The sequence below is a fragment of the Megalops cyprinoides genome, chromosome 2 (assembly GCF_013368585.1).
Source record: "Megalops cyprinoides isolate fMegCyp1 chromosome 2, fMegCyp1.pri, whole genome shotgun sequence".
NCBI lineage: Eukaryota > Metazoa > Chordata > Actinopteri > Elopiformes > Megalopidae > Megalops > Megalops cyprinoides.
Window position 1 is genome coordinate 14316743 of NC_050584.1, and position 144179 is coordinate 14460921.

The window sequence follows — 144179 nt, forward strand, 5'->3', positions numbered from 1 at the left end:
ACTTAAGTGAGCACCAAAATTGTCACAGGGACTCTTTTTATAATTCAGTTCCATATTATTCTATGTCATCAGTGATAAATTACTGTTTGTCACTTTATTGTAGTGCTTCCATTGTCATTTCTCCTGTGTGTTGTCAACCCTAATGGCAAATCGGTTGACTTTGAGGCAATGTGTTAGTTTTTCCCTCTCAACAGTAGGAAATTGCCTTGGAGCACCAAATGCATCCTGAAGTGCTGTGTGCAAGAGGAACGTTTTGTGTTAAATACATTTCTGAACCAATATATGTATTGAGTGTGTATGTGTGTGTGTGTGTGTGTGTGTGTGTGTGTGGGTGTGTGTGGTTTTTGGAAGGCAGTTATCAAATCCTTTTCTGAGCAGAGTGACCTGGATGGATGTTTGATCTTTATCTCTTTATTTCAGGTTCTTAAGTTAACTCATGACTATTCATAAAGCATTGTCCCCTCTTCTGATATGTCATTGTGTCTAGTCATGCAATATGCCAGAAAGAATATACCAATGAAAATGTCAATTTGTATGTATCAGAAAAAAGTCACATATCAGACAAAGTATCTATTAAAGTAACATGGTCAAGTTCCTTTATAACATTAGCAGTTAATCAGTTAACCTGCATAGAGGGGTGGACGCACACAGACAGCAGCACTGAATGGCAAGGACATGGTTTTGTTGTAAGCCTGCGATGCTAACTGCAAAAATGCCAAAGGCATTGAATAACGTAATTAACTTAATCACAAGGGAGTGACATCTTTTGACCTGTCTTACATAATGCGATTGACAGCCATAGATCCAATTTCACTCAGAGACAGGAGGACCCACTGCATCCAGCCCCAGCTATAGCTGATTCATTAACTTCAGTAACAATGACTAAACAGTAATGCTACCTAGACATTATTCTGAAAAAAGCCATCGTCAATGTATTCAAATGTTACCTTGAAAATGGTGAAAACAATTAAGAGACAGCATCAAAAATTAATTGAAATACTTTCTTGATGGAGATGTAATAGAAACAATAGCCATTGCAAAGCTGTTGAGGCCCACATATCCAAACGCCTAACACTCACAATAAAATGCAGTACAACCCATTTTGATGTTGATTTATATTTAATCCAGTATATACAGTTTGAGATTGTTATATATCCCTATGTAAACAATATATGCAGTTTAATATTTTTTTCTCTGATATATGATAAATATAATCTAACATTAATATATCTATCTTTTTATATACTGTATGCCATTTGTTATGGGTATGTTTTCTGGATATGTGAACTATCTAGTTTCATGTATTCAGTTTGTCTTCTTTTGAACAAAACAGCCTCTAATATTAATATGTGTGTTAATTAATATTAATGAATATTTCTGAAATAGCATCATTTTTTCTTTATGTATACCCACTTTTTTATGTTCCACTTTTTCAACCGGTTTTAGAAAATCTGTCAGCCAGTGTCAAATCGTATGCGGTAATAAATATGACCACTGGAGGGCACTGTTAACAAAGATTCAGCCATAACTTGCACAAACCGAATCATGTTGCAAGAATACAGCACAAAAAACATATTGCAAAAATTGTACATCCTATTTCAGAAGAATGATGGCAATTTGTTGTGTTTATCATGAAAAAAATATATAGATTAAATGAAGTATCCAGCATGGGGGTATTCTGGGCAACTCTTGGAGTGCTCAAAGTGGTGCGATTTACTTCCCTCTGCTTTATTATTAAATCACAGTCTCACAGCTAAACAAGATTTGCTACACACTCAACAACGACACTTGCATAAAGAAAACCGTCAGACCCTCAGATTTTAATAGTTTCTACATTTCCCTTATTTGGACGTCTGTGGTAATTACTGTGTAAAAAGTCATTTTTTTCTAATTTCTAATCTAAAAAAAACTTCTGCAAAATTATGGTTAACTTATATCAACCAAGATGTGGAAGTGATGAAATTAGAAACCAATGTGAAATCAGACATTTATTCTGAATGGATGGGAGGGTGCCAACTCATGCCACTGTCGTGGAGCTCTATCAAAAGCCTGCTGCTTGTTCACTGGCATCACTTTCAGGCAAGCACTGCACCGATTTAGACACCTCTGTATTGCATGAATATATTAGCCCATTCATCTGTCTCCACTAGCAGTCCATTCAGATAAAGAGAACATCAGCGGATCGGCACAGTGTCTGTTCTGAACTGGTGCCCATGAACAAGCAGATAGATCGCACAAGAATGCAATCTCACTGGACATTCAGTGGGCATGAGTGTGCCCACTTCTGCCATGCTCCATGTAACAATAGGGTCTAACATCCCTACATCCTTTGTTTAAAATGGATTACAGATCCAACACCTCCTGAAAGGCATTCATAGCAGCAACAGAATGGTTAACAGCAGGAGCTACATTCTAAATGAATGCCTTAGGACTGCAGGACTGATCCCAACATGCATTTTTCAGCTTTCAGACTTTTTAATCATACACAGTTAATTTAGCTGGGTTAAATGAGAACTGGGCACAGGGGGCCTTGTTTGTCCACTACACCAAGAATAACTGCAGCATTAATATTAAGCACAGATGTGAAAGGCGTCATATTCCCGGCTGAAATGGAATTTGTTTTGCATGGCTGTCTTGATTGGGATCAGAGAAGCAAGAGCAAAGCTGTTGCATGGCAGAAAGTTACGTCAGGTTCACCAGATTGCCAGACAGAGGTTGTTCAGTCTATGGCTGGTTCATTTGCAATATGTTCTGATACTTGCATACAGTTATTTTTTAAGCACTGCACATGAAGAATCAGTATGTTGAGTCTATTAATTTCCTCATCACCAAATGAAAGTGGTACAGTCTACCCCAGTAGCAGACCTAAAAAATGACTGCTTTAAATATTGATATTACCACCACCACTTCTTCTGACACAGTAAATGGGAAAAGTGAAATACCAGCTTTTTCATATCGAAGGAATGAATTGCACCAGTCCAGGCAAATAATTTTATGCATACCTTGCTTTATGTTTTGTGAAATGATGGACACCCCTTTAATTGTTGGGAAGCACCAAAGAAATGTGTGGGATATGAGTTCTAGAAGAAAAACAACAGCACCACTTTACTCAAAAGCAACCAGTTATGACATCACACCGCTGGCTTGCTGTCTACTAGAAGGAGCTTTGATCTTCCAGGATAGCGCAATCAATATGCACTGCATGACTAATATGGGGGGAGAATCTAAAGTCTCTAATTTCAGCCCAGTTTAAGCAGCAGAAACACAGCATGTGCAAATGCAGATAGCAGACCACAGTGCATACCAGGAATGCCCAACGTGTTGAGCAAAATGCACATCCCACATTTGGATCCTTGCACAACCATAAGATGAGTGCATTAGGTGACAGTGGGTGTTTTGCTGATCATCTCGCCAATTCACAAAGGTGTTTCAACCCAGGAGAGTTAGCCGGCTTGTGAGGGTGTCTTAAAAGTTATCCAGAATGACTGCAGGGTGTCCAGTCAGGGGAGTTATTTTGCAATTGCAGCCAAGTCATGTGTGCAACTTATGAGTACAAAAAGTATAAATTAGCCACTTCACTATGCAAGGGGTATGTGAGGGCTCAACACACACAGAATAATCTTTTGCCTTGATTTTTACAACTGAGCTCTAATGCAAAGTGCAGTTACTACATGTTGCATTGGGTGGCAGTAGTTAAAAATGTAGTGATTTGTCCATAGAGAAATGTCCATCTTCAAACCAAGAAAACATTTTCAGCATCAGTAACATGTTCCTAGAGTAGAGCGCTTGATCTGGTAACTACTGTATCAAGTGGCCAAACATCTCTTGAACTGTATCTAATCTGTGACATGAATCCATAGTGCAGCTGTGATTTGGTATTTACTTTAGGGTGGCACTTCCATTTCATATTATAGTATATGATGGTATTATTTTGTACTGTGCGTTAATCCACACCATATATATATACTGTGGTTATCTATTGTGCTGAATGTCATACCGCTGCCACTTAGTGGATTTGAACAGTATTGTCTGCATAGACTACGGATGGATGCTTTGAAGTACTGAGCAGTGATGGATGCTTTGAAGTGAGCAAACCATACAGTGCAAAACAGAGCCATCTGCACATTGCAACAGATGACATCAGTAAGCGTGTGGTGTCCATGTACACATACAGAGTGCAAATCAAAGCAGAATCTCACAATTTGCAATTTAACAGTAATATCATGCAGCACTCCCTGTTCCAGGCTTCACTCAGCCTACATTATTACATTTATATAATATGTTACATATGGATGAAAGGTATACCTCTATTAACAAGGTAGATGATTTCCATAAGGTCATGCTGTTTGCTGGAAATTTGTTAATAACGGGTCAAATACATGGATGCATTCCAGGATTTGTGCTAACCCTGTGCCAACAAAAACTTTACTTTTCATTTGTCCCGATTCCATTCCCCTTATTACCTGCAATTTAACATGTCCTGAATTTGATTTAAGTTTTATCTCTAGCCCAGACTGGCTGCATGCATTTGCATTAGATGGTTGTTTGGATGTCACACTGCCATTTGTGAGAAATGCACAAATTCAGTTCAGTTAAAACGTTTATTCAAGGAAAACTAAAACTCTTTACTGTGGCTTTTGATCATGTAAAAAGCATTTGTAAGTGTATTTGTAATATTTTCAATTGCTTCTAATGATTTCAGAATTTTTCAACCAAATTTTCCATTCTTTGTGAAAATTTTCTCTACATGAGGCTTTCTTAGACATTATTAACCTGAATTACATGATTACATAACATTACATTACTCACTTGTTTACTGCATTTTTAAATTACATTAAATGAGTTTTGTGTATGTGTGTGTAGAACAAATCTCCCTTGCACATATTAAGAGACAGTAGAATATCTCACAGAAGCATCCCTTGTGAACAACAAGCATCAGACATCACAGTGCTGTTCATGTGTAGAACATCACATACTACTGACCTATACACACACTCTACCTTGTCTCTTTGCATTGTTCAAAGAAAAGCATATCTCCACAGCCAGCAGGGGCATAAATTTGACAATACCGTCTTACTTCTTTCATAAGGTCCTCTTCATGAAACATATTTCCCAACAGAATCCATGGTAGCTGTCTGCACACTCTGGCCACTGTGCATACTGTTTCCAAAACAACTCTGCTCTTTACTGGGACTGGATCTGGACAGGGCTTTATGTAAAATAAATCAGCTCTTTGATTACTGCCACCCAATGGTGCATAGGCCACATAGTGAAAGACTTCAAGAGACAATATTTAACATGAGCATGTCCTTCATGGACCGCACAGCCCCTCCTCATGGCATTATGTAATGATGAGATTTTATGAGGTGAGCCTTACTCTACACAGTGGCAGTGGTGGGCTCCATATAGCAAATCTCTGATTCAAATAGGAAAGTTCTCCCATATTGTGACAAAGCCTCACCAACATTCTCAGTATGTAGGTGATGTACAGGCAGTGCAGTTTTCAGTCTGTACAATGACAGTGATGAGGCAACATCAAAAGCACTACAATTACTGTGTATGCATGGCGTAGTATAACTCAATGTTTTCATGTTTGATTTTGTCAAGGAAATTTTAATGTCAATGGAGCTCTTCTTTGTTTAAATAAAGATAAAATGAAATTTAAAAAGACAGTGGATGTGTGGGACAGCATAAATTAGAGTTTCGATGTTTGATTTTGAAAAAGAACTGTTATTGTAAGTGGGCCCCTGTTTAAATATAGATAAAATAAAATATAAAAAGACAACCAAACAACCCTAAAAAAAATGAGCCCCGACAGTAGCTTACATGACGTGACTACCAACATCTTCACTGTTTAAACACATGAAAGGTATTACTGTGAGCAAGTCGGAGGAAATAAAATGGAAGATCCAGTGTTGAAGCTCTACACATCACTGCTTGCTGTGTCACACTACACATTTCTTTTGACAGCAGCTGCTGTGCTTTATCAGTTTAAACAACATGTAGAATGTTCCATTGGACAGGGTTTGTTGCACACCTCACAACCGCATAATGTTCATTTGATTGAACATTGACTGTATATATTGATCAAGTGTGAGTGTGACCTTGACATATCTACTTTGATATATACAGTATCTAGCATGACAACAAAACACCTACTCTGATCCACTATATGAACCTGCTTGCTGCTTGCTGTTTTTAAACAATAAAATAAATCCACATAGATGTTTACTATGTGACACTAGTATGCAATAATGGCATAGTTACTTATCTAACCTACATTTTGGAGACTTGTTTCAATTAATCCAGAGGTTTGAATACTCACTGAAGTAAAAGAAAATAAGAGACAGTGTGTCTCAGAGCTCCCCAATGCAGCTCACAGCCAGTGTACTTTCACTTCATCCACTACAATAAAGGCAGGTTTAAAGGAAACTGTGGGATGGTGTGCTCACATTTATCTTTTTATTCACTCTTACTGTTTACCACATGGTCATGCAGCTTCGTTTGACCAACCAAAATAAAGGGAGGATATTAGTGATGTTACGTTTGCGACCGATCCAAGTCTTTTGAACGGCTCTTTGGTACGAACGAAGGGATCCAAGTCGTACTTGAGAGCCATTCTTTTTATCGTTGCGGCCAAATTTCACTGCATGCCCTAAGTTCACTTAGTGTGGCATAGTGGTTAAGGAGCAGGAGTTGTAACCAAAAGGTTGCTGGCTCAATCCTGAGAGAGAGAGAGAGAGAGAGAGAGAGAGGAGAAAGAACCCCCCCCCCCCCCCCCCCCCAGTGTTTCATAGCAGTTATGTTCCAAAGCACAAATGCAGAATGACATTAGGTCTGGCAATAAGAGTAATTTCTGATCCATATCATATCATTATATGATTATTTCGCAGATAAACCTACTAACCTCCGCCCCCTAAAAAAAGAAAAAAGAACGATGAGCCGTTCTTTTGAACGGCTCTCGGAAAGGAACGGAGCCATAAGATCCGGCTCCCTTTAAAGAACCATTATTCCCATCACTGGAGGATATCCTCTTTGGAACCCTTCCCATGCTGTTGCCAAACCTGGTGCAAGTCAGAGCTTGACATCTTGACTTCTGACCACAGGATTCAGATGTAGCCAACAAAGCAGGATTGATCACTGCGGAAATTATAACATGTACTATTATGTAGCACTTGAAATGAAATCCACTAGCTAGCAATGTGTTCCTCGACAATACAAGAGATGTACATCAACCTCAGGTTTCTGTAAATTCAGGATTGTGCTGTAATTTTCAATAAGAAGGACTGCCCATGCACCTCTTTGGTGCTTTCATTGTACAATACCTGCAGCAGTTTGGGGGGGGGGGGGGGGGGGGGGGGGGGGGGTAGTCAGATGATTATACAACAGAGACTGCTGAAGCTGCCAAAAATCAGTGTTTTGAAAGAATTTATTGGTCCGGTAGTTTCCAACTTAAGATATGCTCAGTAGTCAAGTATAATGACAACTATTGTGCTGAATAGTAATTCACATGTGAGAATTGAGGGGGGTACACTTTCTCTGGCAGCCTCATAAATGGGTGGGGGTGTGTGGGGGGTGTTTTAGGTCTTCGGTGAACAGCCAGATAGAAAGTCGGAACTAGCTCCACAGAGGCCCTATTGTGGCACCCCCCAGGGTCTTCAGGGGCCATAGCTGAGAGGGCCTCGCTAATTGGACTGAATATGCAAAGCTACATTCCTCACCCTCGTGATTTCCCCTGTGGAAGCTCAGAGTGATCAGTGACTGTCTTCACACTGAATTCACGCATCACAGAATACTACACACAAGGGACAGTGAGCCCTTAAGCCTATCTTAAATTACTTAAATGACTGTGCGTAATTTGTGATTAGATTTAAGGCCATGAGCGATTCATTTGATTGCTCGGATTGAAAAACTTCCCCTCAATTATGATGAAACACAGTTGCAATGATTTGCCTTATGGTCTTGGGTAACCAATAGGTTACCTAATACTGTGGTAAGTGGGAAATGGCTATGTGCTGTATGTAATACTAGGCAGTTTCTGAGCACTTCAATCTCTGTTAAGAGTAAAACTATATTGTCAAGCACATGAGTTACCCCTGAATAAATGACTTAGGTATTCAGCATGTGCAACATACGCTACATTACATGCATGATGAATCAATCAAACCATGCACCTAGTCTTTTACAGAATCCATTTAAAAAACTCTGATTTATCTTTTTAATTCTCCACCTATACACGTTTTTTTTTTTTTTCTTTCTTTCAGCTAAAGATAAATCAAATGCTTCAGTTTTGCAAAGATGGATGAAACCCACAACCACAAAGTGGAGAGGGAACCTGTGACAGTGTTGTGAAGCATTGTGATCAGCATTATCATAATGATTTGCCGGAAAGAAGACACTACAGACCCTCCTGAACATTCCATGAGGTGATTCTGTAGAAACAGGTGACTGAAGGCAAAGGCAGTGTTTTTTTTTCTTTTATTAACACAGCCAAATAACTGTACAACATTGTAAAAATCATGACATAAGCCTCAGCCCACCCACCTGCCCACCCACCCGCCCTAAGAATCCATTCTGCGTTTCAGATCTTCTGTGAAGCTCCTCAGATATTCAACCACCCCTGGAAGAAAGACATTTAATTGAGATTTAATATTTTGCAAATACTGGTAATTGACAACAGAATTTCCAATGGCTTTGGTTGAATTCTTATGTCCCTTTGCCAATGGTTACAGATGTATCTACACATTGCACTGAACATTTCAGTACATTTTGGTTCAACATTCTGAAACAAAACTAAAAAGCATAAAACAGAAACAGGCAATTAGTGATATAAATTATTTCAATCCAGTCGGTTTTCTATAGTAAACAGTTCTGATTGGAAGACATGACATTGGGTCATTGTAGCCAAGTACTTACACAATGATGTTATTGATAGGGATGTGGATGAGTTTGACAAAAAATCCAATGAAGCCCATAATTGCAAAACCAATTGCTGTTGCCATGGCAATCTTCTGAAATTCTAGAAGGATGAAAACAATTTCAGCTTTAGGTTCATTAAACTAGAATTATATAAGGGTTTATCGCAAGTCCAAGTTAAACGACAGTGGATGGCACTATTGAGAAAATTTCAAGAAAAGGCCCAAGTTCAATTATTAACCACGGGTTGTGAGTGTGATATGGAATGTTAAAAGTAAGTACCCTAGGTCACATCAGCTAATGACAAAATCAGTCAGATTTGCTTGACCGCAAATGGCAAACGAAACATCGTTAAGGAATACCTGTGCCATTCAATCAAGTCAGTAAAGAGGCGTACAGAACTTCTCTCATGAGATGGAAAACTTGTGCCCATACAACTTGAAGGCTCACCTTTTCTATCTGGTTTGGTACACCTCTTTACTAGCCTTATGGAGTCCTTCACGAACTGCCGGCTGGGTTCCACAAACTGCATTACTTGATCCATGGTGACTCGTAGTTATTCGGCTGAGAGAAAAAAAATGTTCTCAGGTTTAAACTGGATTCAGTGGAGTATCTTGCAGCTGATTCATGACAAAAGCGCTTTCCAAGCCTACGACGCTAACCGACGCTTGAGGTTGCTAGTTCCAAAGCACAAATAGTCCAGTTACCTAACTACCTACCAATTATATAATCCAATCCATTCATATCTAGTTAATTAAACCGGGTGTAAGTAACCCCAACGCGCGTACAGACCAGGACTCTGTTCACGTAGCTGACGCTGGGGCCAGCTGCTGACATTACATAGATCAAGGCCTCCAGATCCTTACGATCGGTAAACTGCTTGCTAAGACAAGAAACATTCCATTTTTGTTTCCCTACTAATCAGCACACTAATGTGTAGGTCCTACACCACTGTTTCTTTAGCTAGCTAACTCAAAACTAATGTTAATAATTCTATGCAACCCTCATCACCGCTAGCAAGGCTGTAAACTAGCCAGCTAGCGGTAATGTAAATAGTCCCCCAAACTCAACCCCGTTAGTTAGGTGCACTGAGAAACGTTACTTAAACTGGATGATTTGCCCCCAATTTAAATTTTAGCTAATACTGTAATTATCCTACATATATGTCCAAAGGGAATTACATACCTGTGTTCCTAAGTTTCTTCAGAGCTTTTACGACTTCGAAAGAAGCCACGTAGTGAACTGTATATAAGGCTCTTCTATGCTAAAGCTGACGTTGCTTTAAGATACGCATGTGTAAGCAGTAACAACCCGGAAGTTATCATCCCTACTTCCCATTGACGTATCTTCTGGTACTAGGCAGAAGTTGTCCGTAAATGCTGATCTGTGACTAGTTTTTATGTTTACCTTGTGTTGGTAACGCTTGAATTGCAGCCGAGGAATCTGTTCCTAGATCAGCACTTACTGTATAGGCAACTCTGCCTCTAGCATAACGTCATTGTAATTTCCAAGTTGTACAAAAGTCGGTTTACGCTTGTGAAACGTAAGTAATAGGCTGCATTTGTATGTTTAACTCTTAACGATCTGGCCTGGAATACGACAAAGTGTCATGTCGAGTTTATCGAGTAATCAGAAGCACATATGGCAAATGCAGTTTTCACAATTCCACAGGTAAAAACAGGAAACATGCCATTTTCTTCTTAGTCAGAATAAATAATGGTATGCAGCCATTCCGTGCCTTAAAGTGCAAACACCATTTAGGTAATAGTCTGCAATGTCTTGTGGCCATTTGACACAATCATCGAATGTTTCAGTGGGATGTTGGTGTTTTGTGCATTTTCCCATGAGTCTCAATTATTGCACTGATGTCTGATTCGTAGGGGTTCTTTCTGGAGTGATAACTGTCATCAGACAACTGTAAGCAGGCTTGTTAGTGAGAAACCAGATATCCATGTTTAATATGTCAGGTGGAGGAGGGTGAGAGAAGGAAAGACACTATCATTGTGAGACAATGTTGAGTGGAAGCACATAGCCATGTGAACCAGAGGACTTAAAAATAGTGCCATATTCCTACAGAACCGTTCCAGCTCCTTGCTGACTTCATACTATGTCATTCCCATGCGGTCCTACCTGCATAAAGAGGCCCAACACGCTGCTGACTCGATTACCATTTCAGTTTCTTCAGTCCACGACTTTAAGTTTTGACATAAAAGCATCTAAGGCATTGGTTTTTACTTTATCTGCTTGTCAGCACAGGTCATCATCATCATCATCATCATATGTTGCTGGTGCTGGCTTTCAGTTGTTTTAATAACTTGCTTAACAACCCAAGAAAACTCTACAGTATACAATATAACTTACAAAATAGTTTATTTCAATCTGTCATTAACTATCTAGCAAGCAGATACCCATCCAATGAATTTAATATGAAATAGGACATTGTATGTTGTTTACAAATGCAGGAGTGTGAAGGAGTGATAAAAAGCAGTTGTGTGATTGTATTTTTTTTTTAAATGATCAATTTACAAAATATTTTAGTAACAGGCAATCAAAAACAGCTTTGTAAATGTCAGTCACAGTAGTAAAAGTAGTAAAATGGAACTAGTAATGTCATTATGTGTGCAATAAGCATCTGAGTAACAAAAAACATTCAATCTCTTTCCCTAATGTGTTGGCTTCACAGTGTTAGCAAAATGAAAGTAGTGATAAAACAGATTATGTGCTTTGGTATCCACATCACAGAAGTTGTAAATATCAACTTGGAAATAATTTCTGCAATGCTTTAGTTTTACACAAGGGGAAAGTCCACAGATTTTTTCCATTTGTGTCTTCCCAATACACGCGTCTTACAATCATTAGAATGAATTTGTATTCATATCAGTAAACCCATGGGCATTGTAACATTGCTGCTATTGCAATACTTTCTTTTGTAAGTCAATACATTTTATAATAAATACATGTTTTGTGCTGTAAGGGTAAATGGCGGCTACAAAAGAAAATTGTTTTGACAATTAGTCTATATGTTAGAATACACTTCAGTTGTGAAGCTTATGAAATGAGTTAGTAAATTTTAATGCATCAGTCTACATTATTAATGAAACATTAGGCTAAAACAAAACAAGGATTCCTTCATTCAGTCCCATGTAATTCCAAGCATCTGGCAACTGAGTTCCCATAGTTTCTGTGCCATTTCATCATCAGAGGCAGCTCTTGTGCATCTTGCTGGCTTACAGTCACTGTAAAAAACAAACAAATGGAGTTTCAGAGCATACAGCTGAACATATGAACCATAGATTTCTTGATTTCTTGTATATATTGTATTGCTTAGTAATGGTCATTTTTCTAATCCATACAAACATGCAAAAGCTTCTTGGTATACCATGCTTTCTCTCATTTTTAAAGGGTAACCATACACACATACACAAAGATTTTCCTACAAGAAAAGAAATCCCAGGGAAAGTCCTTAGTTGGTTATACCAAGCATAAATCAGCCATCAAAGGGTAATTGACTGTATAGTACAACAAACTACACATAGGCTCTCCAGTACAATGTCATGTTTTTTTCAATACTCATTCCTTTTTTCAGGAAAACATCATTATACCAAGTTCAGATGAGCTATCCATACTATACAGAAGGTGTTTTTAGACCCCAGTTTGTACAAATACCTGTAATATCCACCACTTTCCTTTTCCAGCTCTGGGGCCACAGCGCAATAGATGGAAGTTTGAGCCCCCTGCACAGATGTCTTGGTGAAAGGCCGGAACACCTTTACAGCCACTTGTATAGGTGTGCTGAGGTGCCTCCATAGGTCTGACCGCACCACCCCCGGGTGGAGAGAGTACACAGTCACACCAGTGCCTAGGGAGTGGGAGAGAGCACAGCCAATCAGTTTCTGTAGGGTTTTAAATGAATGTGACTGCAGTCAGATATAATGTCAAGGCAACTGGATCTGTAAAATGGTAGCATGCTGAGATCCTTGGTCAGACACTGCAATTGCGCTGTACACTTGAACAAGACATTTAACAATGTACCGCTCCAAACAAAAAAAAAAGATGGAAAGCTTTTTTCTTGCGTAAATGAATCTGAATATCACTTCCTTTTCAAAAAGTCAAGGTATTCTTGTAGCTCATGAATTGTGATGGCTTAAACATAATACAACAATGTTTAAAAAGCTTAAACAACAAAGAAGACTTTGCATAGGGAGTCTGAGAGCCTTCATCAGGGTGTAGCCAAACAACCTGAAGAGGCATCTTTACAAGCAACAGACTACACAAGCGTCTTGGGTTTAGATCAGCAAGTGCTTTTGAAATGTGCTATTCAAATAGCCTCTTGTCCTTTTTTTTAACCTTGGAGTCTGTGAGCACCATACTGCTGTGTTAAGAGCTTTGCCTCTTTTCCTCTCTTTATTACAAAGAGAACTCTGGATGCCTTGTCTCCACTAAAATCTAGCTGTGTCAATGTTTGATACATAAAATGTGAGTTTTGCAAGTGAGAAAATAAAATACTACTGGATACAGTTATTCAACAGCCTTGCAACTATGACTCGTTGTCTATATTATATATATATTATGTGTGTGTATATATATATATATATATATATATATATATATATATAATACAACACTAATAATACAATAATAAAGTAACAAGCAAAAGTTGTATTAACAAAGCAGACTAACCTCAAATCAGTCAACATCTGACCTTAACCTGACTTACAAATAAATTCAAGTGCTACTTTGCTTCCAGTAAATGCAACATATTTTAATTCATTTTGTTGATCCCTGAATTTGCCAAACTGGGTTCAAGCAGAAAAAAAGTACCACTTGCTTTGGATGGACTCCAGGATATTGATAGAAGTGTAGGTTGGTAACTGCCTGTGGTCAAAACAGGAAATTTCCATCTCTAAACAATTTTAAGTATAACCTTCAAGCAGTGTCCTGTTATGAATGAACTATCAAGACCTGACCACAGCTACAGGGTGAGAAGATCCATGAGAACATGGCTAACATTGATTATGTCCATCTACACCTTTGTGAACATTTTACAAATTCCTGTATTTCCTATCTGGACAGAGACACTTTTTTACAATGGAAGTTCATGTTCTCAAGATCTTTATACTCTCATGCAGCTTTTACGTTACATAATGGGCTACAAGTGTACTCTGCATCTGTTTATCCTGATTGTTCCCTGAAGTATCAATATTTAACAACTTATTCAAAGAGAAGGACACTAAAAGAGGCCAGCAGTGCAGCTGTTGAGAGTATGCCTAAACTAGCTGCTGCATATACAAAAAGACCGATACATATGGAGGGAGGCATTTACCTTGAAGCCTTTTGGCTAGGGAGCGCGTACAGAGGATGTTGGCCAGCTTGCTCTGACCATACGCTTTGACTGGGTCGTATCTCTTCTCGCTGTTGATGTCATCCAGCCTAATGCTGCCCCATCTGTGTGCTGTGGAGGCCACGTTGACAATTCGGGCCGGGGTCGACCTTTTTATCAGGTCAATCAACAAGTAGGTGAGCAGGAAGTGACCTGCGGAAGTGGACAGGAAACAAACAGGTATGCACCACTTTTTGGTTCGTTTTGCTTAGGTCTCTCTCTCTATTTTATCCATCAGTATCCTTTTCCTGCTGTTTGTCTTCTCTGCTTATGGCACAGGTCACATAGGATGCGGGATGTACTGTATGTAAATGTTTCCCTTCAAGCACAATGAGCAGGATGTGCCTTACTGGGACAGATACACACCTCCCTGACATTTCTCAGGCTTTCAGTCTCTTTTTTGAGACAGCAGATGTGTGGTTCTTGTGATTGGGCTCTGAAAGCAATGAAAGCCAATGCATAAAATTTGTACGGAGGCTAACATTTCATACATTTCTGCAAGTGAATCAAACAAATGCTACAAATACAGAATCAAACGCAAAGATGTGGTGTCTAGCAACTTGCACTGTGAGGAGAGAAAATGTGGAAAAAAGTAAACGCATAAGACATTCATTCAGGAAATCAATGGTAACAACGCGTTTAAGGGTTGAAATGAAGTTAAAATGGCTGAGGCCTTGGCAATTCATGGACTAATCTATGGAGTAAATCTAACTTGAAGCAGCACAGTGTCCTGCTGAGCCAATTTTCCTTGAATTACTGATTGCCTAATAGCGTTACTTGAGAATTTGAACCTGATTATGGCAATTGCACTACATATAACACAGAGAGCTCCATTGGGGAGCCCTTCTTATGCTAACCTCAATTTGCCCTACATTGGAGAAGGAAGCATAGGTTAATATGCACATTAACTGACTTATGAAGGTCAAGACCTCCTTCCACTGATTTGATATTTGTGTACTAATGTGTATTGATGTAGACAGTCCGCACTCTACATTCAAAAGCTTCCTCCCTGGTTGAGACTGAGCTTAGGTAGGCAGTCTGCAGCCAAATCAAGATTTTTTCTTTCTCTTACTTATGCATGTAAGTATAGCACTCTTACCCAGGTGGTTAACACCAAACTGCATTTCAAAACCATCCGCTGTCTTAGAATATGGGCACATCATAACTCCAGCATTGTTGATGAGAATGTTGACTTGCCTCTCCTCTGAATAAAAAAGGTACAAAATATATACATGATTAAAAATGAGTATAACTCCTCTCTGCAGTTATTTTATGGCACTGTAATTCTATGCATAACATTTCACAAACTTGCACTTAATCACATCATTAAGATAATTTACCACCCTGCATTTAATGGAAACATATTGCTTCTTTAAAAAAACAGAACATGGACTTGCAATGTATGGCCTGTAAGTTACTTCAATCTGTTTGATTTAATCAAATTGCACATGACATGAAAAATAAATATAAAACCATTCATAGATAGTTTTATATAATATCTAACCAACTTGAAATATTTGTCTTTTACTAAAACAATCACTTAAAATTATTTATTGTACAGGTCTTATTGTAATTTGTGCATTGACTGAAGTGCTGTCCAAGAACATGAGGATGCAGGCAGTGTAGAAAAGCATAGTCATGTGACTTACCATTGTTAATTAACTCGGCAAATTCCTTAATTGACCTGGTGTCCGACAAATCAAGTTTATGGACAATAATGTTTTGGTTCCCTGAATCTTCTATAATTTCTTTCTTGGCTGTCTCTGCCTTTGCCATATCTCTGCAGGCCATAACGACCCGTGCCCCTGGTAACACCACAAAGAAAGCCGGTGGTTTATATACAACTATGTACAACACTCACAACATTCATTCATGAGATTACAGCAAAATGTACCCTTTATATTTGCTGCATGTCTGTTACTGTGTATACTGATGACACCAACAAGCAAATGTCTGACATCACAGGTTAAACACAAGAGTGAATTATTTAAAAGGAGGGAGAAGCTGCAGACTTTTGTTTTCATAAATTTTTATGTGGCTGAATATCACACGATGGACTCATTAGTTCTGTGCTGTTCCAAGATGAAAGACCAATGAGGCTACACAATAGTTATTTGCCCGCTAATTGCTTCAGGAAAAAAACAGCAGTGATTCCATTAGAGCAATTTGCCTGGGGTACATCAAAGTGTCTTTGTTACATTCTGTCAGTTTTATGTGGGAATATAAACTGTTATATAACTCTCTGGAAGAAATCGTTATTGGAAACACAAACAATAAACAATGGATTAAAATTAAGCGAAAGTAAACTAGATCAAACTTTAACCATTTTATGGCGGTAAAGCTTGCTATATTTCTCTAAATTTAATTATCAGAACTGTAGCTGGCAATGTTGTCCTACAGACCACACATCTCAGGCGTTTTGCTCTTAGTGTGTGTACTGTCAATAGCAAGGTTTTGGACTAAGAGTCTGGCATTCTTCAACCTGTTCCAGATCAGTATTTCTTGGCAATATTTCTTGGACAATAAATGGATCTGCAGATTCACTTCCTCCAATTCAATCATCATCTTTCACCCCATTAGTAAATCATGAGATTACACTTGGCCCTGCTAAACTTGTCTTTAATTAATATAATACAAAGAGCAGAGTGTAATGATTTCCTCATTAAACTTTTTGTTAAATGTTTCATATTCAAAATCAGAGCTGAGCAGTTGCTCATTCATTCACTCATCGAGCCCCACGTTGGGACTGCAATAAAAGGGATCATGGGAAAATGGGATGAGCTTGAAAAAACAGTCTGTGTGTTCATTGAATGGATGTTATTTACTTCATAAAACAGGTGGTTGAGCAGCATGTGTATTATAACTACAAAATAGTGTGCACTAATGCTGAATAGTGTGCCAAATGCAACATGTGTTGACATTTATATTTTTGTTGATAAGTCCAGTTCGCTTGTCTAATTCCTCTTTTCATGTTTTTTTTGGAAAGACATAACAAACTACAAGTGGTTCTGTGAAACCACAGCAAGAAATGTGTTTGTTTTCTTAGGTTCTAATCTCTTCAGCCAATGATACAGAAATATATAAATATTTCCACAGTGTGCACATGTGTTCATTTAGAGTGCTGCGTAGATGAATTAAATTTACAGAGAAATGCCTCAGTTTACCCAATGGTTGCATTTCGTGTTCATATGAATAAGTGCATGTGCATGTATGCACACCTGTGTGTGCGGGTACTGAATGCTTGTGTGGGAAACGTGTGCTGGTGTGGAATTCTTGTGTATATTTGTGCATAATTGAATGCCCTCTTTAAGGTGATGTTTTCCTAACTTCCAGTCTGTCCCAATTAGGTGGTGGTGATTGTCCAGATACGCTGCTGTCACATTTCTCAGCAAATACAAAGGGTAACCAATGGAAAACTATACCACAGAGAAACTCGCAATTTCTATTTTTTTTTTTTTTCATAAGTTTTTTTTTTCAGATTTTTATAGATTTCATCATTTGGACAGTCCAAAACTGAACTGTCACCAATTAAATATATAGTTTAAACTTTTTTCAACAAGTTTAAAATCTAAGAATTTTTAGCATTCACCAAGAGTGTAAAGAGAATGTAACATCACTATGACACTGCTCCTTTGCAGAGAACAGTTGCCCAGCGACTGGCACAACGGTGAAGTCTATGATGCGCTTGGTTATGTTTCATAACAGGATGTGGCGACTGAGATACAGCACTAATGATGTGCAGCCAGTGGAGCAAATGCAATGGGGGCTGTCATGTATTCTGTGGCGCTTTCATCACCCACCACATTTTCTCATATCGTGCGCGACATAAAATATATGGCAGTGATGGAATTTGGCTCTCTACATTTCCTTTGATCATTATACTGTAATTTGGGTTATATTATCCAATTATCTTTCATGTAATATATGAAAATGTCTTCATGAGTTTAGAACTCACTGAGCTGCATGGCGTAAGCTCAAAACTGTTCTTGAAAGCATACCTCTCTTCGCTAGATCCCGGGCTGTCTCTTTCCCAATGCCAGTATTAGCCCCTGTTATAATCACTGTTTTGCCATCAAGCCTAGCAGTGGAGGACCAGTGACCACAGAAAAAGTTTCTAAAAGAGAAGGATACAGAAAAATGAGTTATTATGTGTATGTGTTTGTGTGGGGGTGTGTGTGTGCAAGCACACACATGCACCCACAAAAGCACACACGCATACACACACTACTCATTAATGTCTTTCCATGAAAGTGAATACAGTTAAGAATACTGTATTCAATACAAAGAAGTGAACATATATCCTACATACGTTCTCTGTGAAAAATCCCCAGTTCAAAAGAAATGCAGGAGGAAATGCTAGTAAATATTCATCGGGTATGACATGATAAGGAATGTCTGCCAAAAGAATTCCATTTACACGGAAGTATACTATGAGAATATTCTTTCGGTTATTTTCCACGCAATTTCCTAGATATTCACTTGGTAAAATTCACTATAAGAGCATAAAATGGTTCACATTTGTATTTGTGAAACTCGAGGGCTGAACAATATTGTTTCACCAGATATTTATTCTCATATCCCACAGGTTCACAGCCCAGTACTTTAAACAACACGTTGCTTACTTATACTGGCTGTCTTGTCCTAGAATTGTTTGCCTGCATTGAACAAATTTCCCTCTATGATACACGTGTTATCAGGAGACATACTACTGTATTACTGTTACCTGAACATAAAATGTCATACATGGGAGTGAAACTCTTTAAACGCTGGTACGTACCGTTTGCGGAAAATTAATTTGTCAGTGTCACTGACCGTAAAAGAGTAAAAGTTACATGTTGTACACGCTACGACTTACCTTACTGAATGCATGGTTTTCAAGATCAAATGCAGAATTTCCTCCTTGAAAGCTGTCGATACTATCTGTTCGTTTTGGGTTCTCTCTCCCCCGAGTTCGTGAACATGAATAAACCATGAGTGTCCTCACAGCTTGATCACACAGGCTGATTCACTCTACACAATAAACGGCGTGTAACTTCCCGGCCAATCAAAGGATTAGGGGGGAGCTGCTTTTATTTTTACGTAACCTTTAGGCCAGTAGGAAAAAGCAAAGGCGTTTGACGTTTCGCTGTGACTTTTCAAGAGTGCCACCGCTCGTTTCATCGGCGCAAATGGCTACCCGTAAACATAGACGTAAAAGGAGCAGCCTCGGTCTACTTTGTATTCAAACCAATCACTTCCTGTATATATACACTATTTTGTAGATTCAAGTCTTATTCTCCTCTGCGTTTAAATTTCTTGGGTGACCTCAATGAAATTTTACAAATTTGAATTATCTGTGTCAAAGTACCTTACACACTCTCTGCGCAGTTTACGTTAATTCCCTCGTATATTCACAGATTAAGTACGTTCTCTAGGAGGTGGAAGCGTGTATTTTGAGGATATTATGAAAATACATTGAGTCGTCGTGTCCACTAGATGTCCCCACTGGATAAATTTATGCCCAGATTTCTCATGATTTAGGATTTAGGAGTACCATTATCTTCGAAATTTTTCTGCAACTAAATCACAGTCTTAACTATTCGGAGTCTTCATTTTTTATGTGTGTGGATAGCGTCTTGTTTTCTACTTTTCTAATTACCTGTCTCTGTTTACCTGTAGAAACGTAATTTGAATTCCTGTGACTAAGCGAATTCCTTTCCTCTCAATTTCTGAACTTGAATAAAAAGAAATAAAAATCTTGACACAGATGACCCTGGTTGTCTTCTCTATATACGCCTGAATCTGTCTTCTTTCCCATTCCTTCTAGTGTCACATAGCACTTGTCCTTCACAATTGGTTTGAATTTGTAAAGTGACTGTTGACATCACAAGGAAACTTGCTTATTAGATCATCCAGAGTAACCAATTAAAGACATATAGTTGTACACCATGACTTTAAAATAATTAGTTTAACCAATAATTACATACTTTGCTGTAAAGACATTGTGAACAGCCAGTCACAGTAAGCAGAATGGTGCTGCAAAGTAAAACTCCAGGGTTATCAGCCACAGCAGGGTTTCTCAACTTCAGCCTATTTCACTGCATGCTCCACCAGCTGTCAACAAGCTGGGAGTCTTCACCACACGACCCATTTGCACGCACACACACAAAGAAAAAAAACGGTAATTACTTAACTACAGCAATATAGGACAAACTACACCATGGACTAGTACCAACAATGTTGTTTTATTTATGTTTTTGTGAATTAAGTTATATCCTTCAGTAAGTAAGAATGTTCAAGCAAACACCAAATCATCAAATGATGAATAGGAAATGTCTTTGTTTGGTTCATAGGAATAACTACTGCTGAAAGTTTCTGAAAGTGAAATTGACAGTAGTCACTAACCACATCTGATGAAAATTCCCACTGGCTACTTTTTACTGCATGCCTTAGCCTTTCATTTTATGCTTAACATTCAACCTGATTCATTTACAATATGCATTCTAACACATATACTTAATGCCTATGCCTTTTGCATCTTGTCACAATGTTGTTACCATGTTTATTCTAATATAAATTCACATCATACACTCACAGGACTTCACTCTGCTCAATATTTCCATATCATAGACATATGAGTCTATGGTACAATCAATTCAAGTCAATTGAAAGAAGCTGGATGCCACACTATTGATTTGATAGAGCATAAAGAAAGCTTATAGCTCATTTAATTATTACAGAAAGTAACAGAAAGTTGACATGTTATGGTCAATGACAGTGCCGACTGCAGAAGAGGATGAAGCATATCTGTGAATAGCATATGTGAGGGGATCTATGTATGAGGGTGTGAATGAGTTATCCTGTTTCGAAGGAGGTCTCTCCCTTCATCTCCAGCGGATCCCCAGCAGGTGACAGCTGACAACCCACAGATTGCGGGCCGTGCGGTCATCGCAGGCAGCCCGAGAACACTCTGCCTGGGCGCAGTTTCTGAATCAGAAAGATGGACGTGTTGTATATATATATATATATATATATATATATATATATATATATATATATATATATATATATATTTTTATCAGGGTCCCTGATACTTAACAAAGGCAGACTCTGAGAACATTGTGTGTAATGTGTGTTTCATTAAAACCACTGGGAGTTCATGTAGGAATATTCATACATCACTTATGAGCACTCTGGTTATAAGAATCATGTCCACACAGGACAATCAATGGATAAAATTTGGCTTATTGTTTTAAATAATTTTTCTTCCTCATTTGATTAAGAAATCTTCTTCACTAAATTCCTCAAGCCTGGAATTAAAGATTTTCAATGTACAGTATTTTTACACGAATCATTTACATAATAAAATAAAAACCTTAATGATCTTAATGATCCTGGAGTTAGACTGCAATTGAACTTGTCCAGGGCTAAATTCCTTCTCACAAACATTTCAACAAATAAATTTAATCATGTTGTGCAGGCTACATTGCCATAGCACAGCCACTGTTTGATCACAGACTTGTCCAGTGTATCAAGTGCTGCCTGAATTATGGATGCCCTGATGGTTTGAATGTGTTATCTGTCTCCTTTCCTCTTCTTGATGTTCTCCCTGTCTTAAGACCCCAGAGGGAAATATTTTTTTCTGCGGTCCAAGCTGATATTCAAGCAGATAAATGAACAACTTTTTTTCTTAAAACATTTTACAGTAGATTTTATATTAATTAATACAATGAAGGAGATTTAGTTTCAGATTCAAATTTCAATATCTTAACTTTTTTTTCTCTTATACACAATTACACTTATTTGTATAGCATTACATGTTGGAAGCTCAAACTGATTCTTTTAAGCAGATTTCATGAGTCTTACAAGTGGAGTAAAATTGTTACATAGGAGTGAATCTAAACCAGTGTTTTTGATCAGTATACTGCATGCATCTGATAATTATATCAGCAGTTCTTATAAACAGAGTACATTGTGTGAGTATAAATGAGACGGAGAGAAATGGCATTGCTAATTTATGAGGAACTTTCAAAAGTAAACAGGTTTAGTATAGTGATCAAATTACTTCACTCGTTCCTGGTGCTTTGCAGATGAATGGGATGATAGCTGAGTGGCATTGTGGTAAAACTGTGTAATTTGCATGTTCACATTGGTGGACTGCTTACAGATGTTGATCTTTCTTACCTGTAGTAACCTCCAGATACCAAGTCTGGAGTCAAGGCACAATACAAGGTGGTGTAGGCCCCCTCGGCTGGTGTTCTAATCAGGAAGCTGAAAGCCTTCACAAACATCTGGAGAGAACTCTTCATGTGCCTGGTCACATCAGTGTTGACTATGCCTGGATCTACAGCATACACAGTCACCCCTGTTCCTGTTAAGCAACAGGGCAAATCAGCTTGTCCAGAAATAATTGACATTATATATGTGTCTCACATAGTATAGGTTATGGTCAGCTCTCAAATCAAAACTTGCCCACAAGTATTCTTTTTCATATCTGGGCCTCCAGATATCTACACACCTGATAGCCTGATATCTACACACCTGATAGCCTTGCTGAACTGACGCCAGGGCTAATTTGTGGGTTTGTCAGTGAGTAGGCTATTTTATGGATTTCTTCCATCATAGGGTAGAAATTGCAAAGTGGTACAGTGGTACAGTGGTACAATGTGCAAAGTGCATAGAGGGGCAGATAACTACACTCTACAACCATGTCCCATCCCGGGGTCGTTCCTCTCAGGCACAATCCCTGTCTGTACTGGTCCCTCAGTGGTGGAATGAACTTCCCATGGGGGTCAAGACAGTGGAATCAATGGCCATGTACCAATGTAGACTGAAGACCCACCTCTTACATTACATTACATTATTGTCATTTAGCAGATGCTGTTATCCAGAGCAATTTACATAGGTAACAATTTTACGTTTTCCTTTTATACAGCTGGACCTCTTCAGACTGAATTTCAGTTCCACCTCAATCCCCACCTCCTATCACCTGCTACTTGTAACACTGGATGTTTATTTTATGTGTAGTATCACAATGTGTTTTGTATTTTGTGATCTAGTGACTGGGATGTATGGTAGTATACTTGGCTTTCATTGTCTAGTCAGGTTGCACAAGTTAACTTAGCGTAGGGCTTGCATAGTGTTATGCTCACACTCGCTGGTCTGGGAGTTAGCGTGGTCTGACACTGTTGCTCATTCAACTTGAATTGATGCACATCTGTTCTTTTGTGCTGGAAGTCACTGTGGATAAGAGCATCTGCTAAATGTAATGTAATGTAATGTAATAGTACCACAGAAGTCATATCAAGTTGGGTGATCAAACAGCAGGGAGATTTCCACATGGAGACAGAGGGGTTAGTGTGAAAGAGACTGCTGACCATAATGAAGCTCAAATTAAGCCTAGCTAATATCATCATTTGCCATGTTAGTTGTGTACCTACTGTATTAAAGTCCTGTCTTTGGACCCTGACTTGAAGTAATGTTGCCCGTGGTCATACAGTATTTATATTAAATGATTTTAATGAAGATGGCAGTTTGAGATTGAAAAGTGGTTAAATTTTCTAAATGATGTTCAAGTATCTTTTTCTACATTGATGTTTCTTGTGAGCTGATAAATAAAAATGTGATTAATTTTCAATAGAAAGTTCTGGTATTAGATTACATTTTCAATCTTGATTAGTAACCTCAAAACACTATCAAAATCGGTTGCAATCAATGGCTGAGTAGAGAATGAATCAAATTTGACAGTGTATTTCCTGATTAGTTGGTCTCTCAGGTTAAGATGTTGCACTGTAACTATTTTCTCCTACGCACTCCTGTCAATTTAGTCAAAAGCCAAAGGGGTAGGTCAAAAGCAAGTATTCCATATTGATTTCGTACAAAGTGATCCAAGTGCCGCTGTTCTGTTTTGATGGCCAGACCCAGTCATGGTGAGGACACGAGGCACTCACATTGCTCTATGGCCTGATTCATTATCACTGGTGTTCAAGTGAAAAACCCAGCCTCGTGGCCGGCACCACCATGCTGCATCAAAGTGCTACTAACTCCTTACATCTGCGTTCTCCTCAGAACTGTCATCTCTCCTACAGTCATGGTATGTGGCACTTCATCTCTAAGCATTCAAATACAGCACACAAACAACAGGATGTTGCTTCCGTTTGCAGTCACGACATTTTACACCCAAGAGGTTGATACAACTGGATATTTCCGGAATAAACTCAGCTGAAAGACCCTGCTCAAGAGTAAAATATCCCTCAGGTAATGCTTACATTCAACCCTCAACAAGTTAAGTTCCCTAACTGCAATAATTCTTATATATAATATACTATGCTCAATATGCTGTGTTTAAAAGCTCAGGAGTGTTCAGACTGGGCATGGTGGGAGCTGAATGTCATTTGAACACTGGAAGGCACTCCGTAACTGTATGGCACACCAGTGGTTCAAACAGGGCCTCACCCTCCATCTTTCGGGCCAGCTCTCGGGTGAAGAGGATGTTGGCCAGCTTGCTCTGCACGTAGGCTCTGACCGGGTGGTAGCTCTTCTCACTGTTCAGGTCCTCGAAGTGGATCTTGCCCATGGAGTGCGCAATCGAGGAGAGGTTGATCACCCGGGAGGGTGCCGAGTGCTTCAGGAGGTCCAGAAGCAGGAAGGTGAGGAAGAAATGACCTGGAAAACAGCAGGTCTGCGTGGTCACCGGACAGAGGAGACCACATTCACTAGCCAATATTACTGAAACAATCTCAACAAATTTGGGTTCTCAGCTTGATAACACCAGGGGCGTAACCTAATTAAACAGAAATGGCCACGTTATGGAATTGCCTGAAAAGTCACTCATATTGACATGCACTGATGACAAAAACACAGGTGACCTGCATCCTGTGGGCCTTGACATTTTTACATGTCATGATATTCGGTAAATATTCTCATTTACATTTAGTTTCTTATCAGATGCTCTAGAGCAACTTACATAGGTTAATTGTTATCTATTTATACGGCTTGATATTTCCTGAGGCAGTTCTGAGTTATGTACCTTGCAAAAGGGTACCATAGCAGTGTCCTGAAGGCGAAGCAAACTGACAACGTTTGAGATATGAGCATTGCTCCCTACCACTACACCACACTGCTTCCTCCCGTAAATGGTATATTGCATCCAGGGACACTTTGGTGGGATGTGCACAATTTAAAAATTTTAATATCTATTAAAATTAATTGACATATGAAAATGTGTCTCTGCGCTGTTCATGTCTAGAGATGAGTAAACCCCACTCACTCTGTTGCTTCTGTTTATGTTTACTAATGACTAAGCAAACAGACAACATCCCGGCAACCTTTCAAGGTTTGAAAGCTGATGTGAAGAAAATCCTTTGGACCAAAGCGTGCTTGCGTATTCTTTGATGAAGCACACAATAAGGTTAAAATATGCTCACGTTCACATTTTAAAAGTGACTGTCACTTTGCAGTACATACCTAAGTGATTGACTCCAAACTGCATTTCATACCCATCTGCTGTGGTTGAATATGGACAAATTGCCACCCCAGCATTATTGATGAGAAAGTGCACTGCCGCCTCAGCTGCAAATCAAACACACAGACACATCAGCCTTCCCTGCGAGCTCCGTATAAAGATAATTGTTTCCTTCAATAATTTTATGTGAAAAAAATTACAACTAGAATACAAATAGAACAGAATAGAAAAGTCATAGCATATTTCAATGAAATTAATTTTGATCAAACATATTAGCTCTGCTCTGAACTAGTTACATACATAATTATTTCCTTCTGACTGCATAACAGGGTACTGGCACTGTAAAATTTTCATCTTGGGGATAATTTACATCAGAGCTGAGGCAATCAAAGTCATATTCTATGGAGAAAAGGGCCAAATGTTCTGAAAAAAGTGTAAATGTATGACTCACAGCTGTAGATGTGCTCAGCAAATTCACAAATTGACTTTGTGTCCGCAAGGTCCAGTTTGTAGGGGACGACATTGGCAATCCCAATATCTTTGACAATCTCACTGGCCGCCAGCTCAGCCTTCGCCATGTCTCGACATGCCAGAATCACTCGAGCTCCTGTGAAGAGAGGCACAAGAGCCGATCTCGAGGACCAGGAGTGCTGCCTGTCACAGAGATAGAAAGAGCTGCCCAGTAAATGTTTCAGATTTTTCCACATAGTACCCACCTCGTTTGGCCAGGTCTCTGGCTGTCTCTTTCCCAATGCCAGTGTTGGCCCCTGTCACGATTGCCGTCTTCCCGTCCAATCTGACGTCAGATGTCCACTTTTTGGCAATAAGATTCCTGAAAATATTAAAATTCATTTAGGCAAAACATTTATAAAATTCTTTCATATGCTCATTTGTCACATATATGTTTGAAGTGCAATCTGTTGAATATTTCGGCAAGGGTCATTACTGTTTTCTTTTATTTAAAAATACATCCAAATATATTCAGAAAATATAAGAACAACAAAATGAAATTGCACATTCACTGATGCCAGTGACATTAAACGCTTTAGGCACAAAAGTGACAATTTGATCCCCTGTAATAAAATGCAGGGAATAAACATGATGTAAGTGTAGTAATTTTGTAAGATACGTTCTAATTTCAGTATGCTCTGATTAATACATACCACTCTTGCAATAGCCTATGGAAAAAAAAAGACAATTCATTTCTCAAGGTGAATTAGTAATTTATAAACTCACCTACTACGGAGTGACTCAAATTGCAAAATAAATGGCTCTTACCTAAATGCATGCATCTTAGCAGCACTGGCAGACAAGTTTTCACAGTGACAGTTTTCACTTGACAAGTCAAGTATTCAAGTAGTCAAGACCCGCTATTGGCAAACACAGCGGCAGTAGTAACTCCCTGTGTGCAATGTTAGGAAAAAGTTCACATTGAAAAAGATCCAGAGACAGACGACTGCATGGAAAATGGGTGTGTTTATTTACTGGGTTCCAAACACAAAGGTCAGCCTCAAAGAAGCACCCTGCTGTGGTCATGAACATTATACTGGTTTCTTATAAACTGTAGCATGTGATCATGGCAGAATTGGGTTATCTGCTATATTAATCTCTGATGAAGGAGCACTGTGTGTCCGAACCTTTTTTCTGCCAAGTAAATATGAAAGTAAATAACGATCACAACCTTCGCTGTCATTTTTTTAAAGGCAAGATTTTTAGAACAGGTAGAGTATATAATTTTGCAATAGTGTGAATTTATTATCTCTTATCCAAATGATTTTTCATTGCTCTAAATAATTCTATTGTGTCATAAATATGTGTCAAAATGACTTTCTTTAGTTTCTTCTAAAAAATCATGTCTTACAGTGTCTAAAAGAAACATTTAAAACATATATACAAATGTATTTAATCAAATGTCACACAGAAAGGTGGGTTGAGAAGAGAGAAAAAATGAACATAGAATTGCCTCTTTTATAAATATATCTGCATAAAATGGCAACAATCATTCATTATCATTATCCCAATCTGAAAGGATCTTTGGTCACATTGTTGCAGATGAAGCAAAACTGGATGCTTTGTAATAATACTCAGCACTTAATTTTAAGGGTTGACAGCCATTAGTGGCAGGTGAGAGAGTTTCCCCTTAAATGCTGTTCAGATTTATCAGGGAGTTTCCAGAAAAGCTGTTCCAGACACCTGAAAGCTCACTGAACATCTTCTGCGATCTGATATCACGGTATAGTGTTTTGAAATGGAAGTCAGGCGTATGGCTTGTTTAAGAGACAGCGGTGGTCCTGTCCTGTCGAAAGGACATGTGACACTTCACCTGGGTGTCCCTGCCTCTGTCCCAGTGTCCAAAGAGGGCCAACAGAAAGTATATGTACCTCTCCCCTGAATCAAGCAGGATGAGGTTCTGCTGAGGGGGACAACGCCGAGCCAGGCCACAGTACGTGCTGATTGAGCCCTGGCTAACTTCTCCCGTGTAGCCTTGCCCTCAAGCGCTTTAATCAAACACATTCAGATAAACACACAGGGCCATTTGTGCTGCTGGTGCTCAAGCGTAAACAGAGAGCAATTCTCCATAATCTTCACACACAACAAGCCTTCTGTCACGGCTTCATATTTCCATCCACGGTCTTAGTGTTATGCTACTCGTATTTATCCAACACATTCAAATTTAACACTTCAGAGGCAGCTAGGCGTTACAGAAACAAATATGAGACGTCATTGATTTAGTCATAGGAACCTTGTTAATTAGAGGAAGTCACCATCTTAGTAAATCAAATTTATAATCACAAAACTTCTAAGATTCTCATTTTTAACCTACCTTCACTCAGACTTCTTGCTTTTATGCTGCTTCTTAAAGATAAACCATTTTTTGTGCAATGCCCCAAAATATGAAACGTCTCTGAATTGTATCTGACACCTGATGGTGAGTTATGACCAATGTGTGGCAATGTATTGATATTCATGATGCGCATGTATAGATCTGGTCCACTGTTTCTGCTTTATGTTTCATACAGTGAGGGCTAACATAACCTGCCAAGTCACTATGGCTGAAAATGAGATCTTTGCCAGATTTGGTGAAATGCATCAACATTTCTGTTAAATATTTCACATTCTGCATGCCAAATAAAGGAATAAATATGCAATTTCTGAAGCATTTAATTCACCCCTAAAACCACTAGGTGGCACAAAAGCACAGGTCACATTTATTGTCATGAACTCTTCTTCATAGGAAACTATTAAAAATAGCAGATAGTGAGTCACATGTGAACTATGTGCAGTTCAACCATGATTTCCTGTTTTGACAAACAAAAATGCACTTTATTTACACTCATGTCCCAACTGGCATGTCTGTGATGCCACCATTTACTTGTGAGCGAAATTGCTTTGCATGATCTAAACCATAATGTGCCTGTGCTTTTTGTGTGGTGAAAGGAAATAGCTCGCATTTGCATCACTATACCTTTCCCAGCAGTAGGTAAGCTATCTTTGGTTTTGATGAAGCTTGTCTTTTACATTGCTTTTTTTTTGTTTTGTTTTGTTTTTACAACTTTGTGCTGAGTTATAAAAACAATTCACTCTCATAATATCAAACTGCTTAAATGATATTTTCATGAAGCCACTGACATCAAACAAATTGCAAAGGAAGCATCAATATGATCACTAAGAAAATTCTGTAATTAGAAAACAAAATGGAATTTAAATCAGGGTTTCACATACTGTGTTTTAATGTATATCAAAACAAGGATTAAGAATACACAGTTCATTTCATTTTATTGAAGTTTATACATTATTAATTTACACATTTATAACCATCTCATTTTTGCGAGAAAGCATACATATACCAGTAAATTTCAGAATTTCTATGTCATGATTAAAAATGTGACCATAGTGTTACGGTGACTGTTATGTAAAATCATTTTTGTAAAACAAGACAAAGCACTTGACTTAAGTGCACTGTCAATTTTCATAGTTACGGACATAGACAAAACTCAAAGAGCACCAAGTAAAAGAACTTAAAGGATCATCCATACCATGGAAATGAAATTCTGAAAACAGAATCAATGATTGAAGCTTCAATATTCACTGGTGTCTTCAGCTACACTGTTGCTCACATTCATTCATGCTGTTACTGTACGATTCCCTAAATGAATCCCTTTCTTTGGGAGGGGTTGAGGCTTCATTTCTTCTTCTGTGTCTAAATACTTTCTTCTTCCTTTTCAACAATGTTTGTTCTTGAAAGACAGAGACCTCCTTCACTAAACCCACATGTTTCTGACATACTGCTGTTCTGCAGGTCTTTGTCCACATTCAGCACTTACTACCACTTTTTGTACAAACCCCAGTCTGAGACTGCTTGCATACATTTAAATCAGGGCTGTAAACAAACGAAAACCACAAGTTATCGCAAATTAAAAACCTGAGGCCCACAGCATCTTCTGTAAAATTTAAAACATCACATGACAGTTCCTTCAATCTAAAACTGAAACCAATTTTTGAACATGGCATTTTTTGATCTATAAGAGGTGACTCAAGTTTGATCTACTGTGTACACAGTTCTATCAAACTCTGCCTAAATACAGAATCAAAAATGGCTCTAGTTGCATTAACTAGGATGGTAAGACAAATTGGACAATTTCAAGACATTATCAGCTTTGCGCATGCTAGTGTACCTTTTAATCATTTTGTTATCAATGATGCTTGAAAAACAACTAGCAATGGGCACCCTGGGCAAGTTAAAAATAACTTAAAAATCACAAAGAAAAAAAATATACATAGACACTGAGTTCAACAAATGCATAGCATTTATCTTAATATATAAAAAAGCACTCTGGATGCATTGAGAACAATCTGAATACAAATGATACAAAAAGACAAAAGCTGAAGGGCAGACTCCAACAGTTCTAGCCGAATGCCTACATTTCCCATGAGGCAACACCTGCTTTTCTCACACACACTTCCCAGGGGACCAATCGTTGCTCTTCTCCTGCCCAGGCAGGCTCCTGTGATTGGCTGCCAGTCCCAGGTGCGCCTGCTCCTGCAGCGGGAGCGGCGCGTCTTCCTGCGGCACGGTGTTCGCTTTAGGCTTGGCGACCCCTTGGAAGTCGTCTTCGCTGGACTCCTCCTGGACAGGGCTGCCGAAGTCCTCCTCAGGAGCTCCCCCGCTGCCCTGAGAGTTCTGACTGACGTACACCACGATGACGTCGCCACTGAAGTTCATGACTTGTCCATTTGAGATGAATGTGGTATTGTTGTTTCCTGTCACGTGACCTGCGAGCAGAAATCAACAGGGTGCTGTGAGTGAAACAGCAGGACAGGTTATACATACTGGTGCATAAGAAGTGACATGAATCAAATTCGGTTATTAATGGATTAATATTAATCAATTCAAAAAGTGCATAGCTATTTCCTTCCCATGGCATTTCAACATCGCTACCCACAGCGCACTTCCTGATTGATGCCACACATATTCTCTGGTCTAGAGTGGGCCGCACTGACATGAGTCACTGATCACACAGAATTTACTCATCTGTCTGTGACCACTTACATTCTCTAAGTGTTTATATCTTGTCTAAATAACATTATTAACCAGAATTATCGTTATCTTAAAGACATACACAATAATAGCAATTTTCCTGTAATACTCCCTGTAACAGGGTGTGTGTTATTATATCTATTACTGTTGCTTACATGGATGCAGAATTTCTTGTTCCTGACTAGAGAGATGCAGATGGCTACTTTCAAGCTAATTAAAAACTAAACAGAAAATGCATGCAAAACATACACAGATGCAAATCATGAACAGTACATTTATGTACATTTATAAATATTTTGACATGTTCTACATGTTGCAAAAATAGCTTCATTGCTGGAAAATAATTACAATTAACTTAAGATTTCACATTTCAGAAAAAATACCATAAAAATAGCAAAAATGTCCAGACTGCATTTGCTCTGTTCATCTGATTGGTTCAGTGAATATATGATTAGCATAAAACATTACCACGTGAACACTGGATCAATTTATAAAGGACGAGACTGTATGCACACAATTGCTACATATTTCATTCATCACAACACACTGCTTTTGTACTGCTAATGCAAATACAGACATTTCAAAACAGACTGTGAATCTGCAGTCTTACTGCAATTACTGGTGTACTGGCTAACAGCTGCCAAGGACAGTGGCAACAGACTGCTGATCAATTTCCTCAAAGTTGCAGACAAAGTTCATTGCATTGTGGTTACAGTGAACAGAGGCCCCAGTCCTCTGAATGGAAGAAGCAGAATGACACACTAGATATTGCATGTCTACATTCCAGCAAATTAATCAATTCAACTTGTTTGTCACAATAGTCTTTCAATATGGTTTCCTGGATCGACTGGCCAAAGGCCAACATCTATTATAAAACAGCTGTCCTGACAGAGTGACGGGAAAACATAATTAACATAATTAACAAAGTCTCTGGTTAAGTCAGTATAAGTCAGACTGTTTCAGCATTCCACATGATCTAAAGCTTTAGATCTGAATCTAAAGTTTTGTGGACATGGAAGATTACTTTCCTGTGTATGGGGGCAAGGAATCATTAATCAGCCTGAAGGGTTGCACATATTGCTTCAATAAGAATGAGGAAATTTAAAAGCAATTTGGAATCTGAGAAACTAAATAGTCTGACGCCACTGTCTTGCCTAAAAGTGTCTGAAGTTTAAATATTGTTCAGTACTGTTGGCTACTCTGGCTCCCTGGGACAAAATGGATTAGACAGTCACATATTGAACTCCTTGTAAGTGTTGAATACTTTGTCATAAATTAAATGAAGTTATGGCTTACTGGTGTTAATTAAAAATGCATGTGTGTATCAAAGTTTAAGATGAAAAGTCTAACTAAATGTTGGACAAAAGTATTATTTTTAAGTATGCTTTTAGAACACAGAATGATTAAAAATTACAAGTGTGAAAAAATCACTTCTAGCTTTTCATACTGAGGTAATCAGCTAACGTCACTTACAGATCTTACATGAATGAATATACTAATGTAATTAGAAAGGATAGTTACCTGGTTCCATAGTCACATTAGTTTTACACAGTCCAGTGTAGCCGCTCCCCAATTTCCCATGATTCTAGCCAACAAGGTACATGTAACAAAATGGAAGCTCAGCATTTGGAATGTCTTTGTTTTCAAACGCTATTCATTACCGTGACTTTTCTGTTTGCACTTTTGAAAGGATTAAAGGTGTAAATACAGGGTGTGAATATGTTCACTCAGTTTCGATGTTAAGTTTGTAAATTGTGTCAGAAAGTACTGGTTTGGGAGAGTGGGACAGAGGCCGCTGCCACCGGGCAGTCATACACTAAGCGGCCTGAATCGCCCTCTTCAGTAGCTGGGCACTGGTCCTATTCAACCACAGGGTGCGGAGCACAGGAATAGTCAGAATCGGAGGGTTTGAACTTAGGGATTAGTGGCTGGAGCTTAGCCTCTTCATGTGGTGAATAAACTCAGTCTTTGGTTAATTACCAATAGATTTTAACAAGAGACAGACTTTCACAACCGTTCACAACCAAGAGAAAGTATACCCAAAAACCAATGAAGTAAAATGAGCTCAAACACATGGACTTACCTAAAAACAAAACAATACACGACCACCAAAAATTGTAATGGTTGGTGTTCTGTCCTTTGCTCAAAGTAAAATCTTTCACTTATGTATGAGAAATTTGAATACTGTATTACTTATAACAATGACAAATATTATACAATGCTTGTGCTGTTTTCTGGATTTGCTCTTTAATCACAGTTTGTACTGTAGAAAGGAAAATGCATCTGCAGTATTTATCATGAACTATGGTATCAGCTTTTGCAACAGCTGATGCATCACAATGCCCTGTTAACTGCATACATTACAGTCACAATCAGCTAAATTTCTTTTTACCATGACTGATTCATCAAAAGTTTTGCTCGTCTATATCTGAGCAGTCACTTGTGACTGACTGAACCTGATGTTGCTGCTGGCTGTTGGTAGACAGTGGGGCACTTACCAGATGTCAGAGGTGGGTCTACAGCGTGACTAGAGCACTCTGACTGGGGGTCCAGTGATGGGTCCCCCACAGAGAGCTTCTGTGTGCTGGTGTCCTGGAGGGGCAGGCCCTGGTCATTGTCACTGTCTGAGGACAGCACCGGGATGGTAGTGGAATCTATGCTGCAGCAGCACGGCTCGTTCTGTCTGTAGTCTCCGTCTGCCCGGGTCCAGACCGACGGGCACCCCTTGCTCTCTGAAGCGGCGTCCTTCGCCGCCTGACCGCAGGATTCCAGGCACACCTCACAGGAGCCGTGCCGGCTGGCGCAGCTGGAGCAGAAGGTGTTCGAGGAGCAGCTGCGGCAGAGGGGCGTCTCCTGGAGGGGGCTCCCTCCGCCCGCCCCGTTCTCGCTCCCGCAGGAGCAGGCCCGGGTGAGGCCCGTGGCCACCGCCTGGCTGCAGTCCTCGTTTTCCCCCACCTCCAGGGGCTCGTTCACAGACAGAACGCAGCTGCAGGAGCCGGAGGAGACGGGTGGGGCAGGCTCTCCGCTTGGCAGCTCTCGGCCGGCCCCTGTAGGCCCCTCCCCCTGATCCTGTTCATCTGACGGCGGGTCACCGTGTATCAATCTGTCATTGGAGCAGGTGTTGTCAAAATTCTCCTGTGGGCCGTCCTCCTGGCGTATCAGGTAGGTGATTTCATAAAGTGTGCAGCTCTGTGGACCATGGCAGCTACTGTAGGGTGCTGGTGATGTTTCCTTTTTTAAAACAAGAAACAAATACTAATTCCTAAGGGAATTATTTCACTTCTCCCATATAATCCTGACTGCATTTGTATTCATATTACAACTTGATACACAATTCTGCTGTAGGGCAAGAAGGTTTGATGTGGTTAATGGCTTCCTTTCTGCCTTTCCTTACCCATTATCCTGTACTTGGGACTTGTCATCTCTAATACAGAATCAACAAATATGCCTGAAGGAACTGAAGCGTTCTCTTTGCTCTTTTTCCTTGATTTGAGTGAAATAACGTATGACAGAAACGAAGAAACTCCCTGAAAAGGGACGTCTTCTTTACCTGCTGAATCCGACTTCGTTTTAGATTCTGCACACATGCCCGTAGGTTTTCTGAAAAGAATTTAACACACACAGCTATTAGGGTTTACACTTCCTAAACTCAAAGCAGAGGAATCAAGAAGGGAGGGTGGTCTTTCTACTGAATGCACTGATATTTATAATAACAACAATAACAAATTTTGGTAAAATAATGCATGATTAATATATAAACAGTGAAGATTTCTTTTACTTGAGAAAGGCTCCAGTTTGTCTTTGTAGCAAAACAGGAACATGATGACCAGTGATATGACAATTATCACTGACAAGACTGCCACTACAACCCATGATGTGGAGATACCTGCAATAAAACCAATAAGACAGATTTTAATCAAAATGTATTTTTCATTACCTGAATTAGAGCATCTCCATTGTTTTCCATTATGGAGTACCCACATGTCCTAACTACAGACAATAAACATAATTTTGGATTTTGGATTACTCTATTGGGATATCTTTATTATTAAATCATTATGTAATATAAACATATGAATATGTATTTATCCTATCCTACCGTGGATATAATATTATGTAGTGACACACAAATGGTACTAATTCATGGCAAAATACAATACAGACAGAGTGGTGGTCCACAGTCTTGGTTGTTTCCACCGTGTGGAAACTTACCCCAGGTTGACCCTTTTCCCTAGACATGAAGTACAAACAGATATCGGCCCACATACCAGCAATAAGTGGTCCACACTCTGCGTCTGCTTTTGTGCTCCCAGGCAGTCTCTCAGTCTTTCCGAGTGCTTTGCAGCTGGCGGAAAAAAATATACGTACATATTTATTATTTTTAAGCAGGCTGGCTTTTTCTATTTTCATCGTGTTCAGTTTTCTCAAGCCAAACACTCACCGCAGAAACAACTGGCGCTAGAAAATAAACTCTTTCCAAGGGAAGTGGTGCAAAAATTAGTCATAATACCACAGTGCGGGAAGTCTGTGGGGGCACATAAAACTCTGTGTTCCTCTGACCTGAACATAACATAGGGTAAACACCCCCGCTGGATTAAGCCCTAATCGAATTGTGTGTGCACAAAATGAGAATTGTACAGGTCAGTCAGGTAAACATGGTAAACATTGGTGGCCCCATGGTTATTAAGTCATACACAGCTCATATGAGGGTCAGCCATGTATAGTTTTGAAACAATGTATTTTAGGACGCCAGGGTGGCCCTGTATGATAGGAAGACCGCACCACCACTATATCACTTTCATGGCTTTCATGTTTTGAACATTCGTGGACACTAAGATATATTCCCATTACACTGCATTCTCCTACGAAGTTAAAATGTAGTTGAAAGAAGCACTCACTTAGTCCAAGGCTTACAGGGCTCTATTGAGGAGACGTTGGAGAAGTAACCATGTTCACATGGCAGGCAGGAGCCCCGGCCCGATTCTTCATTAAATACGAAATGGAGAAAAAAGAAAAGCCCTTAGAGTTTACAGCTACTGCCTGGAAATAAAGTCATTTCATCTATAATTGCTCCCATCAGCGCCTGACTTGGGATGGGCTTCTTTCTGGTGTCACACGGTGACTATTAATTTGCATCTTCACTTTTTTCTGGTCTTCAATAATTTACATCTTGTGACGTACAATGAGATAGATGTTCCTATTTACATCTTTGGAAGGCACTGCAAGCCATGCCTTTAACTATTTGTATGCCAAGATGCTAGGATAAACACAGAGCAACTTGGCCCAGGCATCATCATCATAAGCTTTGCACTCTCTAGGGCAAAGATAAAGACCTATTCATCAGTCAGTTAGATCATACTGCAGCGTACATGTCTGCATAAAAACAAAAAAAACAGAGCTTGGCCCTTACTGTCTGTGATGAGGCCTTGTCCGGGGCTGCAGGCCTTTATTTTCTCGCAGTACTCACAGTTGCTGAGGGAGCACTGGTACCCTGGCATGCACTGACAGGGTACAGCGGCCAAGGGGTTCTGCTGACGTTTGCTGAAGCGTTTCTCTGTACCAAAGACATGGTGTGACAGCCGTGATGAAGGACACTGGATACTCATTACTCTCTCCTGTATGTATCGCTTATTTGCTCCGGAGTTATGCTTATCCAATGTACTTTTAAACATATTATCCATTTACATAGCTCAATATTTGCTGGGGAAACTCAGGTTCAGTATCTTGCTCAAGGGAACAGTGGCAATGCCCCACCTGTAGTTCCAGCCAAACAGATTTTATTGCATAACATAATGATAAACAGCATTTTCATCCTTTTATCAGATTAGTAGCTTTAAAACTTTCTGAGACAATATTTCATTCAGAATTGTGCGTTTTGAAATCTATCTGAAATCAGATACACTTTTATTATTTTCTCTTCAGTTCCACAACAATTCACACCCACTGGTTGTCACAAGAAACAGGTTTGTCCATCAAAGCTGAAAATAGGACAAACCAGTGCTTTGGACAGTGCCTCCACTACCTGACATCTCTAATTCCATTTTACTGCAGTCCATAACCTGCTCAGATTGAAGGCTCACTTTGATTGCCACATTTGGTTTCAAGCAAAAGACAAGCTGTCACTTGCCCCTCATATCACCTACACCAATCTACAGTTGGACTCCGAAGACTTCACACGCAGTGTGTGTGGTACACCACACTGCTACTTGCAAAGGAAGAGCCTTCTTTCTTGCTGGCACCTTGACAAAAATCTACAGTATGACATACAGATATTCAAAGTCATCACTAACCTGAGTCACAATATTTCTGCGGGAGGCATTTAGTTTCATTGTTCCAGTCTGGCTGGTATTCGTCGCTTCCACAGTCCCGGCATATGGTGTCTGACTCGCTTGTGCATTGCGCAAATACATACTTTCCTACGTTAGATTGGAAGAACTATGATTAGAGCTGACAGAGGCGAACTACTGGTACAACCCATCCAAAAGGGAAAAAAGCACAGGCAGGTCTTGAGTTGGGTATCAATACAAAGTACTTCAAAAAAAAATATAAATATCTGTCATTTTGATTTCACAATCATGACCATATGATGTCCTAACAAAGCTGAAAAAGAGGGTCTTTTTGAAATCACAGTGTGTGGGCGTGTGAGTGTGTGGGTGCGTATGAGCTGCTTCCTCTTTCAAACACTGTTCCTCAGTCAGTTTTAAAAAGGCCAAAGAGGAAACGTAACATTTTCATTCATGCAGGCTGTGGCTTGTACCACACCATTACATTTCACAAGGGCAGCAGTGCCGGGCAGTATGTTTCACATCAAAAACAGCAAATTTTGTTGCCAACAGAAATGAGAACAGGCTGAACCCCAACCTCAGACACCTTAAGGCAGCTCTAACTGTAAACGGCACACACGTGGTTTTCAGTAGTCTACCTGACTCAATATCCAAATTTTGTTTATGTGCCAGCTTGCAGGATCACCGGTTGAAATGCAAATAAAAAATAAACAAAGACACATTGTGAGGCTGAGATCGCTTAGAGCCTACCTGGTTCACATTTGCTGCAGCACCTCTTATCCTTCACATACTGGTGTGGGGTGCAGGCTGGTCTTGAGAGGGCTGTCTGAAGACAAATAAAAAACATACAAGAGAATACATAATAAATGAATTACAATTATAAGATGAATTTCCTGAACCTGACTGAGGTTCACAGACGTTCTTTCCTCCATCATTATTCTTTAAGCTGAACTTAAAATAAAAATGTCTTTAACAAAAAAAGAAGGTTTTTTTGTTTTTTTGTTTTTTTCCTGGATGGATTTTCCACATTGCTTTGATTGAATCATCTCTTCGCTGCATTCTTGCATTTACCTACATTTCCATATTATCTGCACGGGAAGTTTGGATAAGGTGTGCACACCCAGCCACATGTTTTCTGTATTCACCCACATGCCTTGTCCGCATCCACCCACATGCTTGCACTGTCAGTTATGATGCATTGGGAAAAGGACTATGAGTCCCACATGCTTGTCTATAACCTTGTGTCTACATCAGGGCAAGGCAAACCCTTTCCTGAACTGAAAAGCCTACAGGACATGACAGATTTTTAGACTCTTTTTGAACAGTGAAGTGGTTCTGCATATGGTCACCTGCATCTGTGAGGCCCAGTAAGTGAACCAACAATATAACAAAGGTTTTGGATGGAACATAAGCCAAGGGCATCTCTGACCCTCCACAAACTGGAAGGATACCCTTGCCATAGACAGTCAGTGTGTGATAGTGAGTGCTTGGGCGGGGTGTACATGGTGTACATTGGAATACATATCTTTGTGAGCAGTACATGCAGGGTGCTACAAGATAGCCTGGTTTGGCCAGTGACCAGAGTACCATCAGTATGACCAGAGTTGTAGTATCATGGTCACCACATTACTAATTGCATGCATACACACACACACACACACACACACACACGCACACGCACACACACACACACACACACACATACACAGCCAAGGGGAAAAAATATTGCCCAATTCAAAGAGGTGGCTGTTTTACTGAACATACCCATTTTCAACAAACTAAGACATTCCACATTTTTATTAGAATTCATCGCAAGCTTTCTTATTTACTTGGCAAAAGTGTATTCCTTTGACTTTGCATTCTTCTACTCTATTTCCACTGTAAGCAAAAGATTAAAGACCCTGTCATTAAACTTCAGTGATGTGGAGGCGTCCACTGCAAGCCGCTGGCTGAGGTGGTGGAGTGTTCCACTTTGTGGAGCATTAAAATGGACGTTAATAACAGCATATAATTTATGACTGCTGAGGCAAAAAAGAATATGCCAAATGCAAAAAGGGAAAATTTTCCTTTCTTTGTAGGAAAGTGAAAACGGATCTCATTCCTGCGGTACACTTTCATGTGAAATCATCCTCCAGAAAACTGAAGCTGAGAAATTCCACGATGGCTCGAAAACCGCCGCCCCGCTACCTGTCACGGAATCCCTGCTTTTCCTCCCCTTCACATGCGCTGAGAAGGAACAGGCACACTGGGGAATTTTCTGACTGATTTCCGTCTTTCATGCAAACATCCACGTGACCCCTAGCTCTGTGTCATACGGTATAGTAATGCAGGGAAATTAGTCAAATTAAATCTTCACTGAAACATTTCTCACATTCGTAGCCTTATTAAACACCATGTTAATGCACATGCATATCCAATGCAGTAAAGGAACACACACTGGCACAAGCTCAAGTGGCTGGAAATTTTCCTTCTTTCCCCTCATATCACTTGAACTTGCAGCAAAGTTCCCATGAAATTAATATAGACTATTGTTAAACGATGATATCATGATATCATCATAATTATAGAGGGCATTTTTTCTGCATCAGTGCATCAAGTCATAGTTTTGTTGGACGTTTTCATTGAATGCATCCACTAAATATACTAGAGCCAGGTTTGTAATGCCCTGGATAATTACATATCATAGATTATTTCCTAGGTGCAATCAAGATTTTAGAAATCCCTTGCAGCCTTGAGATCTTCAACCTTTGTTTGCCTGTGAAAAACAAGGGTTCCTCATAAACATAATCAATTATGAGCATGTACAGCAGTGACAATAATTTCCAGACCTAATGGAATGTAAAAAATGTCTCTCTGTACACTGTCTCACATGAACAAAGATTTTCGATTTATCCTTTGAAATATATTCAAGGACTTAATTTTTTCTTTAAGTCCTTGAGTATGAGCATCTCAGCATTATAAGTGAATGTGGCAGTACCTTGACATAACTTCACAGCTAACAGTAATGCTTTTTCAAAAAGAGGAAAAAGTGAACTAAACCAGAGGTCAAAGGGTGTGTGAGAAATGCTTACATTTTAACAATCACAAAAAAGGAAACAATAAGGCATTTTAAGAATGAGAGTTGTTCTGTGTTAGACTGGTAAAACTGTGTGTGTATGGCATCTGTCATTGTGTACAGTGTATCAGAGGGGTCTCAAGCAAGGTGGCAATATTGCTGCACGTTTTTGTGCTCTCTACTAACTGAACATTCCTGATGCTTGTTTTTTATGTCTAGTGTCCTCTGGTATGCTGGCACTGGGCTGCTGTTTGAGATGCTTAATCATTGTCCTGTACTACGTAATGACAGATCACCCTGTGGTAATCTCTCGTTTTTGGACTGAGAAGTGTATGCAAACCCCATTGCAATTACTCATTATTTTATTTCTGCTGCACAGACAAAATGTTAAGCATGGCTGCTTCTCATGCATGACCCTTGCTCACAGTTTTTATTGGATCATCAGTCCAAATGTATTCAGAAAAGGAGATTTTGGGTTTCTTTTTCTCCACCACTTTTTGGAAGTCTCATTTTTCTTACATTCCATAATAATTTATTCTAAACAACAAACACATGGCATTTCAAGCAGCCACAAAAAGCCACTCATACAAAAAAGATTGTTTATCTGCTCAGGTTATACCACAGCATGTTAGAGCAAATCATAGCAAAACTAGAGTGAATATCTGGAGGGTGAAACCAACAAAATAATTGTGTAACTCACAAGAGGGTCTTCATGCCCTGGCTAGGCACAGCAAGTTATCTGAAGCGTTACTTTATATTTTATCAGCTGGTAGTTGTAGTTATAGTTTATACATGGTCTTGTGCTTATGCACACATCCTTATTACTCCCTGGCAAACAATTAAAAGAATAATCATTTGGTTGTCATTCATTCTGTAATATAAACATTATGGTATTATAACTGGGTGCAGCAGGCCCCTTCAAAACATTTTACAGAGAAAATTGTTATAACCATTTTCTATATTACTAACTGTATTCTCTACCTGTCCACGTCTCATGCTTGGTTGAATAAATGCATAGCCCCTTGCAGGAGATACCACCTATCATGAGATCTATACTAGATTTACAGAGGAAGTTGAAAGGTTATATTCAGATCCCTCCTGCCTTAAATCTAATGCACTGCACTTGTAACCCTAGACTGACAATGATTTTACTGCTTCCAATGATGACTACTGTGTTTGTGAATCATGCTTATTGGAACATCAACTTTATTGCTTACAATAGCATAGTTGACAAGCTTAGGATTTGGCGTAAAAGCCTTTATTTCAATGTAATTATAAACTATCAAGAAGGTGATGCCTAGGTTGACATATGCTACAATTTTTGTTTTGATCTACATCCAAACCAGCATCAGAAGCAGTGTACTTTAACCATCTCTGAGGGCATTACTTTTCCAGTGTAATCTGACACCATTGAATTTGATAAAGCTAAATTAATATTTTTGAGTTGCAGCACCATGGTCAATCCTCTGTTCCTCTCGCTACCTTAGGAGCCATGTAGATACCATTTAAATGTACACTTGTCTATGACCTGTAACAGAGCCACAGGCAAACTTGACATATTCCTCTATAACTTTAATGTATTTTGACTCACCCTCGCTTCTCAAGATATTCAAATTAGAAAATAGGTTTTGCATGCCATAATAACTTTGGGAAAACAGGGAACATAACTATTGCCTGTTTTCTCAAAGGGGTTGAATGCCACTTCAATGGAATTGAGTATTTCCTAGTACTAACTGTACAACACTCATGTGCTCTGTCTTAAACACAAGCTGAGACCTGCACAAATGAGGCAATATGTCAGCAGAACAACACATAGCACTGAAAATTCAAGATAAGGGCATGCACTCTGTGGAGCCCTGCAGCACTAGACAGCAAGATACAAATTCAATAATGAATAAATGGATGAATTAATCAAACAAAACCTTCTTACACTGGCCATACTGTATCGTTACATAAATTAATCCAGCATTCATAATAAGAGGATATAACATTCTGCGGATCAAATAAATCGAAAATTGCCATTCAGTGTTCAAAACGCGAGTAATAGAACCGATCGCAAAGTATGGAACCAATATTGTATTTACCTTTCTTCACGTACAAAGTATGTACCCAGCTATATTGTTTTCCATTCCTATCAATACACACACACACACACACACACACACACGCACGCACACGCGCACACACACAATTCAGGTATGTATTCAGGCATCTACGTAGGTTACAGCGGATGAAGGTAAGAGAATGAACAGCTTCCAGTATGCTCATAGACAGAATTAATAATAACTCGGGGAAGCTGAGTCAGCTAACACAAAATGTTTCATGTAAAGCGAGGTTCTCTCCTGCTAGTCAGAAATTCACCACATAAAACTAGTTTGGACTCACTGAGAGTAAAACGTAAACAAGGAGAATCGCCTGACGTCTTGATCAACCATAAATTGTTAGCCATCTAGCCACATGCATTGTACCAAATCAGGGACCAACAAACGGAATACGTAACAGACTTCCCACAAACCAACAACCCAGGGCTGAGATGTGAGGAAACTTCAGACGAAGATCCTGCGGTTAGGAGGACTGTTGGAAACAGACCAAGTACAACTGTTTCCAGTCAGTGCAGTCTCATAAGACGTAAACATATTATTCATGTCCTATCATGTGTTCGTGTTAACAAAGAAAATTTCCGAAATAGCATTTCAAGATTGCTATTGTCGGTACTTCAACAGACATATTTAATTTTATTTATAACCTGAACTCCTTCTAAAATAAACCAATCTCTCTGTTCATGATATGCGATAGATATCAATACATACATTATCTGTGTCAGTGGGATTCAGAAGAGTCGACCTACCTGTGCGCAGAGAGTAACGATCAAGTGCGTGACCCAACCCTGGAATATCCACTTAATTGTAAAACCCACTCGCATGTCTTCAGGTTTTTTAAAAAAAACTTTCCCGAAAACAGATTAAGGGGAGTTAAGAAGTTAACAGGAATGACCGGTATCTTCTCTTCGTGCTCTTTCGGTTCGCTGGATGCAGAACTAAAGAAAACCTATCTTGTCGCTTCTGTGAGTTATTTGACGTTGAACTTCCAAGTTGTAGCGCATTCTCAGACTGCATGCACAGCGCTCTGTGCTTACCCACGCGCTGAAAGCGAAGTTCTTCATTTCTGCGCACAAATAAAACGCGACTTACTGTTGAGGAGCAAGACGGGAGTTTTAGCTCCTCCCATACAGACTAATACCGATTATCCTGCGTTATCCATTCACGCTACACTACTACGAGTTATGCCTGCCAACCCAATGTCTTCGTAACGGTGATCTCACATTCAAATGTACTATAGTTATTTTACAATCTCAGGTACGTATTTTTCACTAAAGGTTTTGCTTGTGATAGACTGAAATTGTCATATAGTGTGTTGGTTCAAGTTAAAATAAAACCAAAAACCTGTTCATACTCTGTATGTTTTTTCAGTGTAAAAGCATTTCCCAATGTTGATCCTGGGCTTACTTAGTGTATGCAGTCCTAATCAGAGTAATTTTATTGCTAATCGGTTTCTAATATGAGAATAAGTTGAGTTACTTGTTAAGAACAGGACACCTCACGTCACAGAAATAACTATGACCGTGAACTGTATCGGGAATAATACCACTGACCTCATAACTTGCACCTGTTTTGTCTCCGTTTGAGGAACCAAATGATGCTGAAAGCAGTATACCACTCCTGTTTTTCTCTCAGTAAGAAGTGTTTGCTTTCACAAATATGCATATTAGAATCAATATATCCTGATCCCCAAGTCCAACACCCCAACCACTCCGGGGGTGGCAGTGTAGCATAGTGGTTAAGGAGCAGGACTTGTACCCGAAAGGTTGCCGGTTCAATCCCCGCTGGGACACTGCTGCTGTACCCTTGGGCAAGGTACTTAACCCCCAATTGCCTCAGTAAATATCCAGCTGTATAAATGGATAACATTGTAAAGAACTGTAACCTATGTAAGTCGCTTTGGATAAAAGTGTCTGCTAAATATGTAAATGTAAACCACTGCACCATCCTCAATTTATGATTTTTTACCTCAGCCACCTACTGAGTGAGGATATATTGTTAAAAGTGCAAAGGGAATGGCACTATGCTGAAATAAAAACACACAGAGTTTAAGTTAAAAGGTTTGAGTTATCAATCATTTATAACCACTCTTGGAGGAACTATTATCTCAGTGTGGGCTTTGTACAAAATATTGTAGACATAGTGTTCTTATTTTAAAATAGAAATGAACAAATGTTGTTCAACTTCTAAGCAGACACATGCTAAATGATTAAGAAGTTGAGAAAATGGCTGATCGTTTGCCTTTTAGGAGTCATAAATCAGGTACACACAGTAGCTGAGATGGGAGAAGGATCCTGTGACTGTCACGTACCTTACCACCAATAAAGGAAATTTTGTCAGAAACCTTTGTGTCTTAATTTCCAATATTTCCTAAATAACAAACAATTTAGGGGGCCAGATCAACAGCTCTCATTACCTTCATTACATTTGTGTCTATGCATGGGTGTGGTGGGGAGAGCTCTCTGGATTCCAAGGAAAATGAGGCTTGAATCTCAGCCAGCTTCTCACTCCTCTTCCCTTGGTGTCACAGAGCCGAGTCGTCTAGCCTCTGCCTGATGGAGCTGCTTCAAGCTATAACTCCATGTTTTGAATAACCGTCATCTCAGTAGTTTGCAATGAACCCTGATCCACATGACTTTTTTTTTTTTTTTTTCTCACTGTTCAGCAAGGACAGGCATGTGCCAAGACACAAATGAAACCCACATGCTCACTGGCTGCTGGTGGTGCAACATGGCAAACACTGTCCTCAATACCAAATCAACAGTCAATGGAAGATAGCCCACAGTGTTGAATCTGTGTGGTTTAGGTGTTCCTGGAAAAATTCAGTGAAAATAAATTCTCAGAATGGATCATGAAATACATTTTTTTTCTTCTTCTTCAAGTTCCTTTTATGCTTTTCAACACACATTACAATACCCTTGATAAACCAAATCTTCTGTACTACACAGCTCTGATGTGGACTTCCTGCTTACTGTGTCCTGCAGGTTTTAAGGACCACCAGCATTTTTATTTTATATATGATGCAACGGTCATGCTGTATGCATGCCGTTCACGTTCATGAAAAAAAGATAAATTCAGGAAATAATGACAATTCTTAATATCCCACATTCTGTGCATTCCATATGAAAACTGATTCAATGAAAATAAATAATTCTGTCCACTTTGGTATTCCACATTTGTATTTTTGTTCCGGTTAAGGAGAATTGGTCATTAATCATAGCAGTTAGAACAATCACATTAGAACTTGGGGAATCGCTAATGAGGTGGAGCTAATTTGACAGAAACAGAACACAATGATCCACGCCCCCAAGCACCACAGCTGGAACAGTTTAACTAAAGAAAAACATGTGGCAACAGTAACCGATCTCATGTAGCTGATTTCACAATACTGCTTCTCCTCTGGACCAAACACAGCGCTCTCCCCAAAAATGGGGGATTCCCTGAGGTTTTCAGGTAGTATGGTCAGCATTTCAGAAATAACCCACCAACAGTTGTTTCCATTGCAAAACAGAAATAAAAAATAATGTTACATTATATAAATACTTAAAGATTCATCAGATAAAAGTACACAGTTGTTTCTCTTTGCAATACTGCCACAGTTTTTAGGACCTTTAAGAACCTGATTTAAGTATTATCATAGCTTCAATACAAACAAGCCCCTTTGCAGTGTTTCAATTATTTTTATTTTGACATATTCTAAAATGAACTGCAACAAAGCTTAAGTTTTATTAAAGGTGTACAAATAAATTTATACAAATGTACATAGCACCTGACATTGTACAAATTTTGAAAACACAGACAGGTGACAGCCACCACAACCACATGGTTCTTCATTAATATCATTATAGTGGGTGATTTGTATATGCACCAGAAACACCTATTTGTTCTGTGGTACAAACGGATATAGTTTCATGTGAATCAGTGGAAACAATCAGCTCTAGTTTAAGAATGATGAGAATGACTGCATGCTATCAGCGTCCAATAAATGATGACTACATTTAAAGTAATTATTTCTACACTTATTTTGAACAATTAGTATTCTGGGGGAAAAACAGCACATGGCATTTATATCCCCATTACATAATTAAGAACAAAGATGGAAAATGACATTACTGACTGAACAGTGGCTTTTCAAATAGGTGAGGTCACCTGCCAAGCACCTGCTCTGAAATACTCTCTCCCCAGCCTTTTTATGTGTTTAAGTGTAAACACACTTCCTGTGCAATTTATGCGGCAGGGCTTCCAGTTAGAGTCATACCAAACAGGATGTTAGTGGCTCAACAAACTAGACAATAAAATCCATTTTAAATGTCTAAACTGAATAGGGAGCATATGTGAAATAAAACTGAGATCAAAATTTTCCTTATTTTATATTACGCTGAGAAAAGGGGCTGGCAAACCAATCTGCAGGGAATATCATGTTTTACAGATGAAGCAAATCCTACACCTCTATGGACATGCACAAATGAAGAATTGTGCGTGTTTGGGGAAATGAGTCTCCACCCACCTAATAACTGCTATTTCAATTTACACACATGAATGCCCGTGGAAGAGGGAAGGATCTAGAATACAAATCATGGATGGTTGCAAATAAAAGGCTATCGATCTTTCTTCTGGCACGACAATGGCAAAGCGTTGGAAACTGGTCAAAGGGTTCCAGGGCCGTTTGCAACGTCATTACAGGGTTGCAAAAAAGAACATTTGAAAGCACAGGGAAGCACATTTGGAAGCACATCTTCCCTGTGGTTCAAGCACTATTTCTCCTGTCTGGTTTGGACATGCTCCTGATTTCTGACTCATGGGCTGAAGTCAGTCTCATGACTAAGCCATCCCTCTTTGTGGCATTTCCATGTGCAGCATACACAAGCTGTTACTGCTGTTCTGTGCTTAAATAGCGACTTCTGAATATGGGTGCATTCATTATCATTTTCAACAAGAGGAGCCCAATGTCAAACAGTGTAACATTATGATATGTTCCAGACATCCATGAAATTATTTCTTGAGCTGGAAACTGCAATTAGACAAATATACTTAAAAGGTCTGAGGAAAAAACACTAGACATCCAACATATCAGCAGTGGGGAAAATACATTTCCACATTTGTTTTACACCCCAATGGATTCCACATACTTTTCTTGCACACACTGCCATGCCCCCTTTTTCCTTTTCTTTGTGTTCCACTGAGGCACTGTACAAGACAAAAGAAATTATTTGTACATCTGGACCGTATCAGTAATAAATGTTAAACATTAAGCTTGAATGCAAATTTTATTCTCCTCGTGGGGCAGTAAGTCAATAATTTACACTCAATGTTGTCCTATGAATCACTCAGAACCAGGTGGGAAGAATGTTGCGCAGAATCCGTGACACTAATCTGCGGACCAAGTGACTGTTTTTTTTTTTTTCTTTCTTTCTTTCCTTCATTTTGTTGAACTTTGGAACCTGTCAGCAGGCCCAGGAAAACACTGAAACACTGACAAGACAACTGAAACGGACTGTATTATGTTATGACTTGGAAAGACCGATGCGCTTCCATTACTGTCATTGTGTGAAATTATAACGGATGCAATATTGATGATTGATGTTCAGTATAGTTCCTGTACAATTACAAACAGTCAATATGCAACACACACATACACACACACACGCACACACATCGGCTCTGACACAGCTTCCATTCCGTACTTGGCCAGTTGAAAAGGCAGAACTGACTAACAATTTGGGCAGTGACAAAGTGATATATATTTTATGATCATACACCTTCTTCAGATACAAAAACAACATAGTCTGATGAAGAGCTGTCGTTATATTCCTTTCCTAGAATTTTTGAAAGTCTCTCGTTCCTGCAGCATCTTAAAAGCATAGTTATTTTTAGACTTTCATTTTTGATGACTTTAATGTTGTGCTGAGCACTTTACTGAGCAAGATTTGATGCATCTTAAACATGTACTTGCTGCAAATGTAACTGGTATGAAATAAGTGTCAAATCCAGATGTATTTAAGTACACAAGTTTTCTTCATTTTTATTATTTCATGACACCAATTTCAAATTTACACAATATGGGTACCATTCTAATAATTCAGTGTATTATACAGTTATTTACTTTTGGAATATATCCAAAAAATAAAGAAACCCAAATATTAACACCCACTTATAGAAAAAAATGTATGCAAGAAACACTGCAACACAGACCAAGGACAAGACAGGTAGAGAAAATCTTACAGTTCTTTCTAAACCAACTGCACATTTACAAAAACAAAGCAAAGTTTAAAAAATGTAAATAAGCGATCCAAAAAAAAAAAAATCAAAATAAACAGGTTTTAAGTGAAGTGCAAATTTCTTTGGAGGTTGGAATAAAGTTATAAGAACCCATAAATAAGAAATAAAACAGACACTAACATAACAGACAGACAAAACAAAGGCAGATGATTGACTTCAAGTAGGAGGTTGCAGACAGTGGAGGCTCATGGGAAACACCCCAGCAGCTTACTTCTTCCTCTGGAACACGTTGGCCAACATGGCGCCAGAAGTGGTCAGCTGGCCCATCTTGTTCAGAAATTTTGTCTTGGCGTCTTCTCCCACAAGACTTGCTGCAATTGACACAGAGCTGGGGGGCAAAAACAAGAAAAATCTTTTCACTGAGTAAAAACAACCAAATAATTCCAGGCCAAACAACAGCCAACACCACTTTCTTCTCAAAGTCAAAAGGTCAAAAGAGAACACTTCTTAACTTTTAACATAACATAGCATTGAAATATTCACATATGCTCTTAAGAACATAAACCAAATAAAAAAAACTAGAGTAAATCCACTCTCTCAAAGTGTTGTTTTTTTGTTTTCCAACAAAGTATGACATAAACACTGTAGTCTTGATTGTTTTTGAGGTCTTACACTAAAAGACGTCAAGGTGGTAACAGTGCTGCAGAAAGAACCGCATGCATACTGTGGTTACACTGACTCAGTTTCCTCAAGACCTGCATCCAATTAAACACAAATGGACTCAATATTAAATGACTGGAACTGTAAAACTAATACATAGATACCAAACTAAATCCTTTTAAATGTTGGCAGCTACAGGATGCAATGTGATATCTGTGCTTAATTTCAAACAAAGGTGAAAACAAAGGAGTTAAAAAGTATCAGGCGAACATGTGTAAAGTTAAATGCGTGTGAATGTGTATCTGTATAACCACTGAAAATATGTTACTGGGCTGTGGACAGATTGGTAACATGAGAACCGATATTTTGGACCCAATGAGGAGACCATTAGGTCTTTATGACCAATGTACACATGTTCACAACATGGGAAACGTCTCGTTTGCACACCCACGCCGCATCCACATTCCCCTCCACTCGCTAGGGAGGAGTGGGCCTTGTGGTCGTGGAATTGCCATGCTGTATGCAGCAGAGAAGCACAGTTTTATACCCTGAGGCCTCTCATTACAGTCAGCTGCTGGGCTTTGGAGGTTGACAAAGAGGAAAAAAAACGGACAGAACAGCAGTGCTACTTGGTCGCAGCGTATCGTGTTTAGTGCTACCCAATTACTTGTTTTTTTATACCGGGCTATTAGCACAGTGCTACAGTAGCAGTCAGAGGTAGATCTAAAGCAGAGAAATTAAATTTTTTGTCCAATAGTGTGAGCTCTGTGTTCTCCCTCATGTTACAGCCCATTCACCGCATGCCTACTGAAGTTCCTCCAAGTCAGTGAATGGTAGCTGCCAAAAGGCCCATCCTAACCACACTCAGCAAGAGGTCATTGGGAAGGTTGAATAAAATTTTCAAACCTAGTTCACCACTGGAACCACATGGAAGGATAAAGGGAGATAGGGAGGGAGACAATCCCCGATGGGGAGAGTCAGAGACAGAAAAGGGAGTGGACGAGAGAGAGAGAGAGAGTGAATGAGTGAATGACAGACCGGGTGTCTGATGGAGTGGGCGGGGAGTGACTAGAATCGATAATGACACTACGAGAGGGGCTCTCCCATTCTGACAGCAGCGTTACGGAGCGTGAAACCAATCGGCTCTCACCCTTGTGGCTCCTGGATGTTCTTGTTTTCCAACTTCTGCTCGCATTCTTTAATCATGGAGCTCAAAATAACCTGGGACGAGAGAAGCACAAGATCAGGGATTTAAATAAAGTCTTCCCCCAGGATTGGATTCCCACTCATAGTTCCTCCTGGAATAAACGTCACACGTGCTATGCTGTGGTGGCCGGTGATCAGCGGTTTATTAGCTGGCACAAAAAAGGGTCTTTTATTACTCCAGGAGCATAAAATAAACTACTGCATTAATTTAACAGGAACCAGATTCAATCATAAAGCTGTCTCATGATCTATACCATCACAAACAGATTTGCAAAGCACATAGTGGAGAGACCGAAATATATTTAGATTTCACAGCTTCTGTTAATTGAACTGAAAAGTTGTCCTTTCCATAATTCTAAGACAAAAAATCCATCAAATAGTGTTCTATGAGCTACAGACCCTTTAGAAACATCAGCCTGAACAGCTGACAGTACACATCTGGTAAATACATTTTTCTCAGTTTTGGCAGCGTTCTCCTCAGACAGGATCAGACTGCCGTCTCACCAACCTCGTGCTCAGGGGAAAGATGCTCCATGTCAGTTCTTAAACACTTCAGTCCAGGCAGGAAGTGATTCACCATCAGCTCTTCGGAAATAACTGGAAATTTAAGGTTAAGGAAAGGCTTTTGGATTTATTCTCACAACTGAAACTAAGTGTGAACGAGGGGAAAAAACTTAACAATGGATTAATTACATAATCAATCTTTTTATTCACTTTGTTAGGACAATCCAATTTAAAAGTCAAATCACTTGTCCGTTTACTAGATGCCGCACGGTTGTATGGATAAAGATGAACTTTTCCAGCACTTTTGGCTATTCCGTCATTTATTACTGCCTGCATTATTTTTAGTCAGGATTCTTAGCCAATAGGTTGGGTAAAAGTTGCTTGCATCACCTCGTGTGGGAATATGGCAAGGCTGACCACAGCACTGGTCCTGCAGCTCATGATTTACAGGCCAATCCTGCTGACGTCACGACCACACGTCCTCCACACGCAGGGCGCGCAGGGGTCAGAGCGACCTTTCATAGACCTCCGCCAAAAACTGGCGAGTCACACAGCGAGCGAACGTCACGCATCTGTGCGACGGCGAGCGCTGCCTGCTGCAGAAGGCCTCGTGGAGACAGCTCAGGGCTTTGCTATGCTGCGGGCGGCCTACGCCAGCCTGTGTGCTGGGAACTGCAACCAGAGCAGACGACTTTTCCGGCTCGGGAGAGGCTCTCCATCATTACTGGAGAACACGACGGAGCGGCTCAGCTTTTGACTTTACTGCGTACCCAGCAATTTGGGGCCCATAAACGTCCAACGTTTGTTTTCCTTTCCTGTGCGGGAATATTCCAACTCTTCACGAGTCTGCACTCTATAAAAAAGAACAAAACTGCAAGTTCTTGAAAAAAATGTTGCCGCCATCATTTGGGCCAGTAACAATGCTTGAATTTGGGTGGGAAAGTAATTTGAAGGCACACATCCTGCTGTGTTTACGCAAATGTCAGACTGTGCATTTGTGAGCTCAACAATTGATCCCTTACACTGGCAGTGTGGCATGGTGGCTAGGGCATGGGGATTGCTAACAGCTGGGTTACAGGCTGTGAACTGAGTTGAATGTAAGTATGTAATGTAAGTGAAAGTAAGCCATGTCATTCTGGGTTAATCTAAGTGCAGCAAATAAAGCAATGATATGGCATGACACACTGCATTAACTGTAGTGATCACTGAGTGAGTTTGAAAGTGAGGGGTAAAGAGAAATGTGGCAATATATAGTATGTGATACTGCTGGTAAAGCTTACAAACAGGAGACATTTTAGGTTAGGCAGACATTTCTAAAATCTGGTTACTTAATATCCCCATATTCAATATTGTTACTTTGGCAATTCACTCGATTCTTGTATGCCAGGAGGAGTTTCTGGGATCAGGCATTTTCTTTGAATTATACAGCATACGGTTCATGTTATCTCCTGACCACTGACTCCAGGGCCTCAAGGATACAGCAGCAAGACAGAGCACTGTAGGCTTCGAAAAGCTGGGTGGCGATGTCCAGCCTTTTGGTCTCCGCTGTTTGCATGTTGTTTCCCAGAGCCAGTTTGTGCAAATGAGGAAGGACGACTGCAAAACAAAACAACCAGGAAGGTCAAACGATACCACGCATGGCTTCAGAAATACAGGTACCTAAGTCACTGTGATTCCACAATGTATCAAGTTCCCCAAAAATAGGAGGGACAAACAAACTAAGCACCAGGTGTGTTATTCTCCTCTTCTGCCCCCCGCTGTTCTGCATTCTTGTCTCTTAGTCTCTAAGTCACTCGGGATAAGGGTAAGTCTCATGTAAACACATAAGTGCCAATACTTTGGTTAATACATCTGCATATTACATACCTAACATTGCCACTACAACTGCCATTCCTATTAATAACTATAACATCTGTTTAATGGGCCAAAATATTGTGAATAACAATCAGCATTCTACAAAGACACTGCTATAATATTTGAAGGTTAGCATTGTTAAATATGTACACCACCCCATTTTATTTTCAGTTGTGATCAAACAGGGAAGATAGCACTGAGTCTGCTTACAGCCACTGTGTGTGTGTGTGTGTGTGTGTGTGTGTGTGTGTGTGTGTGTGTGTGTGTGTGTGTGCGTGCACAGAAGGATGCCAACAGAGACACTCACACTCGTCCCTGAATCTGGGCTCAGCGTTGGGCCCCACCCTCCCGAACGTCTTAATGATCTCCATGTGCAAAGAGTGCTGGTCTTGGTACTGAGGGTCCTCCAGAAAGGAAGCCAGCTGCATCTTCACTCTCTCCAGCAGCTGGTACAGGACAAACACATCTACGTTACCCTCCACCCACATTACAGACAGTTTCCTCGTTCATTTTAAATACCTTTGGCTTAACCTAACACTTAATGTTTAAGTCGTATGTACTCTGACTGTATGTGGGTATGACTGTATGAGGGTAACATCTATGGACAGGGACATACCTCTTTTTGTGTTACAGTCTCCATAATTGTACCAAATGCCGGTATGGTTGATATCCTTACAGAGCTGTAATGAAAATATTATTATAATTTTTTTTTCAACAAAATCAGCATTGATTTCTTGTATGATATGACGCTCAAAAACATGACAAGATTGATAGTCTGTATGTATTAAGTAATAAGCAAGGATGGATAATGTTAGTCCAAGGATGGGCAATACCATCTTTCAGGGCCAAGGTCCTGCAGGTTTTAGAGTTAGATTCTTAATAACTAAGTGGTTTACTACATGGTTTACATCGTTTACATAGTGAGTGGAATGCCTATGGAAATAATGACATCCTGCTAGCTAAACGATTAATAGCCAAAGCAGAAGGAAACCTGCAGGTCCTTTGGCCCTCCAGGTGTGGAATCCCCCATCCCTGCGTTAAGACGTTCATTCCGATGTCAGTACAAAAACACAACCAACAGAATGCTGAAGACACAGGTTGGTGTTAAAATCTCACATCTGCATTAACTCACAATTCAGGACCACTGCACAAGGTTATAAGGGCCGGGGCTACTCGCTTGTCAATTAAGGCTTCGCTCATGCCTCGAAGAATCAGCTGCAACCAGTCAAATGCAAAAGAGAGACGGGTGGGTAAACACACACGGGCGAGGACCTAAGGGGGAGGGGTCCTCTAAGGGGTGTGGGGTCGCAGCCGAGCATGCTGGGAGCGGGCTCAGACGCCTAAACCATGCAGCTGCTAAAGCGAGCGGGTTAGTACAGGCCCTAACTATGAGAAATGTTAGTACGCATGTATATCACACACAGGCACAGTCATTCCCACCTTGGCTTCACGAGAACAACCCTAAGAGATGTGTGTCAGGAGAACTGATCAACACGGGCTTCAGTGACTGGCAGACACTAATGAAAGCTCGCTGAGGGTCATGTGCGTTCCTGCGGGTGGGAGTCTGCACAAATCGCTCTGAACTGTGCGTAAGGACTAAAATGAGTCTGCCTCTCATGGCTCTGTTCTGACACGACAACATACAGCTTAATTCCGTATCATGAGCACATACTGCCGAATGCTCAATGACTCACGCTTTGCCAACTGCAAGTCACATGCACTGTGCTACATCATTCGCACAGCAAGTACACTGCTGTGACAATTTTTTGAGATGGTCATTACACCTCACTGCAAATTACCAGCTTGCTCTGAAACACGACTTATAGACATTTTATTGCCGTATATCCCATTAGGAAAGCACTCAAAGGTCAAGGTGATGAACTTTATTTCCACCAAACAAACAGATCCCACAAAAGATCGATGAATCCATATCCCATGAGCAAAGATGTGTAAATATCCTCACCGTTGCTCACACGTTCACTCCCTGAGGAGACTAACTGGCAAATTAACGGCAGCAGAGCACCGGGTTTCAATAAGCTGAGTTTATTTTTTGCGTTCGGGGCATATAGGGAGAGATTTAGTTCTGGGGAAGCCAAGACTGAACGAAGTGCGGGATGAACAAGGCAGGAGTAGACTTACATTTCAGGATCACTGGAGAGAGTGATAAGTGCTGGAACAACTCTCTGAGCTACTAGAGTTTCATTCACCCCCTTCACCAACAGCTGATTGGTCAGAGCAGGGTGATGTCACACGGGATGCATGGAAAGAGCAAGCACAGTGTCATGGCACACCGCAGAGAGAGAAGGACAAAATAAACAACCATGAAAGAAAAAAAAAATACACAAAGCCAACACGCACTTAACACAAGCAAAAGAGGAGCAAACAACAACAAAAAAATACATAGAAGGCCAGGCAAATATAACTATATACTACTGCTCAACATGGAGGGGGGGGGGGGGCAGGAGGGGCAGGGATTTTCAATGGATTCTGAAACACTCCTCCTCACCTTACATGAAATGAAGGGGGGAGAGGGGGAGGGGGGCTGTTTATCAGTTGGATGACAATAGCAAGCAGGTGGCTGCAGTGCAAAGTCAAATGGGTGCGTTTCCATTTATTTTACATGTACTTCACATTTTACTACCTAAGCAATTCTGTTTTTGAAGAATGACCCAACACGCCAACATAGCCCAGGAGAGATTACAAAAGTACCTGAGTCCAGTATAAGCACGGAATGGTCAATGTTCAAGCTGTCCCACATTAATTTCAGAATGTCTTTAACTAATGTGCATAACATCATGAACACACAGCATCAACAGCCGTAGCTTGGATCCCAATAACCCTTCTTTCCTCATTACGATATGACTGTTTGCCACATGCGCTGGGCATACTCGATGCATAACAAATGACTTAAATAAGCACATTCAGATCAGCTAAACAATATTTAGAAAATTCATGGGAATCGTCTGTACAGACGCTCATACTCATGACATGCATACTTAAGATGCTCCCGCCTCGTGGACAGCAAATTTTGCCAGACCAGCTTACCTCAAACATTCGAGCTGCTGTGCAGCGAACAAGAGCCGAGGTATGGACTACTCCATACCACAGCACCGTTAGAAGCAGCTCATGGTATGCTGGGTTTGCACTGAAACGAAGAGACATGTTTATTTATCACGTTAAATCTTTGCTGAACATTACTATTTTTACCCCCCCTTCAGAATAGCACTACTATAGGACAGGTCAAGCTATGGAAATGGCCCAATGCTCAGTGGAGCTTTCGTTTTTCACAGTGGCTATGGGAGCACCAGCTGTACCGCACCCATTCACAAAGCAAATATTCCTAACTGTCATATCTGTGAATTCTGCTCTGGCATTGTTCAGGCATGGTGAAAAGTGCCGCACCCGGTCTCTGTACTTTTGCTGCAGTTGACCACTTCTGACCTAACATGATGGCCGCGGACTAGATGGCCACTCCTGATGGTGACTTTTGTTTGGTCGCGTTAGAAACCACATCTGCGGGACCTCACCCCAGCTCTACGAAGGATGCCTTTAAGCTGTCCAAGGGAGCATGTGACAAAGACAGGGTTGTCATAACGTCTTCAAGGAATCCCACCAAAAGCTTGCGGTCCTCTTCCTGTGGGAAACACGCACACATTTTAAAACTGAAAAATGTCAACCAATGTCTTTTCAGGTGACTTCACAGGCGAAGCAGTCATAGTGCTTACCTGATTGTAGCAGGTCAGGACCCCAGTGGCATAGATTGGTACCGTAGCCTTTGTCAGAATGCCATTCCCAGCTGTAGTGTCTAAATTCAATGATAAAAATAGATGTAAGAAAACATTCATTATAATTCAGATTAAAGACTGAACGCGGTTAAATATTTTACACAGGTAAATGGAATTCAGAGTTGCTGGCCTTGTCAGACTTCTGGAATACATTTGATCTCTGCCAATGACACCCTGTTATAATCTCTATTTTTTCTGGTAGTTACACTGGAACAAAACAACTATTTGACACTTGTGGTCTTGGCAGAGATTTATGTCTACATCCTAATTTTAACTTGACAAACAAAGGCAGAAAGGCCACAAGAGGAATCTTCCACTCCCCATCACGGCTGTCCAATAAAAATTAAGAACTAAATCCTGACAGTGGACAGGGTGTGTGTAGTGTTTGAAGGTCGCCCCCCCACACCTTCTCAGAAATCTCAACTGTTAGTCTGCATCGCGAGTCAAATTTGCTGCACTCACCAACATTCTCTTCTGAAAGCCTTAGGATTTCTTGGAATTGTGGCTTTACCTGATGGAGAGAAGAATGAGCATTTATAAAAAATGGCTTTACTCCATAAGTTACAATTCCAGTGCTTGCTGTATGTTTTCTTTAACCCAGCGGAAAAGAAAACTAAATGCACCCCGCACCTTGGCATTTGTGAAAATCTTCCCAAACGTTCGGCATAACCTCCAGAAGAAGCGAGAGAACTCGTGGACGTAGGTAGTTGAGGTTACATTGATCCGCCCGACAATCTCTATGAGCTGGGGTAGCCTGTGGGAAGAGTGTGCTAAGGGTCAGACCAGCGGAACGGGCTACCACACTGCTGGCAATGAATCATAAAAATGGGAAAAAGGCTGCTATTAACTGCTGACAGTGTGACTGTGTCAGCACCAGCAAGCATTACATTGTAGAGTACATTGCTTCTGTGCTGTGTGTGTGTGTGTGTGTGTGTGTGTGCGCGTGTAAGAAGTGGAATGGGTTTGTGCATTCACACATCTAGTCCATGTTTGTGCGTTTGTGTGTATATGATTGCGTGTATGAGAGTGTGTGTGTGTGAGTGTGTGTGTGTGTGTGTGTGAGTGTGAGTGAGAGAGACAGAGAGAAAGAGAGTGTGTGCTTGAGTATGTGCATATGTGTGTGTGCACAAATGGGCAGCGTGGTCAGGACTCACAGCTGGTTGACCACCCAGAGCAGGCTGTCCCAGCCGGTGGTCCCCTCGTGCTCCAGCTGGTGGTCGTAGAGCTGCAGCAGCACGGCCAGTTGCTCCCGGCTCCCGATGATGGTGGCCACGTCCTGCAGGGGTGACGCCGGCCGAGGGAACCTGGTCACTGGAAGATCACCAAGGCAGCAGGGGGTCACGCACGGGTCGAGCAGGCCGCAGCACTCCGCTAAATGAGTGGGCTCAAGAGAGCCTGGGCACTCCTCCAGGAATATCATCTAAAAGCGGTAGATGCTATCCAAGTGGAGATACCACAGCATGAGAAATTTACTTTGAAATCCACCCATAAACCGACATCCATAATTACAGACCAGCCAGGTACCGGAGCCAACTGTAAACGTGGAACTGAGCTGCACGGGGCTAAAACAGTGGTATGATCTTGGGGTTTTTATCAGGAATGTCACATCTCCGTGTTGATGTTGGCCTGGAGGAGAGCGTCCTGCGAAGCCTCACCCTCGATGGGAGGCGTGTCGCCCTGCAGCTTGGCTCGGCTGGTGAAGGGGGCGTTCCGCAGCACCTCGGCGAACAGAGGAGGGATGAGGGACTGTAGAGCGGACAGGAACATGTGGAGCTTGTGCTCATCCAGCCCGTGCTCTCCGTCCTGTGGATCACAGCGCACACAGGTTTACAGCGTGTATGCACACACATACACATGCCTACACGCGCGCACACACACACACACACACACACACACACGGCAAAAAATACAGTAAGGCAGAATCCACCAATTCACTGGCATAAAGTTACTTGGAGAAGAGTGGAGTATGTTTTATCATTTCCAAGCTACTATTTCACATGGTAGAAATTTGATTTCTTTTTATATCTACCAGCACATGTTGGCCATAGCATGCTAGAGTTGTGCCAGGTTTCATAAAATCTGCTTCTAGGATGTGAAGACTTACGCTTTTTTAGGGAGAAGGGCAGAAGAAGAATAATAGGAGCAAGGAGAAGAACAACAACACGCCCCCCCCCCAAGCATTGCTTGGCCCCCTAATAAAACCTTACAGGTGTGTGTTTAACACAGGTAATACCAGCAGAGAAACACAACTAAGACAGCCAACGTAATGACTGACAAAGCCAGGCCGGTGTAATACTGCAGAGCCGAGGTTCTGGGATCGTGAGGCGGCTCACCTTGAGCAGCTTCTCGATGCGCGCCAGCAGGGTCGGCACAAGCTGGGACTGCAGGTTGCCCAGCTCCGTGGACCAGGCGGCAAAGGCTGGTATGAAAACCTGGTGGATGGCACTGACCACTCGTTCCGAGGGGTCCCCCAGTGAGAGCAGCATCAGCTCAAAGCCCTGGAGACACACGCACATACACACATACACGCACACAGAGTGAACGACACAAAGTGAACTATATCGTCTGCCTTCGAACTGCATACATGACGAGTGAAGTACATAGGCTGTGTGCCTATGTGAATAGTGCCATATTACACATACATACATATTATATATATCTCGCAAACACAGTATAAACCTTCAGTAGCTCAAGACCTGTTCTAGGACCAAATCACATGCAGATAAGTAGAGCACTCTTTTCTGACATGGTGGCACAAAGTTGCTTGTCACGTTTGAGTCGGTAATGGAACTGCACATGTGGGAAAACTCCAGCTGGCTGCTGGTACTTTCTGCCCTTTACAACAGATCTAAGATCAGCACGCCAACGCCCAGTCCTAACCCCAACCATCTAAAGTTAAGATCCAAGATCAGTTGCTTAGGCCACGAAGTTGCAACACAGCTGTACTTCTGTCGAAAAGCCATGGGCTCTAGCCTTAAACACAGAACAGCACAACTGCACGATTATAATCAAGGCTGTGGTTAAGGCGCACATAATGACGAGCTGCAGTTACATGGTGGCACTCAAGAGGGGCCGTGGTGCCACTCCGCAGCGATCGGCGCTCTGGAGTTTCCTTTATGTCTTATTATAGTTTTCTCCTTGCAAGCGCTGGGACTGTTGGGATCGGGAAGAGGGAGAGCGTGGAGCCAGCAGTGGTTACTGTGGCGACGCAGACGGAGAGTCTAAGCCTCCGCCTGGGATCAGAAGACATACCGGCTTGCGTAAACAAAAGCTGATGGGCGCTTGCGAGCGGGGTGCAGCGGCCTGACGTCGGCCTTTACTGCGGTTTGTCATGGGGGGGGGCCTCGGGGGACAGAACTCCCCCGGTCTGTGGAGCCCAGGATTGCGGAAGGAAAGGGGACAGACACCCACCTGGCTGTACTTGTCTGGGTCGTCGATGTAGCCCATGATGATGCCCAAGCTTTTGACCACCGCCTCCCGCACCATGTCAGCCTTGTCCTCCGCCAGCATCTGCTGCAGCATGGAGAGCACCAGCGAGCTGCGGATCTCCTTCTGCGGAAGCACAGCCAGGGGCGAGACCTTCACTCACAGGTGCACCGCCATTTCAGGCAACCGCTTCAGCCTGGCCTCCAACACTAAGCAACGTGCCTCCATAAATAAGAATGTTTCAGCTGCAGCGTGGCATGACATTTTTGGACTTGTAGCAGGATGACTGTAGGTTTACACTTACACTTATTCATTCGGCAGATACTTTTATCCAAAGCGACTTACAAGTGAGGCACAGTAAAACACAAGCAAACCATAAGGAGTCAACACTATTAGAAGCGCCGCATGACACTGCGGATGGAGCATGGCTGCTGCTCTCATTAATAGGATTGTGTCCTTACGCACCATACTTAATATAACATCAATTTCTTCCACAAACATCCGGCTGTCTACATCACATTTAACAGCGGATCTACTAAACAGTTATACAATGGAATAAAGTGACGCCTGTGCTGACAGTGTCTCTGCAGGAAAGTGGTTCCGCACGCAGACACCTGAAGGGAGAGTTAGCTTAACCACGCAGCCCTCAGGTGCAGGTGAAGGTGAAGGTGGTCCTTACAGGCAGGTAGGGGGCCAGCGCGCCACATGACTCTGCCACCAGCAGTCGTCTCTCAGGGTACTTGTGGTTGATCTGAGAGGGAAAGAGAGACACAACATGGCATTCTCCGTCCTCACAGAAACCACACGTCTACATTCCTTTCTGCCTGTGTTTACGGGTCGGCTCGGCACATGTAAGACCGCCGCCCTCGCTCTTGATGCTGCTTGGGTTTACTTTCAGCTTGTTTGTTTCAAGTTCAAAATCCCATGATGACATTTGTCAGCTGAAATCTGACTCTGTTGTGGGGCTGACTGAAGGGGTCTGAGACATAATGATGTGGTTCAAAGTTTGCACACAGTAACGCAAATGATTAAAATGACACTTCAAAAACATCACATTTATGGTTAGTCTTGCTGGATTTAATGTAAACCTCTCCAGACATTTTGATGAGAAAGGGAAGAATATGAAAACCTTACCTTTCTTGCTTAAGTATACCATATCAATAGATATTGGTTACATGTAATGAACAAATGACATCCAGGTGTGAATTAAAGTCAGTGTAATTTTCCTCTTAACATGGACACGCAAAAACACGATCATCCAGAAATGTAATGTAAACATGAAATGTACTCATATGTCTACAGACAAAATGAGTACTCCAAACATATGAAGTACCTCATGCTACTGAGTAAAACAGTGGGCCTTTGCCGAAATAGTTTTTCTCCTCTCGTGAGAGTGGCAGAAAGACGGTATGAGAAGGAGAAATAAGATAGGCTAACCTGCTCCCAGCATTGTGGTAGGAGTTCTGCTTCCACACGTGTGGGCCCTACATGCCGAGCAAAGGCCACGCAACCTGTCAAGATCATCTGTCTAAGGACAAAAGGACACAGTCATAAGCTTCTGAGACATCACATGCCAAAACACCTTGGACACATGCAAGGAAATGCGCATCCGAATACCATTCCATTGTGAAAACCATGAGCGAGGAGGTGTCGGACGGCTAACACGTCCTCAGAGAGGACACCCTGATCAGCCACGCGCACCTTTGCTCGTCGTCTGGCCTCTTGATAAGGTTGAAGAGGATGTGTAACAGCTGGTCCCTCTCCTTGGGCTCAGGGTGAAGGCAGGCAGTGCAGAGGATGAGGGGGATCAGCTCCTGTGGGGAATTGGGGGGTGGAGACAGGGGTCAGAGAGAGGGCAGGGCGGTGGGAGGAGCCACAGGCCAAGGCACACTGACACAGCACTGGGTCAGCAAAAAGGGGCAGCGGGGGGGGGGGTCAAGTGGCGGCATTGGGGCAAGGGCTACCGGAAAACCACAACTGAGGAACCACACCTACCAATGGGCATAAGCTGACACGACCTTGACTTAAGGGACCTGTGGCCTGCGTGCCATGGCACTTGGGAATAGTAAGATAGTTTCATATGAGAGGAAGATTCCTTTTGATTTCAATCAACTATTGGGCTCTAGAGTGCTGAGAAAAGCCACCCTCCCAGCGCTGCTCCTGTTCTCCCATCCCCTGATTCAATCAAAGTCACCAAGGTGCTACGCAATCATTAAAAATACTCCCCTGATTAATCTGTACATCACACAGAGTGCATACTGTACAGGAATGATGATGGCATTTTTAACAGGTGATTGACACCACTGAATCTAATTATACATTCTCAGTAAATGTTCCTGGAACTTTTAACTGCACAAAAGCTGTTTGGTTTGGCACTCTGTTGAGTGGTAGATTAGAATGTGTTGTTCCCATGTGGGCATGGCATGTCTTGCAATTCTTTTAGCGTATCTCACTCAAAATTAAGTTACACCTTCACATTTTTGTGTGAAACACATCTTTTTACAAAGCAATTTTGGCTCTTGGTAGGTAATAGTAACCAGAATATATGTACAGTATATTTACATAATCACTTAAAAACCTGAAAGAAAATATAAAGATGAGAGCTGAACGTATCATAGCATAATCTTAGCGTAGTCATTAGTTGAATCCTCTGAAATATTGTTTTGTGTTGTAAGGTGTATATCCATTTTTCACTGATGCCTGCCTGGGTGATATGGAGTGCAGTGATCAAAAAGAGACAAAAACAGAAAAAGGGTCATTTTAGTGCACCACTCCTTTATGAGGCATGGAGTGGCAGCAGACCCTTACACTCCTTCTACCATCACATGGTCCCTGCGAAACCTTGCACGCGCCAGTCACTTTGTGTTATAAATCTATGCAGACAGCATCGGTGTCTCATCGCAGAAACATCAACACCAGGGGTGAGTCAAGTGTTACGTGTCTGCAAAGCCAAATAACATGCTTGCTGTCTACATCTGCATATGATGGTTTGGAGGTACAGCTCAAAGGTGGACTCCCTTTGATTGCTACCCCTTGTCCAATGCACTTTGAAGGGAGTCCTGTGAAGTGGTTTGCATGTAACTGTGGGAGAATGTGCTGTGCAGGTGCATGGTCAAAGGACTGCTCAGTTTATATATTTGTGTCAGGGACCACAGCTTGGTCTAGACTCTGACATAGGTCAGCATCGTAGGTCCTAGATGTTTGGAATACGGTCACGCAATTCCCAGAGGAAGACAACTTTGAGACACTGAAGATTATCTTAATAGCTTAATAGCTACTACAGCTAAAGGTCACCCAGGCGCTGATCTACAATGGTCAGTGGGTATAGTATCTACTAATGATCTACTGTTTTTATAAATAGTAAAAACTCTGCAAACATCACTTTTGAACAGAAGCTGTTATCACATTCCCAACTTTCTCAGCCCTCATTTCGAGCCACACATTTCCTTTCTGCTGCAGTTTTAAACCTTACAGGCATAAGGCTGAGTGGAACCAGCAGTATTTTCCTCGGTTGTTCTGATTGAGTCTAGGGGCTGGTCATAAATCTCAGGTCATGTCAACTTCAGGGCAATGTCTTCTGAGTAAGGGAGGAGGTGCACTTCTAAACACTGCAGTAATATCTGAGCACATGTCAGGAAAAAAAAACACAGGATACAAAAGGAACGTGGTGGGGGGTGGGTAGGTGGGTCACTCAGGTTACTCTCTCAGGGTGTTTCAGTCCCACACTACACATGAACACCCCGCTGGACTGACTCAGTGGAGGGCGGCCGCTAACAGCTCCCACACCTGCTGCCCCAGCACCTGCGCACTCAGCGACTGACAGATTCTGTAAGATTAATGGGCCTTGGGAGCAGCTCCTTAATGCCAGCTCTCTCCAGATGGAATCAATACCGTTCTCAATAAAAGTGTCATTAAGGCCAAAGTATTCTAAGCCAAGCTTATCAGTTCTAACAGCCAACACTTCAGTGGGAGGAGCTCACAGCAGATCATGGTGCAGGAGCCAATCACAGACAGAGAGAAACTTAACAGGCGGGAAAAAAGCCCGAAGAGCAAATAGCCCTTCAAATGCTCCACTGAGTTTTTGATCTAGAGTGTGGAACACAACACTGCTCACAGTTTTGTGACCAAATGCAAGTATCACAGGTTTAAGACACACAACGTTCTGCCTCAGTCTACCATGGTCTACCCTTTTACCTGTTAACATTAGCAGCATTCATGAGGATACTATGAACATTTACATTTACATTTATTCATTTGGCAGATGATCAGTTGAACCTTGTCGAGAGTACTAATAACATCATGGTTTGGTACAGCACATCACACACAGTGCTGTGAGCCTAGCATTCCAGTGACTTTCAATGACTTTATAGTAAGGTGTAAAAACAGCCCTCCATAACTACATTTCATGAAAATGAAGCAAACTCTGCTTGCACATTCCCCATTGACGTAATAATATTAGCCTCACATAATTTATTTAACTGTTGGATAGAGAGAAGCTGACTGATTTCCAACTTTGTTGTTGAAGCTGATGCATTTTCCTGTCTTGTATGATACAATAAAAAAACAAAGATATTCTTCATGCTCACGATGTAGCAGGCTTTTCTGCTTTGAACTGCCAATCACTGTCGCCTCTAAACAGACTTACTACAGTCTCTCTGTGTCTGTGGTCAGTGCCATGAGTTCATACTGCAGATTTTTCCCAAGAGTCCCAGATTTCAGTCCCAGTGCACCGGGCACCGTGGAAATTGGCAAGAGGCTGGTATGTACTGATTCAGATATAACAGGAAAGGACTGGAAGCCTGCCCTGTCCTCCATGTTTATACGGTTTAATTTTGCAGATGGTGTGCACAATCTGTCCGGTGACTAACACCCTAACAGAAAAAAAATAAAGACTTCAAAATAAACCACAGTTTAGCAAACACAGAGAAAGGTTGCAAGTTAGGCTCCAGTTTTGTTTGTTTGGGCGTAGCCTTTAATGCATTACCAATTACAGAGAAGCCACCTGCCGGACCTTTGAAAGAGAACTGTTATTCTAACTGTGGCCTCGTGGTCGAAAGAGACACTCGGATAGGACTACATGGAAATAAAGGAAGTGACTTTGTGTTCTTTAACTCTTGCAAGAAACACATGAATGTGGCATGGAAGCACAGAGAAGCCATTGTGGCAATGCCACAACTAAGAGGAAACTTGTTCCTATCAACAGTGTTTTATTTGGCAAATGATCCCCGTTATTTGGTTTTGGTCTTAACCACCATGAGAGTGACCTGGAGTCACAGCTAAGTCACCTTTAGCCAGGTGTTCTAAATGGGAAGACTGATTCACCTTTCCTTCACTATCAAAACAACTCACACCTCCTGCTAAGATTACTCTAGAGAACATGCATACACACAGGGCATGAAGTGTTTTTTTTCCCCCAATTACTGCATTTTTTCAAGAGCAAAACTGCAGCAGAAGCTTTGTCCTAAAAGCTGAAGTTTCAACAGCAAGGTGTTAGCCCACACTCACACAGACACAGACACACACACACACACACACACACACACACACACACACACAGTTCACATCATATCAAAAGCTTGCCCTGTGAGTACTGCAACACACACACACATATCAGCATTGTCCTGAGACACATAATCATAGATGTAAATAAATAAATAAATAAACTATAGAGAGGAGTGCTTTTCTTATTATATGCATTAGTCACCTAGTTACCCTCAAGGGCTTCCACTGACAAATGAAACACATCACACCAGGTAATTGCAGTTGCAAAAACTATTATCTATCATTTTTTTGACAAATGACAGTTTAATATCTATTAATTCAGTCTTTAGCATGTTGAAACAGATATTGATCCACTTTCCAAGAAACACTTTGGTATAAACTACAGTACACCACACACTGTTTGATATAACTTTCAAAATGTTGCAACTGGAACAAAACTAGGTGTCCTTGCCAACAAATTTGGTTAATTTTCCTGATCACGTGCCAAACTTGGTTCTTTGAGTAGCGATTACTGAGGTGAGGCCTATTGGAGTGTATTACAGAACAAGGGGAGGGGGTAATATTAGGCAAAAATCAACAACTGTAATTTACTGATGAAGCTCAGTGTCCTTCTAGTGGACAGTAAGTTGACAAAGCGGGTAGTCTACTGGTAGCAGCACTGACACGGTCTAGAAAGCTTCGTGCGTCGCCGAATAATTAAGAATGAGGAAGCTTCTCACTCCCAGAGAAGTTTGTTTTTCCAAAGCTCTGGAGGCATTCCAAAGCCATCTAAACTGCCACTTTGGCCATAAAACATAACTGCGCTATGCAAATTTGCCGAGCCCCTGGAGGCGGTCTGCCTGTTCCGTTCCCCTCATGTGACTCTGAACAGAGGCCTTCGTTCAACACATCGCTCGCCCCAGGGAACAGGTTACGAGCAGGTGTTGGACAGGGGTATTTGTTTTCATCACTTTATTTGAGTTTTCCCATTCAAAGCTCATTTCCACTATCAGTATTGAAGGAAAAAAAAACTGCCATCCAGCACCGGCGTATAAGGTGTGGCAGGCTGTTGCGTAAATGTTTTCACTTGTCTGGTGCCACAAAAGCACAAAAGCAAGGCTGAAATTCAAATATTCCTTTGTTCTACCTTGGCTATCACTTAGAAAAATAATACAGGGATTTAATGCAAAATACGGAGGTGTCATTACAACCAACTCAGAGTGTTTAGTGCTGTTATCACAAAGTGAACAGAGGTTGAATCTCATGTAGAGAAAAATGCATTGCTTTACCACATATACACCACAGGAAGACATTACTGCTAAAGTGAGATATACGAGAGGCTGAGAAACCGATGATAACATCCAGATGTAGCCCGTGTGGGCTGCTTTGGAGGATTTGTTGTTTACAATGCAGCCATATGTAAGACAAGTGAGCACTGGTGAAATGATATCAGCTGGTTTACCGGTACAAACAGATGCCTGATCGTCTGTGAACTTTAAAGCTGACATCAGATTAAACGGGAGTAAAATCCTGTTTTTAAAGATGAACAAAATCATGGTCAATGACCCATTTCACAAAGATGATTTATTTTGCAGGACGTATGATAGAAGGGCACACATGTTCAGTGACAGTCAAATGTTGCGATAGTGTTGCAACTGTTTCTTTCACTCACGGAATTCACTTGGTCATCACCAGGACAAATCAGTCTGCATCACCAACATTATTAGTGCATAACAATTTATTACTATAACTTCTTCAAATGTTTGCATTTGAAGATTTTAGCAATATTTTAAAAGTTTGTGTGTACCACCTACTTAGAACAAGTACAAAGATCACAGACAAACTATTCACTAAAGCTGTAAGGTCATGAGAATGCTTATTAAACTACATCTGCAATCAACTTCCAGCAACGGAAGATGGCTTAATGTTATAAATAGTTAAATGCATTAGTATGTTATTACTCTGCTATCAATGCTCGGAAATTTCTATGTAACACTACTGTATTAGAGGCTCCCCCACGTTCATCTAAACATAACAAATTCAAAAAAAGAAAAAAATATATCTTTCACCCCATGTACATGACATTGAGAGCAAGCATGACGAAAATTGTTACCATTCTACATTTACCTTTTTTTTTTTTTTACCATGTTATCATTTTCAGACAGTTTGGTCGTTCACACAAGCATAAGCAATTGCAAATCGAGCACCACCTTAGCCAATCAGTAATTAAAAAGCTTTCCAGAACTGTCTTATCCAATCAGTAAATTAAAGAGCTGGCCAGGACAATCTTAGCCAATCAGTAATTAAAGAAGCAGCAAACCGGAGCTCAAAGCAGCTAGTTGGCCAGAAGAAAAAAAAACAACAGGGACAACAAATAGAAGAAAAGGTGACAGCATGCAGATCTGTTCCACTCACCTGGCACAGGTGCACAACCATTCTCTAGGTGTAGAGAGGCATGCAGAAGAGTAAGAAAATGATTGAAAATAAAGAACACAGAGTTGGGGGGGGGGGGGGGGTGAGCACAGGTGAAAAAAAAACAGTCAAATCAAGGCAGATTCCAAAATGAAGATATAAAGCCAACAACGAGGAACGAGAGCGCTGCACCGAAAAAGGGGTGAGGGGTCGGTGGGGGAGGGGGAGCGGGAGCAGCGGTGGCGGATTACCTCTCGCTTGGCAAGCAGCACGTTCGGGACGATGTGCGGCAGGCAGCGGCCCAGCATGAGCATCACGCTCTCCTCGCTGTCCGCGATGCGGGACACCTAGGGAGGGGGGGGAAAGAGGAGCGGCAATGGGTTGGCACGGGCATGCTGGTCCTGGGAAAACTGAAAAGCGTGATTAGGGGCTTACTCCTCTCTTTTGTCCCCACTTTCTTGAATTTTTAGCAGATAAAAGGGACATAGGTGGGCTCACTTTTGATATGACTGCAATATGCTTCATCCTTTTTTAAAATACGTTTTGATGTGCTTTTTCATTCAACCTTGTAAGTGCGATGGGTACTGAAATGAAAAAAAAATATTGGAAAAAAAAATGTGCTTAAATGTGCTTCTCGATGTTAATGCCAAAGTGCATTGCAGTTAGATTGCCTTATTTAGTAGAATGGAGAAGTGAACCTCTAGAAGTAGCCTGAAAAATTGAGATGCATGAGCTGGCTGTGAACATTCAACATTAACAGGAATAATGGCCAAGTCATTTGTGTGTGGATCAACTTAAACCCCTGATTACAATATAACCATTAAGTAAGCAATATAGGATCAGGACTAGGACTTTAATTTCATACAAAGTCATTTTTCCAGTTCAATACATCTGAAAATGTCCTATCTCCAGGTCTGCCATACACAAATGGGTTTTCTATTCCTTGTGCAGTTTCCATAGCGACAGCCACATCACATTCATACATCTTCTTAAAAAGAGAGGTGGCTGGTGACACTGGAAAATGCTCTCCTTGATAGACTGCTTGATAAAAGGAAATTGGAAGGGCGCTTTCAGAACTGTGTTCAGGGTGAATAATCAACTCTACTTCAATCACCGTGTCAGGCGTACTTTACGTCTGTGCACTTACACACTTAAATACAATATACTTTCAAGCCAGCAGACTGCCTAAGAATAACGACGACAGTTAAAAAGAAATAAAAGAAATAAAGTAAGCTGCACCATCCGTGAACCCAGTCCTTATCAAAGACTTTTAAACCTTGAATCATATGTTTACTTGCCATTGTTTTTGATATCCCCTGTTAGCTAATACCGGTATGGAGTAGTGCTGTCAGCTAGCACTCCATGAGAATGTGTCCAGTGTGGGAAATCTGACCAGTCTCACCTCAGAGCCAAGCCGGCTGTCAGCAGACATTCGACAGAAGGATAAAAGTGCTTGGTGAAATGCAGGAGACAGCTTTCTGAAAGCAAAATAAAAATCAGCATTTACAACCCTTCCAAGCTGCTCATTGCTCTTCAGTTCCGCTATGTAATATGCTAACCACTGAAAAGAAAGAAGAGTTACACTGGAATCTGTTTCTAGGGAAAATGCAGCCCTCCTGCCTAATCTTTACGATTTAATCTTGGCTTCTCTTTGTCCACTTATCAACCCAAACATGAGGTTTCAAGTGTGAGTCGTTACTACAGGCTTCTCACAATCAAATTAATCTCAGTCCCTTCCATTTTCCATGACACTACAGCACCCTCTGGTGGCTGCAAACACCAAATTGTATGCATGACTTCTAAGACTGCAAAATAGTGCTACCAGGGATTCTTCATACGGATGCCTTGCCAAAGCACTCCAAACACTAACACTGCAAGTGCCAGGGATTTAAGCATGGCTTTATACGACAGAAGACACTGGTCTGTGATTAAACTGACCCTATTTAAATACTTATTGTAAAGTCAAAAAAATATGGATAGAAAGCAAACACATTTATTTCAGCATTTAACTTAAAAAAAAGATCAATCAAAACTCGGTTTTTCAATTAACGCAAGCCCATGAAGGAATTCATATTTTCCTATTTCTAGATAACTTATAAAATGTTACAGATGTCACACATTAAGTGTAACATTTCATGAGTTACACCCAGAAAACATGAATTCCATTATGGGCTTGCTCTTGCTCAATACCAGAAGGGTATTTAAACCATTACGAATGTGTTATCTTGCCTTCATGCAGCCTACAAACAGCCAAACAAATGTGTTTTTTTTTTTTTTTGCAGAAAAGTGCTACACATCACAATTTACGCAAACGTAAGCCTCTTTGCTTTCATACTATTGTACTGACTGACTCACGTGGTGCAATGCTGCAACTCGAAAAAAGGCATGAAGCTCATTACAGATACAGTGAATGGAGTATCATTAGCCCCTACTGACAGACATCAAGGCTCATCTCACACTGAGGAAAAAAAGCCATCGACATCCAGTAAAATAGAGCAGACGACCAAAAAGGTAGAAAGTTATTTCACAACTTAAACGGACTCTTGGTGACGCATGACCCCCTGAACTAAGTGGCCGTTATTCTTTTTGGGCTTGACAGTTAAAGCAGGAAGTGATAAAATCTTCTGTTTATACACCATATAGTGACATGAGGGTATCAGATACTCTAATTCAGGACAAGTCATGACCAGGCAATAACACTGTGTACCTTCCCCAAGGGAATACCATTACACTGACGGCAGTTCTAGTGTTAATCGCCTTTCCAAAAGAAATCTGAGACGTACGAAATCAGAATGAACAATACATCTTTTCCTGTGTAGTCACTCTGTAAGCAGCAAACATGACATTTTAAACAATGCTAAAAGGAATACCAGTGTGACCTCTACCAGCATTATCTCTCAGAGATGTGTGTCCCTTTGGCTGGGAGAAACAGGCAGTGGGAACATTATACATACAAATACACACACACACACACACACACACGTGTATATGCATAGACGTGTACAGACACACATACAGGCACACATGCAGACATCCATATTTGTACGAATCAGAATCAAACGCAATGGAAGCCCCTGCGGTAGCCTCCAAGACCATCACTGCGGCCATGCTCAGTCTCACCTGTTGGGCTGGTCAAACTGTACAGGCCCTTTACTTTGAGGTGCCGGGTCTTTTAACTTTGTGTGAGGCTGTGTGGGCGGTGTGGCGGGCGTGGGCAGGACTGAGTCCATATTAGTGTTCAAGGCTATGGAGTCTGTGACATCGTTCTGCCCCGGGGCCCCTCCAATGTCGAGGTACTGTCCATTATCCGGGGGGCCCAAGTCAGGCACTTGGTCCGCTTTGTGGTTCCCCGACTCCATCGAAACGGCCAGGGGGATGGAGACGTTCTTCTTCAGGGCCTGGATGTCACTGCAAACAGAGGCGAAAAAGATGGCAGGTTCCCTGCTTAGTCAGTGCCGTCTGATCTCCGTCACAACAAAGTGACTGGCCATTCACCACGGGCATTATGAACAGGTGGCCATATTCTGAAGAAGCAATCTCTTTGTCCTTTTGTGAAGGCTGGCTTCCAGTGTAGATGTTTAGGAGTGAACATGCCTTTCAGGTCACTGTGATGAGCAGTGCTCCACACTACCGGTATTCAGCTGCCGTACTGAATAAGAGACCCTGATCCAGCACACAGCACTGTCTGCCTGCCTGCCCGCCTCTCTCCCCAGCCTACCTCTGCAGCTTCCTGATTTGTTCGGCCAGACTCTGCTTCTCACTGTTCAGAAGGCTTATCTGGTGCTCCAGCTCCTGGACCACAGCAGATTGCTGGAACGTTGGAAAAACGTCAGGAGAACGTTCAGACAGAGATGGCCACAACAACGAATCAAAATAATGTGTACACAATAAAGTAGGGGAACAACAATGTCAAAAGGAATACGATGGAATAAATCAGTTCAATATATATAAAAATAGCAGCTATTGAGTATTAATCTGTCTGTGACTGTCAAATCAATCTGGCATCAGATTTTATATTTCTTATTTATCATTTTTCGCATAATTATAAAATCACTTGTATATAACTTTACAAAAGTCAACTCAGCATGCATATACTAAATTACAATTACTACATACCATGCGCTTTTAGAGGACTTCAATTATAATTTCATCTTATAACAGGTTAATACTGTGCATGTTGTTGAGGATCTTCCACCATGCAATAATGACTCAACTTGTCATAACCAGAGCTGCATAAATGGTGTAAGGAGGTTTTATGCATGGCTCTGTGTGTTTGACGGAGAGTCTTTTATGACACACCTGTGCAAGCTCCGTTTTCTGCTCAGGCTCCTGGGTAATGGAGTTCCCCAGCAGTTCCTCAGCTTCCACCCCTACAGCTATATCCACAGTGTCCCGTGGCGAGGGCAGGCTGGTTCCACAGTTCCGATACAGATGCAGGAGGTCAGGGGGTTTCGGAATGTTTAATCCTACATCATCCCATAGCTCAAAATCCTGCATGTACAGCCATGGACAAGACATATTCACCTCCAAGGTAGACACACAGGCTGGGTGTTTGAGCATTTATATGTAAAGCAGCACAAGATGCCAAAGCCCATCACTGGCAATCGGGATTAATTCAGCAAAGCTTCCTATTATTCCCTGATAAAAGAGGCAATTAGACAGAGCAAGACAGTCAAACTTGGATATCTAAGAAATATTACCTGATCATCATTTTCATCTGAGAATGTGATGGACGAAAGTTTGTAATTATTTTTCAATAAGTATTCATTGACTAAAAAATTCAGTGCTCTTTTTTCAAGAGGGCGGATGGGCTCCTGGGGGGAGAGAAAACAAACAGAAGCAGTGTTTTAACACCAAATGAAATTATTTCTGATAAACTTAATAAGGTTGGGTCTTCTATACACTGTACTAATGATAATAATAACTTTTCACCTGAATTTCAGGACTGGATTTGAAGTTCTTTCGCTCCTGCGATGGAACTTCACTCTCTGCAACAGAAAAGCACACCAATGGGTTGGCCTCCACCCATCAGACTGGCACAGGGAGCCTGAGGGGCTTTCAAAGCAGAAAGACTAAAGTAGTAAAAGGATAAAGTACGCCACCTGCTGCCTGAGTCAAGTTGGCGCGCAGAGCCTGAATGGTCTCCTTGGCTTTCCGTAGTTCAAACTCCAGGACTGGACAGGGAGTGGATTACACACACACAGGCATCCAACCAAGAAAAGGGAACAAAGAAATAACAAAAAACAAAAAAAAAGAAAGAAACAAAAAACAAGGATGGCCATGAAAAACCAAACAAAAGCAGTACAGTCTCTAAGAAGCCGAACCAAAAACAAAACAAAAATGAAAAAAAGATAAACAAACAGAGGAACATGCAAACTATGGAACTCATGAACGCATGCAGCAGAGGTTGCTGGGAAAGCAGACTGGTGAAGTTTCCATACTCTCAGACAGGGCTTTCATCTTTTTTTTTTTTTCTTTTTCACAAGAGTATTAACTATCAGCTGTCTGACCAGGGATCTTTACCAACCAACCATACTGTGAAAGATGGTTTAACCAGAAGTTAAAGGTTCTGAAAGTGCTGTGCAAGTATCAAAACATCTCTATATTTGGCTTCTTCTACTGCTTGGGTGGATACCATGGGAAAAGGGCCAGATAAGTGAGCTGGAATCCGTTATGAGCCACAGCGGAACAATATGTGCCGGTGATCAGTGCTTATGTAATACCTGAGGTAAGAGAACTTGCTACTTTACAAAGGGGTTTTAGATGCTTTTGGAAAGTACCCATTAATCGATGTTGTACATTAAAGTAACTGCAGTCACACTTACTCCTGAAAATAGCATTTAACCATTTTTTTTTTTACATTCTTTGCCCAAGTGATGTATCAGATAGAATAGTTTACATCTGTTACGATATAACCACAGTACCTTCAGCCATAAACCACACTGCTGCACTTTGTAGTGCCAGTCTCAAAAGCAGCTGTGGTAAAAGGTGTCCTCAAAAAGTCAGAGGTAAAAAGAAGAGAAACAAAAACGGGCGAGCTTGCTTCGTACCCTTGAATGGAGTCATGACACTGAAAAGCTGCGCAGAACGGGGGAGAGAACACTAAATATGCCCAAAGAGAGTAGCAGTCCGCGTTGATCTGATGGCGCGTTCAGAGGAAACGCGTTGGAAGAGAAGCATGGAGAGCGAAGGACACTTTGCATGGCTGTGCACTGGTGATCTGCAACCAGAGGAAATCCTCTTTGCCTCAGCGTGTGTGGAATTCCCTTCGCAGGCGCCCGTCTCCTCTTACTACAGTACTCAAGGAGACCTCCTACCCGTCCCGATTTCCTTTTCAGGTTTCGCCGTTGCTGCGCTGCGGCGTCCTATCTGTCAACCGTACGGCAGCGGCCGCTCTTGCCCGGCCGCGGCACAAACTGGAAAAGGGAATCGGGGCCAGGGACTCACTCTGAGGACAGGCTGCAGTGCAGCTGAGGACAACCGCGCGTCAATGCAGATCATCAATGTACAAAATGCAAACGCAACAAATGGCACAACTGTCGAACAAACAAAAAGAGGTGGTGTTTAGCAGAGAGGTTGCTAGCTTGCATGATGTGTAGTCCAGTATTGGAAAGAGAAGTACTCCATTGTTAAAAACATCAGAAAGCCAGAAAACCCAGAGTCAGACAGCCAGGATGGAAAATATTGAGCAGAGAGGGCAATTTCTTCTCTTCAAAAAGAGGCCGGATTGGAGGTATGGAGACACCATATTGCTTTCAAATACTAACCCACAACGCAGACTTTCTCTGCTGCATGGTTCCTAGAGATCTACCCATAATTTGTTGTATTTTTTAGTTATCTGGCTACTGTAAACCAATATATTTCATTTTAGTCACATTTTAACATTATTTTTCAGTGCATCAAATGATAACACACATATTTTAATGACGCTTAAAAACCTTTATATCAAGTGAGATTACACAAATCATTAACACAAAATAACTGAAGACAATTACCACAGTACAAAACTCAATGCACATAGGTAAAACGACAGAAAGTTAGGCTAGTATGCATCTCATTTACTGATAACTGCACTGATTGCTATATGGTGAAACCCACTGACTACACAGCCGGAAATTAAAATAACTCTTTAAAATTCCAGCTAATCATGGCAACCGCAATAATATTACTAATAGCCGAGCCCTGTTTGTTCTGTAAACAAATGGTGTGCTGTTGGGCCTGTCTAAACAAGGCAGGTCAGTTTTTATTTAATTCATTCTGATGTCACTCAGTCTTAATGCATTTGGATGATAGCATGGATTTCTTTGACTAAATGCTAGATGGTTTAATTATATGAAACTGTACATTTAAAAATCAATTTTACACTAATGTACAAAATTAAGTAACAGCATCACTTCCTCATTTGGTTTAATAACATGGCTGAGATCAAGCTAGTAGTTTTTTGAAAGTGCTTGTTAGTGCTTTTTGCTTTGCATGGAAGGACAGGGAGATTCAACAATGAGCGACACAATCCGAAACAAACCCTAAACTGAAAACATCACTGTTGGTTTCAATTAACTGCCTTGTCCTCAGACACACTGCCTCTTTGGAACGGGGCATCTCGAGGAAAACACGGAAATTAAGCTCTCCCAAGCTGGGACGCCCACTGGACACCAAACCACATGACATGCACTACGGAGAGCAGGACCTCTGCTTACAGACAATTCAGTTGAGGAGCTGGTCCAAGAGAAAAAGTCTGGCAGGCCATCGTTTTTAAACTGTGGTGCAAAACACTTCACACTAACACAAAAGCAATGGGTTCCTGCCGAATGAGTTATCAGCACGGGCCAGAAAAGAGTGTTTGACACTGAAGACAGATTAAAAATCTGGTACTTCAAGAGAGGAAGCATGTGACCTAGTCACATGGCATTCTGAAACAGACACCATTCAGAAAGCGACCCTTGTCAGCTGACTGTAGCAGTTACTTTGTAGCAGTTCTGATGGGTACAGAATGGTATGCTGGAGTATTCTTGGGGCGCAGATGATTAAATCAGTGCATTTACTGGTTTAGGGGATCAAAATTCTTCCCAGAAAATACTAATTTTGAGGTACAGTGTCTGCATATTTGCAGCCTTATTTTATAATGTATAAAAAATGTGAGCAGACTTGAACTCTTAAGCCCTTCCAGCTGAATTTACATTTGTTTCCTTTAGTCAAAGCAAGGATCCTAACACAAGGAAACATATGCAGGTTTGCTTGCCTCGTATGTTCTAGGGACCATAATCATATACAAAAAAATTAAATATGCAGCATCTTCACAATAAATCAGGAAGAATGTGGAGGTTGAGCAAGACCTGAGACAAAGCTTGACCTACTATCGTAACTGTGTCACTGTGCCGTAGTTCACAATGTTGAAATGGAATGGAATAATATTGTCGTAAATGTGGCGGATCAACACTACTCAGCGTCCACACTGAATACTTCTGCCTGCGGCAGCACCAGCAGGGTCCGTCCCTCGTCCCAGGTACCGCGCACTACACTTACCACTTCCTCACAGACGGTTCTCCTTACCTGCGACTTTCTCGTCCGATTCCCTGTTCCCATCATCTGAGTAACGGGCGAAATCCAGGGAGTCGAGAGTGCTGATGCTGCCGGCTCGATCTGAAACAAACAAACAAGGAAAATAAGAGCTGTCATACCGTTTCATCTGGTGACTGTCCCTTAAACCCTTCAAATTCAAATTGTACTTCAGTACTTGTCCAGTCAAGTCAGAGTAAATCACACAGGCATTTAATAAATCCGTTTTCGTTGGTAATACAGTATTACACCGTTTTTTTTTTTTTCTTTTTCATTTTTTGTGCACCTTTAGGTAGAAGTCATAGTGTTCTTTTTTGCCTTTTCCCCCTTTAAGCAGCCTTATATTTGAATCAGTGATTGTATATCAGGCTTTTCTCACAGTAGAAGCCACTGCATTCACTGGGGAGTGCTGAAGCAAAACAAATGTAGTCCTAAACTTTCATGCAGCCAATGTGTTTATTTTTCCGCGCTATTTTTCAATGTCATCAGAGTAACTCGCAGGCACCTGACGAACTGCAGGGTGCCTGAGAGCGGTGCAACGAGAAAACCCGTGCCAACCTACCCACCCCTCTCCCCAGCGAACGGTGGGCTCATTGGTGGTAAATGACATAGCTGAGACGAACTCAGGCCATAGACTTCATCTTGAGATCCTGCGGCCCTGAGCTTCTCTGAAACCTCCTGTCGTATTGTTCCTCTTAACAGAAATAAATCAGTCACAAGGCACTGCAGGTTTGTACCATCAAGATGTACTGCAAGTTTAATGCCTAGTTTCCAAGTTAAAGGCAGTCTAATAGACTATTTATGAGTGCGGTGCTTAATAGTGTTACTCCTTGTTTCACTGCAGATATGTCATGGAGAGAGAGTGCTAAGTGACAATTGCCTGAATACTGGTTCAAGCCTTTATTTCTGGTAAGTAAATGACATGACCTTGTAGTTAATGTACGTGAGTCAAGGCACCTAGAGAAGCAGCTACTTTTAATGAAAGTCAGTCCATATGCAGTCCATTTGACTGCAATCATTTGAATTGTTAACATTTCTGGTGATGATTTATAAATGCTACAGGGAATGCCTACACTGCCACCTCAGGGTAGGAGCAGAGTAATCTCAGGGTGGCGGGACTATATGAGAAAGCCTGGGCGTCCAGGTACTGTGACTCTCGCATCCAAGGGACAAAGGCATGGAACTGCCCAGCAAGATCATGGAGGGCTTCCCGAAACTTCTTCAGCCCCTCCACGGGAAATGCAGTGAAACACTGCGCAATATTGCGGAAGATGCACGCAGAACGATGCGTCAGTTTCCACGCGCCGTCCATTTTTGCCCTCCCGTATCCCGAGCCATGATGTTTACCGACTGCTGGAGGGCAGGATGTGGAGAGGGCGGGAGTCACTTGAGTAGTGTAGCACTGCACTTCCTTACAGAAAAGGCCCAAACCCACGTGATCTGCCCTTGCAGTCTCTGAAGCCGCTTCAACTGATCCAGAATGCTATTGCCACACTAGTCTACAACCTCTACAATCCTTTCATCTGCCAAACTCCTCAAATCCCTACACTGGCAAGAGGTTTTTGTGCACATTACATTCAAGGCAGTAGTGCTCCCCTAGCAGGCAGCTTAATGGCCAGCTCTCCCCTACCCTCAGACAATCACCTGGCTATGTACCCCTGCCAGACCACTCTGCTCCACTCCACCTCCTCAGGTCACCTGTAAATCCCTCCCCTGCAGCGATACTCCTCCCAGCCGCATCTCCTCTCAACCCTTTCCCATCCCCATGGCGCAAAAGATTCCCTGTTACCATTAGAATGGCTGAGTCACTGGCAGTCTTTCAGTGCAAAGCTAATACTCACCTTCTGCGGCTACACCTTGGTTCCCTCTCCCAGCACTTTAACCCATCTGCAGGTGTAAAGTAGCCTTAGACTTGTAACACATTAGGATTATTTATCGTAGCACTATAAATGTTTATCACAAGCCTGAGTATGTTGCCTGCTTCTGATGCCAGTGTTAATGCTGATGTCTATACCCCATGATACGTGCTGAATGCTGAATGTAGGGCTGTGACTGGGGGGGGGGGGCACGGTAAACTGCTAAATCGCAGTAATTTGCTGCTTTATTACCGCGGGAAGAAAAAATCATTACTGCCACAGCCCTAGCTGAATGTTCTCTAATTTGTGAATGCAGAAATGTAAATGCAATGTAAATCCTAACTGGACATTCTCAAAGGCTGGCTTCATTACGCAACAAGCAACTTAATAGCTAATACAACTGAAATACAATAGTCCTTAAACCCAGGCAGGAACTGTCTTACACGAGGGTCATTCAATTATCTGTCCACAGGCATATGAAACATGCCAGTTCCACATTTTACAACGCAAGTCTTTATTAACACAGGGTGCCGGTCTGAAGTACACATGACCCTATGTATGAGCACCTTAAATCCACTATGGCTGGGCACAGTGGGCAGTACTATACATTTACATCCACTGGAGAAACGCAACCGCAAACAAGCAGTGGCGCATTACTGAGACCGGTCGTGTGTCTCAGTCGCACCATTAAAACCGGTCCTGTGCCGGACATGTGTTGCTGTCCCAGAGCTGGCTAATGACTTTCCCATCTGTCTGTTCGGCGGGGGGGACAACACGAGCCTGTCCTTACCTTTGGGAGGCGGACACAGAGCTCAGTGCAACAGACACAGGGCTCCTCTGGGGCACAGGCCTACTTAAAAAGCACTTCCACACAGCCCTCAGCAACAGACACTAAGAGCCACTCAGGGTATACTGCAAGGCGTGCAAGCAATGTATGCACTGCCATTTCTCATCAGAGAACAAATATAAAGACCTTACTTCCTAAAAGCAGAAATGAAGTGGCTCAATATTACTTAGGAATGTTCAGAATATGATTTCAGTGATGATGTGGTTAAGTGTAGCAAGAAGTAGTATTTTTTTTTTTCCACAGGCTTTAACAAAACTGAAAGAGTTTGATCCAGAGCATCCAGAGCAAATGTACTGGGTTTTTGCCCACAATCCATTTACAAATACACACACACACACACACGCGCACGCACACACACACACAAAATCCTACGGTTGGAGTTCACACAAGGTCAGCACCTTCTGAGCACCATCGCGGAAATCCAAATACAAAGAATGCAGTTATCCCCCTCAGTGGTTTCCTTGACAACCGCACCTCTCCTTCACCCAAACGCAGCGTCGTGACTCAGGCCTGCTCCTCCAGTCCTGATGAAGGGCGTGCACTGTTGTGTGACGGGTGCCTATCTCTGCCTAGAACTCAGTGCTCCACAACTTGCCTTTTAGCTCTGGAAACTCCCAGGGCGTGACAAAAGCAACAATGTCATTTGAAGCTTGTTAGCTGACTCGCTGAATAGAGCTGTTGTCAAACTGGTTGAGGGGGTGATGGCGAAAGTTGGATTGCCAGCACTGGCCTATATTTAACATATATCCAACCCCTTTTCACATGGTAGATTACTTCAACAGACTTAGATTTTTTCAAAATCAGTTGAAAGAACATAAACACTAGAGAACATGTAAATACAAATGAAATGAAAATTACCAGTACTACTGTCTTTTAATCTTTTTTCCCCACCTTCTCTTTTTTAAGCAATGAAGGAATACATACTAGACCTAAACAGACAGACATATACAGCTATGTTACAAAATGGAAAGATGGAAAACCGAGGCATCTGGGGATAAAAGGGGGAAAAATGACCACATTACATCCTTAACCATTTTCCAAGCAGCCTCTCCCAGTGCTTAATTTAAGTGTGTGCTCCTCACACATCTCCACAACATCACCAGCTGAGGAGTACCTGCAGTGTGCCAGGGAAGAGGGGGCCAGTCTTAAGAGTTTACACAAGGACACCGAATTTCCCATTTATTGTTGCCTCTGATTTCGCCCCTGGGGTACCCCGCTGGGCTGGATTGAGAGCACTCCCCCTGCCCCTCTGCCATGTGCCATGAAGCTCTCTCCCCCCCGGGTGAGTCAACAAGCAATGACTGTCGCACATCAGTGCCACCTGGCAAAGGTCACGATTGTGGCGTGTGGCGTTTTCTAGGGAGAATGAGGTGCACCTCCCCTAACAAACATCCGTCTACTATTGAAACCAACTGGCAGTGAGCTCAGTGTTTGATTATCAGTACAATTTCTTATGTCCTTATCCACACCAGAGGTCTTGCCAGGCATGGTAATCACATAAAACAAGAGTTGCAGAGCTGTGTTACCAGTCACACTACAGAAAACTGAGGTGCTGCAGTACTGCTTAGGGTTCACAAGCATAATCTGAAAGAAATATGAGGGACCCAAAAACACTCAGGCCTGCCGAGATGAATAATTCACCAGAGAGAGGCAGTTCTTCACTGTAAGGAGAACCTGCTCTGCATCATTAAGGCTTGTTGAAGAAACAAATCCCCACCTGTACTTTTCCTCTCTAAAAATGTGTGATCTCTAAATTACAGCACCATTTTGAACCTTTGTGGCAGATGAGAAAAATAACTGAATATCACTCTACCCAACCCAAAATTTAATGTAGGGCTAGTTAATAAGTAGGCATGCATTATGAAAATAAAGTTTTAAGTAGTGACTGATCAAATATTCAAAATTTAAGAGACATGACAGGAATGAGCTTAGATGAAATATAAAAACGAGTTGAACATAGCCAAACAGAGAATGCCACCCTCACCTCATCCCTCAATAACCTAAATTAAGGCAGTAAGACTTTCTACCTCGGTCATAACCATAATAAAAAATGGCCACTTATATATAACATTCTGATCAGTATAAAAGATCTGTTCCCTCTGTTCTTCAGAAATCCTCCATTAGAGCCTTTGGAACTCCTCTCCCGGTCTTTGGCTCGGGGTAACTGAAAACTCAACTTATCTAGAGGAAGCCCCTTTTCCGCAGTCAGCCACACTTGCGAGGGGAACAAGTAATTGGGCCAGTAACTGTCTTTTGATCAACCCAAGAGGGAGGGCAAGGGATCTTGCACTACACTTAGAGACAGGGTCTTCATGAGATGCCTTATTTCTAACAGCAACAACAAAACTGCCGAAACAAAGAAAACAGGAAATGTCACATTTTCTTCCACTTTTTGTGCACCCATGTGTGTTGGTAGGTGGGAAACCCCAATGTAAAATCAATGCACGAACATAACACTGAAGGCCTGCGCAAGGGCTGGTGAATGTTTCGAATGTTTAGAGCTTGGACGTCAGAATTCCAGGAATCTGGCGGGGGGGATGGAGGGGTAGATACTAAAGTTAATCTGTAGCAGCAAGAAAACTTTCTCTAAGGCCCAATGCCACAGATGTTTTCTTTGCTCTTAGTTTGTGAAACAGAATTAAATGTGTTACTTTTGTATAACGCATTTTAGGCAAAATTCGCTTTGAATACACTTAATCAGGATAGTACACTACAACAAGTTTCCAGGCAAATTCTAATGGTCTTCTTATGAATTACAATCCTGAGAACACACAGTATCCAATTTAACAAATTCAGCAACCTGCCAATCTGCCATGGGCCACTAAGGACCTGTACAACCTTGTAATAAAGCAAGCAATATGGCCGAAAGTGTAGCATTATAACTCTAAAAGCCACAAAGGGTCTTTAAATACAGAATGCTCACCCATGCACTCAGTTTATATCCAAACTTCTGAGAACTGCACTTTTTCATGTCTCATTACCTCACTTTCTTTGCACAACCTTCTCGTTTCATTTGGCGATGCGACCAAGTGCCTGCTGTCATTGATACAATGCAAATGTCACCAAGTAAACTGCCAAGCAATTACACAGAAATGTTTGCAAACAGGATCGCTTTGAGATAAAGAAGGAGATCTAATGTAATTTATCATGAAGAATGGAACATTCTGAAAGAGACGAGAGTGTGGGCTCATGCTGAATAAAGCATGAAAAGCAAAAGCGTCTAGATTTCGTGTTTGTGATACGGCAGAACTAGGTGCACCCTGTCTGGTAAAATCATAACTTTTCCACAGTTCTCTGACTACTCTTACCTCACGGAAAGACAGCAAGCACACAGAGCTGACATCGTGTGCCAGAAGCCAGCAGGAAGGCCACAATTGCCTTTAGGGCATATTGTGAATTAATATATGCATTCTGAATGAAGCTTGACACAACAGATATGTGGTCTGAAACCATCTGCTGCCCCTCGGCCAGGTGCCAGCACTTTTCCCAATTGCATTAATTTTCTGATAAAAAGCAGCCCCTGCTGGATCTCTGCTTGTCCTCGACAATACCTAACACAGACAAAGACAATTAGCCATGCACAGAATGATCCTCCAAACCGAGCCCCTCAAGTCCCATCTGCAAATCAAATGGCGCCAGTCAAAGCCTTCCACACAAACACTTTACGAATGGTAAAGTGTTGCAGGCCTACTCTTTATTTACATATCTGTCATTCCAGCATGAGGGCCTGCATCACTGCTCTGACGGTAAGGGCAAACGCGAGGCCATGTTTTTTTAAGTGTTCACGTGTGACCTCTCAGAGTGCAAGTCCGGGAGATGTTTGCTGGAACTGACTAACATTCATCTCTCCTTACGGATCTGCCTTTCACAGTTCGGGTTTTTGGGGCTTTCTGAGGAGAGGGACTGGATTGTATGGCTGCTGCGTCAGATATAATGTAATGGAAAAGGTTGAATAATTAAAAGAGATGGGAAGAAGGAAACTGCTACCCACTGTTTTGCTGGATAAAACTCTGCTCCACTGAGGGTATGGGCATTTTCCTTTAATCCAGGAGTGACAGTAAAGAGAAAGACAGCAGGGGGCATATTGGTGGGGATGCAGGGTAGCCTAAACACACACTGGAACATGAGCTCCATGATGCATCTCACAACACTAATTAAATGCCACTCTATCATCCAAGTCAGCTCAAACTGCCTTCACTCTTCAATAAGGAAACATGCATATCGGTAGTACAAAGTCAACACACTGATGATACATACAGCCTATAGCAAAATCAAGACTGCTTGCAAATAATAGTAGTTAAGTGAGCACTGACATAGTTTTTTTTTTTTTTTTATTGTACACAGGTCACTGATGTACAGCGGGGAGAGTAACATACTTCAAAGTGACGGCAATGAATGCACCACAGTGGCCAGTAAATCCTTTACTGAAGCACATAAACTACTTTTTCGTTGCAACTATGACATGGATTTTTTTTTTTTTTACTAAATGCGAATATGCTTTCTGAATCGCATTTTGAAAATCTCATATCATTAATGTCTAAAATTCAAATGACAAAAAGTCAACTAATTTTTCAACTAATGCATTGGTGACTCATCAAAAAGGTCTGTGCTTCCTGGGAAACCTTCAAAAGTAATAGCTGAATTCCCCTGGAGCGAGCAGGTAAATGAGAAGATGTGGCTTTAGTCTGACCTCTGAAACTCTGAAGCACAGATGCTCTGATCCATACTGACTGCAGTGAGCTTCATGCTTAACTTGAAAAAATCACTGGAATAATGCTTTTCTCCCTCTCGGTCCACATAATCTAAGTCTTTGGTTTAAAGTCAAATTTCCTTTCTCTCAATTCCTCTAACTTACTGGTCAAATCACTTCTACCTGTTGTTTTCCTCTTTCTGGCTCATTGTATTTAGTATTTCTTTACTCAAGGTAATAGCCAGACTTCTTAAATCACTAAAAAGCTTTACAGAACCCATTTAACATTATAAGATGCTATTCATTGGACTGATAAGGTCTAAGATGAACCCTAAAAGAAGCCTAACAGAATGCCTTTTTATTGATTAATGCATAGAAGTATTCAATGTCTTATCGGATCAAAATAAATGAAACCCTCCTTTTTCAAAAAATGAAAAGAATCATCATGTCCCTACTGAGAGCTGTCACACAGCCTTAAGGAAATTAAAGTTTTGCATTTGTTGCAGAAAGGACTATTTATCAATAGTGTTTCATTTGTGATTTACTAATTGCATACCTGCATTCACCCTCTGCCTTTCTTCTGTTTTAAGATTTGGCTGGGGATACTGGACCTTAAAACTGTGACATGAACAAAAAAAATCACCTTCCAGCAAGGTTTAAGGTTTAAAGCTTACACCACTACAACTACAGCTACTTCAACTTTTATTGAGGAACAAGGTCACTTATGACATTGTGATATCCCATATAAGTTGAAAAAAAAAAAAACTTATCCATGTATGCATAGAATAAAAATTTGGTGTATAGCTATGCATGTTCTTCTGTTGCCAAGGGAACACTCGGGATACTAAATCTAAGTTGTTTTCTCACATAACTAAAAACAGGACTGATTAACTACAGTGCCAGAGTTTACAGCAATATCACATGCTTGTTAAATACGCAGCTAATTGTTTTGTAACCACCCACAGTGAGCATAGAGCGTTGCACAATAACAAATATGTAGGCTGCATTTTGGCAAAGAAGTGAGTTGCAAATTAAGGTCTACTGTGCTGTTCTGTTTGGCTGTAATTTCTATGAAAACAATTTAAATAGGCTTACCCCTCAGAAGTCACAGACATAAACCTGTATTAAAGCATTTCCACCGGCTTTGCTGGTGGAGGTGGTTGATCAGTGGAGACAGGAATTAGCTATCTTAAAGTTTACTCATCAGTCCTGTTGACAATGTGTGACGTTTTTAATGATCGGTTTCAAGAAAGGGACGAAAATGGCACAGCTAACTCACTCACCCATCTTCGCTTGTTCAAGAGAGCATAGCGCCTCGAAGAACGCATGGCTAAAAGCAGTGACAATAGTCAGATATTAAGACCACCCGAGAAACGCAATTTCTAAAACGTTGGTTGCACTAAATGTGAGCACTGACACGAATTTGGCATGAGTCACCTTTTTATCTGCCCTGTCAGAAAGCAGTCAATTTATCCCCGCGGGCAAGCTAGTGTAGGCTGTGTCACGTTACCATCTCCAAAAGGCCAAGACCATCTGGTTATCGTGCTGTACACTGCCTACCAGCGATTAACCTAATCAAAGATGCAGTCCCTTGATCAAATTTAGATTAACTTCTGAGCGAAGGTGCTATACGACTTCATTCTAAATCAACGTAACAAAAGCTGACTTGAGCTCCGTGTAAACACAACATAAATCAACCCTGTTTTCATGCCAGAGTTCAAACATAACATTTTAAAACAATGCAACAAAGCATTATATAACAGGTTTTGCAGCCGCATTTCCCACTGGAATAGCTTGCGATCACGATGTCATGCTTTACAGAAACGATAGGTTAGATATTACAGATACCATATGCACAGGTAAGGTTGAGTGAAGCGACATCTATTGCGTACTAAGCGGTTAGTAGTGAGAACCGTCATTACCAAAGGCCTTCTATTGGCAACGTTAACTGGACGATCCTGACATCGTTAACGTTACCAACATCCACTGAATGTGAAAAAATATAAAAACAACTCTTTTGGGGTAGCAGATATATTGATCCCTTTACCATTGCATATTAAGTACAAATGCATCCTCGAGTATTTCACCAAATGCTGATACTCATGTGTCAGGTGGTATCATTAGGGAAAATATAACACTAGCTAGTTAGTTGATCAACAGCAACTTCCGGTGATATCCTTGATAGACTGTTTCACACAGTCGTTACTAGAGTACTAGCTGGATGGCTACCTTGAGAGCCAACTCTATGGCTAGCTAACTCGCGAATAAGTATCAATGCTTAATGTTAGTTTAATGTTCCTAGCTAGCTAACAGCTCTATCCGGCACTGTTTTCATAGCTATTAAAATGAATATACGTAAATCGAATGCAACGAAATACTAACTGGCTATGCATTATCGATTCAGGTAGCTTTGACTGCTCTGTATTGTTGATGTTCGGTGCATTATTTGCAAGTAAGCTAGCAACCAACAATGAATGTCAGGTAGCTAACCAGCATACTTACTAAGCTGTCCTCCTGGACCGAGTCCCTGTTCTTTGCAAGCGGGTGGAGTTCCACTTTGCCTTTCGAAATTGCCTGGATTCGAGAAGTAATCTCGCAATCGAGGGAGCTCCCTGCCGGCCTCTAGAAGCTCGGTGTGGAATTCAAGGGCCGTGAGAATATACTGGTCCCGGAGCAGCTGAGCAGCTATCGAATCTACAGACACTCGTGTCTCTGAGCTGCCTCCCATAGCTGCAGCAGCAGCCGAAACAGAAACACCCTCCACACTAGGACTCGTCCTATTGCTGGACAGTAGCAGCGCCGCTGGCTCTGAATCCGCTTGCGGGGAAAGGGGACCACTGCTCTGCGGCGGTACATCACTTGGGCTGCGATCGTTGTCGGCCCCATCCGGCCTCCGCTCAGCCTCCTCTTCGGAATCACTGAGATTAAACGGGTTGACGCTGCCCGCCGCCATCTTTTCACGCTACAGATTAGGCTACCTAATATTAGCTATATATCCACCGTCTTCCTGGATGAATAGCTAGCTAGCCTGCTACCTCCGATCATGAGAAAAACGCGAGACGTGATTTGGCAGGCTTCACCGAAATGTCACTCCTAAACCCGCCTCCTACTCTAGATTTGTGGTGTGGGATTGGACATTGGAGGGCTGGGAAGAAGGAAATGGGAAGGGCATTTTTTGACAGCTCGAGAATCAGTTCAGCACGGGGAAATGAACGGCGAAAATTGTTCTATTATTGTGAACAACTAGCTAGCTATTTAGCCACGGTCACTCGATGCACACATTTGTTTTAGCTTGGTGGCTAGAACCTAACGTTAACTGTTGCATCCCAGCGAGAAACGTACAAATATTGTAGAAGTCATCAGATAGTTAGAGGTGGTAATGAGCGTGAATCGGTTAGCAGTCAGATATATCTTAAATTAGTACCGAATACTTAATATAACAATAATAATAATAAATGCAAAAATATCTAGCTGAAGAGCATCGTCCTCTTTGGGCTACAATAAAAACTACAACTCCCAGAAATCGTTGTGACGTAAGTTCAAAGGTCATCAAGAAGGAAGTGACAGACAAGTTTCTAAGCTGTTTAGTTAAGTAAGCTAGCTGCTCCCGAAAATTATTTCCTTTAAACTGAGCTTTGCCTGATGGCCTCCAAGCATAAGCCTTATTTGTTCACGTTGTATAACTGTCTTGATGTAATGTAACTTGCTTACAATGCCAAACTCACTGTAGCTGTCTATGCAATGAAAACTCTGACAGGCAGTTTTCATTCATTTTCAGATCGGAGTAGATTGGTATCTACCTCAACTAGCTAAATGTGAAAGAAAGAACTGGGACAAGGTAAGAATTTTGCCTTGAAAATGAGCTTTTAGCTAGCTATCAGTTTTGGTTTACTTATGACCGTAGGTAGCTGGCTTTATGGCTAAATGACATTACAATGGGTCTCATACTTTTTCTGTATAGCTTTTATTAGTGTTTTACATGGTTTGCTAATGTGCGATAATGGATTCAGTTTAACCCAGACTAGCTTGTTATGTAGCTGGTAGCATTTAGTTTTTAAATAATGTGCCACAATTTAGGTAACAGTTATGTGTATTTAGCTAGTTATAAAGCTTGCATTTGTTGCATTTGTCGAAATGGTTATAGCTGAAAGATTTGTGTAATTTTTAATTTATATTCCAGCCTTTTCAAACTTTTACTGTTTAACTAAACAGTAAGCTTCATTTGCTCTACTTATTGTATTTACATAAGAATTCTACCTTTACTCGATAATTAGTGTTTGACTGTTGATGGGGACCTTAGTTTGTTTAAAATGTCTTTACCTGTATATACAACTCAACTCTCTTGCACTGTATTTGACTGTGTTTCATTTGTAATCTGCATAGCTTCAGATGCTCTACAAGTTGCCCTGGATAAGGGATTCCTCTAAATAAGTAATGAAGGTTACGATAAATCAATATTTTTTTTTTCTTCTGCTTGGGCAGGATTTACAGGAGCCATTGTTGCCAACATGAACATGATTACGTTTTTCATAGTGGGCCTGGTTGTCCACATTGTGTTCTTCATCTCCATCTTTGATATCTACTTCACCTCTCCTCTGGTGCATGGAATGACCCCTCAGCACGTGCCCCTCCCTCCCCCAGCCAAGCGTCTGGTGCTGTTTGTGGCAGATGGCTTAAGAGCAGACAGCCTGTTTAGGCCTGATGTCAATGGGACACTAAGAGCACCTTACATAAGGTACTGAAGTCACAGCTTATGTGTGGGATCCTCCACAACTTGTTTGTGACCAAGTTTTTACTGGTCACATTGGTGTCATGCATTAGTGGATGTGTGTTAGAGAAAGAATTAGCCTTACTGCTGTGATACTCAGCAGCTCAGATGTAAACAACATGAACTGTAAACTGTTGGTACTGTCTGTGTGATAATCACGCTTCCTGAAAGCTGTTATACTTAATGCTTTTTTTGGGGTTCCCTGTCGGTCTTAGGAGCATAATGGAAGAGAAGGGCACTTGGGGTGTGTCACACACTCGTGTTCCAACTGAGTCGCGACCGGGCCATGTGGCTCTCATTGCGGGGTTTTATGAAGATGTTAGCGCTGTTGCTAAAGGTCAGTACTAACTCCTTCATTATCATCAGGTACTGAAAGTAAAAGAATCCACCATGTCTCCTAAGTCATGAGCACACGGTAGATTCAAAGACTCACTTACCAAGGTGGAATTTTATTCCCACATTTTTTTTGTAACTTGTACAGATGATAGTTTTGCTTATAAACTACACTAATTCACTATTATGCTGAATGACTCAGGCTCAGGTACTCTTTAATTCTTGATATGTTTATTTGTAGCTGCCTTTATAGAAGTTGGTGTTTATTGTATAACTGCCATTCCTGGATTTACACAGAAAGGATACTTCAGAGGTGAAATCTGGCCTGGGATCATTTCTTAAATATGTGACTTAAGTAACTCTTCTAATTTCATTGTTGCAGTTATAAACTCAATTGAAACCTCTGTTCAATCCCAAATTTTAGGTTTGGTTTATTTTTTTTTATCCATTGTAGTGATAACCTCAGAATAATTTAAGCAATTGAGATGTAGTGACATCATTAATTTGGAAAAAAACAGAACTGTGGCATGGCCCTGAATAACAGCCCTTCATGGCTGGTGATACAGATTTCTCCATCATTTACATAAACACAGCGCAGAGACAAATGCTTTTCTTGTAATGTGTTTGCTTATCCAAAGCCAACATACTCAAAGTATTGCTAATGTCACGTGGCCTGTGTCAGTTTTTTATTGCTCTCATTTCATGTTAGGTATTTTTTTTTGTCTTCATAGGTTGGAAAGAGAACCCTGTAGAGTTTGACTCTGTGTTCAATGAGAGCAAGCACACCTGGTGTTGGGGCAGCCCGGACATTCTGCCCATGTTTGCCAAAGGTAAAGGCAGGTAGCCAGGAAGATTTTCAGAGGGCAGGGGAAGCACAACAGCCTTATCTCACCTTCTCAATGTGCATGTTTCTGTCTTGCAGGTGCCAGTGGAGACCATGTTTACACTCACACATATTCTGCCGAGAACCAGGACTTTGCCTCCACCGATGCCTCTAAGCTGGACACATGGGTCTTTGATGAAGTGAAGGTATTCTAGTGACTAGATCCACAGTGCATCATCATTTTTCTCGTTAATGTGTGACATTGACCACTGAGGTTTAGCAAGATGGTTGTAACAGCTACAACATAATAGACCTGCTTTAATTTTTTAAAAGTAATTCATTGTGAATAGTGTGATAATAATAACAGACTCATATGTGGTGATAGCAAGTGTGAGGAGCACATCAAGTGGTGTGATAATGAGTGTGAATAGTGCTGAATCGCATGTCATGATAGTGAGTGTGAATGGCAAAGAGTCATGTCATGATGGTGATTGTGGGTGTGTATACCATACAAGTTACCTTCTGTGTAGGCCTTTTTCAGCTCAGCAAGAAGAAATGAAACCCTGCTCTCAAGATTACATGAGGACCAGATTGTGCTTTTCCTGCATTTACTTGGAATAGACACTAATGGACATGCCCACAGGCCTATGTCAAAGTATGTTTGAAATCCAAGTCATTTGAGTGACTTATGAAATATTACTTCTTAATTTACTCAGGATTTTTAAAGACCATTTTTATATATGTGACATGAGCACATCAACAGTAAATGCTTAGTTACAAAAATATATGTTGGCGTTAAATGTTTATTTAAGTGATTGAAAATATCACATATTCTATTATGAAATTGTATATTATACATTATTTGATGTGTGATTCTGTAAGGTCATCTCAATATATTCTGATTGAAATGAGACAGCCAAGGAAGTCATAGACCATGCAAGAGGGGCAATCATACCAAGTCAATTTAGGATACAATGTATTGTATTTTTTTTTTTGTAATGTAGGGAATACTTGGAGAATATTGCATATGTGGATGCAGGAGTTGAAGAGATCGTTTCTATGATTGAAGACTTCTTTGAAAACGATGGGAAAACAGCTTATGTGTTTACTTCAGATCATGGCATGACAAACTGGGGTAAGACCTGCCTTATTATGGCATGTAATTTATGTAATAAAATCATGGTTTATCTCTGTTCTTAAATTCTAAACATCTGTGGAGACCATGATGTTCCAAGGGCATGGTCCTTTCATCACACACTCTCTCTCTCTCAATGCGATTTGTAATGTCAAGTGTAGCATAATTTACATTTATTCATTTGGCAGACGCTTTTATCCAAAGCGACTTACATAGGTTACAGCTCTTTACAATGTTATCCATTTATACAGCCGGATATTTACAAGGCAGTTGTGGGTTAAGTACCTTGCCCAAGGATACAGCAGCAGTGTCCCTTCGGGGATCGAACCGGCAACTTTCGGTTACGAGTCCTGTTCCTTAACCACTACGCTGCACAGCCGCTTGCACAATTATGTTTTAAGCATAAAAAAATATAGAACCAGACCCACAATAGCTTATATCAAAGCTGTAGTGTGTGTGTCATGCAGTGAACTATTATATATATATATAATCTGCTGCAGTAAATGTATACAAGTATAAAAGTTCATATTGCACGGTGTATTTGTAGTGATCAGGTTGTGTGGGTGTGTTTTTTCAGGGTCTCATGGAGCTGGACACCCCTCTGAAACTCTCACTCCTCTGGTGCTTTGGGGGGCAGGGGCCCAGACAGCTCAGAAGGTCACTTCACAGGACTTTGAAGACCAGTTACTGCACGGTATATCTTTCAACAGCAAATCCAGTCAGCAGGAAGTGCAACTGCAGACCGCAGAGGCTTGCCCTTTTGTTTTGACTCATTTGGCTCCCTCCTGTGGTCAATATGTGCCACTGACTTGTGAGCCTCACACGTAGTATTGCTTGGCAGCAATCAGTTTTTTTAATCTCTTCTGAATTAAGAGCAGTATTGAGAAGTCAGGGACATATTCAAATGTGAAAATATGCGAGGAAATAGCCCACTGTTTTCCAGATGTACTTTCAGAAAGGCACACAGAAACATGCAGGTGTTGAAACAAAATCTAATACCCTCAAAGTAAGGGTAATAAATGAGAATAATAAGGATGACTGGAAATAATGCTGCCTTTTCATAGCACACCCCACCGTTTTCTGGAGAAAATGATTTATGCAGCAATGTAAATGAGGAGATTACAATGGCTGTGATGTCCAGAGTAAAAAAAAAAAAACAGATGTGGAAACTGAAATGGAATAGCTTCTGAGAATGTGTTGTACACTCCTCTAGTCCAAGGGTACCACAGTCTAGGATGTTTTATGCATTCTTTCTACCAGCATCTGAGAAGCAACTGCAGCAATCAGTGTTGCAATGTCCCTTCCAGTTATTGCCCAGGTAGTGAACAGCTGAGTTGACACGATTAGAATGTGCTGAAGTCCTTGCTGCCATCGATCTCTGAATCTCGTTTAGTCTGCAGAAAGTTCTAGATTTCACATTTGCTGTTGCCCGTCAAGTTTTCGTATTATACTGAGAACAATTTCTGGTATCGTTTTACAAGCAGTTGTGTGTGCTGATGTATCTGATTACATGTAGTGAAATAACAAGTGACATACTTACAAAAATCATCTCTGTTTATGTTGTCTGTGTGTGTGTGTGTGTGTGTGTGTGTGTGTGCGTGTGTGTATGGGGGTGGGGTGATGGGGGTGTTTGTGTGAGAAAGCTGAGACTGTCCAAGATGTTTTATATTTATATCTCTTTTTTGCTGTTTGACAGAATGGAATCTAGAGCACCTGAGAAGGGTGGATGTCAATCAGGTGAATCTTTTAATGCCGCTTCAAATAACAGTATGAAATGATCACATATATTTTGACTGAGAAAATAAATAAAGCTGTTTGTGTTTTATGTGATCTGAAAATACTTCATTTTACAGCACCGCTGTTCAATTATAATAATGTAATGTCTTGAAAAGGCTATGCCATTTATAAATGGTTAATTCAAGTACATTTTTACTTGAGTAATATTTCTGTTTTTAAATGTCCACAGGCTGACATAGCACCACTTATGTCCTCCCTGATTGGAGTGCCCATCCCCCTAAATTCTGTGGTAAGAATAATTTCCTTTTAAAATACAGTGCAGTGTCACCCTGTAATCAGTCAATAAGCTAATAAATCCATACCCTTAATATATCAAATGCTAAAGCAATCAACAATGGTTAATGGCCACAATTGTTTTAATGTCTCGCATTGTATCAGAAATAGGTTTTTAGTGAGTCAATGACATTTTTTTCTACAACATTGAATCTATGTTTTGGTTCCATTTATTATGAATATGATGTGATTAAAGAAGGGTCATATATATTTCTCAAAATCTGAGTGGTCCACAGATTCAAACAGTATATACAATTAATTCAATCTAATTCTGTAGTTATACTATATTTATACTACATAAGTCTCTCTGCCAAGTTGGATATCAACCTCAAAATAAGCATCATTATGTTTATGTAATAATGCCTCAGTTTGAAAACCAAATGGTTTTCTCTGAGGAGAAAAGGAAAAGTGAGACATTTTGCTTTACTATTTGAATATCTACACACATTGCTCAAGAAAGTGATAGACAATTTCTCAGTATGTGAGGAGGGATGGGTAAAGCTCTCAAAATTTCATCAAACTTGCATAAATGACCTAAATTTCTATCATAATTCAGAGTTATCGTCTATATGTGTCCTTATATCACTCTTGATTGTTTTTTTCAGGGTGTCCTTCCCTTGCATTACTTGGATAACAGTGAACACTTCAAAGCAGAAAGCATGTATGCAAATTCTGTTCAGATTCTGGAGCAGTTTAAGGTACAGTACACATCACATCTGGTATTTATCTTGTACTAATAAAAATGCATAATCCTTTGTGATACTGTCAGTTTACTTGTCTTCTTTCACCAGGTAAAGATGGCTCAGAAAAAGGAAACTACGCTGTCATTTCTTTTCACTCCGTACAAGTAAGTCAAAAAATGATGGTTGTGTTGTCATCTGATCTCATTCCAAGTTCCTCTTGTTGATTTTAGTTTCACAGATACTGCTGCATCAATAGAATTGTGACGTATACCATTACATTTACGTTATTGCCATTGAGCACATGCTCAATATTATCCAGAGCGACTTGCATGGGTCATCCATTTATACAGCTGGACATTTACTGAGGCAATTCTGGGTTAAGTACCTCCTTGCCCAAAGGTACAACAGCGGGGAAGCGAACCCGCAACCATTTGGTTGCGAGTCCTGCTCCTTACCACTGTACTACACTGCCACCCTGATTTCTTTTCCATTCCACATTCACCCTGTCATACCATTGTTTAAAATGTTAATTCATTTGTAAAATACCGCTGGAGTGTGTTGGCTGTTTCTTACCAAGCCACTGCGGGTGCATGGGCAAGGCCAAATCCTGACATACCCTACATGGTTTGCGTGATTGAATAGTAAAACCTCAAATGTCTTAGCATGTTATATAAATATCTTTATGTTTATATAATATGCTTCAGTTTGAAAACCAATGGTTTTGAAGTGGAAGAGAAAAGGAGAAGTGAGACATTTTGGTTTATCAACCTCAGCCCCAACAGTGAGATTGGTAATCTCAAATGTGTTTCGCTGATGGGAGTTGCACTTTCCCCTCCAGGTCGCTGACTGAATCCAGACAGCTGGATTTTGTTCGAAAAGCAAGGTCACTGATCCAGCAAGAGAAGTATGATGAAGCTGTAAGTACAACAGCACAGATAAGTCTTAACGATGTTCGAAGTTAAAGACGGGCACGTTGTTGCTTTTCTGAATCTAGGCTTGCGCTCTGGTGACCATCATCGATGACTTCCAGAGGCTGCAGGCTTGGCTCTGTGAGTCTGAGAACTTCTGTTGTCCCTCTGTCCTCTAGATCAGGCTCTGCAATGCCATGATTGCTCAGGCTCTGGAAGGCCTCTCCTACTACCACACCTACGACCGATTCTTCCTGGGCACCAGCGTGGTTGTGGGCTTTGTGGGCTGGACATCCTACGTGGTCCTGGTCATCCTGAAGACCCACGCCAGCCTGCGTAAGCCCCATGCCCACAGAGACCCGGTGAGGCGCCCGCTTACTGCTTACCCTCGTACTCACACCAACAGGCTAATTCACAGTGAGCACAATGGAATAGTCTTACTTGTGCCATTATGATTCATGCTTAGCCTTAGTCTTTGCCTTACTCTTACTCTTACTCTGGTTCTTTTTCATATTGTCAGTTGAGCAACACCCTTACCCAGGGTTGATATGTCATATGTGTCAGAAACAAACTGGTGATCGATATCTGGAAATAAACTTTTTTAAAGGCATCACGAAAATACCACGCTTGTCTATAAAAATGCAGTTAATATGCAGCAGCCTTAATAAAGTGTAAAAACGGGCCAATGAACAGCAGAGGTATCTGTAAGGGTAAGCGGATTATTTGAAAATATATGCTTATGAGTTGTCAGATGAAAAGAATAGAAAAACTAAAATTTAAGTGTGAAAAGCTGGATCGGTCAGTAAATCAGTGAACATAGTGAGCCATATTTTGCTGTGACTGCCTGAGTCAGTGATGTCTGCTTTTCAGGTATCGGCCAGAAGCCTGTGGAGAGTGTTTGCCTGTGTGGCTTTGATGATCATCGCGTTTCTGCTGATCCAAGCCAGCCCCTGGACCTACTACATCTACTGCCTCCTGCCAGTGCCGGTGTGGTACTCGGTGTTTAAAGAGTGAGAGACGCTGAACGCGGGCTGCTTTTTTGGTCAGGCAACTCGAGAGCTGGGTTTGCTGCATCTTCGCAGCTAACGAGTAATACGCAGAACTCAGACGCGTGACTTTCCTCATATTCGTGTGTACGGTCCATTCGAAGACAGCTCTCTGTAAATGAGTCTGCTGTTGCAGGGATGTAAGAATTAGGCTTTTTGTGATGCACTGATTATGAGATGAGCAAGGGCTGTGAGGTGCTGGATTTTGGTATTTCCCCCTAGTTTGGAGAACATTAAATCCATTTGCTGGATCTGTAACGATTTTTTTGTGGAATGAAAGCACTGAAAGTTTTGTTATCCTGCGACATTCCATTTCATCAGACGGATGAGCATTTGATTTACAAGGGCTTTGAACTCCATTGAAGTCCATCTGCAGTTGCAGGATAATAATGCATGAAAGGAAGAGGATTTCTTTTATATATTCACCAAGGACTTGGATGGTCTTTAATCTTTATAAAGAGCTGGTTCCCAATTTAGTTAGCTTTTGATGTATTTACCTTGAGCTATATAAAATATTAAATATGAGGTATTACAAGTATCTGAGATGCACCTAATTTAAAAACATTATTATTATTATTATTAATAATAATAATAATAATAATAGCTTAATATATTTACTAAAATTTAAGGACACGTTTCTTGAACTGATTGTTTGAATCTTTTGTCTCTGTAATGGCTGTGACTATTTTTCCAAATATTTTGTCTGCCGAGTCAGTTAATTGCTAATCTCACAACTTGCATTTGCTTCAGGTTTGGGACACTTGCAGACCTGATGAATTCAGCTCCATCGCTACCTTTAAGCAAATGCTTTGGATATTTTGTGGTGGTGATTCTCGGGATTGAGCTACTGGTAAGTCCTTAAAGCCAGCTGAAATCCCGGATGCTGTTCCCAGGTCTGTTTCCTGACTACGCCAAATGTTGAGCCATCACAGACCCTTATTCTGATGCATTAGTCTGAATGGATGCTGAAGGAGGGCAGTTGTCCCTTTGAACAAACTGAAGTAATTGTACCAAAAGCAGTAGAACTAACTTCCTGTGTGAGAGAGCATTATTAATTCTGTCTTAATGTGAATGTCATTCCCAGGTCATCGGCTTTTTCTATCGGGCTATGTTAACAATGGGACTTGTTGTGTTGTCGGGGTGGCCTGTCATATCTCAGCTTTATACACAAGCAAAGGTAAGCCGTTACTTTGTGCAAAGGGGCGATGTTCTCTATTCATTGTTCACACACAGTATCCTGCTAATTGGGTGTGATACATATTTTAATTGGAGAAATGCAGGTGACGTGACCTTGTGTTGAGTGACAAGGCTACATCTCTCTCTCTTAGGACTCTTACAGTTAAGGATGAGCATGACCTGAGATCATTGCCCCATTAAACGCTTTACTTTTCTCAACACTTTGCAACAAACAGCGGCATGAGATTGCTGTAGGTTACCAGATATTGTCACATTCTTAATAAAGTGAAGGCTTGTAAGAGCAGTGTACCTAATGCTGGTTGTGACATCCGCTGATTGTGCAGGTTTGCATTCGAGATGGTCAGTTACAGAGCAATTAGTTGATCTGTTACTGGAAGACAGATCTGAGACATTGCTAATAATCTGAAATTACCTTTAGCAGGAATTGTTATTTGGCAGTTTGACTGTGTAATCTTTGATGTTTTACCTTAATATCAGAGTTCATTTGGAGCAGCATACGTAGAGGGGTGTTCTGGTGCTAGAAGTGAGAAACACAATGCTAGTCTGTTAGTCTATTAGATCTTTGACTCATGTCATTGCTTTGAAATAAGCGATATTGTAGTAAAAACTGGTTTATACAGAAATCAATACTTTTTTGGCAAATATTGTTTCCACAAATGTTTTTTTTTCCCCCAGTCCATGGCAAAGTCATATTTTAGATACAGTACAGCAGGCTGAAAGATAGAGACATTCCGTCCGCCTGTGCCTCTGCTTGGTCTGCTGAAAGAAATGCTGGTGTGTTTTGTGTGTGTGTGTGTGTGTGTGTGTGTGTGTGTGTGTGTGCACGCACTCATTTCAGGGCATGTCACTGAGCTGGGCCCTGGGGTGTCTGTTCCTCGCCACGTTCCCACTGATGCCTGTGGTGGGTCGGGAGCCAAATGTGCACCTTGTGTAAGAGCCACTGCTTTCCTTTCACGGCTTCAGATGAACAGGCCCTGTGTTTCTGCCTGTTTGTCTGCCCCCCAATGTTCTGCTCATACATGTAAATCTCTCTTAGGGACAGTATTCCGTGCTTAACATAGCTTCCATGTTTCATCTCTGATCATGATTACCCCTGGAATTTTTTATTCAGGACTAGTTGTGGGGAAGAGTGGGGAAAAAGACACAAGATTTTGTCATGCTCTAGTCTCCTTGGGCATTACCTGTTGCACATTGAGGCGCACATACTCTGAGGCTAATTTGCACTCAACGGATGTTATTTACACATTCTGTGACTGTTTGCCCATGTGTGAGCTTGCTTTTATTGTGAGTACAAGCGTTTCCATTTTGTAGAGCTGCGATAGCCTGTTCTGTATCTCCAGTGCTCTAGTGTGATTCTTGCCTCTTTCTCTCAGGACATGCGCTGGGTCTCTCACTCTCCTCACCTCTGCTTCCTTCCTGTGGTTGTCACGGAGACGCACACCCCTGCAGTGGAGAGACTGTCAGCTCTGTATCGCTCAAGTAACCTCGTGTTCATTTGCGCTTCCGCTCGCCGCGCTGTCTGGCTCAGCGCGTAACACCCTCTGCCCCTATGAATTTCCTGAAAAGACTGGCCAAAAATTGTTAATACAGATGTTGATTTTGAAGATGATGTGTAAAAACCAAAAAGAGGGTGCATATTTTGAAACATTTAAATTAGATTAGATTAGAAAAAACAAGGCTAGCCAACTTTAACTATGCAAATTAAGTATTTATTTGCTTTTTCAGCCACCTTAGTTATCGTTAATGTTGTCACTGATTTCTGATATTATACAATGTTATACTGATATTACACTCTTTTGCTGAGTGGTCCTTGAAAATGCAATTGATACATAAATGCAGCACACATAAGATTTAGGATGGTGTCTTGCCCATTGTAATGTCAGTATTGTCTGTATGGCCTGCTATTGTAGATGGTCCATGTCGCCCTCTGTGCCTATGTGCTGAACAGCACCCACTCCAGTCTGAAGGTGAAACAAGGATTACCGATAGTCAACCAGATCATCAGTTGGACAACATTAGGTGGGAGTTTTCTCCATACTTATACAGCATTCCTGACCAATATAGTGCTGTATAGAACTCAATAGCTGTATTCTTTGTGCTGCTCTGCCTGGTAAGCCTAATAAGGTATTCACAAGAAAGAGAAATAAGGCAGCATTTTAGTATTTCATGTCACACGTAGAGGAAAAGCATATTGGATTCCAGTTTTAAACTACAGAGGTAAAGCTGCAATGGAAAAAAATAGGTCAGCTTGATTTTTTTGGTCTGCTGCAAATAGCTAACAGTGCAGAAACCTGGCTATTTGCGGTGTCTGCGTCACAAACTTAAGCAGATGAATTTCTTTCTCACAGCTGGCTGTGGCTTTTTCTCAGCTTTGCACTTCACAGTCTTAAAGTTGCCAGTTGCTGTTGAAAAATGCTACTATCACCAGGATGTCAACTAGCCATCAAGAACCACATGTCCCTGTGTAACATATGGCCAGCAGCATCATGTTGGTCCTTGGATTAGCATGTGTGTTTAGTTTGATGAATGAGTCCCTCTCCATTTCTTACAGTGCTAGCTGACTGGCCAAGCTCACCAAAAACCCTGCAGTGCCCCCCACACCCCCTGGGTTTTTGTGTCGTTACTAGTGGATATAACCACTCCCCTTGACCCCACCTCTTTTCTAGCCTCCTCATTTGTGGTTCCACTGCTGAGCTCCACCCGCCTCTTCCAACGTTTGCTAAGCATATCGCTGTCCCTGGTGTCCACCTACCTCCTTCTCAGTACAGGGTAAGGGCAGGAGCCGCCCACACTCAGCTAGTCCTGCTAAATGTGTCTACACAGAGCTTCGGTGTATACGCCGAGGCCTTCTTTCTGTAATGTGGGGCGACAAATTTTTTTATTCTTAGTTACACACATTTTCTTGTTCGTCTCAGTAACCACTAAATCAGTGATCTCTACATATATGCATAGCAGCATTTCCTTTAACTCTTTGGCTGAAATCTGCAGCAGACAAAGACCCACATGGATCTCTCGCCACACTTCAACTGAGCACTTTTCACGCAGTCAGCTCAATGAAATCGTACTTAATAGAAACATATTCATATTTGAAGTCCAATGAAGACACTTAAATGAGAACGTTTCAGATGGGTCAGGCAGTTTTAACTGTTGTATTTTTCAGTTTACTCACTGCTGAGCGAACTCTGGTTAGTGAGTGATCACACGAACAGATAAATCAAATTGAAATGAGCCAACAGGCAGACTGATAAGGCAACATACGTAGGACTTTGTAAAGCAGACGGTAGAAGTAATGGTTTGGTGTAGTATTTTAGAAGGCAGTCAGATGGGAACAGTCTGCTTGATCCTGACACGCCCTGCATTGATGATGTCATTCTGACAGGTATGAGGCTCTCTTCCCCCCAGTGCTGTGCTGGCTGATGTTTGTGTGGATCAACATTGAACAGGAGGCTATGCACACACAAGGCATCTCTAATAAGCTAGGGGTACGAACATCCATAATATGCTATACTTGAATAGGTCGTACCTTATTTCTTATTGTGGGTGTAATTTGTTAATGCTTGGAGCCATTAACTGTGAGTCTGATGTTGGTACTTTGGTGCTTCCTTGAGAACAAAAACTGGCTTGTGGTTGGTGTCTCCAGTCTTTCCCCAATATTGTTATTCTGAAGTGATGAGACAGGTGTCTTTGTTTTCAGCTGTCCAGCTTCGATTTTGCTGAAAATATTGACATAACCAATATCAGGCAACTGAAGCTGGATGATATCCGAAGATCCTACTTTTTTGTATCCTTTCCTGTTGATTTAGAGATGACCACCTGTAGTCCATAGATCATGCTGTTTATAGCCTAGAATTTTCTAGGTTGTCTTATGTACTAGTTTGGCCGATCCATTTAAAAAGATTCATAAGGTCCAGAGTCCTCAGAATTTTCAGTAGTAATGCAGTGGAATTCAACTTATGATTACCGTGTAATTCTTCATAGTGGAGATATAGTCAGTTGCACTATTGATGCTTCAGAATGTGCTTATGATTATTATTACATGAGTTTGGTTTGGTCTTCCTCTGATGTTTAATTGTAATGAACTTACTTTTATCTACCCATTTAGTTGCTTGGTTTGATGGGGCGGCAGTGTAGCATAGTGGTTAAGGAGCAGGGCTTGTAACCGAAAGGTTGCTGGTTCAATTCCCCACAGGGGTACTGTTGCTGTACCCTTGGGCAAGGTACTTAACCCAAATTGCCTCAGTAAATATCCAGCTGTGTAAATGGATACCAATGTAAAAACCTGTAATTGATGTAAGTCGCTCTGGATAAGAGTGTCTGCTAAATGCCAATAATGTAATATAATGATGGTGCATGACAGCTTTAATTTTCTTGAATGAGACCATGAAGTCCAGAATTGAGTTGTTTCTCTTAACACACCCTCCAGGTTTTCTTCATAATAACAGCATTCTTCGGCACAGGGAACATAGCCTCCATAAACAGGTATGGTGACTGGTAGTAATTCACTGATAGACATCTGTTAATGTCAGTGAAAGAGACCATTGGTCAATATAGACTTTCATTGAAGCAAAATCATAAAAATATAGCAAACATAGCCAATCTGCTTTTTCATCAAGCCTCTGTCACAAATCCTTTCCCTCTTACAGTTTTGACCCTGCATCCATCTACTGCTTCCTGACAGTGTTCAACCCCTTCATCATGGGAGCACTCATGATGTGGAAGGTAATTCTTTTTACATAAAAACAGATTGAGCTACTTTTACAGTGTGTAATCTATTGGCATAGGTGTACAGGTAGTGAATGCTAGTTTATACTGTTTGTGTTTTTAAATCTTACAATCATGAATCATTTTTAAATACGTTTTCCATGTTGCTGTATAAGTCTATCCCTCTTAAGTGTAATTAGTATAAGAATATGCATGACAGATATTTTCTGCCAGTGTCCATATTGTTCATATTGCTATAGTTGGTCATTTGAGGTGGTATTATCAAGTATGCATTATGCAGTGTAGATGCCACATAATATTGTCTTAGCCACCATAACACTTACTGCAACATTTTCCTTGCTTTTATTGATAATGGATGGATTGTTCTGTGTATTTGAAACAAAAGTGAGTGAAGATGCATGAAGTCTGGGCTCTCCAATCACACAAGGAAATGTGCTATACTGTTGAGAATAATGAATCAATCAGTCAGATTTTGCTTAATGTCAGCTGCGTGGTCCGTGCTGGCTGAACGTCTTCAGACGCATATTCAGATATCAGCAGATAATTGTTCTTCATTATAACGTGGGGTGCTTCAGTTTCTGAGGGAGAGAGTGTGTAATTTCCCCTGTGCTACACTTAACGGCATAATCTCATCGAAGCTTCTGGCCTGTTCCCCTCAGGTTTTGATACCATTTGTGATTGTGATGTGTGCATTCGAAACCATTCAGGTCTCAACACGGCTGTCCTCAAGAAGGTAACCCTCTTTCACAATATTTGAGTCGTTATATAACATTCTTCATTTATTTAGTATATTTATATCTATACCATGGACCCATAACCAGGATGCTGTCCATAGCAGATATTTTACACACTATCCATTGATGCAGATGGATAATTCAAAGTATGTGTTACGGTTCAAGTTAAGCACTGCACTCAGGCATCCATTATCCATTGGGATCTGGAATTTGAACCTACAACTTTCTGGTTACAGATCCAGATGCCTGCTAAATGAAACCACTACCCAGATTATACATATCTGCATTTAAATTGCGTATGTCCTTTCATTTCAGCCTGTTCCTGATTGTACTTGTTATCTCCGACCTGATGGCACTGGTAAGTGGATGGACAGGCTGGTCTGAGTGAGCTGTTCTCACCCTTAGATGTGAATACGTAACTCTGTTCCAGAAGTGAATGACACCCTTTGTTTATTCTGTTTCAAATTTGCAGCACTTCTTTTTCTTGGTTAAAGATTATGGAAGTTGGCTTGACATTGGAACGAGGTAGGCAACCCGCGAGGCTGTTTTGAATTAACTCTGGGTCTTTGTGAGAGCTTGCTTTCTTTCATAGAGAAGTGCAGTTTCCCTGTACATTAGGTCATGGTAACAAGCTAGAGCTACAACATTTTCCAATACCCTCATGTAATGGGTGTAGACTGCGTTGTGTATTTAACTAGATGTTACGTGGGTCAGCGAGCGAGCGAGTTTCAAACCTGGGTTCTCACTGCTCACTGCCAACCCCTTATGGCCAGCGTCATTGCCAGTTGAGCTAAAGGCAAATTGCCCCTAGCCTGTCGGCAACAACGCTAGTTAACCAGGTCTCAAGGAGTGACGTAACCGCTCGGCTACCTGCTACCCGCTACCTAAGGCTTTACGCAGGACTTACACAAGCTACTCACTTCAGCTCTGCCACACTCATGTACAATACCAGTCAAAAGTTTGGATACACCTGTTTAAGATAATGGGAAACATACATTCAGAGACATTTTGATGTAAAGACTTATGCTTAAATGCTTGAAATGTGTTTCTTAGGCATCAACTTCACTGTCTATATTTGTCTATGTATGAATTTCTTCTCAACATTTTTTAAAAATAATTTAAAATAATAATAATTAAAAAATATATATTGTTTGGCTCTTTTGAAGAATCTAAAATATAAGATTTTTGGTCATGCTTTTGGGCACTGCATAATTCAGTTTGTGTTATTTGTGTTATTTTTTGATGTCTTTACTACTTTAAAATATAGAAAATAGTAAAAATAAAGAAAAGTGTGTCCAAACTTTTGACTGGTACTATATATATATTTTGTCTTGGACTACAGGGTATAGTTAACAGAGAAAGGACATGAACCAGACAACACTTTCTACTTCACATTCACCAGTGTTGTATAGGTTTGCATTTTATGACAGTGTACAAAGTGAAATTTATGATATATATGAGAGTATACTATGATGCTAATGCGTAATGAGGACTAACAAGGACTATCAGCTGGTGAGGCTTAAAAATGAAGTTCATTGATGGGGACCATGTGCAAGCTAAGGGCACCGGAGAGCAGACCTGGGAGACTACACAAGTAGAGGTTTCTGAGCTGACTTTGCGTTTGTGGTTTTAGCATCAGCCATTATGTCATCGTGATGTCCATGACCATCTTCCTGATGCTGCTCAGCATTATGTCCCATGTGTTGACATCCAAGAGGATTCATGTTGGGTGGAGGAAGAAAACTCACTTCACCTGACATCGCTTCCACACTTCCAAAGTTCAAGGGACATGTCTGTATGCCTATAATTATTTGAAGAGAGGTGTTCTTATAGTTATAATAATAATAATATATAATATTTAAGGGATCAGATCTGAAATTCAGAAAGTGTGCTTAGGAGCTGTTTTCATCTGTGGTTTAAAAGATATATATTTTGTCTTATATTTTTATCTTTATTAATGCTGTGGCACTTCTGTGTATTTATTTTAAAAGTTTGGTGTTTTAACTATGCCAAAGGGTGTGGAATTCTTTGTACTGTACATATGACAGAATTTTGCAGTGTTTTCTTGAACTGTACCATGAATGTGTTATTCTAGGTGTATGCATTCTACACCTCATTTGCATTTCTTACTGAAAAGTAGTTTTGTGGCGCCTTTCCGTTTATTTTTGACAGACCTGATGCCGCTTCCCCGGAAGGTAGTTGAGAAATGTGCTCACTAACATTGATTTAGATTTAGATCGAAAACATTGATATGATTTCGATATCTTATTTTTTTGTTTGATTTATAAGCCATGTCATCTGCTAAGAGAATTTTCTGTTTTACATGCTTAATAAAGTGGTGGAATATTTTTTTTTCAGTTAAATTTGAGTGTTTTTGGGAATCAGTGAACACAGTACATGCATCTTCATTGAGATAACTCAGAAGTTCACATGAGATTATAGCAATATCTATTTACACTTTCAGTAATGCATTAATGTAGCTGGCAAAATGAAAAGCTGTAAAGAACAAGTTGAGGCTGTCAAAGCCCCAGGTCATTCGCTCTGGCAAGATAAGATATAAAAACTAGTTTACCAGTGCATCAGATATTTATCTATATACCTCTCTAGATTGTCAATATTTACACGTCTCCTGATGGTGACATCAGAATTGCAACGTTTATGCAAAGTTGTATGTTCTGAGGCTTGCACAGTGAAGATTATTCAGTCAATGAATATTCAGTTCATCTTAGATGGACAATATTCAGTTCAACTAATCAATCAAAATGCACTGGTTATAGAACTTTTTGTCAGAAAGAATTTTTTAAATATTAAGTTCTAAATGCTTTCTTCTTAACGCTGAGTAATCCATTTAAGCAATTATTACATTTTTTCCAGTTGCTGCATAATCTAATTCATTTCAATTCCCAGCAATCTTATGATGAAGTGCAAGAATAAAAATGTTTTGGCCCAAATAATTTGTAACTCCAACTTCAAGACAAGGTGCAGTAGCAGTAGAGAATTTGGTGAGTTTAAAATGATTCTCTCGTGCAGAGGACAGACAAAAGACATTTGTCTACAAGGCGTCATCAGAATAAATGCAGTTTCTTTTCCCTCTCTGATGCGAGCAGCTGTGTGGCAACTCTGACTGCTGAAGAGTTTCAGATGATATAATACAGTACCGACTGAGGATGCTGTATCATGGTCTGGAAACAAATGCATTGTAGACAACTATACAGAGAGGTCAGTGATGTAATTTTCCATATATAAGGGGTTCGTGTAAGGGCACATTTATTTATTTATTTATTTATTTATTTGTTATCAGGGACCATGTATAAAATACATTATCTCAAAAAAGGGGAAAGATGCTTTGTACCAGATTTAGCTACTAGCTAATTTCCATCTGCAGTCCCTGGGCAGGTGAAGGAAACAATAAAACACAAAACAAAACCTAACATCACCACTACAAATTGGCCAACATCCTATCCATACCCACACAAGCACATGGAAACACACGCACACAAATACACAGGCACATAATAACACATTTCATAGATTATCTTCAATGAACATCTGAATTTGAGTATTGCTCAGTTGTAAGTTCAGGCCAGTCACCTACTGTAGCCACAGCTACGGAAAATTAAAGATAAACTTGTGGAGAAGTCTGTGTGCCTCAAGATGATTTTTTTTGTGTGTGTGTATTTTCCACATTCAGATTAGATCAACTGCAATGAGCACACATCCTGTTTTCATGGTTTTAACTAGCCATGTTTCTATATTCTACATAAAAAATATTATTTTTCAAAATGTTCTTAATTCAGTGTTATTTATTTATTTATTTATTTATAACAAGCTTTTAAAATGCAAAAATTACTATATAAATACATTACAATTGGTCACACTATTCCAAGATGTTTTCCAAATTCTTTTGGCGCGGGCAATCAGGATGTGTATCTGATTCTGTGAATCGAATAGGCGAAATTGTTTTCAAAAACTTTACATTCAAATGTGCCAGTTACTTGAAGGTGGTGAACGATACTTGTAACTTTCTAGCCAGCTAAATGACTAACTTGCATTTTCCTGATCTAATTCTTATAAATTATAGTTGTGTAAGATAAACAGACAAAAAAGGTATATTTTATATTTTCACTTTTGAAATGGCATCATATTGCCTAACAACTACCTAAAATACTCATAAATACTTATGGGCTAAATTACAGGAGGCCAGTTATCAGCAATTAAACAGATGAGCCATTTTAGTTATCCTTCAAAGAGTCATGTCAGCAATTTTTGTACATGAGGCTGTCTGCTAAACCTGGTAGGAAGGCGGGGGCACACTGGGTTTTATAAAGGTGAGTGTGGTTTTGTGTGAATCGGTTTTAAGCTAATCGTTGTAGTCGTGTATATCATACCTAGGCTTTGTGCAGAAAAACTGCGAACAGAGATGCGTGTTTGAGTGAAATATGTAAAATGCATAAGCATTTCTATGTATATGACAACACAAGCTGCATGCGCTTTTCATGAAGCACTAAACCCTTTTGACCACATTGTATTGTTGATCATGTAGGGGAAACCCAGATTTTGTTTGATTTGAAAAAAATAATCCACAAACATTTTTGTGTAGCCCCCATGATGAGAAGCTTGCACTAACAGCTAAGCAAATGGCCTTTGGTGAGTTCTGTCATGTGACAGGAAAGACATACTTAGTCAGTGGTCTAGTAACCACTGACGTAGTATGGAAATAAGACCCTGTTCAGTTCTTGTCACAAAACAGCACACAGCAACTTCCTTCTTTCGCAGGTATGTTGGGTTTATATATTCATATAATTACTTCTCCTCTGTAATTATTATTGAATACTGTGTGTGTGTAAGTGTACATATACCTGCATTATATATTACACTCCTGCTGCTGATAAAGGCTCACATCTCTTTGGTAATTTAGCATAATACTGTGTTGTATATGATGAGGACTTAATAGTAATAAATAATGAAATAGTAGCATGAGTAATGAAAGATAAGCCAACTTTCTGTTCATGAAATATCCACTTGTACTCCCTACTTTCAGAACTGAACTAAACAGAGCAGTTATCTGTCCAAGTTAAATCTCTAATCAGATAGTTGAATGAGGGAGGCTTGACACATTGGTGCTAAGCAAGGCTACATCATGATGACCCTCAAGGTAGAAACCAGCATAGTCAAAATACATATGCATTCTGATGTATCATACATTCAAAGTAATTTTCTCTATCTGATTTTATCCTGTTTACGTAAATGTTTCACCTACCTTCCACACACAAAACCCCATCCTGATGAGAAAAGAATTACATGGAATGAGGAAATGAGATTCAAAAGCACTGTTTGATTGTAGCAAATTTTGTGTATGCATTTGAAATTGGTGTACCTTGTCTTAATGGTTTTCTTCCAGTGTTAAAAATATGTCAAGGGGAACTTCAAACCATTGTGGTTGGACATAAAGGTGAATAATCATAAATTGTAATGCAAATGGCTGCTGTAAATGATATGAAAGTATTCTTGGGATTAAGTGCCAGCCTGAAAAGAGTACCGTTACAGAATGAGGTCAAACCCTGTACCGCTACCCTGGAGTTTAAGACCATACTGTGCATACTCTACTCACCCAGCGAGAAGGAAAGACATGCTTTGATGCTTGTAGGGTGTATTGAGAGGAGACGGAAGCACATACATTAACGCAAAGTAAAATATTTACTCTAAGCAACACATGCACAGTGTGTAAACGGACACTGGCTTCCATCTGTTTGTAATGGTTAAGATACATTGTACATATGCAAATATATGATATGATGTACCATCACCACAAAAAAAAAAGAAAACTTCAGATGTCAAATGTAGACAGATCCAGGGGATACCCAGTGAGATTTCACTGTATTTAATGTCCTTGTGTTGCATGTGTGACATGTGAGAAGTGTACATGTGAGATGTTTACCTGTAATCTTTCAGGCTTACACACTTATTTTTCATAATAAACAAACCTCCTCTTTTCTACCGGGTTTACATTATTTCATGAGTTTCTCCAAGAGCTGGGGTTCAAAACCATAGCCGGTAATATTAGAATGCAAAGCACCCCAACTCATTCATCTTAAAAGCTAACAAGAGCTAAGCAATTCACAGACATAGTGCTCAGGCAATAGAAAATGTAGTAGCCTACGTTTCCTCAGCAGGAAGGGATCCTTACTGAGAATGTGCAAAGGGAATAATGCTGTATATTATTTCTCATTGGAATAACTTGAGGTGTTACAACAGATCCCCATTTCAACTGACCACACTCTCTCCCACCACCACAACACCCATACAAACCGGGTGCAGCACACCACATTACTTTGCGGCACATGCAAATAAGGTTTGTTTCCACACCAGGGCTCCCAAGGGAAACCCCCACCCACATACAACACTCACTAACTGCAAAGACAGGGCGTCAGCAATGACACAAGAGGAACACTACACAGACAGCGAGAAGAAGGACAATGTCTCACCCCGGGAAACCATAGACCAAGATCAACAACATCATCAAAATAAAATAGATGGTGTCAAGGAGTCGACATCACAGTCCTCAGCTTCCGCACTACTGCTTCATCACCCCTCTTCCTTTCCTTCTCCCTCTCCCTCTTTCAGGGACTGTTGCAGGAACTGCTTCCCATAGCCCCGCCCACCTACACTTGCTCCGCGCTCCGATTTGAACAGTTTGAAGGACTGAATTTTAGGTGTTAACAGGGAAATATGTGTGTGTGCTGGAGGATTTCTTTCAGGTGGAAAATGTTGTTAAAAGATCTGAGCCTCTAAATAGAACTGGCAGAACTATGATGCAGGTTAGCTTGATCAGTAGTGGCTGTTAATATCTTGTTGTTCTTTAATGAACTCCACAGCAACTGACATTTCATATGAACCCACCTACACCCACAAAACCGCCACAAGCTGTGTTCATCACCATAAACTAGTTGAGTCATTTCTGAAACACTCAAGGATGCTTCCGTGTTTGTTGTAATGAGCTTACAAGTGGAAAATGGCTTCATTTATTTTAATGCAGAAACCCAGTTAACTGTAATCTATCATAAGAACATATATATTTTTTTATTTTCTGACTCTATATCTTCATTAGTTTCCAGGGCTGCTGTTGAGCTCTGATACTGAACATTGGGTATAGTCCCAACCCTAATATCCCTCCCTCGCCACTCATGTGAGCACTATATGATGTCACAAGAACACCAAGTGTACACTAGATGGTGGCAAAAGATCCAGGGGGCAGTCTGAGATGCAGAAAGTGATACTACACAATGTCAGCACAGCAGTACAAGGTTTGACATTAAATGAGGATAACCAACATACTCACACACACTCAAATACATATATACACTACACACACACACACACACACACACACACACACAGATAATGCCTCCACCAACATAAACAAAGAAACCCAGTTCACACTTGTATGTTTCCCTTGCATGCTATTGAATGAACTACTTATACTGAAGAACAGCATCTGTTTTAACTGAACTAATTCAGTAAAACAATAAGTGCAGGACTGTTGGGTAATAACCACATTTTTTTTTATTTCTAGGTACTCAGAAAAGAGGATGGGTGCTCAGAACAACACAATTAACAATGATTCCAGTCAAGAACACCTGGAAAATGGGTACTACAGATACACTCTGCTCATAATATACTCTGTAGTACTTTTAGGTGGCACTGTAGGCATCACACTCATGATTAATATCCTCAAATCCAACATGCGGTCGGTGACTACCGTGGCTATCCTCAATGTAATTGTGGTGCATCTCTTCTTCTTGCTGACGGTACCCTTCCGCATCTACTACTACGCGTCCGGCCAGTGGAATATGTCTCAGAACTTCTGCAAGATGGTCAGTGGCATGATCCATGCACACATGTACATTGCTTTCACCTTCTACGTGATCATTCTAGTCATTCGCTATTTCGCCTTCTACAGCAGCAGGGACAGGGTGGAGTTCTACAGGAAGCTGCATGCCCTGGTAGCCAGCATCACGGTATGGGTGGCTGTGCTAATCATTGTTCCTTCTGTGCTCATTTATGGATATGGACTGTCCCAAGCAAAGAACGGCACAGAATGCTTCAATTTCGGAGTAGAGCTGGGACACGCTGGAGTGGCTGCGCTGAACTATGGAATCAGTTCGATCATAATTGTAGTTTCCATCGCGTGCACTTGCTGCCAGGCACACATTTTGTGGCGCATTCTGAAGAGGTATGGGCCTACCACCTACGCCCAGCAGGACTTCTGGGCTCAGATGAAAAGCCTCTGCTTTGTGCTGGTCATGCTTGTCTGTTTTGTGCCCTACCATGTGTTCCGGGTTCACTACGTGAGGAACCGTGAAGCTCTTGGACAGCAGAATGAGGTCTTCCTAGCACTGACGGCACTGTGCTGCTTTGATGTCTTCACTTTTATGGGGAGGGGCACCTATGGGAACTGCAATATCATTTGCTGTGATGTGGGGAACACTACATGATATGATCATTATTTTCTACAGCATCTTATAGCTAGTTACCTTGGCCTTTGTTCATTCCAATCTCAATTTGGTTTGTCCTTAGAAGTGTACCATGACATTTTTGCTACATTTTAAAATGACATTGAATATGTTGTAAATATTCAATGCTGATTAACTGGTGAAAACTTTACTATTATAAGTTCTTTCAATGGCCTTCCTATTTTGTTGTCTATCACAACAAAACAACAAAATAACATATTGTGGTATTGTGGCCCTGAAGAAAAAAAGAAATTAGAAAGGCAAGACTGAATTTTATGGGTTAGGAGAGAAATGTCTGTATGTCCTGGAGGATTTTTTTTTCCATGTGGAAAATGTTAAAAGATTTGAGCCTCCAAACAGAACTGGCAGAACTATGATGCTGGTTAGCTTGCTTAACAGTGACTGATAATGTCTTGTCATTCTTTAATGACCTCCACAGCGACACCTTGCATGAACCCCAAAGTGCATTTAACCATCACTCTATGTCCCCATACCAATGTGTTAATGTTACAGTATAAGTACTGCTACATAAAATGCATCTCACATGAACAAATACTTCTCTAATGAGGTGGAGTGAGCAAAGAAAAAGTAGAGTATATTGACATGGTACACCTTAACACTCATCTACAATCTGACATCTGCAAGTAAGAAGTGCATGGTGATGAGTAAGCAGAATACTTAATCCTTATTATAACCATGGCAGTAAATTTAAATGGTGTGGTAGTTACATTGTTAACTAGCTACCACATTTTTGCACTTATAACCACATAAAACATCTGACAATATTTATTATACCTGTGGAAAGCAAATGACCATGGCAAATATATTTATCCATGTCACATGTATTTAATGGGCTCCCAAGTGGCTCAGTCAAAAAGCCACTCATCTCAAATGGAGGCTGGGCCCTACATCTTAGGGTTGAATCCAGCCATGTCAAGGACTAGGATCCCACATCCATGGAACAGACTGGCTTTGGTCCACTGGGAGTAGGGGTGGATATGTCAGCCGGGGTTTCCTCTTCGTATTGCTTTTAGGCACCCTATGATTCATATGTGTGTTTACTGTATATGTATAGAAATACACAAAGGGTAAAGAAAGTAACGGAATTGGATTCAGTTGCTTCAAAATAGGAAAAAATGGATTTGGTTGCTTTTTCACTTGGTGTTTCCATTAATTTGTGTACTTGTGTACCCCTGCATATTTATACATTTCCTATATATATTTCTTGAATGCAGCAAGACAAGGAATCTCTGGGTGACATACCAACATCTTTCTTTTAATTGCCATTAATCACCATTTTTCTAATTGCCCTTTCTGTATGCATATTAAATACCACATTAGCCATCAGTATTTTAATATTCTGCTCTATTAGAGATTTTCACATCTTCACAGTCAACCTGCTTTCATAAGCCTTATTTTACTTTAGTACAACTTACTCTGCTAGCTGCAGGACGGTAGCTGAGCCAGTACAGTCTCCTAGCAAGCAATCTAGCTAGCTAGAGAGCACTCACCCCATCCATGCTTTGTTAAAGATATTGTTGCATTGCTGGGAAGAATATTTGTATGTGTAATAAAGACATTCTACACAAACATTTTTGAATTTAATGTTAGCTATGTATCAGTTAGCTATCAAGCAGGTGGCTAGCTGGCTAAACCTTTCATTGTCCTAAACAAACACAATATACATTTCCGTTAACTTTATCTGACAACTGCCATTTTTGCAGCTGACCTTGATTACAGTTTATTTTGACATCTGCTGTTAATTTAGAGGAAATTCTGAGCCTTATGATATGTGTCCCTGCATTGACATGCGTTTTTGTAAACTCCATCGAAAGGAGGAGCATAAGCAGCTAATAAAGCTTCTTTCACTTACCTTATACAGATTGGAATGACACTGAAAATGAAAATGATCGTACATCTTAGAGAGGATACATTTGAGTGAATGAAGCTGAATGTGGCCTCTCTCTCTCCCCCTTTCTTTCTTTCTCTCTCCCTCTCTCTTCTTTCTCTCTCTCCCTCTCTCTTTCTTCTCTCTCTCTCTCTCTCTCTCTCTCTCTCACCCTTTCTCCTTGTACATGGCTAGGGAGTGCAGAGAGTGAAGAGCAAAGACGAAGGGACCACTGTTGGTTTCTCATGAAAAGACAATTTAAATTAAAATTAAATTTTGAATGTATGCAAGATATCCCTTATTAATTTGTCTGGACCAGCCACGTGAATATGCTTTGTGGACATATTGATTTGATAAAAATACCAACTACTTCTTACAGGGAGCCTGAAATCACCTTGTTCTAGGGCATTCATTGACTCATTGGGAAGGTGAAATAGCGTGCATACATCAGAGTAAGTAAAATGGAGATCTCTGTGCCAAATATGGTTTTATGCACTTTCTCTAGATTACAATTAAAATGAAGGCCACAGACAACTTCAAAATACACTTCTTTTGCATTCTGGAGTTGCAAAAGATTTTTTTTGTTTTGTTTTGTTTTTACCATCAAATGTTGCAAATGTAGGCCTATGTCTATTTTTTGGTGTTAAGGCCTACTGTTAAATGGTATTTTCAACTCTGTTGTACTTAAACGTGTACTACTTGGATTTAACGAACTATATTATTTATTATCGAGTAGTAAATTAGTGTTTAATGTTGAGGTGTAACATCTCAGTATTGCCCTTCGCGTTTCCTTTCCCACACCTCTCATATGTATCCATAAACAAATGACCGACCACCTTTTCTTTTCCTTTTTATTGAAGCTGGTTACTGTTTAACATCCCCACCCAAGTTTCAGTTTGTTTAGTGAATCGATCTAATGGCTGGATCCTGTGACGACATGGAATGGGGCTATCACTGAATTATGTCCTATGTGTTGACTCGACTCTCCGCTTCCAACAAATGTGGATTGGAGTCTGGAATACATTAAAACGAAATCTTCAGTACGAACCAAAGGTGAGACTTTTTGGCCGGACTGATGCGTGACGTGGGTGAAAGGACTGGAGGTAAGACATTGTTTAAAAGGGCGTATAGTCATACAGCAGGTTGAAAGCAAACTGTTTTACAATAGTACTGTATTTAAGCATGGACGCAAAACTCCAGTATGCAACCTTACCTTTAGCTCAAAATAACTATGAAACGTACACTCACGAAACATATTGAAAACTAGGTCACGTGGTTATGTTTCGTTTGCGAGAAGTCTTTCCCAACCTTAAGTCACTATATGTAATTTTGATGCAGCCATACCGCGGATATATCTCCAAAGTTATAACTCAAAGAATATCGAACAAGTTCGAGATACACACCGTGAGTGTTGTTTTTCTGAAAATGTCCTTTCTGAAACTATTATGAAAACGCTTCGGAGAAAATAAGGCCCCCTGTAGGTTATAACCTACAATTAAAATAGCTAGATACGTCGCGCAAACAGCTAACTTTAAAATAATCAACATTACAGCCCTGTCGTTTTCATGTACCTAATCGTTACTCATAGGCTTTCGAACTAGCAGACATCACTGATTATATATTTCTTAATTCTAGAGTCATCTGGCATTTAATTTCATACATGCATGAAGTGCAGCAAGAGAGAACGTCTACATTTCCCATGTTCCACTATGGATGGGTAGCCCTGCACTGTGATAGGTGTTTTCCCGTCATAAAATTGATACAGTATCATTGCTGATTACCCTGTGTGTTAAGTGTAATAAAAATCCCATGATATCCGACATCTTGCACAGGTTGAAACACGCTTCCTGGAAATGATAGGGACTTTTTAACTCTTGTTCACACCCCATTTAAAGTTATGTATTACATTTACAAGCTCCTTTCTTCCATTCAGTTTACTTTCTGTGACATATTTTCATTAAAATTAGAATATTCTTGGGTATGTATATTATATCTTGAGTTAAGTTAAGTCACTAAAGGTTTTACCTTATAGTGTTTTACAAGAAAAGCAGCCAGTCAGACTGATAGCTATTGACTGTAGTTACCTAATGAGTTTATGAGTGCCTGCCTGTGTTTTTGAAAAGATGTGAATTGCAGGTTCACTTCATTGACCCAAAACACCGATGAGCTATTCACTAAAGTAGTACATTAATTTTTTTTTTTTATTTTGTCCTTACCTAATGATTTACATGTGCTCCCAAATATATAGTGCATTGCTGCAGCAACTCATGATACTTAAATTGGTGGCTACAGGAAGCGGACAAGCTGTGTAAATTGTGGTTGACATAGTACTGAATCTGGATCTTTTTATTGCCAAGCTTCATGTTAATTGTCACAATTACTCCATGAGTGAGTGCACAATTCAAAACCTTTTTTTTTTTCTTGAAAGGTACCTTGGGCATTGTGCTAGGTATCCTCAAATTTAGGGCACAGTTTTCAGATGGCTGACTGATGCATGATTGGCATTGACAAGCAACTACGTTTCCTGGGCTTAATGTCCTCATACTGAAGGATTTTTCATGTGTACATGATCCAGGTAGATATGCTAAATGATAATAGCAAGGTTAAATGTTAATATACATTTCAGGAGAAATAAAACATTGAACTGGCTTTTTAGTTATGGTTTGGAGGTACTGACAGATAAAACCAAGGTATTACATCTATGACAGTGTTATTTCATACTCTTTAGTAGGAACACCTTTTTAATAGTTGGCAGCGTGACAGTGATGTTGCACTGTTAGCAGTTATTTGTAGAGAGTGATGAGTCAGGTTTATACACAGTGTTCAGTTAAACTGTAATCCCCTTTCATGTTTTTTTTTTTTTTGAAAACCTAGGCAATGCTATGTACTGTAAACATAATTACAGTGAAAGTATGAGATAATAATTTTATAAAACACAGAGTCTGACAACAATATCAACATTTGCCTAAGTCCCTAAAGGTGGTAAAGTTAAGGTGATCAATAAAAGCCTGTTATCAAGGGTCCCTAGAGCCAATACACCATGTCTATTGCATCTTCTGACTGTTCTCCTCATTAGCTCAATGACGGGGCAATAAATTCCCATGGCGATTGTTGTCACATATTCAACAGGTCATAATGTTAGCATGCATTCTCTGACTAAATGTGCAGCTAAAATATATAGGCAAAGAATAATAATTTTATATTTGATTCCGATATTATGATTACAATATGTCAGGGTGTGTTTAACTAATAGAATCATTACATATACTCAGTTAAGTACACGTTTATAATTTAGAGGAGAGAGAGAGGAGATTGGGGAAAACAAATTCTACTTGTCTCTGATTTGAAAACAATTGACAAGCAGAAATTGTTAATGTTTTCAAAGATGTGAGGATATATAGTATAGTGATCATATTCAGGTAGAATGGATTTGGGCCTGTTTCTGTGCTGTCCATGGTTCTGACTTGGAGCAAACATTCAGGCCAGTATAAGGTAAAAGTATTTTTCAGAGACTCTACATGAGAAAACCTCTCTTTGAAGTTACTCATTAATTATCACAGCCTTCTCAAAGAGATTATGCTGTCACAAACAAGACCTTGCACTGCCATTATGACGATAGAAATACTGACTGAAATGTTCAAACTTTCAAAGTAATCTTGTTGTAGCACAATCATCGTGTAAATTTCACCTTCAATTTAGTTTGCTTAAATAATCCAGCATTATCTTTTTTACATAGATAAAATTACCATAACCTACCATTATTACCATAATCCATATGACATGCCTGCATTGGATATACTGACATACAGATATGTTGCTTTAATATCTGCTGATTTGGAATAAATTCCCTTTCCATTATACACAGATTGCTGTCTCTAAGTTAACCTTTTGGCCTTCTTCATACAAGTTAGCTATCAGATAAATTGTGAACTTCATATTTCCTTAATCTTTATGATAAGAATCAAGAACACAGACAGGTACAGGGCAATTGGGAAGCCAGGAGTCAGTGTCAAGGCTCCTCCCTTTCTTTGCAGAGCACAAATCAGGCTGATAGTGAGAGGTGTAACTTCAGGTTAGCTTCTGTACACTGCCTGTAAAATAGTATGTGAGGAGAGCTCATCGGTGACAGCCAGATCTCAACATGCCTCTCTCCAAATCCCTTCTGGACATGGAAGTAGCCAACTATTGTGAGGGCCTGGATCCTACCTACAGCACTCTGGAGTTTGAGAGTGCCCATGATCTTTATGGAGGGGGTGAGTGTTGGAGTGGAGCGCATGTGGCTAGCTGTGGCTGTCATGGGAAATGATGACTTCACAAGCGCAAGGCCTGGATGGTGACTCATCTTATCTGCTGCCGCACTGCCAGAAAGGGTACCCTTCTGAAGCATATGTGTGCAGAATTGCACTCTTCTGGAAGAAGGAGATTTTAATGTAGTGTTCCGTCTATGCTGACAGCCAGCAGCTGGCTTGCAAGTTATACTTTTGTGGTGCTCGGCTGAATCATTCTCTCTCATGAGGACATGTACTGTCACCCATGAGCTAATAATTAGCAAAGTGAATTCACTGTTGTTCAGCTGGGGTCAAAATTTAACTGAGGATTGAATTCAATCCCCCACCTTTCATTTTTTACCTCAATTTAGAATAACATATAGAAGAATTTTTTAACCTTCATTTTGTTGCTTACACAATTTTTCCCATTGTTTTTTCTATCCTGTGGCTTCCAGAGGTTTTCTGTGTGGAGTTTTGACAGTCAGAAAGGGTATTTCTTTGACATTTCTGTTTATAAAAGGCTCAAGTGTAATCCAGCAGTGCTTTTCGTGTCCTCTCACAGTGGATCAGGCTTGTATTAACACTGTGTTTATCAGACCCTCATGAGGAATGCCAAGAACAAGGACCTAATGCCTGTCAAATGTTTACTTTCTTATTAAGTTTTGGGGGACCAATTTATTTTGCAATTAATTCCATGTGAGTGGTAAATCTGCTCAGTTTGACCTGGGACAGAGCCAGCAAAATGTAGACAGTGCTTTCATGAATCATCAGGTCTCTTTACAGTACTGTGTGTGTAATCACAGGAAAGGTTCATGAGGGCCCTGAAACAGCACTACTTAAAAAGGCATCTTGGGTTGTTCTGAGGAAAAAATGCTCATGGGAAAGTTTTTGACTACCCTTTGACTAGCCTTGAAAAGGTCATTGTGGGCGTGGAATGTCCAATTTAAGACCTTCCCAAGGGTTCATTTTGGTCATATGTTTGTTTCAGAGAGGTAAATTTACTTTTCCACTTTGAAGTACAGCACAGAATGTGTGAAATGGATTTTGAGGGAAATGTCCGATAGAGTAAGACTTTGAAAATTGTTAAAGTTGAAAGAGTTAAAGTTTTTCTGTCCTTTTTTGGCCAAATGGTTTTGGAATGTGTGTTTGGCATGTACGACAGCTCATTGACTCGCTGGCATTATTAGCATGTAAAAAGTAAGCGGATTTAATGAACATCTCATGCCAATGCAGTGGAGTCTAGTCCTTCCAGTGTTGTCCACTCATGATAATAGCATGATGGGTGTCACTGTGAGGTCATTCGGTGGCCTTCAGTCTCAAGTTGGATGTTTTTTCTTGGTGGCTAAACACTCTGAGAGGTGAGTGAACATTTTGCCTGAGAAGTCTCCCGGTTTGTGATTTGTAACAAAAAAAGTTTAAAGATTGTTGAAAGTACGATGTGCGTGTGTGTGTGTGTGCGCGTGTGTGGCAGTATTTACCAGAACACGTATGTATTATAGATCACCTGAATCTCAGCATACCTGTGGACCATTGTAATTCCCAGACAGTATGTCAGCAGAGGGGAACAGCATGAACCCGGGGGACAGTGGCCTGAGCTCCAACTGTGCCATTTGTGGGGACAAAGCTACAGGAAAGCACTATGGGGCATCCAGCTGTGATGGTTGCAAGGGTTTCTTCAGACGCAGCATTAGGAAGAACCATGTATATTCCTGCAGGTATGTCACCTTGGATTATCTCTGATAAGTGTAATATCATGTTATCACATGTATGGGTGTGTATACTGTAAATGTTTCAAGGCTCTGGGTAGTCCTAAAAGGTCTAATGGGACAGTGGAGCGATAGGACAGAAGAACACCTTTTGGTGATTTAATTTGCAATTGTCTCAGTTTGGAAGGTGATTACTACCAAATAACAAATTGGAGTTTTATTTTTGGTTCCGTGAGAAGGGTATACAAAATGTCTGGGTAGTTCAAGCTTTAGCAATGGTTATTATGTGTGTGGTCAAACACAAGTAAAATAATACTCTTGCTCTCTTCTTGCTGTATGAATGAAGAAGATGTTGCGCACTTGGGGATAAATCAGGGAAACAATACATTTAATAATGCAGAGTTCCTGCAGTGAAGCATTCCTGTCTCCTTTCTCTCCTCCGCTAGGTTTAATCGTCAGTGTGTGGTGGACAAGGACAAAAGGAACCAGTGCCGTTTTTGCAGGCTGAATAAATGTTTTCGAGCAGGGATGAAGAAAGAAGGTAAGAATGTTCATGCTGGATGTCAGCATGTCAATTCCTGCATGTCACTCCTTAAAACCTGTGACAAAAACAAAGGACATTCTAGAATTAGAGGCACACATGTATACTATGCATGCAGTGGCAGGGAAGGTGGTAATATAAGAGCCAAACTTGCTGAAGCCTAGGATTTTGATAGGTTGCGCCATAAAGTGGAGTGTTGCTTATAAAAGGAATGCGCAGTTTATTGGACGCTTAACCTTGGCATTGTGGTTTATGACTGGTGATCATGTGCTTTCCCTTCCACCACCCTTTCTGACATGAAGTTCCTTGCCGCAATTGGTTAAACTTTTACTTCTGTTTGTTACTTGGTATTTATGTACCCTGTTGGGTTTCAGCCAGCCGAATAAGACTGTTCCATTTCCCTGTGTGGAAAGCTACCTGCACCGCACAATAAAATGCATCTTGAGTCTCCTGCTCTATGGAGCTTTTCAATCAAATGGACTTTGTCACTTGTGCTTTTATTCCCTGTAGTAATCATTATTTTCACCTGGACCTTGTGTTTTAAATAGGTTTTTTTCTGCAACAGTATCGTGCCACTAGTCTGAAAGGCCCCTGTCTTGTAAAGGAGGGATTATTTAGCTGAAATATTCGTCTTCGGTCAAGAGAAGACACTGAGAAATCTACTCCTCGGAGAGGCAGCTAATGCATGCGATTAGATCAGCTTTAAGGCAGCACCCCGCTAATGGCTGCTAATCCACCTAGGGACCCGAGCCCGGCTTGAGTGTGAATTAAGTGAATTAAAGAAACATATGTGTCTTGGCCTGTCGGTAATCACCGCCGGCTGTCGTTAGCCCCTAATCAGCTAAACGGCTTGCTTGTTCTCCAGCGGTACAGAACGAGAGAGACCGCATAAGCTCCAGGAGGCACATACACGACTCCCAGGAGCTGCCGCCCATCACGGTGCTCGCGCAGGCGGAGTCACTGTCACAGCAGGTAATAAAAAGCGCCCCCGCAGTCACCTGGCTGCGGTCTGGCGTACACACACGCAGGCCTCCTGATTGACAGTGCAATATGAATAAATCCAAACTAATACTGCTGCAGGTGGTAGTTGAAAACACAGCTCTTGCGTTGAGAACGACTCCCTTAAGGAATGTACGTTCATGCAAAAATCGACCGTACCTGCGTTATTATCCTCCATAAAACAATACAACCCCGGGGAACGTCACAGCTCATCTTAAAGCGAAAATGCCTTCAGCATTTGTATAGTATAGTGTTCCATATACAAAAATTGCATTTTAGTTCCAAATCCTAATTATCATTTTTATTTAAACAGCTGAGGGAGTGATAAATGATATGTTTCATTTACATTATTTTTACAATGTGATTCTTGACGTACAGAATGGCTAATGACTTTGATGTGTAGCGACGGCACTAATTTGCATGCACATTAGTCTCCATCCGAGCGTCAGAAATGTCATTAAAATTTCCAATCATTCGCATGACTACTTGCTTGAGTTTGCTTTTGAGGGCATCAACAGCCTGTGAAATAATGAGCGTTTCCCGAGAAGTGACTTCATCTCAGTTAGCATCCGTCTCCTGCAGATAGGCCTGCCCAGCCCCACGGCGTCCTCAGACGCGTCAGAGAAAAGCATCGCCAGCATCGCCGACGTGTGCGAGTCCATGAAGCAACAGCTGCTGGTGCTGGTGGAGTGGGCCAAGTACATCCCCGCCTTCGGCGAGCTGCCGCTCGATGACCAGGTATCGGATCAGTGCGGAACTAATGTCTGTTTCAAAGCAAACACTCTGTGCCATTTTGCGGGCAATGGGGCTAAATCATTAGGCCTTCGCAGGGGAGGATCACCCTGGCAGGGTGGCCCCGTATAAGTACCAAGATAATTCTGTCTTGCGGATGTATTAATTCCTTTTGGCATGAAAGTGTCCTCGGGGAGCATGTTAAACCGTAGTGTAATGTACTTTGATAAGCCCTCTATGAGCTGGCTGACATATTCTTTTCCGATAGGTGAGTCTGTTGCGGGCACATGCTGGGGAACACCTTTTGCTAGGAGTGGCAAAGAGATCAATGCCTTACAAGGACATCCTGCTTCTTGGTAATTATTGATTTTGCTTGATGAAGTCATGGTATAACTTTTCACACCATTTTCCTGACTCTCAGTATGTTTGTAAATTTAAATGTTGCTACGTTTCCCCTCCAGGAAGTGGTTACGTAATTCCCCGGAACTGTGCAGAGGCAGAGATCAGTCGTGTGGCCAACCGTGTCCTTGACGAGCTGGTGCTGCCCTTTCAAGACATTCAGATCGACGACAATGAATACGCGGCTCTGAAAGCCATTGTGTTCTTTGACCCAGGTATTACCGCTTGATGCACCTCTTTCAAGCCATTGTATGTGGTTGGTTTATGTCCATTAAATTACATTCATACAATCCACTTTGCAATATGTTATTTTTGAGCAGAGGCGTTCATGTAAAACAAACCCTCTTAAAATCAAAATATGCTCGTTAAGCTCAATTTTGACTGTACGGAAATAGGCAAATTCACGTTTGATTTACCGTTCTTTTCTAATATTTCTAATATTCAAAAATGTAATGTCTCTTTCACTCTGTCCTCCATTTTGGGCTTCAAGATGCCAAGAGCCTCCGCGACCCCTCAAAGATCAAGAGCATGAGGTATCAGGTGCAGATGAGCCTGGAGGACTACATCAACGACCGGCAGTACGACTCGCGGGGGCGCTTCGGTGAGCTGCTGCTGCTGCTGCCCACCCTGCAGAGCATCACCTGGCAGATGATCGAGCAGCTGCAGTTTGTCAAGCTCTTCGGCCTGGCCAAGATAGACAACCTGCTGCAGGAGATGCTGCTGGGAGGTTTGTACTAAAGAGTTCCAAATTGGCCTTTCGAAGGCTGTTGACTTGGTGGGTGCTCAGAGTGCTCAGTTATACACTTTCCTGTTGGCTCATTTTCCACTGCTTTTTTTTTTTCCTCTTTTACATCTTGGAAGACTCAAAATGCACTTGAGGCAGACACATCAACAAGATTGTTATCATTGTGTAAGAGCTTCTGCTAAATGACACAATATCAATTCACATACATTCACAACAGGGTTACCTGCGGACTCCTCCCACCTGCACCACCCCCAGCTGGCCAAAGACCCGCTGACGGGACAGACCATTGTCATCAGCCCCCTGACCACTCCGGGAAACTCTGAACAGATTGGTAAGCTCAGCACCGGAGTCCCCTTTCCTTCCACTGGAGTCCCCTGTTGAGCAGGATCACCTATTAGTCTACTCAGTTTTCCATTTTATGATTTACCTCAGTTTACCTCCTCTGTAAAATGCTCACTACAGATTGTCCCCTCTCCTCAGCCTCTCCCGAAACACCCACTCCGTCACCCCCACCAGGACCCGGGCCAGAGGTGTACAAAGTGGCCACCAGCCCAACGCTTCTGCTGTCCACACAGCCAGCTCCAAATAGACATTCTCCCGATCCCACTCTATGAACGTTGCCTTAAAATGGAGGAAGTCCTGCAGTCTGAATCTTAAGCACAGCTTTAAATGGGACCTTAACCACATTTGTAATTGTAAAAATGTTAATAGACCAAGCCTGTCAACCTGTGCAGTAGTTTCTGCGTGTAGCCTGTTGTCTGTTTGAGTTTTCATTAAATAATTCTGTAGCTCATGTATTTTTTTTTCTTCTCATCCTTCATTTGCAATCATTGAAATTTAGTATGGGAGGAGAGCTTTTCTTATTTGTAGGGATAAAATCTCTGTGAAGAATTTCTACATAGATATTATATGTTGTTCTGTATGTTTTTTTTTTTTTTGTTAATAATTGAATTATGTTGGCTGTGTCTTAATTATAGTACTCTGTTTTGTATAAAGAATAGCCATGATGCTTTTCCATAATCATTTTCTACTCTGTATTTTCATAAATATATAGCCTAACCTTGTCTTTTATTGATAAGCTGCTAAATTGCTTAAACATGAAATCTTTATCTCTATTGTTTCTTTCAGGCTGCATTACATTTAATATGTTATGCATTAAAATAGTATGTTACGAACAAATTTAGAATAATTTATTTTAGAAGAATGATTTGTATAAAAGACATGTTGTTTATGGTGACCTAAATCCTCTGTGTACATTTAAGTGTGTAAATCTCCAAATTTGAATAATATAGTGTTTCAAACAGATGGCTGACCAGCAGAAAAAAGAGAAATAAATTGTTAATGCTTTCCGCTGCCATCTTGTGGTGACAACGATGAACTTCATTTCAAACACAGCAATGCTGTGACAAACCTGGCATGAAACCTCAAAACTATTTTCATATTATTGACTAACTTACACTTTTTTAACATGTAAACAAGGGGTGCTAAATTGTCTCAGGAGGTCTCTGCTCTTTTTGTTGTTTTTTCATTTTCACACTAAATCAGTAGTCAGCATTTTCAGATTCAGATAAGTCGGAAGTCAGTGGATATTTGTTTTCTAACTACCTGGAAGAAGTCAGAAATGTTTTTAGACTCTCAATATGACCCATGCAAGTGTGTTTATGTTGACGTCCATTTTTACAGGATATTATTATTTCTTAAGTTTTCAACTGAAGTGGTCAGTGATTTAATCAGCATCATTGCTACCTCCTTTCTGACAAGCATAGTGAGATACAGTGGATTCAGCCTCTTTTTTCAAATGCAAAATGCATTCCTGGCTTTGTATGTGGCTCTGCTTATTATACATATGGTCACAAAACAATGGAGCAATTTCAGATTAGCTTAGTTTAGAGAGAAAAAAAACATACATATGTGAATAAAACAGCAATTGTAATGCTCCAAAGCAAACAGGCTGACATTATTAGTGTATTTACATGCACTAAAGTTCAAAAAACAGGTAAAATGTTCCCAGATAGTGTGTCCATAGGTGAATATAGGTTTTTAATAAAATTAATATGCCACTTTCCCATGCTGCCACAATTTCCCATGCTGCCACAATTCAATTTATTAAAGGTCTGTTAAAGCTTTAGTCTTATGAACTATGTTAAAAGTGCAGTGATGTGGTGTAGTGGAAAGGAGTAGGGTTTGTAACCCAAAAGTTGCTGGTTTGATTCCCCACTGGGACGCTGCTGTTCTACCCTTGTGCAATGTACCAAGCCCAGAATTGGAAAACATGTAAAAATTTTAATCTAAGAAATGAACTGTACTGTAAAAATGTTTAATTTGATTGCTAATATACTAGATATAAAGGAGAAAGTAGTCTCTATGTCTTTTCTTCATACAGAAGGAAACACAACAAAGAGTAGAGCAGGGGAGGGGTAAGCTCATCTCTCACTCTCCATCTCCTCAAGACTGCAATATCTCCTAGAGTTCTTCACAAGATTTGCAATTGGAATTGATTGGTTGAATTATTAATCGAAATATATGTGATTTAATGAGAGCTGGAGCCACCCTGACAAAAATAGCTGTTCAATGACAGTATATATAATAATATAATATGTTAAATCTGCTTTTATTTTTTTAAAGCCATTATGAATAAATTCAAAGAAATAACCATAAGACACTAATTAATTACAAAGTTACAGAAAAGTTGTGGTTAGGTTGATACTGAAGTTAAAATGCTGCATAGTCACAACGGTGTAGAAAAGTTGTGGTTTAGATGTAGAAATGTAGAAATGCATGCTGTTGTCAGAAACCATGGGTGCATGTTTATTTTGTGACTTCAAATAAATCTTGTAACATGTTTTTAATGCATACAAAGAATGTAATTATAGATATACTTGCAAATAGATTTTGTAGTAACAAAACAAAAAATGCATAAAGGTCCATTTTTTTCTTTCTTAAAAGATTATAGATTTATGGAGTTTTCTTGTTTTCCACCTTCCAGTATGATCCCTTGTGATATGGTAGTCTCAAGGACCAAAACACTTTGGACAATTGCTTGTTTTCTTGTCCTTACCAAGTACTGTTAACCATTAAGAAAAGCAACTGGCCATCTTAGTTTTCCTGTAAGATTATTATTTTTTTTAATTTGTCACATGGTTTCGGTAAAGTTGTGGCAAAGGCCAAACACAATTGTCATAAGAAAGATTGTGGCATGTTGCACTGTGTGTGTGTGTGTGTGTATGTGTGTGCGTCTTTGACTATGAAAAAAACAAATGAAAAAACATTTCACTTGAAATAATTACAGTCGAGCTTTCAAAATTAAGGGCAGGCTCATGGGTGTGTCCACCCTGACAACTGATCTGAACTGTGTCATCAGGATTACAAAGCATTTGCATCTTTAGGTGTTAGGGATGAAAAATGATTGATACTCTAAACCTGTTACTGTGAAATAGTAAAACTAAGACTATCAAAATTCTAATAAAACCAAGGACACAAACACACACGCTCATCTGATGGTTGGTCAAAAGCCATCAGTGGCCGAATATCACCTGTAGTCACTGCTGGGTGTTCCACGTTTAGTCTGCAGTCACCTGTGGTTGATGGCCATTGTTCCTAATTCAACAAGAATGTGTAGAATCTGTGTCAGCCATCAGTGAGAGAATTTCAACCCTCAGTCAATTAGAGAATGGACATGAGCAACAATAAAAGACATTGCTCACATCCCAAGGACACACTTCAGTCATGATGCCCATTTGGACAGACAGGAATGAGGCCAGCACTGTACAGAATGAGAGGCCAGCACTGTAAAATATAACAGATAAACTATACAGCAACAAACTCAAGAATTTAATAGATTAAGACTGGGGGCCATCAAATTAGTATTGTTTAAGTATGTAAGCTATTTGTCCCATGTTAGCTAGCTAGTTACGTGAAATAATAATTGGACAGAGATAATGCTATTGTTTATGTTGGAAAAGGTAGCTAGTGCGGGCTGTTTACTAGCTTGCTAGTAGAGGAAAGGTTAGCCACAACTGCACACATTGCTTTCCTCCTTGTCTTGAGAGTTTGGTCACACACAGATTCAAAATGTATCTGTAAATAAGCTGTCAGCTGTTTTGATGCCGAGAATGATCTTGTGATTGAAATGTTTGTTTGCAACATATGCAATGGTTAAAAGAGAAGAGAAAATATGTTTTGCAGCATGTGTGAAGGACTTTTTCTTATTATTTCAGTAGTCTGTGATTTCCCTTTACTAGCTGGTGGTTCTTTCCTTGTTACCCACGCACATGTAGCTAATTGAGTGACTACAGACAGTTAAGGCATAACAGCAGTGAGCTTTCAGCCATAGTCTAGGCTGTGTGTTCCAGCATGTCTTTATCAAAGATTATTGGAACACGCCTGGTATGTTCCCAGCTTAAGGCATAATGTGGAAGTCATATGTTGTGTTTCCTAACATGTGATGTTTTGTTTCAGCAAAACATATAATTACCTATCAGAGAAGCCTTTCTGAAGGCAGTTATTACATCATTGAAACAGGTCCTGATGCAGCTTCCATAAAAAATGAACTACTTTTTAAATTTTGGTATGATTCCATGAATACAGTCTGGCAGCTGCAGCTCAGCCACACAGTGTAGCTCACAGTCATTTACCTCTGGCTTTACCAGTACAGAATATTCTATTTGTATAATATTATTCATTCAGCAGTCAACCTTGCCTGGTTTCACTTGCATGGATTGCACTTTGCATAATATCCATATAGACACATGCTGAGGCAGTTCAGGTCAAGGTACAGCACCCCACCAGGAATCTGAACCTGCACCATGCACTTATGCGTGTGTGTGTGCGTATGTGTGTGTGTGTGTGTGTGTGTGTGTGTGTGTGTGTGTGCATATATAAATTCATCTCTTTATATACACTAGAGCATGGCATGGTCATCTATGTAAGAGAGATGCCAGGTTTTTTTTCTTTTTGAGATTAAAATGCACTATCTTATCTTAATGTCTACTGAAAATATACAAATGGAATATGTATGTGTTGTAAAACTGTGTAGGTGCTAGCTGTCAAGGGTTTGCCTTGTATTGCCCAGGGGGCACATGTTATTTGAAAGCATGGAGTTAGTAGAGATGCAAACTCAGTCTGAGTGGTCTTGCTAAATACAGTTGAACCAAATCAATTGTGGACAGCCTCCTTAGTGCCATCCATTCTCTTGTAATGTATTATTTATTTCAATAGAAAGAAAAGAAAACACTCTCTAGGCTAGAGCTCTCCGTAGGTCATAACAAAGAGTTTGTTCTTTGTCTGTTCCACAGACACTGTTCTTTTCACTGAAAATCAATTACTGCAAACATTGTTTTCAATCATAGGACTTCATTTATTCCCTGTATGTAATATCTGTCTTTGTCAGACAAGGTCCATGTCACATTTAGTGGGATTTAACTGACTCAGTCATCACAAATACAATATCTGAATATCATTTATTCCTTTTTTTTCTCTTGCAAATCTGGATTTCTCAAACAGAAAGGGCCTGTAATTTGCTTAACACAATGTAGAGAGTAATATAGTTTATTGAGTTTACAATTCTCCCAGTATGCGCTGATTGATGTGTTGTGTTTTCCACTAAGATAGTCTTCCATTTGTATGACAGATGCTATTCAAAAAAGTGCTTCAGCTCTAGCTGACTTCAGCATAACTTTGACAAATTCCATATAACACCTTTGCATTTGCTTGGCTTTTTTTTTTGCCTTGGCCTTTGATACTGTTTAAACAGGTCAGACATCTCGCACTCATAGCCCAAGTCCAAAACATTTGATATGCACGTGTTTTTTCCAGCAGGAACATGGTGGACAAATGTCAGTAAACTCAATGTGCTGGAGGCAGCCCAGACGATGCTGGGGATGACAGAGCAATCTTTTTAAAGTTGATTTGAATAGGGAGAGATGGGAGGCTGTTTGATGAAGAGAAGAAAATACACGCAAAGAATGTTCTCCTCTAAAGTTTAGGGGTCATATTAGGACCCTGGGATTCTTTTTTTATGTAAGATCATATGTTCATTTCAGCTGAATTGCAACTGAGGGTTGAAATTCAGTTGAAATCTTTCAACAGTGTTTCATTCTACTTGGTTGCAAAATGGGGAGATCTGCCCAGAGACTTAACACGGCAAAATGAATGAATTAAAGAATAAATGGCGCCATCAATATTCCTACCTCTAATGTTCAGGAACAGCTTCCTTTTTTTCCACAGCCATCTGCTCCAGCCATAAACCGTAAAAGGTTAATGTACAGCATGTTGTTGATTTTTGCAGGTTGGTGTATGGCAAGTGGCTGATTTGAGCTCTCATCAAACACAGTCAGTGATTGCTGGAACATCAAATGTCGTTTTAAGGCAAACAATATGTCATCACATTTTATGGAAGTTTGCTGAAGAAAAGTGGAGTAAAGTAGCACATAAAATATGGGCATCTAAAATGCAATCTTACGTTGGTGAAAGGGAATGTCAGGGATGTCAGGCAAAAGCAGGTTTTCAGATTTTGCTGCGCTTCAGCTTTTTTTTTTTTTTTTTTTTTTTTGGTGAGACCTTTGGAGATATAAGCATGGCGACGCCGCAGTGTGAAATAAACATGCCAAAATCCCCAATCAACTCCATAATAAAGTGGCAGCTCACTACAGGTTCAGCAGTGGCGCTTGACACAGGGGAAGGCCGTACACATGCGGGGCCCTTTAATGAACAAATACACAATGCAGTCTGCGCTTATTTGTATACAAACCATTACGTTAGCATTCAAGTCACATATCTTATTTCAAGCGTTCAGCTTTGTGTGACAGACCAGTATTAAGCGCCAGCAAGCTGATACCACACTGTCTGGAGTGGAAAGAATAATTATTTCCTTTCTATTCTTTGTCCTGAAGGAAACAACACACCACACCGCAGAATTCCAATGACAGCGAAGGGGTTTAGGATGCCACAACCCTGGAGTAACCTGTACGGATTGTAAACTGGTCTGAGAGCATTTTCTTCCTGTGATGTTGTGTGGTCCTTTATTTAACTCATCTCCATCTCTCAGCATGATGCTGGTACTGCCACTAATGTACAGCAGGTCCACATTTAAACCTAGAAGCCGCTGAGCGTGTGCAGAGAGCACACTACTTCTGCATGGAACAGTTGGGAGGATCCTCCTACATGACGGGGACAGTCAGCCAGTACTGAGCCATGTCAGATTTGCACCACCAGAGGGCACCAAAAGCCCACGGTCTTCAAGCCAGGGATTTTATGTTGTATGATTATCATGAATATGTACTATGAGTTTCCTCTGTGACATTTTAATGCTTTGCAGCATGTAAATTAAATTGTTTACGATTCCCTTGAATCTGCTTTTACATAAAATATCGCTTGTGTACTTTGTGTGTACTAACATTGAGTCCTGAGTGATTTGCCAAGCAAATGCAATACGGAAGAAGAAATCTATGTGCCTGCACATGCGTGTATGTGTGTGTGTGTGTGGGATGGTTTTCCTGCACTCACGGGCAAAATCACACAATTACCAAACATCATCGCCATGTGTGTTTGTATGTGTCTCATATAGGACTTTTGGTAACATTTTCTGCATTTAGAGATTCATACAGGAGTCATGACGTTTTCTGAGGTCAGATCTACCACAAGCAGAAAACAGATCAGATCCTGATTGCTCATGTGGTCTTTCTTGCCCAAACATGTACAGTGCTTGGATAAACTCTGTATGTTATGATTAAATGGATGAAATGTTAATGCCACCTTTTTTGACTCGAAGGCAATATAAGGGTTTGAGCGCTGCTGTTACAGCAACTTTGACTCTGCAAAATGGATCCCATCTTCTCTTTGGTTTTTGATTTGGTGAGGAAGGAGAAAAAAAAAATACATTTATTCCGGGTAATATGAGTACAGTTTAAAATTAATGGTGTCTGTCAGGCCAGGGACCAACTTGCCATTCAGCAGGAGATTAAGGGCAAAGATTGCAGCCCATCATTTTTCACACATGCATTTACTCATAATTCCCCACTGTCACCACCTGATCAGCAGCATTTCTTCTGAAAGCCGAAGAGGGGATGTGAACCCTCCCTCTTCCCAGAGTGTGTTCTGAGGCCATACCAACTCTGCTGAATGATGCCCTTTTTCCTCTGGGTGCATATTGTTCCTGATTAAACTTCTTTGCTATTGCAAAAAAAAAAAAAAAAGTACAGTCTCCATGACACTCGTCTCTGTGTATTTTATGTGAATAAAGGACCAAGCCAACAACAAAGCCAAAGGAAGGGGGAATTCAATGGGCTCTTCAATGACATTAGGAGTCCTCACATAATGTCCAGGCTGCATCTGAGAAAACGCTTGTGAAATGTATTCAATTCAAATTAAATTGATGTAGCGCAGAGTAATCTTTCTCTATTAAATGTGTCACTTTTTGCAATTGTTCCCTAATATCCTTTACAGCTTCAATATAAGATTAGTACTTTCTCTACCGCCACAGTTTCAGTAACCTACTGAATTATTCACTGAGTCGTAACCCTCCGATATCAGGATAGAAAGACCTTGATTATAACAGGAAGCCAAGTGTATAAAATCATTCTCCTTTAAAGGAAATATTTTCCTCTATAGAAATTTGAATTACAATTATAAAATATACACATATATAGCAATATGAAATTAATTACATGGGTACACCAACCTTCTTTGTACATTCAAGGAGCTCACTTCTAATTTATGTAGGAAATAATTAGATCTCTAGCTATCTTATTAAGAGGCTGCTTTGCAAATGAAAGGTGAATTATTTTCACTTCATTCCTTTTAATAAGTGGAAAAATGAACTCAAAACATAGACAGGTAATTTCTGTGAATTCATCACAAAGAAGTCATAGAGTCTAAGTTTTTGAGGTTTTGTTTGATATCTAATGTGTTGTCAGACATATTGTATTTTATTTAGTTGTGGGCCCTTTAATCATGGAAAAAATGGATCATGTCTCCTAAGTGATATATCACTACAAGAGTGATATTTTGGACTCTACAGGGTTCATCAGCAAACTGCCCCACAGGGCACTTCCTGGAAATTAGCTGAACTGATTGCTGACAGTTTTGTGCACCTCTAAATTGCGCCCCTACACACATTTTTTGTAAAGTTGCTGTAAATGGATTCATCTCCATTAATGTTAGCTTTTACGGAATCATACCTATCCTGTTATGCTTCCGATAAACAAAGTCGGAGAGGAAAATTATGCGAACTCGGCTGGCTGGTCAGAGGAATCAAGGTCTAGAGAATGATATCGTTCAGGGGTTTTTTTTTCCTTCTCCCATCTGGATGTGGTTCCAGCTACCGCCTGTTTCATAAAATGTACAATAACTTCAATCTTTCTCCAGTTTCGTCTTGTTCTCCAGCCCAGTGCAATTGTCTGCTACAGCTCTGATTGGGACACCATCCACAAAGAGGTCACATGACTGTGTACAGCCGGTCACAAACCCACAGCATTAGCAGAAGTTTCATCTAAACAAGACAAGATGTAAAAAAAATGTCTGAAGTGCTTCTTTTTTTTTTTTTATGAGAAGCTGCTGAATAGCGCACATATTCATCCAATAAAATTTGCTTGCTTTTATCCTCAACTTTATGCGTATTGAAGTGTAAAGTGTGACCTAATGTATTATATCAGTAACAAAGGGTGTGCTGCATTGTACCTCCCAAGAAACACAGTGCATGTCTGTGTTCAGAGAATGCAAGTTGACTTTTAAGTGCATTTGTGTATTCACTGAACCAAATTGACAGGCTTGTGTCTGAAAGAGATAATCACATACAGCCCGGCTGGTGTGGGCTCTGGGGGTAAATAACCTACCTGGCTGGTGAAGATTGGAGTTCTGCTCGCCAGCTGATAAAGGCAGACATCAGTGCAGCTTTAATCCTGTTTATGTACTTATTTTTTCATATTTCACTGCAGCTGAAAAGTAACAGGCTAATTTGGACCAGTGCTTGCTAATAATTTTCACGCGTACTGCAGGCACGGTACATAACTTGAAATGTTTTGTGGTGCACATACATCGTTGTTTGCCATCACTTGAGGCCGTGACATGCTGGGAATACATTTTTCTTATTTTTATGAAAAAGCAATATGTGTGTCTTAAATATCATTTGTCTGGGTTGGTGTTTTGATGAATAAACCTAATAAACAAGGCTTTAGCTGAAAGAAATATTGTTAATTAGAAATATATATTTTGAAATATTATCAGAAGTATCTATGTATAGAAAATAAGTACCCAGCTGTGAATCTTGAACATGGACGGCCAAATTAAGGAGAAACTCTCATGAGGGATTTGACGAATACATTTCAGAGTGAATGTGATCCCACAATTCATCTGGGCAGAATCTGAGACCCCCGTCCCGGCATTTTTCATCGTGTTGGTAGGACGGCACCGCGAGGCCGCCTCGGCTTATTCCAATGAGCATCGCTTTGGCGAAAGCTGTAAATTGATTACGCCGCCCGGGTCCTCTCTCCGCGTGCTTCGGAAATTTCCTTAATCCGTTCACATGAACTTCCCATAACCCCCTGTGTGAGACACTCATCATGCCCGTGTGTAGGGGGGAGGCGAAAATGGAAGGAGGTCCATCATGTTGGGAGCAGGAGGATCTTCCCACATAAAGCCAGGCCGTGCCTTCTTGAGTGTTCCGCTGCCAAGATTAGATGCTTCCATATGATCTTGAGTGGCAGAGCTTTCATTATGCGGCAGTCACTGCCTTTCTCTATTTTCTTTTCTTTCTTTTTTTTTTTTTTTACAAGTGCTCACCTTAGGACTGTGATCGGACTGTTGCGCTTTCATCAGCCTAATGCGCCCACCCCCGTCCCCCGTCCCCCCGGCCCTGATATTGTGCCAATCCTGCTCCCCCTCCATAATTTCATTCCCCTAACCTTTTTTAATAACGTTCCCATCTCTGTGGCCCGTCGTGATGCTCCGGACTGTCCTTTATTTTAAATATTGTAAATCACCTGCTCTCTCATATTAGGCACGGGGAAAATTCTCAACCAGCAGAAACCGGAGCGCTGCCCTGAGATTGGATCCTTTGTCTGCCCCTTCATCACGCTGACATGTGCACCTGCTTCCTGTTCGTGTGCCGAAGAGTTACTGGCCCTCCAAAACAGGATCATCGCAGTGCTCAGAAGCAGTGTCATGTAATATATACACATATCTCCCACTGATTCGATTAAGCCTGGATGTAAAATGCAGAAATAATGGTTATATTTGCAGTCCAGGGCTACTTTAATCATGCAATTATAATAAGAGCCTTGTTAATATTCAATGCTTCTTCTCTATCACGCTACTCAGGTGAATTAATTCACTCAAGCAAACTCTGCCTGATCCTCTCACTCCTGTGCTTGTGGGCACCTCCTCATCACTCCTCACAATCTCATTTCCACCATACTTTATCAATGCCTTTATTCTACAACTACGCACCCGAATCCCAACTTCAAAAAACCAGCACGTTACATTATTCTCTCTAACTGTGAATTATTTCGCCCTTATCAACATAAACTATTAATGCTGATTTGCTGCTTTGAGGGTAGACTTTTTTTCGGTGTCTTTATGCAGACTTGGGGTTTTTTCAACTTTAATGTCACTTCTGTTGTAGAGACACCAAACTGATTCTTCAGGAAATATTGCTGCTCTGTCAATCACTGGCACAATGTTTTTGCTCCAGATATCACAACTGTGCCCCTCTTGTCAGCCAACCCTGGTGTCCATATAAACCACCTACACACTCTAGTGTGTGGTGGGGCACTGTTCATACATCTCATACCCCCATCACCTGCATCTGATTACACTCTGTGTTGTGTGGACCACTGTCCTGAACAGTGTGGGTATCTTAAAAACCAGCTGACTCTTTAGCCTGAAGACTGATGGTACGTTTCTAGCAGGGCACAGACCTCAAATGGACCCAGCTTTCCATTAAAAATGGTTTCTCACACACTTTTCCCGACGCAGAATTGCTTTGTCTGGGACTCATTGCCCCCAATACAGGGGCATATGCGCGGTCATAATAAGATGTTGCATGTCAACATTACATCTCTGTGCGCTTCTGCCGACGGCCATGCGATGCCATACTCATCCCCCACATCGGGCCGACTCCGGCAATGTGGCGCACACATGTGTCGTGGTGCTGCGACATGTGCTTCTGGAGTCTCAGAACATTCCTGTTAGTGCGTCTCCTTTCCTCAGCGCCTCAGTCAGGTTACGTTTTGGCTCTTTGCGTGCAAAGTCATTGGTATAAATTAATTTCATCGCTCCTTTGTGAATAATGAACTATAGCTCAGGAATGTGTTATTAATTATTAGGCGCCGCTTCATCAGTGCAGCTTGAGACGTATGAGAGCTCTAGTGTTTGATCAAAGCAACCCAATACACCATATATTTAAATCCAGGTTAAGAGGTTGTCGGCTCAGTTGTGAGGCAAAGAGAAATTACCTTGTGCTGCAAACGCAGTATTCAATTTTGATGTGGGCCACAGTAAATAATAAACAAATTATTTCTGCTCCTTGCTTTACAGCCAGCACACTTCAATCCGTAACACCCTGCATTTTAAAAGTGGATAATAATTACAGATAAACATGGTTTTTGAATTCTAATGTGTTTCCATGCATGTGGTGTTTTCTGTTGTTACCTCTGGGAAACTTCCAGCTAGTCCACAAAAAATTTGTTTTACAAAAGGCTTTTGTAGAAGGCTATCTCCCATCCTCAGATTAATACAAGTGTGTCTCTATTCATCCCTGCTAACCTCTATAAACTATCTAGCCGACACCATTATAAATCTAATAAAACTTTGGTGCTCTGTTACAAACTTGGTTTAAAAATTCCACTGTACATGAGTGGCAAAAAGATCCCTGCTCTAACAAAACTGTGTAAAGCTATATTTAGTTTGCATAGATGGATTTTGATGTTTTTGCCTCTCCACTCAACACCAGATGAGATTTAACGTGCATTTGTTGCTTCCTCTTTGCTATCGTACATCGTTTTTATCCTGGCGAAAGGTGACATTGTGTTACGTAGGCATGATAAAGGGCAGCTTAAGCCACTTTGCTATATCGTGCAATAACATTTGCAAAGTTCATTTGGTCATGAAGCTACACGGCTCACACTTATGACCTTTATAAGATGGTGCTCCGTCTGTGTTGGGCTAACAGACGCCGATAGCCTTGGTCAACTTTGTTGCGCTGGTGTGTACTCAAAGGGTCCCACGGCTATTTAACATCTCTCCTCTGACTGGAGGTTTCAGGATTCCATCTGAACATCTTGCATTAACATACGTAGTGAGAATGGCAAGGTTGAGGTCCTTCATGACAAATGCCTTTTAGCACGCTTGATGAGTAATTAGGGGGCAGGTATATTTCAATAATGTCACGCCTGTGATTGTACCACCCAAAGAAGAAAAAAAAGGGACACAATCAAGCACCAATTGAAAAGAAACAAAAGAAAACACAACGCTTCCTCGATCTGAGCTGAGGAAGCCTGCCTCCATAGCTCATTCATTTTCATGTTTCCATTCAAACCTGTGCTCTCACAATTCAAAACATCGCACGGGGCGACTTCGACTTCATTAAGCCGACTTTCGCCTTGAGGAACGCGTTAAAATGTTTGTTAAACAGTTGGACCATGGCAACTGCCGGCCGTGTTTGACAAAATGGTAATTTTGAAAACGCAACCAGTGTAAAAGGAAATAGGTTAAAGGGTGACACAGGTTAAAATAATCTGCATAACTGTTCCAACAGTTCAATTACAGCTTGTTGTTCTGCCGAGCACACTCCAGCGCTCCTACGGTTTTAAATTATGGGCAGATGCCTGCAATTGTGAGCTCCCTCCATTGTGGCAGCCCCGCTCCCCGCCTTCGACGGAGCGAGCTGTCCAATGGGATTACTGTAAGTCTTCACAGCAGTCCGCTTGCCACTGATCAGAAATTCATATCCCTGGATGTTAGATTGCTCTCTTCATTCTGTCCTTGTGACGGCTGGGATTGCTGTCATGGTGTCAGGCTATAAAAAAAAAAAGAAAAAAAAATTAGCATTTTGCAGCCCAAATTTCGCTGTCCAGCACATAATCAGAAAAAGAAAGTAGATGAATGGTAATTCCGCCTGCCATGGCGGTGCAGCCGTCGAAGAATCCCTGGTCTGGAGACAGAGAGAGAGAGAGAGAGAGAGAGAGAGAGAGAGAGAGAGAAAATAATGCAGTGTCTGCAATGGCTGCTTTTGCGCACTACACACAAACCCAGTGCTATTTTTTTGTCTTATTTCTACACTTCTCATCCTGTTTGATAAAGCACCATGTGCAGATTTCGTCCCTGTTTTTTGTGCTGAGAGATAATAACTCCCAGACTTCCTGTGTTCTCCGAGGTGGGGTTCTGGAAACCCCAGGAATTACGGACGAATCGCAAGGATATCTGGTAGATAGTTTCAAGGGCACGCTGAATTAATCACAAGGGGTTGGCTGGCGGGAGGTCACCGAGTGTCTTCTGAGCATCATTTTGGGTCATACGTCTCAAGGCGATGGCGGCGTGTGTACTGTACTGTAATACCCCCTATCTGGTTTAGTTGTCTGGGTCCGAAAAGGGATGCACGCACACACACACAGAGAATAGGGCGGTTGAAAGGAAGGAAACAGTCTGGTAAATATTAACAAGCCTTTGCTATTTATTTCTTTTATTTTTTTTCCTTTTAAGTCACATATATGATCATCCTTTATTTTTAAATGCACGTTACTATTAAGATTGTGTTCGTTTCATCACCAAAACATCATGCCCATTGCCTTCTCTTCTGTCTGTTCCATCACAAACACATTCAGCCATTCCTGAGACCGCGAGTATCATTGGCAGGCTGTGTGCATAATGTTCTTTGTGTAGTAAAGCAATTTTTACTGTCGTTGGGGCCTCGCTGGGGCAATGGCTGGGACATTTTAATATACAGGAGATGATCACTCTTTAAAGGATGCGTTGTTATTCGCCTCTGATTAATCTGTGTGCGTTAATTCTTCCTGTCTTTAGCAGTGAACCTGCTGGAAGCGTTCTGACATTTAAGGTGTTCAGATTTACCGTTAACGGCCTCGATTTTTATCTGCCCAGGTTATCCATCATCTTTAATCATGCAAAAAGCGGGATTACTTCGTCACCATGCTCTGTTTGGGGGGTGGGGGTTTGGGGGGGAGGAATTGGAGGATGAGGGGAGAAAAGATTTACATGAGAATGAATGACGCACAAGAAAAATGATTTTAAGTGATCATTAGGAAATGCAATTTGCAAGCGGAGGACCCATTGGCTTAGTGACGCCCATTTTGGGTCAATGAGGTTCTGAAGTCACTGCATAAGCGCGGGGATGATTTTGTCCACTGGGGTGCTTTTCCAAACCCGCATCTTAAAGTACGTTCCCTTCTTAACATCCGCTCCCATTTCCAGGCAACACAAAGTGCTTTGCAAACATGATTTAAGCGTTTGGTTTTTTTTTTTTGCTGTTGTTGTTGATGTTGATGTACCATATATTCATTCTATGGCATTTTCAGTATTCTGTTTCAGCTTATTTCACTAATGCCATTCACACACCTCAGAAATGACTCACGTGAAATTGTTTTCCTTTGTGAGGATTTTAATGTTATCTATGTGCTGCATAATGCTGAAAATGATCATGAATATTGTATGAGACAGGAGAAAGATAGCCAGAATAACTGTACTGAGGTTTCAGTGAAATAAATGCGTATTCCAAATGCACAACATTTGAAGGAAATCTTCACGAGGGGTTTTGATATTGCGTTTCTATGGCTTTGTTCATGTGGGTTCTGTAAAATTCAGTTTTAAAATAGTTAATATCATTGAAGAGTGTTGAGTGTTTTTTTTTTTTTTTTTGTAATGTCCTCTCCCATACAGATTTTGCTTCAGACTGCTAAGTGTGTGTGTTGCAATAGTTTATTTTTTAACATGTAGAAGGTTACACATTTCATAGTGTAAGATCTTTCAAAATATACTTTCTATTGAGAATTTCAAATGTGATGATTTTAATGTGCCAGTACATGTTTGCATTTCTGTATCAAGCTTACTGGTAGGCAGGTATTGTACTGTATAGACTGGGTGTACTGTCCTTTCAACATCAATCTGAGTATGCGCCCAAAAGGGAAACCTTTAAATATGTAAATATTTTCCTGACTCTATGTCTGCCTTCACATCTGTTTTTGTTTTCAACAGAACACAAACTTAGACGGTATCTTTTTATTCTTTTTGAAGGACATTTGCAAATATTTTTAAGTGAAAACACATGCAAGTTGCATGTTCAGCTTAACTGCTGGTTCTGGACTAGTACTAGTATTCTAAATTTCTCTGTCACAAAACACACACAGAAAAATAAAGCACAGAGAACATATCATTTGCTTTTAAGAGCTTTTCTGAATATGAAAATACATTTGTTCACATGTGTATTGTTTATACAGAAAAGGTTCCATGCCTCTTTTTTGAAACATTTCACAAATACATTGGTAGTTCTAAATCAGCATTTCTGTATTTTTTTCCTCAATTCAAGAATATCAGTTCAATCACTTTTCCAGCGCACCAAAACCAGCTCAAAGGCAATCTCATTGCCTTCAGTTGCTTTCTCCCTACTAGGAATGTTATTAACCTTTTATCTGTGATTTTGAAGTTACTCTCAGCTTGGACACCAGCTGCATGGTGTAATGTAAAACGCATAGGTAACGGGAAGAAGAAAGCTTTTCTTCTCCATATGCAGCTGCCATGCTGCTAATGAAAACAGGGTGCAGATTTCCTTCACTGCGTTTCATACACTTAAAGGCACGGAGGACATTTTGGCAGCCCATTCCAGCCTGCCCAGCACACACCTCCCTCGCTCACTTTACACTTTACATGTGTGTGAATATGGAAATTCTAAACAGCTAACGATGGGAGCTCAACTGCAATCATGTAGGTAAAAAAAATACTCTAGTAAACTGCTCTTTATGGGAAATCCTGGGCTGATTCTGAGAGCATGCTTTCCCGGCTTTTGAAGACTGCTTCCATATGGTGAGGGCAGGTATTTTTCGTTACATGAGGCTTGGCCCAACTTGAGTCTTGACATAACATCTCAGAAAACAACTTTTTAATGTGCTGTAATTGAAGACCGTTATTATGCCTTGCTGTTTTAATAACTACAAATGTCAAAGTGGCTTGAGTAGAGAACATTCTGGTCCATAAAGGACATCTACATTTACTGTGGCACATGGAGACTGCTGTTAGTGTCAGCAGCAAATTTGAACTATAATGGCCAATTTCAATTGTTAGGCAGAGATGCAACAAACCCATGTTTTGTGAACATCATAATTGTGCTGTGTTATCCACCTTCATTTCATACATGTACATCCTCTCCACAGTGAATGTTGTGACTAAACATTTGATTTCCATTTTACCCACAATGAATTCATTGCAGAAGGAACATACAGTGGTAGCATTAGAGCTAACAGTCTGAGATGCATTCTCATATGTCTGTATAAGAGTGAATACATATATTATAAATGTGAGGATGAGGAGGTCATTTCCTTATTTCTGTGTTTGGAACGGATTATTGTAATAACTACATTTCTGGATACATCCAATAGGTGTCAGTGTTTCCTTAAGCATATGGTCCACTCTGTCATCTGTCGTCTGAAGAAATTAGTGGGAATGAGGCTTGGAATTATTATAACCATTTTAAGACTGTTATTTTGCGAAAAATGTAAACAAGACATTCTTTAGCTCCATTTATAGAGTATGTTAAAGTGACAAGTCTGATGTGAAGCTCGAACAATTTGCATTATTATAGAGTGGGTTTCTGCCTTAATGCCATAAATATTCATTATGGTGAGTGTCCACAAAATTGAATTTTTTTCACCTCTCATAGTACAGAACAAAAGTCATTTTAAAAGCAGTCCACTCTGCTGATGTTTTGAAAATATTTCTCTCTCCAGCAAATCTGCTTATTGTATTATATGAATACAGAATATTATGTAGTCACAAAATAATTAAAATTTTCCAAGAAAAAAGAATCACTGTACTTATAGTCATAAAGATAACAGTTGATTAAAATCACTCTGTGTTTCTGGGTCCACACTCACTGTGCATCATCAAATCCATTTCTAATTTTATGGATTTTGTTCAGGGCTGTACCAAGACTAACCCTTAGCTCTGACATATAATGTTCTTAATATCCAGATTAAATTTTCTTTAATCTGTTCTACAACATGTGAAATGATTTTTGCAATCAAGTACAATGTCCTGATACATCGCTGATTGCAGTTAAGTTTCTAAATACCAAGCCATGCTGATGTACTACTTCCATGATGAACATGCAATTAGAGAGTGGAAAGTAAGAAATGCTATAGAGGTGGCATTATATGGTCATAGCAGTTAATGAAACTGGGAGATTAAATGCAGACCGTATTAGCGTGGATTAAAATCAAGCATGCTAAGACAAAAGATTTGAAAGGCCCTCAAAATACGGTATATTAATACACTGAGCAGGTACCATTTGCATAACACATAATATATTAAAATAAATGTACAACAAACTTTGTCTTGAAATCTTCTGAGATGGATAGTACAGATACATTGTTTTGGAGGATATATCTCGTAAAAAATGTTTTTAAGTGTTTGAAGGATATATGATTTTTCGGTGTTCTATTTTGAAATGAAACGGCTGAGCTTTGAAAGGGGAAGCGCGTTTTTAGGGTGCGCGACAGGGCCTAAGAGTAAAAACTGCCACCTCACACTGCCACAGCACAGCACTGACAGGCAGGAATGATCTCCTTAGACGATGATCCCCAGTACTACTTAAAAGAGATCAACAGACTTCCTCTATACATGCATGTCTTCTTTAAAAGGACAGTACAATCTTGAAAATGGCGTCAGAAATTATTGGTTAAATATTGTAAGATACAGTACGATTCACTGTTTTTTTTTTTTTTATTCTTACTGAAGTGCTTTTTACTAATATAAACAATATAAAAAGAATATGAAAGGGTAATTCAGCAGTTTTGTTATGCTTTTATAAGATGCCAATTTGGTTTAATTTTTATAGAACACATTCAAACTTTAAATCTTTACATTTCAAGTTACATTTCACCCATAATGAGGAGGGATACAATTCAGCACGTAACATATCAGAGTCCACATCAGGGTAAAATGTTTAGGCTTTTACTATATGTAGGCATTGCCTAATTTACACAAAAAGAGATAAAATGGAGGTAACAAAAAAGCTCAGAACACAGCAGACCTGACATATGCAACACTTAAACACACAAGAAAAGCAAAGTATTAGGAAATGTTAAAATTTTCAGCATGTATCAACAGTTTTGATAATTAGTGCCAGGAGTCAATTTAAGAGCAGGCTGTAGAGTTGGGGTATTTTTCTGCTATACTTGTTGAAAGCAGTCAGCTGCACATGCAATGGGCTACACGTTTCAGTGTGAAAAATGCAAAACGCAAAGAGGACTGAGACTGTTCAGAGCAAAGGCATAGAGAGCAGCCTGATGTTGTACATAGCAAATTGAAACTGAAGATTGCTTTCCCATAGACTTTATCTTAAAGCAGTAAAACAAGTAGCTGTGACTACAACTGCAGGTATTGATTTTGTAATTTCAGCAAATTAAGAACAAGACAGGAAACCTATTAAACCTTTCAGTGATTGCCATTGGTACTTTTTGGTGATGCTGGGGTTGACGTTTAAATTAGACCTCTGCCCTTGTTAGGGATGACTACTGGTTTTCAAACAGTATGTTTCTAATTATGCAAGGGAACTAAGGATCTCATAGACACACACACACACACACACACACACATATGCTCATATTGAAATAAACTACAGAAAAATTCATCACACACAACACAGAATATATTGCTGCAATGAAATGTAATAAATTACACATTTTTGCCTGCCTCAAAATTTAGCAATAAAGTAACAAAGGCCAGCTGCACAGCAATATTATCTGTCGCAATATTAAGAGTAATGATAAAATAAAAATCTCTATAACAAGGATTGGTAGGTTGCATGATTGAATTAAATTTTGCAATATGAAGCCATATACAGCTGTTGTGAAATTTCATTAGGGCACAAAATGTTAGGTATTTTAAAATTGTGTTTGGTAATTTACCCAATGAATTTAAACACAGAGAAACTCAACCTAAAAATTCATAAATGTATTCAGATTTCTAATGATGCTTAAAAATGATCTAAATTCATATCAGTGAGCAGATATTGTTGGTTGGCAATGTTATATATTTGACATCTGATACCAAGAATCAGTGCAATAGGAATTTTAATATGCTGAATACATATGGCTGGTGACATGCCTTCCACAGTTAATATTTTTTAATATTATGTTTTCAAAAAGAATGAAAATGGTATTTTGTCACTGATCATTATTCTTATAACTACATCTGCATTGACAATTCATTTCCCGTCATACAATACATTGTGAATCAAATTAATAATTTGCCTATGCTGAGGAATATTTGAACTTGAGAGGAAAAAGGGGGGCAAAGAGAGCTATGTATGAATTCAATGGTGACAGTTTTGATCTTGTGCCATACAATGAATTTTAAACAGGAGCCTAGGGCATCAGCCAAAATCTCACTAACACAAAAGGTGTGAGTGGGGTTTGTAATTCACCAAGGAATATTAGAGAACTAATTAGCAGAAGTGCAAATGAATTTTTATTTCATGCATTAAAGGTGTCATTCTGAGGAGCAGGATTTCTTTGAATGCATTGAAATTGTCAGAGTGGCGCTGAATGTGTGGGAAAATCACAAGCTAATTCATTGATTGCCCCTTGGAAATTATGGCTGTTAATTGTTAGGTAATTAACATGGAGCTGCAATTATGCTGGCCTTAGGGGGCGATTAATGTTTCAATATGTCATATTAGCTGAGAATGGGTTCCAAAAGCCTGTCTTTTCCATGGGATTTGGAGACAGATGGCGTATTGTCAACAGCAGAAATGTTTTGTTTTCCTGAAGTTCGGAAAGTGCCGAGGGAGTTGTCTTTTTTGTACAAGCATCATTAATTAAATGCAAATACACTGTAATTATTTACAACATTGCACGCTGAATGAAGGCATCAAGTGTTTCTGAAAAGATTGCATTAAAAGGCACTTCTGCGCAAATGCCATGTCTCCTTCATCTGCGGCTTGTTGGAAACACACCATGTTTAAAAAAAATATGCTGCATTAATATTCTCCTAAAAATCTGATTTGTGAGGATGCTTTCTGACATAATATATTTTACATATTTAGAATGGCTTAAGTTTTTTCTTTGTAGTTTTGAGTTTTACAGAGGGTTCCTATAATTTAAAATACATTGAAGGTTGCATACATTAACATCAGTCCTTGTTATATTATGAGCAAAGTACATAAGCTTACATCTTAGAGAGGTGCCTGCATCCTTTAACCTTAACAAAAACGGGCTTGCAAAATCAAATGGAAACTGTAAATACATCTTCCTTTTATTTATTATGCTTTATTGCAATACTGTATATTCCTTTGTTCTTTTAAATGTCAGTGATGACTGAAAACATAAATAGTCTGAGTCTTTTTGTAGTCTCTCATTTCCTTTTTTCCAGCTATGGAACGTCAATATATTTATGAAACCCCTCTGTGCTCTGTTTCTAGTACAGCTTCAATCTGACATTGATCAGATAGGCAGTGAACTAGCTTTGGCAGTATCCCTAACATTAACACCTCCAGCTAATCGACATGACAGAATTTTGACCTGACCTAGAAAAT

The 144179-nt window shown here is 40.5% G+C and overlaps 8 protein-coding genes across 15 annotated transcripts; 3 read left to right on the forward strand and 5 right to left on the reverse strand.

The window, feature by feature from the left end:
* Positions 1-8555: 8555 nt before the first annotated feature.
* sec61g (SEC61 translocon subunit gamma) lies at positions 8556-10232 on the reverse strand. Its single transcript, XM_036522529.1, has 4 exons — positions 10102-10232; positions 9367-9480; positions 8917-9019; positions 8556-8620 (listed from the first exon to the last, which is right to left on the reverse strand). The coding sequence occupies exons 2-4, from the start codon at positions 9458-9460 to the stop codon at positions 8611-8613; spliced, it is 207 nt and encodes a 68-aa protein (XP_036378422.1). The 5' UTR covers positions 9461-9480; positions 10102-10232; the 3' UTR covers positions 8556-8610.
* A 1309-nt stretch (positions 10233-11541) lies between these two features.
* On the reverse strand, positions 11542-19280 carry LOC118772450 (retinol dehydrogenase 12-like). Its single transcript, XM_036520793.1, has 7 exons — positions 19152-19280; positions 18295-18410; positions 15946-16101; positions 15396-15500; positions 14240-14449; positions 12583-12775; positions 11542-12152 (listed from the first exon to the last, which is right to left on the reverse strand). Exons 1-7 carry the CDS (start codon positions 19163-19165, stop codon positions 12050-12052), a joined length of 897 nt encoding a protein of 298 aa, XP_036376686.1. The 5' UTR covers positions 19166-19280; the 3' UTR covers positions 11542-12049.
* Positions 19281-21159: 1879 nt separating this feature from the next.
* Positions 21160-26591, reverse strand: si:dkey-73n8.3 (uncharacterized protein LOC100150965 homolog). The gene is made up of 6 exons (XM_036555096.1): positions 26456-26591; positions 26191-26346; positions 25742-25846; positions 24731-24940; positions 22460-22646; positions 21160-21262 (listed from the first exon to the last, which is right to left on the reverse strand). Exons 1-6 carry the CDS (start codon positions 26589-26591, stop codon positions 21160-21162), a joined length of 897 nt encoding a protein of 298 aa, XP_036410989.1.
* A 4099-nt stretch (positions 26592-30690) lies between these two features.
* tnfrsf11a (tumor necrosis factor receptor superfamily, member 11a, NFKB activator) lies at positions 30691-43772 on the reverse strand. Its single transcript, XM_036555109.1, has 10 exons — positions 43466-43772; positions 38313-38388; positions 37569-37694; positions 36689-36832; positions 36177-36261; positions 35547-35623; positions 35057-35164; positions 34829-34878; positions 33777-34509; positions 30691-31013 (listed from the first exon to the last, which is right to left on the reverse strand). The coding sequence occupies exons 1-10, from the start codon at positions 43538-43540 to the stop codon at positions 30691-30693; spliced, it is 1797 nt and encodes a 598-aa protein (XP_036411002.1). The 5' UTR covers positions 43541-43772.
* Positions 43773-49069: 5297 nt separating this feature from the next.
* On the reverse strand, positions 49070-87261 carry relch (RAB11 binding and LisH domain, coiled-coil and HEAT repeat containing). Of its 5 annotated transcripts, none has more exons than XM_036520827.1 (29): positions 86715-87261; positions 76814-76903; positions 73366-73437; positions 73196-73251; positions 72964-73077; positions 72563-72754; positions 71982-72073; positions 71384-71671; positions 69666-69741; positions 68515-68610; positions 62072-62184; positions 61808-61898; positions 61050-61121; positions 60356-60496; positions 59278-59442; positions 58600-58747; positions 58099-58255; positions 57575-57698; positions 57407-57455; positions 56885-56964; positions 56687-56793; positions 56205-56304; positions 54292-54374; positions 53776-53839; positions 53467-53605; positions 52785-52901; positions 51310-51398; positions 50746-50816; positions 49070-49323 (listed from the first exon to the last, which is right to left on the reverse strand). In XM_036520827.1, exons 1-29 carry the CDS (start codon positions 87163-87165, stop codon positions 49203-49205), a joined length of 3558 nt encoding a protein of 1185 aa, XP_036376720.1. In that variant the 5' UTR covers positions 87166-87261; the 3' UTR covers positions 49070-49202. The 5 variants fall into 5 exon arrangements, with proteins under 5 accessions (XP_036376720.1, XP_036376719.1, XP_036376723.1 ...); XM_036520826.1 differs by lacking the exon at positions 54292-54374 and adding an exon at positions 55299-55381; XM_036520830.1 differs by lacking the exons at positions 54292-54374; positions 73366-73437 and adding an exon at positions 55299-55381.
* Positions 87262-87652: 391 nt separating this feature from the next.
* Positions 87653-104437, forward strand: pign (phosphatidylinositol glycan anchor biosynthesis, class N). 2 transcript variants are annotated; one of them, XM_036522918.1, is made up of 30 exons: positions 87653-87745; positions 87991-88050; positions 88695-88947; positions 89196-89317; positions 90045-90143; positions 90236-90342; positions 90667-90791; positions 91141-91271; positions 91849-91965; positions 92968-93008; positions 93238-93297; positions 93947-94039; positions 94133-94188; positions 94863-94941; positions 95112-95294; positions 95803-95942; positions 96729-96828; positions 97063-97155; positions 98014-98105; positions 98549-98654; positions 99086-99194; positions 99842-99944; positions 100555-100657; positions 100870-100956; positions 101599-101654; positions 101819-101894; positions 102557-102630; positions 102947-102989; positions 103104-103156; positions 104265-104437. In XM_036522918.1, the coding sequence occupies exons 3-30, from the start codon at positions 88721-88723 to the stop codon at positions 104386-104388; spliced, it is 2799 nt and encodes a 932-aa protein (XP_036378811.1). In that variant the 5' UTR covers positions 87653-87745; positions 87991-88050; positions 88695-88720; the 3' UTR covers positions 104389-104437. The 2 variants fall into 2 exon arrangements, with proteins under 2 accessions (XP_036378811.1, XP_036378812.1); XM_036522919.1 differs by lacking the exon at positions 87653-87745 and adding an exon at positions 87777-87804.
* A 5783-nt stretch (positions 104438-110220) lies between these two features.
* Positions 110221-111126, forward strand: LOC118796293 (probable G-protein coupled receptor 141). Its single transcript, XM_036555120.1, has one exon. The coding sequence runs from the start codon at positions 110221-110223 to the stop codon at positions 111124-111126; it is 906 nt and encodes a 301-aa protein (XP_036411013.1).
* Positions 111127-113986: 2860 nt separating this feature from the next.
* hnf4g (hepatocyte nuclear factor 4, gamma) lies at positions 113987-123099 on the forward strand. Of its 3 annotated transcripts, none has more exons than XM_036521669.1 (10): positions 113987-114135; positions 118844-119015; positions 119453-119547; positions 120413-120519; positions 121129-121284; positions 121547-121634; positions 121740-121892; positions 122168-122404; positions 122640-122753; positions 122903-123099. In XM_036521669.1, exons 1-10 carry the CDS (start codon positions 114108-114110, stop codon positions 123034-123036), a joined length of 1284 nt encoding a protein of 427 aa, XP_036377562.1. In that variant the 5' UTR covers positions 113987-114107; the 3' UTR covers positions 123037-123099. The 3 variants fall into 3 exon arrangements, with proteins under 3 accessions (XP_036377562.1, XP_036377563.1, XP_036377564.1); XM_036521670.1 differs by having other exon boundaries at positions 113987-114085; XM_036521671.1 differs by lacking the exon at positions 113987-114135 and adding an exon at positions 117183-117285.
* The last annotated feature ends 21080 nt before the right edge of the window (positions 123100-144179 follow it).

What these genes read in the sequence shown, in the direction of transcription:
- hnf4g (XM_036521671.1), top strand. Translation starts at nt 117,201, where the DNA reads ATGGAAGTAGCCAACTATTGTGAGGGCCTGGATCCTACCTACAGCACT. An exon ending in CAAGGACATCCTGCTTCTTG is followed by an intron (nt 121,635 to 121,739) that starts GTAATTATTGAT and finishes TTTCCCCTCCAG; the next exon opens with GAAGTGGTTACGTAATTCCC. An exon ending in GGGAAACTCTGAACAGATTG is followed by an intron (nt 122,754 to 122,902) that starts GTAAGCTCAGCA and finishes CCCTCTCCTCAG; the next exon opens with CCTCTCCCGAAACACCCACT.
- si:dkey-73n8.3 (XM_036555096.1), bottom strand. Translation starts at nt 26,591, where the DNA reads ATGAATTTTAATATTTTCAGGAATCTTATTGCCAAAAAGTGGACATCT. An exon ending in CAGAGACCTGGCCAAACGAG is followed by an intron (nt 26,347 to 26,455) that starts GTGGGTACTATG and finishes CTCTCTTCACAG; the next exon opens with GAGCTCGAGTGATTCTGGCA. An exon ending in GTATCTGGAGGTTACTACAG is followed by an intron (nt 21,263 to 22,459) that starts GTAAGAAAGATC and finishes TTTCTGATTCAG; the next exon opens with AAACTGCGCCCAGGCAGAGT.
- LOC118772450 (XM_036520793.1), bottom strand. An exon ending in TGCCGAGTTAATTAACAATG is followed by an intron (nt 15,501 to 15,945) that starts GTAAGTCACATG and finishes TTTTTTATTCAG; the next exon opens with AGGAGAGGCAAGTCAACATT. An exon ending in GTTTGGTGTTAACCACCTGG is followed by an intron (nt 14,450 to 15,395) that starts GTAAGAGTGCTA and finishes CCACTTCCGCAG; the next exon opens with GTCACTTCCTGCTCACCTAC.
- pign (XM_036522918.1), top strand. Translation starts at nt 88,721, where the DNA reads ATGAACATGATTACGTTTTTCATAGTGGGCCTGGTTGTCCACATTGTG. An exon ending in AAGAGAAGTATGATGAAGCT is followed by an intron (nt 94,942 to 95,111) that starts GTAAGTACAACA and finishes TCTGTCCTCTAG; the next exon opens with ATCAGGCTCTGCAATGCCAT. An exon ending in TCCGAAGATCCTACTTTTTT is followed by an intron (nt 100,957 to 101,598) that starts GTATCCTTTCCT and finishes CACACCCTCCAG; the next exon opens with GTTTTCTTCATAATAACAGC.
- relch (XM_036520827.1), bottom strand. Translation starts at nt 87,165, where the DNA reads ATGGCGGCGGGCAGCGTCAACCCGTTTAATCTCAGTGATTCCGAAGAG. An exon ending in ACAGCCGGCTTGGCTCTGAG is followed by an intron (nt 68,611 to 69,665) that starts GTGAGACTGGTC and finishes CCCCCTCCCTAG; the next exon opens with GTGTCCCGCATCGCGGACAG. An exon ending in TACCACAATGCTGGGAGCAG is followed by an intron (nt 61,122 to 61,807) that starts GTTAGCCTATCT and finishes TTTCCCTCTCAG; the next exon opens with ATCAACCACAAGTACCCTGA.
- sec61g (XM_036522529.1), bottom strand. Translation starts at nt 9,460, where the DNA reads ATGGATCAAGTAATGCAGTTTGTGGAACCCAGCCGGCAGTTCGTGAAG. An exon ending in TACCAAACCAGATAGAAAAG is followed by an intron (nt 9,020 to 9,366) that starts GTGAGCCTTCAA and finishes TCATCCTTCTAG; the next exon opens with AATTTCAGAAGATTGCCATG.
- LOC118796293 (XM_036555120.1), top strand. Translation starts at nt 110,221, where the DNA reads ATGGGTGCTCAGAACAACACAATTAACAATGATTCCAGTCAAGAACAC.
- tnfrsf11a (XM_036555109.1), bottom strand. Translation starts at nt 43,540, where the DNA reads ATGCGAGTGGGTTTTACAATTAAGTGGATATTCCAGGGTTGGGTCACG. An exon ending in GCAGAAATATTGTGACTCAG is followed by an intron (nt 36,833 to 37,568) that starts GTTAGTGATGAC and finishes TCTTTGGTACAG; the next exon opens with AGAAACGCTTCAGCAAACGT. An exon ending in AACGAAGTCGGATTCAGCAG is followed by an intron (nt 34,510 to 34,828) that starts GTAAAGAAGACG and finishes GTTTTAAAAAAG; the next exon opens with GAAACATCACCAGCACCCTA.